General features: G+C 34.0%; 3 protein-coding genes across 8 annotated transcripts; 1 reads left to right on the plus strand and 2 right to left on the minus strand.

Annotated features, from left to right (window-relative positions):
- The first annotated feature begins 54,467 nt into the window (after positions 1-54,467).
- On the plus strand, positions 54,468-95,354 carry LOC129302407 (DNA polymerase I A, chloroplastic/mitochondrial). 5 transcript variants are annotated; one of them, XM_054941274.1, is made up of 12 exons: positions 54,468-54,928; positions 55,647-56,511; positions 56,813-57,004; positions 60,338-61,050; positions 61,942-62,383; positions 62,671-62,766; positions 63,387-63,479; positions 63,562-63,756; positions 74,214-74,306; positions 74,380-74,592; positions 75,085-75,185; positions 94,758-95,354. In XM_054941274.1, the coding sequence occupies exons 1-12, from the start codon at positions 54,792-54,794 to the stop codon at positions 94,816-94,818; spliced, it is 3,201 nt and encodes a 1,066-aa protein (XP_054797249.1). In that variant the 5' UTR covers positions 54,468-54,791; the 3' UTR covers positions 94,819-95,354. The 5 variants fall into 5 exon arrangements, with proteins under 5 accessions (XP_054797249.1, XP_054797250.1, XP_054797247.1 ...); XM_054941272.1 differs by having other exon boundaries at positions 54,469-54,928; positions 75,085-75,174; XM_054941276.1 differs by having other exon boundaries at positions 54,469-54,928; positions 55,647-55,929; positions 75,085-75,174.
- A 17,410-nt stretch (positions 95,355-112,764) lies between these two features.
- LOC129303954 (probable serine/threonine-protein kinase PBL23) lies at positions 112,765-117,413 on the minus strand. The gene is made up of 5 exons (XM_054943548.1): positions 117,062-117,413; positions 115,993-116,174; positions 115,704-115,893; positions 113,970-114,361; positions 112,765-113,176 (listed from the first exon to the last, which is right to left on the minus strand). The coding sequence occupies exons 1-5, from the start codon at positions 117,183-117,185 to the stop codon at positions 112,862-112,864; spliced, it is 1,203 nt and encodes a 400-aa protein (XP_054799523.1). The 5' UTR covers positions 117,186-117,413; the 3' UTR covers positions 112,765-112,861.
- A 4,152-nt stretch (positions 117,414-121,565) lies between these two features.
- On the minus strand, positions 121,566-132,473 carry LOC129302305 (uncharacterized). Of its 2 annotated transcripts, XR_008591243.1 has the most exons (7): positions 132,126-132,472; positions 131,293-131,938; positions 130,991-131,184; positions 130,046-130,361; positions 126,929-127,021; positions 126,077-126,162; positions 121,566-122,157 (listed from the first exon to the last, which is right to left on the minus strand). XR_008591243.1 is itself a non-coding variant. In XM_054941083.1 (6 exons), exons 2-6 carry the CDS (start codon positions 131,398-131,400, stop codon positions 122,122-122,124), a joined length of 747 nt encoding a protein of 248 aa, XP_054797058.1. In that variant the 5' UTR covers positions 131,401-131,938; positions 132,126-132,473; the 3' UTR covers positions 121,566-122,121. The 2 variants fall into 2 exon arrangements, 1 of the variants encoding a protein (XP_054797058.1); XM_054941083.1 differs by lacking the exon at positions 126,077-126,162 and having other exon boundaries at positions 132,126-132,473.
- Between the last annotated feature and the right edge of the window lie 3,062 nt (positions 132,474-135,535).

The raw sequence follows: 135,535 nt of genomic DNA on the forward strand, positions 1-135,535 counted from the left end.
GATATACTTTCTGATGTGCTTTTCTATAAAATATTTTATTCAAATAACTTCTAATATCTTGAAAGTGAAATCTTACTTTTTAAATGTAAAACTGAAAGTACCTAAATGGATTGAAAGTAAGAAAATGAAAGGGAGGAAGGGATGGCCTTTTTATTTAAACTAGACTATTATCACGTGCCTTACACAGAGTTGACACAATTGAATAAATTAGTTGGTACCTCAATATTTTAAATTTTAAAAATTAATTAAGACTATCTTTTTTTTTTAATATTTCCTAATCAAAAGCATGAAATTGACGCGAGCCAATTGAATAAATTGGATGACACTTCAACATTTTGAATGGTAAAATTTAATTAATAATATCGTCATAGATTTTCTTATCAAAATAAAATTGTTTTTTAAATAATTTCTAAAAGATAGAAATAATGAAATTATTGATGTTGTCTTTAATTTTTTTTTTTTTTGCTTAATTTTAATTGTTATTTAGCTTCATGTTTATAAAGTACTTTCATGAAAATTATCACATTATGTTAAGGTGAAAAAAAGAATGAATTTTGTTTTTTAATTGAACACATTTTGTTAAAGAATAATAGACTTTTTATGTATGGCTCATATTATACTATTATTTTTATTTAATAAAAAATTTAATATTTTTTAAATTTTTAATCATATTATAATATTGATTTAATTAGCAATATCTCTAATTATTAATATTATTATAGAATTTAAAATGTTAATGAAGCCAATTCTAATTCCCAATATATATATATATATATATATAAACTCATACTTACAAGTAGATTTAAGTCTAGGAAAAAGACCAAAAGCGTCAAAGAATACAAAGACATTAATTTAAGAAGCAGATAGAATTTGTAATTCATTCATAAAAGAGACTCAAAAGAAGCACTATACTATATGAAGTGCCATATACTAAACATAAACCTTAAATATATAATAGATCATTGATATAAAAAGGGACAAGAAAGGGGGAAAAAACACTTCTAAGTAGCAAGGATACAAAACAATTGCCTATACAAAAGCTTAAATTCCAAGGGGGTGCCTAAAATATGATTGTTAAGGAATAGGAGATCATTTCTCCTTTTTGATGAACTGAGGATTCTTAGTAGCATTGAATGTTGGAGTGCATATATCAAACAGTATATGAGCAACAGTTTCAAGATCACTAATGTTCAAACTTCGCCTCTTTATGAGATTCTCTTCACCAGCTGAAATGCTATCAAGAGTGGCTAACTCTACTTTATCGAAAACCATTGTGTAAACAAAACTTTTTTGGAACCAGATGATCTAGTAAGGGGAGATATAGAAGTATTATTTTCAGATATTGTTTCTGGTGGCTATGTTTAATGATTAAGAAGAATAAAGTAGGCTACAGATAATTGGATGACTACATAAGAAATGACCAACAAAGGAAAATAGAAGACCTCATGTTTTCCAAGATTTGAGATAGTAGAAATTTGATCAAAAAAATATCATAAGAAGTTAGATTACATAGGGATGTTTGACTACATTATACCATAGGTGAGAAAGACTTTTAAAAAATATGTTGAAACCTGTCCTATTGTGAAAGTGAATTTGTCAAGTATCTTGTGATCTTCACAATATTAGGAGAAAGCTTATAACAACAAAACATTGACAGATGTTGAAATCAAAATACTTCAACCTCAGAATCATTTCCCTGCTAATTAGCACATTCAATATTCTAGGAAAAGAATATGTCCTACCCTTTTTGTAAAAGAAAATCATAATAACATGGGTTTGAAAAATATGAATAAGGAAAAATTTTATGGTTAAAGATCATCACATTTTCAATAGATCTACTATATCTAGATTGGCTTGTAAATATAAAATATGGGTTTGAAATCACCAAACAACATGCAAGTTGTAGCAAGATCTCCAATTCCATTAAAGAGGGTAGGCTCAACCTACATGAGCATAAGGATGATAAATAACATATGCAAGTGCTAATCTCAAATTTAACTTTCTATTATTAGAAAACTGCTAATAGAATAGAAATTACCAATAGGGATAACAAACAAAAAAAGGCAATTTACATTAATCAAGGGCATTCATCATATTGAATTATTAACATTCATTAACTACACATAGTTCCTAGCAACACCAAAAAGGCAACAACCTAGGAAGAACAATTTCATAGTAACAAAGGATAAACTAATACATCAAGGGCTTCATGAAGCATTATTTTATTGAACAACAATTGCAACCACCTCAACATCAATAAATATGATTAGGTGAAGTAAAGAAAACAATTATGGCTCAACATATTTTATCAAATACCAGTGATAATGGTAGCAATTAGTGATCCACCACTTAGCTCTTGTGAATGATTATTAGTAACAAAAATAATGCCATATCTTGCTCAGTTTAACATGAATATTTAGACTCCTTTAACATTCTTGATAAAATTAGTTCACAATTGTTTACCTGCATAGAGCTATGTAATATAAGCATGTAATAGGATTTAAAGTCAAGCCCTTCTACATATAGACTTGAGTTAAGATCAGTCTTAAAGCTTCTGCAAAAATGCTAGTGAGTTGGTATGTACCAATTAAATTAAGATGAATTCCTCCATAGGAGGAAATGACAACTCCAACTCTGACCAGCACCATGTTCATGAACACTCACCTTGCTTTGTTAGTCCCACAAAAAACAATCATAAGGAATGTTGCCATAAGCACTGAACATGAGGTTTTAAAATTATGTAAACATTGCTAAAGTAGTAAAAATCAGATGAGAATTAAGAAGTTAATTAAAACATACCTAAAGCTTTGAGCATCTAGATAAGGTAACAAAAATGTGTAAATAAGCATTGTTAACAAACTTGTAGCACAAAAAACATACTTATTTATTTATTCCTTTTGAACTATAGAGATTATATGAAGCTTACGCATTCAATGATTGATAATAAAAAATCCACTAATTTTTTTTAACCAAGGCTATTTTTTTACTCATATTGTATTAAATGTAAAGGTAACGAGATAACTGTGATGAAATTCATATATTAACTTCCATGGTAAATGATTACAGTAAGCCTGGATATATATAGGCGGTGCACATAAGCAATATAATATGATACATGTGCAAATGGACAAGGTAAACAATAACACGTAGCCCTAGAAAACTATTCTAGAATTGTGGCCTAAGCACATATGCATTGGATAATAGGCCGTATTATGTGTTATTGTTAGGCTTTAGTATAGGACTGATGCTAGGCTGAGAGGATACATTAACAATCCCCCTCAAGCTGAACTAGATAAGATAGATTGTGAGGGTTTGGTAAAGATGTAAGAAATTTGGTCTTTAGAGGATAGAACAAAAATGTTGAGTAATTTTGGCCTAAGCTCACGCATGAATAAAGTGATAGTCTAGTTTAATGAGTTTGATACGAGAGTGTAAAACAGGATTAATAGCAAGATAAGAGGCACCAATATTGTCATAGTAAAGAGAAGGAGGCTTAATGAGGATAATGCCGAGTTCCTTTAGTAAGAATTGAACCCAAATGAGGTCATAAGTGGCAAGAGCAAGAGATATATATTCGGCCTTTATGGAAGACCTAGAGATAGTAGGTTAAAAAAGACATAGTAGCCTCCCATAGATTTTCTATCATCAAGGCAACCTGCCCAATTTGTATTAAAATATGCGAGTATAGTAGAGGAGGTAGGTTTGGTGATATGTAAGCCAAGGTTAAGAGTATGCTTGAGGTAATGTAGGATGCATTTGACTGCAATTAGTGGGAATCTTTCAAGGAGTGTAAGAATTGGCAGACTTTGTTGATAGCATAAGAGATGTTGGGGCGAGTAAAAGAGAGGTATTAAAGACTTTCAAATGTTCTTTTGAATAGGGTAGGATCATGAAAATCATGACCGTCTATCAGGGATAGTTGAGTTTAAGTAGCCATAGGGGTTTAAACAGGTTTACAATAGAGCATGTTTGACTTGCGAAGGAGGTCAGTGATGTATTTATGTTGAGAAAGGAAGAGACTAGTGGGTGTAGGGGTGATTGCAATGCCCGACAAATAGTAGAGAGAGCTAAGATTTTTGACAAGAAAAGAGGAGCTGAGGCTGGTGATGAGATTATGAATAGTAAAGGAATCGGATCCAATGATTAATATGTCATTTACATAAACAAGTACATAGGTGACAAAGTAAAGTGGTTTCTGAATGAAGAGAGATACATCAAATTTAGAGGGAATAAAGCTAAATAAAGTAAAGCAATTGCTTAGGCATGACAAACAAGCACGTGTGCTTGTTTGAGCCCATAAAGGGATCGCTGAAATTTACAGACATAGTTAGGGAACTGTAGATTCTTTAATCCAGAGGGTTGATGTATATAAATATCCTCATTAAGGTAACCATGTAAAAAGGCATTTTGAATATCTATTTGTTGAATACACCACCTAAAGGAGATAGTAAGGGAGGGTAGCAGGTAAATGATAAAAGGCTTTATAACAGGGGAAAAGGTGTCTGTGAAGTTAATTCCTTTACTTTAGTGAAACCCTTTAGCCACAAGACAAGCCTTGTATTGGTCAAAAGAGGCATCAATTGCATATTTCTTTCTAAATGTCCATTTACAACTAATGACTTTTTAGTTGTAGGGAGGAGGCACTAGAATCCAAGTATTATTAGAGTAAAGAGCATTGATCTCACTAGCCATGGCTTCTCGCCATTTAGGGAAATGAAGGGCAATGGTGGTAGAGATAGGTGCCTTAGGTGGAGAGCTTATGATAGCAACAAAAGCTTTAGGAGGGGGCTAGCGGATAGTACCATTTGTGAAAGTTTTAGGTTTGAGGGAGCTAGTTTGTGAATGTGTCACTATTAGAAGGTGAGTGGTGACAAGGGCTAGTGTTGGAGAGGTGTACACAAGAGGTGAAATAGAAGCAGGGTTTGATCAACTTCATCATATAATGATGAAGTCGATCAAACTTGATCTTTATGCAACCCTATCAACGTGGCAGGCCAACAAGGCAAACAATGATCAACGCAATCAAAAAAACATTTATGCTTTGTTTGGATAGAGAGAAAATATGGGAGGAAAGAAAATGTGAGGAGGGAGTAAGGAAGAAAATAAACTTTCCCCTATTTGGATAAGGAAAGAAAAGTGGGGGGGATCAAGTGGTCCCACACCTCATTTTCTCCTCGAATTTTCTATCCATATATGAAGAGATTTTTGGGGGGGAATTCGTTGTTCCTCTTATGCCCTCATCTATCCTGCTTCTTTGTCTTCATGTACACTAGTCACTAACCAACCTCATCGTCTTTGACTTAGGTAGTATATTCTTCTTCTCATAAAGCCACCTTTGGAAGCGATCATCCAATTCTAATGGTAAGTACATAAATATGATAGAGGACAAGAAATTTAGGAGCGACAACCATAAAAGGCAGTAAAGGGAGGGCTAGGAGTTTGTGTGTTTGACGGTAGAAAAAATAAAGTTCTTGATTAAAGATGTTGGGGAGTAATGAAGAAGTTAAATGAATTTTTTGAAAAATAATAATAATAAATTTTTGAGTTAGGACAAACTAATTGGTCTAAAGAGTTAACTTGTTTCTTAATCTGACCTGAAACTAAGACTAACTAAATTAGGCTACTATTTATTGATTTTAGTTTTTTTGACCAGGTCCAACCTAGTCCCAATTACATCAGATTGGACTAAGTTGGGTAGGTTAATGCATAGTCTTACATGTTGACATCCATGTTAAAGTCTAAGAAACACTTCAAATAAAAAAATCCCTATCCTTTGGGTCCCTCTTCATCAATCCAAATTATCAACTCTGCCCTCTCCCTCTAATTGTTTATGTCAACCACTTACACCATTTTCTCAACCATTCTTCTCCCTTGATGTCAACTCAATTCATCGAGATCCCGTTGAGTGAAAGACATAGATCACGAAATGGTTAGGCACAATCATTTTCTACTTTGTACCCTTCTTCTATGGTTTTCATTATCTTTAAGTCCCATCTCTTTCAGCATAATATGAGATCTTACATGTCATTAAAATGTAAGCTTCAATTATCTTGTCAATACTTTAATAATTTCTAAAATTACAATTACAATTATCATATATGCAACATGATATTAGGCTTTTTATAACACAACTCACAATTATTTTAGAAAGAACTTCAATACCATAAATGAGCAGCGTGATCATTGACCCTATTATGCAACATAATATTTGCAAGAACAATTTATATAAAAAATGCTAACAATATTCCATGTGAAATAACATATATATTTCTACCATGCCTATGACATACACTATAAGCCATGTTAAGATAATTGTATTTCACTATTGATCAAGAAGATAGAACTTTTTGTATGCTAGTTTCAAACTTTACCTCCGTAAAAATTGGATTTCTAAATGATTGGTCAAGTTCTTTTCTTGATTCAACTAAAAGCCTTCTAGCAAAAATTGCAAAAAATATTCAAAGTAGAATTATAATGATTGAACTACGAAAGGAGAGAGAAGGGAAATCGTGCGATATATCAACTTATCTTTAGTAAAAATTAGAGAAATGGAATATTGCATATCGATGTGAGCAAAGCATGAGTTTCCTTACTTAATCTTTTGTATATTTTCCTTTTCATTTATCAAGGTCATTTTAGTCATTTTGCTTCACAGTTTTATTTAACTTCAATCCTAAAATCCTGTGATGAACTTTTAAGATTGTTTGGGCTTGATTTTTAAATATGTAGGTACAATGGTCCTTAATCAAAATTTTCCTTAGAAGTTCTCTCATTTTAGGCTAGAGAAGTTAAGTTTACCATCTCTAGAATCTACCTCCTCAATAATAGCATCCTTAAAATCCTTTCGCAGTGGACAAAACTACTTTATAGGAATAAATATCTAAGTGATCCCCATTTTATTTTCATCGTGATCAGCTAAGTCATTACCTTCAGCCATTCACCCATTGCAAGCAATATAATCTTGTTTTTTCCTTTCATATTTCCTAGCATATCCCTCATCCTTTTCTCCACGCTTTTCCTTAAGCTCTCTTATAGTACAAACTCATTTTGTGCATTCTAAATCACTATTTGGTTACTTTCCTTCACAATTTTGTCTTTTTTCATTGACATTCCTTTTCCCTTATTATGGGTACATTAGTGTATTATTGCATCCCTCCTTCCTCCTACTTTTATCATCACTCTATTATCTACTAACATTGTTCCCCCTTAAAATTCCAAATCAGTTAGCACACCAAATTGTGAGCTACCCTATAAACATCTCCCCTTTCTTATCTCTAGCAATTTGCATCCATAATAAGGCTTTTATGCCACTATCTAATTATCTTGGGCCACATTTGTGCTACTATCAATATTCTTATCAATACCAATATTTTCGTTCCTTTTTTCTCTATTCATATTGATAGCATATTTTGATGAGAAAATTTTAGCTCTATGACCATAAATGTCACACTTTGTACACAAAAATGCAAGTTTTCATATTCTAAATATTAGTCCTCGCCATCAAGAGTGAAACCATGCGTCAATTTCTTCTCAAGTTATACAAAACACAAAATATAGCATAATGTCCTCTAAGTTGACTTAAAGTTGTTTCCATTATTTTTTGTGTGAGCTTGCCAAAGAAGTGTGTGCTTAAAAGGTGCGATGTTCTTGACTTATAAAATTAAATGGTGAGTTTTCGGGGTCCTTTACCATAATTTCCCTGAATACAAGTGCTTAAAAATAAAGGAAATGAAGGAATAAAGATAGAGAAACATTAAAGACTTGTATGGTGAAAGCAGTTGTGACATTGGTAATGATAAAAAGAAAATTACAAGAAATAAAAGATGAAAAACTAAAGGAAAAGCGCTGGCGTGCTATTATTATTATTCTATTAGGATCTGACACTTTACTAATTGCTAGAGATCTCACTGCTCTATGTTAAATGCATGGCACACTAAGGGCACTATGTCGAATATACTGAAGGAAAGGAGTTGTACTGGGCAAAGTAAGGGATAACATAGGGTTATGATTTAAATTGTACACTAGGCAAGTAGATTTTAGGATTGAGTTCTTAAAGTATTGAGATTCATTAAAAAAATGTGTGTAAAGTTGTGTATAAGTGAAGTAAAGAATGATACAGGGTCAAAGTTTTTACTCTGGATAAGTGTTCAAAGAGATTGTTGATGAGTTTTTTCTTGTAGAGTTGAAGAGTTTCGTATGTGTAGGGCTTCCTCCTTTTTTAAGCATCAAGTGATAGTTTTCTCTATGGTTTATGCTTTACTTTTTGTAGAGTCACAGTTTTTCCAAAAACTTCCTCCACTTTTACTTTACTAAAGTAGTGCATTGCTTGACCAAGTTTTCCTATAACTTCCTCCCTTTTAAAAGATTTTAGTGGACTTGGGATAGAATTAGCAATTTTAGCCTAAATAGTTGGGCTTGGGGTGAAATCACATTTTAGCCTAAACAATTGCACTTTATATAAAAGTTTGGCCAATTTCATTATTTGCTACGTTTTTATGGATATTTGAATTATTCCATCCTCCATGCATTTTGGACATATGCAATGTGGAACTTAAGGAGCTAGCTCTTTTTGACCAAAGTTTCAAGTGATGGTTTTGCTTAAATAGATGGCTCATTCTTAATGAAGGGCTTTAGGTTTAGATCTTACTCTCCATTTGATCCTAAAGGTATAAAGTTTGCCTTTGGTTTATCAACCTAAAAAAATTGGGTACTCTTAGATAGTTAGCCCCCTAGAGCTTCATTTATAATTAGTTCTAAAAGCTATGAGTTAGCCTTTAACTTATCATCCTCACTGAGCTCATCCTTATGGATGTAAGAAGAGTACCCCCCACTCTTTAGATAAGTTTGGTTCTAAAGACTAGGAGTTGGCTACTAGTTCCTTGTCCTTAAAGAGCTCATCCTCAAAGCTATAAGAAGAGTGTCCTCGAGCTCTTCGAATAAGCTTGATTCCAAAAGGCCATGAGTTGGCCTCTAACTCATCGTCCTCACTGAGCTCATCCTCAAAGCTATAAGAAAAGTTCCCAATGAGCTTTTCAAATATACTTGGTTCCAAAGGCCATGAGTTGGGCTCTAACTTATTGTCCTTATGGAGCTCGTCCTTAGAGTCATAAGAGGAGTTCCCTCGAGTTCTTTGAAGGTACTCTTGAGGGATTCGTGATAATTGTTGAGAGATTCTTCTCTTTGTTGAGCTTTTCAGTTTATTGCAAGCATTTCTTCCTTGAAATGTCATGGCGAAGCTAGGTCTCTAACTTGTTCTTCTAGAATCTATATTTCATCCCTCACTCAAAATGTTTATAGTACTCATTTGTAATCATGATGAATCGCCCTAGAGTATATTAGATTATTGCTTAATGCTTTATGTTGTGTTGCAAAATTCCTAATATTTATTTAAGGTTCCAATGTGTGTATGAAAAGTTAACATGTATCTCAAAGCTCTATTTACCATACTCATTTATGGATTTTACTGAAGTTGACAGGTATACTACGCTTGTTGTATCACATTCCATATCATGAGATCTGGTATAATTTTTACTATTATTTTTTAATTTCAAGATGCAGTTCCATGACAATTCCATAAGGATGTGGTTCCATTTTGATTAGATCTATGACTCTTCTAGAAAGTAGATCTCTAGCTCTCTATAGGTGATGAAATGTGAGTTATGTAACATCCAAAAAATTAAACCCCCTGATAATCAACCTAATTAAGGGTAATTAAATAAGATATGTGTAGTGTATGGTTAGAGAAAACTAACAAGTATTTTTAATTATGATTTCAGCTATAAATTTGGTTTTAAAGTGAAATTGGTTACTTGGGTATCAAGAAAGTAGAAAAATAAAGAAAGAAGTCTTTATGTCACACGCTACAGTACGTGTATCATGTGCCATAGCACATATGGCTAGAAGAATAAGAAGAACCTTCTCTTACCAAATGCCATGATGCATGACATGTGCCATAGCGTATGGCTTATTTTTTCTAGAAATAAGTCATAATTCAGAGTTGAAAAATAGAAAGAAAGGAGAGATAACACATGAGGTAGCAAGGAGCTCTGATAGGGTTTGCTTTTGAAGGGAGTTTGGAACATTTTGATGCTATCAAACTTTAAGAGTAAGTTTTCAAACCTATTCTTCTTCCTCATTAACCCATTTTCCTAAGTTTTTTATTAGGGTTTGTTAAGTAGAGTTGATTTTCAGTTCATATAGGTAGTAGGTCTAAACCCATTAACTTAAATAGAAGTAATGGGAGTTATATGAGTTGTTAAAACCATTAATTGAGAGTTTTATGCATTAACGACAGTGGATAAACATTTATGTCAAAAAATACGTTATTAACTGTAAGTCTTGATGGTTGTTGGGTGACATAAATGACTTTAGAAGAATGTAATAAAGTTAGTTGAGGTTATAGAAGATAATGAGCTTAGTGGACAAGCTTGAATTCAATAGACAAGGACTTTGGGTGATTGAGTGTTGAAAATAATAGTTCAAAGTGTGTGAATGGTGATAATGATGAGTTTAGACTTAATTTACTTATTTGTGCACAAATTTGAGCTTAAAGAGCAAGTTTAGAAGAAATTTATTAAGGGGTAAACCTTTAACTTCTTAAAGGTTTAAGATAATCGAGGGAAATCTCTTTTGTATAGTTGTTTATTAGTTAATTTATATCTTTGAAAATTAAATAATTGACATGAATTATTGAATTTATGATTGTGGTGCATGCCAAAAAATCATGAGAGGTTTTATTGAATTTAAATTGGTTATAATTGTAAAGTGAACTTGAAATGTTTTCACACCATAAATTTTGTGTTGTAATGTGGAGTTAATAAGTTGATATGATAATTATGTGATTTGGGAATGTATGTTAGAAGTTGATATGATGATTGTGTGTTGTGGAGGAATTTTGAAATGAAGAGTAATTACAAAAGTATTAAGGTTGCTCATAGAGGTTAGTTTATTATTATAACCTAATAGGTTATTTAAGGTGTGAATTGTCAAATGAGTAAGCATCATATATTGCATGATCGTTTGGTGGGAGTTCGCCTAGGGAGATGAGTAGATAAATTTATATGGTATTATATAGCTGCTTTTTAGTATAAGAAGGCTAGCCTTGTTCTATTATTTGTCGAGAGACTGCCTCATAGTTTGTTGAGGGAGTTGAACCTAGCTATCTTCACCTATTTATTGAGGAGACTAGCTTAGGGTTGCAACGCCTTAGGGATTCAAGAACGGGAGAAGCCGTGGTTTGAGAGTAAGTGTAGTGATTTTAGTTAAGTCATTTCTCATAAGTAGTAAGCTTGGGTAGTCCATTCACATGGATAGAGCCCTAATGGATTAATAGTCATGGTTTTAGTCAGAAGGTATAAGGAGGACATAAAAATGGATTGATCATGCATACATATATATATTTTATCTGATATGTCACATGGTTGATAAGATTGTGACAAATCATGATAGTTGATTATGCCATTGCCATATACTGGTTAGCATTATAGCAATATGCATTATTATTGTTAATTAGGCTATTGTCATGTGATTGCTTGTATTGTGGTAATATGCCTCATGATTTGAATTGTAGAAAATGAGAATAATATAAATTGTGAAATTATGATATGTATTATGTGTAATCCTATACATTTGAGTATTCACCTCTCATTTATATGTTTTCGTAAATTAATATTAACTGTATAAGATAAAAATATTATCCCCATCATTAATATATTAATGTAAAATTTATTGTAAGATATTAAGAAGAGCTAAGTATAATCTATTTCATAATATTTTATAGATCTAGCTCAGGTACAAATAAGGGAAAGGCTCTAAAGGCTTAAAAATTTGTGTATTCCTACTGTAAAGCCTTCCAACCTCATTTATTTTGTGTAATAGATAGGATATTGTTAATTAGGAAATTACATTTTTGTTTACACTTGCATGACATTGATATTTATCATTGATGATTGTTTTTGGGCCTTAGAACGCTGTAAATAAATTTAATTATTGTTAATAGGGCTAAAATATCAGTGCAAGTGTAGAAATGTTAAAATGGTATGATTAGGAAAGTTACAAGATCTGATGCCTTGCTAGGCCTCCTCTTTTTATTTTTGATATTAAAAGATTTAAGGAGTGAAAATGAGATTTTATTGTGATTAAGTGCATGTAGTGTTTTTGTGCATGTGGTCCTGAGTCTATTGAGTATAGTCTATATGATAATTAAGGATTTGGCACTTGAATGTGGGCTTTAGACACCCTTTAGTTGAGAAAAGTGAAAAAAGTATTAAAACTATATTTGAGTGTCCAACTCCTTTGTGGGAAATCTTTTAGAAGTAGAACCCATACCATTAGCTGGATCTTGAAAAGAACTTTCTATAGATAACTAGATCGCTTCAATCAGATGTCAGACGAAGAAATGGGACATGTCAGAAATCTATCCTTATTGCAGTCAAATGATAGCAGTTGATGTTGTCATTTTGTGCAATGCAACGTAGCATACTAAGCTTATGTTGCGGTGCACCTCCTTTTTCTTTGTAGATTTTGTTTTGTTTTCAATAAAAAATGCAATGCTTTAAACTTTTATGTTATCCTATGCTTTTGTATTTTATCCTACCTTGATTTTATTTGTAAATTGATAGTTGAGTACTCATTTATGTTTGAAAACTTGAGATCCTATTTATGTAAATTTTTCAAACTTGATACTTGATAATCCTTAGTGGATTAATCTAAGGAATATCCTGTTATTAGGTATTAATGATGCATTATTAAGGGTAACATTACAAGTGAATCTCTATGTACTCTAGTTCCTAGATTGCTGGGTTTTAGGGAGCCCAGTACTTTAATTTCAGGGGTGCATCAATCCATAACTCTACTAGAGCATGGATTACTGGATTTCTATAAATGGTGATCTATGAGTAGATCTTTGGGTATTTTGATTACTTAATTATTGGTTCTTGGGGAGCCCAGCACTCTGATTCTAAAGATATGTCTATCTATGACTCTGCTGGAGTATGGATCTCTTATTCTTCTTGGTTGGTGATCCTTGTTTAAATCTCTAGGTACTCTGTGTAACATCTTGAAACTTAACTCTTAAACTAATTAAGTTAATAAAGGATAATTAAGTAAATTTAAGTGGTTTTGAGTTACAAGATAGTTAGAGAGGTCTAATGGACCTATTAGGTTATGGGTATGGCCTTTGGATTAGGTCCAAAGTAGAGTTAGGTCTCTAGGGCCTTGAAATGGGAGAAAAATCTATAGCCCCCTCTTTATACCATTTGCTGCGGCATAAGTTGCATGCACCGTGGTGCATGGTCAAATTTCTAACTTATGAGAGTGTCAAGCAAGGCTAAAAACAAAAAGAGATTTGGAGATAAAACAAAGAGCACGCATGGAACTCTGTTAGGGCTTGGATTTTCAAAGGATTAGGAGCATTTTTGAGCCTGCAAACATTTAAGGTAAGCTTTCTATGCTTCTCTCTTCCTTCCTCTTCCTCTTTTGAGAGTTTCTAAGTTAAAGTTTGCTTTAAGAGTAAGATCTTCAGACTTATAGGGCTATAGGTTCGAACCTATTAATTTAAATGAAGTTACTAAGAGTTGTTTTAAGTTATTTAAATCTAATTTTGATGAGTTTGAGCGTCCTTGACTTTGGGCTCATAACTATAGATGAATTTGGTTGTTAGGAGTAATGTAGCCATTAATGGTTCTTAATGAGTATAATAAAGTTGATTAGGCTTATGGAATCTAATATGCCCAATGGTTGTGAGTAAATATAGGTGGTTGAGAGTTTTGAGTGTTTAAAGTATTTGAATTGGGAGTGAGAAGTATGACTATAATAATATTAATGGTTTATGGTGTGATTAATTGTAGATTAATTGCCTTGTGCACCTTTCAAACTTATGACAAGCTTGGAAAGTGAATTGATATATAAAGGTAAATCTTTAACATCTCAAAGGTTTGAGATAATCAGGAGAAATCTATTTTTATTTATTTGTCTGTTAATTGATTGTAAAGTTTTAATAATGAAATTGAGCATGTGAAGTTGATGGTATAATTCATATGTTATGGCATGTGACTGAGACTGAGTAAATTCTTAAGAGGGGTTTTTCATTAAATATAACCCATAATAAGATGAAAATCATTTGTAAGATAATACGATTCGTGTGAAGATCATATTTTATGGCTATGTTGACTTTCAGAATGAGACATGTGAGAATGAGATTGATATGATAGTATGATGCTATATGATGAGATGACTGGATGGCACACAGAATTTGCGAAAACATATTTGACGCTTGTTACAAAATAACCGTCAAATATTACTAAATACTTGATGGTTATTTTAAATAACCGTCAAGTATATTGCTGCAGTATATGCAAATGTTTAAGTGATTACTTGACGGTTATTTTGAAATAACCATCAAGTAATCTCTAAAACAAACCGTCAAATAAATATATGTCGCCTCATTACTTGACAGTTAAAAACTGTCAAATAATTTCTAAAATAACCGTCAAATAAGGGGATATTTTATAGTAGTGCTTGTTACTTATGGGGTAAGTTTCATACCGCCCTAAGCTTCTATTCTATAGAGAAATTGAATCAAAGAGTTTTAAGAGGCTTTTTTTAACCATTTGGTAATAAAAAAGACTCTTGGAGTTGAACCAAGGTTTTATAACTGGTTAGGGAATTAACGGTGAAGCTATAAGGCTACAGGTTTGATTTGGCCTAAATTATGAAGTTTTAAAAGGTGGAAAGTTTAGTGTGGGTTGTGTATGAACTAATAGAAATGGTCAAAGGTTTTGAAGGAAATAGTTAGAGCCTAAAATGGTTGATCATAGATGGTTAAGGGGTTAATTATGATTTATGATAACAATTAGTACTTTTAGTCAATTTGATAATTGACTTATAGTGTTAAATGATGTAGATTGGCATGACTTATATATTGAGTTAGCAAGAGGGACCTAAGAATTCGAGAAGTATCATAGGTCACCTTTCTAGAACAAAATAATTAAGGTAATCAAATAATTTGTTATGTTTATCAACTAGTTTAACTGAATATAAGTAAATGTGATAATGATTTATGATTCATATTATGTTTTATAACTTACATGTTTTAGCATCCACATAAAGGTTTGACTTACTTGTTAATTTAATTACAAATGGTGTTAACAAGTAAACTAGGAAAAAGACAAACATACAAACACACATACATATATCTAAATGTGTGTGTTTGAAAAAATATGTGACTTTATGTGTGTGAAAAGTGGCATAATCATATTAGAGAGTAGGAGTTCACCTTGAGTGTGTGGAGATACATGAAAATAAAATCCATATGGTCAGGCTGATACAATGGGACCTCCGGTGCAGCCATATATTTGGAACTATTACTATAGGACATTCAGGCAGTCTAGCAACTCCCTAGTGTAATGTCCACCTTGACATTATTAAGACATCACACTTACATGCTATTGTGATAACTAGAATTAATTAATATCCTCAATAAAAGTTATCATAACATAAGGATTTAAAGGTAATTAATTTAAAATATTAGGATCCCAAAAAAGATCTTTTTAAAAATATTGTTTGAGTTCAAACTATAGTTGAAATGAGTTAAACGAAGTAACAAAAGCATGGAACCACAATTTACACTTAAAAGCACAATTAGAGTAAAATTAGAAAATCTAGAATTTGTACTATTCACTGTGGCATAAACCTTATCTGTCGTGAAAGATAGCACAGAGAGCCATGCTCTTACTGGCTCATGTGTCGCGATGTGAACGGCAGTCGCACGACGGTGCAATCCTGCTGTCATGATAGCACCTCAGACTAACTTTTAAAGTGCACCATTTTGCCATCTGATGTTCAATTTAAGCAGTTCAAGTGTCTCTAAGAAGCTCTTCAAGTCCTCTAACTAATAGCACTGGTCTCATACTCAAATAATTATCTATTAAAAAGATAGACACTCGAACCCAAAATGGTTTGTTTTCACCTCAAAACACTTTCAAAGGTGTCCAAAACATACTACCAAATGCCATTAGCTCTAGAATCACTTTGACCACCTCAAATAAACTACACACAACACATATGGCCATTCATGTCACAGAAATAACTAAACATACTCAAAATGACCACCAAACCCCTAATTCACAACAATACGAAGGGGTGGATAGAACTTAACACAAATTTTATTTTGGTCATTTTCACGCATAAATTATTTCAGATATATCGCTTGTAATTGTATTTTAGTCGAGCACACTCATTCAATCACAATAGCATCAATCTTGGGCTAAGATACGCACCCATTTCACATATTATCATACAAGTGATAACAAAATAATGAAATGCTCCTAAGTTCACATAATATTATAGCAATTTCATTACAAACCAAAATGACAAATGAGAAGAGCTATACAAATGAGCTCTTCACTCTTCGGTTACCCCTTCACTCCCCTTATCCTTACCGAACCTCTCACTTGTAGAATATAACTATGGGGTAAGATAAACATCTCAGTAACAGAATAATTTACTAATATTAATTAACATGCACAACCATATAAGAGTAAAGTTATTAAGCACTAAAACACACTTTTAGCATATTACAACATAACCTTTTCTATAGTAAATGTTTATTTCCACCTTAGCATATTCAACAAATCATTTTCATAAACACAAGTCGTTTACTACTAATATAATCATTCTACCATTTGAGCCTCCATACCACCCCAATCAAAACCATAGGCTCTTAAACCAAGTACATATTCGCAATGGTCCGAGCTCACCTTCAGTGGTAAGATCACCCGGCTAAAGGTGTCTTATCTCACTTTGAAACTATGATCTCCCCTTATCGCACATGAATTAGGGTGTCGTTACTCCAACATCATATCATTGATGCTAAGAAACATCACTCTCCAATGTTGTATCCTATATGGATATTAAGGAGATAATCTCCAACACCATACCTCACTAGAGACTAAAGAAATACATGCCATATGGACTTCCACTACTCCTTCTTACAGGTGAACTCCCACCCCCTAACATGATTATTCTTACATTCATCATATATAACACATATATACTTCAAATTCTTCAACCAATCCATATAAAACTTTCATCATTCTCATTATTTGTAAATAGTTTGACATGCAAAAAATCACATTTTGCAATAAGTAACATTATCAAATCTTAATTAATAAATTAACATATTTACTCATAAATAGTTAAACAATATAATCAAATAGTGTAAATTATTCTGTTACCTCAACCCTTTATCACAAAGGGGTTACTATGGTTCAACGTTAGGTCCACATATTCTCACTCGCGTAATAACACATGAACAACCATTAATCTACATAATTAAATGACAATTCTCAATTATCACTCCGAATAAATCCTGAATTCACTAGGTTCCAAGTACTTATAACTCTCAAATTCCTTATCTAACAATATCAACTATTTTAAAACACTTTAACAATCATATTTAACATCCAAATATACCAAAATCATTATCTAAACTTGTGATTACATATGATTTTTTTGATATCATTATTTAATCAGGTGTTAAATGTTCTATTAGATGTAGTTAAGGCCCTAGAAATGGCTAATGACATTTGGTTTGGTTTTGGAGTGCTTAAGTGAGTAAAAAAGACAGAAAATAGTCATTTTGCATCTAGGTGTCCAATTTTTAAATAAAATATCAAATTGAAATAAAAATAATGTCGTTAGCTAGATTTTTAAATAACCTTCATATGGGCGCTTGAATAACCCTAATTAGACATCGTATGTGAAAATGACATACGTCAAAAGTTTGTACCAACTGAGTTGTCTAACAGAAAAAATCTAATACATGTGCCATAGTATATGGCACATAGTAAAGGCTTGTGGTTCTGTACCACATGTTGCAGTGTATGTCTCACATCCCGCATCATATGACCCATTTTGCGAAAATTTTACTATTTTGCATTGTTTTCTAATTATATGATATTTATGAAATCCATTTGCATTTGCTGAGCATTAATGCATCATTTTGATGGATTTCATATGTTTTTCAAAACATTTTCTTTTAGGCTCCCAACCTTTATGAAATATTGAATTTCAAAATGTGTGTGTGTGTGTGTTGAAATATGAATGTGCAATAATGTAATGTTGAATAGGACATTACAAATGGCAATACTAAGTTCATTTAATAAATAAATATGCTAACTATTGTACACAAACTCAATGGATGCTACACTATATAAAGGATTAAGGTAACGGAATAATTTATACTATTTGATTATATTACATAACTATTTGTGAGTAGATATGTATGTTTGCTACTTGTGATTTGATAACATTGTATATTACAAAATATGATTTTGTGCATATGATACGATTTTGAAACAGTGAAGTTTTGTGAAAGTTTTATATGATTATAGTGAGAATTAGATATGTATAATAGTTTGGTCTGAGATGTGTGAGCACGATTATATAGGGAGTGAGAGTTCACCCATAGGAAGGAGTAGTGAAAGTTCATCTGGCATGTATCTCTTTAGTGTTTAGTGATGCATAGTATTGGAGAGTATCTCCTTAGTATCCATGTAGGATACGACATTAGAAAGTGACGCTCCTTAGCATCAATAATACAGTGTTAAAGTAATGATACCTCAATTCGTGTGCAATAGTAGGAGACTGTAGTTCAAAAGTAGGATAGGACACCTTTGGCTGGGTAATCCTACAACTAAAAGTGAGCTCAAACCATTGTGAATGTGTACTTGGTTCAAAAGCCTATAGTTTCAGTCAGGGCGATATGGAAGCTTAGTTAGTAGAATGATCATACTAGTAATAAATGACTTGTGTTTATGGAAATGATTTATTGAATATGCTAAAGTAGAAATAAACATTTACTATGGAAAAGGTTATGTTGTAATATACTAAAATCGTGTTTTAGTGCTTAATGGCATTACTCTCATATGGTTGTGCATGTTAATTAATATTCTATTACTTATGTGTTTATCTTATCTCATGGTTATATTTTATAAGTGAGGGCTTTGATAGGGGCAAGGGGAGGGAGAGGTAATCGAAGAGTGAAGAGCTCATTTGTATATCTCTTCTCCTCTGTCATTTTGGTTTGTAACGAATATGCCATAATATTATGCAAACTTAAGAGCATTTCATTATTTTGTTATTACTTGTATGAGAATATGTGAAATGGGTGCGTATCTTAGCCCAAGATTGATGCTATTGTGATTAAATGAGTGTGCTCGGCCAAGATACAATTACAAGCAATATAATTGAAATTATTTATGAGTGAAAATGACCAAAACAATATTTGTGTTAAGTTCTATCCACCCCTTTGTATTGTTGTGAATTGGGGGTTTGGTGATCATTTTGAGCATGTTTAGTTATTTGTGTGATATAAATGGCTATATGTGTTGTGTGTGGTCCATTTAAGGTGGTTAAAGTGATTCTAGAGCTAATGACATTTGGCAGTGTGTTTTAGACACCTTGAAATGTGTTTTAAGGTGAAAATGAACCATTTTAGGTTTAGGTGTTCATTTTTTAATAGATGATATTTGAGTATAAGACTGGTGCCATTAACTAGAGAGCTCGAAGAGTTTCGTGTGAACATTTAAACTGCTCAAATCAAACATCGAATGGCAAAATGGCATGCTCCAAAAGTTTGAAGTATTATCATGACAGCAGATTGCTGTCATGACATTTGGTGTGTGCCTCGGCGCATAGCAATTATGCTGCAACACAATGCTCGCTAAGGGACTCGTCCCACTATGCCATCTATCACAGCGTGTATAGCTTGCGCCGTGACAAACTAGCCAAATTCTAAAAGATGTTCAGATTATGTCAGCCTATTTTTAAGTGCTGTTTGATTTTTCATGCTTACGTTATCATATTTGATTAATTTTAAACTCTGGTTTGAGCTCAAACAATATTTTAAAAAAGGGTTTTTTTGAAATCTGAATGTTTTAAACTATTTATCTTTAAACCTTGGGTTGTGATAACTTTTACTTGGGATTTTAATTAATCCTGATTATCACAATGGCATGTTAGTGTATTATCTTAGTAATATTAAGGTGGATATTACACCTGTCATATTCTTCATGCATGCATTCACATATCATAATAAATAACAACATGCCTCTTTTAACTTATGATATTGTATAATTTCTAATAGTCCTCTTAGGACTTTGTAATAACCTCTGTCTTTAACAATATTTTACTCTACTAACTAAAAATTCTTAACTTTAAGGATCAAACATAGCTTTAATGTTTATTAATAATAATAGTAATGTAATGACTAGGTAATTAATTTAGAAAATTTTTTAAATATGCAACAAACAATTAAATAACCAAGAAAATCAATAATTGTAGGAAAAATTGGGCTAGCATTTGAGGAGAAAAAGATATGTAATGACCCGAAAAAATAACAACAACAACAATAATAAAATTTAAATTAATGATAAAGTATTTTAATTTTATAATTTTATAGTTTTTGGGTAGTCTCAATAACATGAACTGGTGGCTTAATGGAATTTATGTTTGTTGTCTATTTGCCTGTTCTGAGTTGTAAACAAGATATTTTATTTTTCTTTAACACTATAAAATTAACAAAATTTCCTTATTACAAAAAAAAGCAGCACATGTTTATCATTTTTTTCAGCAGCTTTTGCAAAAGGAGGATCGAGAATCCTCTTCTTTCACTCCTCTCCACGCGCCATTATTCTTTCCCTTTGTCGTCAGCGACTGAGTGACCTTTAGAGCCCACCGCTGTTGTAAATCAAGGTGTGGGTGTCAGAACTGTCGAACTTTTCTTCCTCTTCATCTGTCTTATTTTGTGTCCTTAGATATCTCTTCTACCCTGTTCACATTGCCTTTTGGGGATGGTGTGAGTGTGTGCACAGAGCTTCCATTATTCTTCCTTCGCATCACAGACCCTTCTTCTTTGATCCAGTACTGCTCGTTCTGCTTTCTCCTCGCCATCAATTCCATTACTGCAAAGCACCTATTAACTCATGAGTTCTCCTCTATTTGCTGGATCATCACCTCTTACTAGTATGGGTGAGAAATTCATTTCTTCTTCAATCTTCCTCGGTCACAATCTGGTGCTGAGTATTAAAAAAAAAAGCAGCAGCAGCAGCAGCAACGCTCCTCTTCTTGCATCGTTTGTGTTGTTTGTTGAAGTTGTTGGTTGATTATCGTTTCCTCTTTCAGTTGCCGTGTCTGTGTATGTGCAGGAGAAGTTGAAATCCAAGCAAGCTCAAATCTAAATTGAAGGAATTTTTTAATAATAATTTCACTCCAATTGCTCTAGGTGGTTGCAAGAGGTAGAAGATGAGATTAGAATTGATTTTATTGAGTTTAAATTAATTTTGATGGGGAATTGGATTTGAGAAGCTTGATAAATTTATACATTGATGTTCGAAAATTGTTGGGCATTTGACTTAAGAATTATGGATTTGATTGACTAAATTATTATAGTAGATAACTATTCTCTATGATGAGAGGTTGGGGATAAAGGTAGGAAATTTTAAAAAAATGTATTTGGTTAATATTACATGTTCAAATTTGTTGTCCTCACGTTAATTTTTTAATATATATAAAGTGTTTGATAAAATGTTTGAGTAAAAGAAGTTTATGAACTTGAATATATTTGAGTAGTAATGTTAATTAAATCATAAAAGTAGTTTTTTTTTTATTGGAAGACTTGGAATTTTTTAATACTATTTATATACATGTTTGATAAATGTTTATTGATTAAATTTAACATGTTTTTTAAACAATTGAAAAGTGGATGCTAAGATTCTCTTTTCTTATTCTCTAAATTTATTTGGATTGAAAATTTTAAATTAATAAAGTGTATAAAAGAAATAACAATAATGTCTCTTTAGGCATTAGTGAATTCAGGTGAGGACAATATTTAAAAAATGATTAATTATGAGTAAATTATGTGTTTGAAAATGTCTTAAGTAAGTGAACAACGTCCAATTAATTTATAAGTTGATTTCTTTTTATCAAATGTTAAAGTATATATACATGCATGTTGATATTCCAATTTTTTATTAACTATTTTGAAAGGAACTACTTTTATTTTCTTAAGCATTAGAAGCATAAAACTATTTCATGATTGGGTATTTTTAATTATTTAGGAGGGATTATTTAGGAAATTTTGACTTTTGTTTGCATGAAAAGTATGAAAAAAATTAATAATCCTATTTCTATATTAAATGTGTTTATGATTTAAAAATTTAAATTTTCTGGAATTAAAGCTTATGGGATATGAGTTTTGTATGCATATCTTGTACTGGTCACATCTTATATTTTAGGACGTGACAAGTAAAAGTCAACCTTAAAGATTGAGATCCTAAAGATATTCAAAGGATAGAAACAATCTTTCTTAAAAATTAGAGTATCTGAAGTTATGCGGAAACATGAAATACATAGCTTATCATTGAGAAAGGAACGAAAGAGGATCAAATAATCATTTTAAAATGATTGCACTAGTTCACTGCAATTAAAAGTACACTCATCGCACCCAATTGAGAGGTTAGACACTCATTGCGACTTGTGGCCTATGACGCCTTAAATTTTAACTCTTTAATTATTCAAACTAACTGAGGGGTAATTAGGTGAAATCTAAATGGAGTTGTGTTAGAGAATAGTTAGAGAGGACTAATTGATTTTTTAGACTTTAATTTTAGCCTTAGAATTAGATTCAAATCAAAGTTGGGCCATCTAAACTTGAAAGAGGAAGGAAAGTCAATAAGGATTGGCTTTATGCTATCTACCACGACATGTGCAGCATTCGCCACGTGCAAGATGCCAAATATGAGAAAGGGAGCTCTTTGTACCACATGTTGCAAATTGTGCAGTGTCTATCGTGGCATATGGACCAACTAAGCATGACGGGTGTTCTTTATGCCACACGCTGTGGCACTGGCTAAAAATTCTGATAAATTAAAATGTGCAATAACTCAAAAATAGAAAGGAAAAGTGAGAGGAGCGAAGGAGCTCGAAGGAGCTCGTCATTTGCTCTACTAGGGTTTAGAGATTTAAGGCATTAAGAGTATTTTGAAGCTTATAAACACCAAAGGTAAGTTCTCTAAGCTCCTCTCATTCTTCCTCCATCTCTTTTGAGAGTTTTTGAGCTAGCGTTTGTAATGAGGAGTTGATTTTTAGATTTATAAAGCTATAGATATGAATCTATTGACTTGAATGGAGTTAATGAGAGTTATCTAAGTAACTTTAAACCTAATATTTATGGTTTCATACAACTTTGGTGGTTAGCTCTCATAAATGTTAAAAAATGATGTTTATTTTAGTGGTCGAAGGTTGTTTAATGCTATTAATGATAAATAAAGAGTTTAATGAAGTTAGTAGAGGTTGATAGAAGTTAATGAACTCCATAGGCATGATTAAATACAAGAGATTGAGAACATTTGGTGTTTAAAGAGTTGAGATAGAGAATTTCAATGGTGATAATGATGATATTAATGATTGTAAATATGATTAATTGTATATTACTCATTGTTGGTGCCATTCGAGTTTGACAAAAGCCTTTGAAGTGTTTGGTATTGAGAGATTAAATCCTTAACCTCTCAAATATTTAAGGTAATCAGGAAAAAAAAAAATCTAATTTTGTGCATTTGTTTATTAATTAATTGTGATTTAAATGTTTACATTTTGAATATGTCAAATTAAATTGTATAGGGGTTGTAATGACACAATTTTGGTAAAATAAAATAGTGGCAATTGCTTAAAATTATGGTAGTAATGGTAAAATGAATATGACCCCATATATTATCATAGTAATGTGAAATTCATAAATGCAACATGATAGTAAGGAAAATGTTTTGTACATGCTTATGTGCTTATATGAATTGGATGGGTAAATGAGATATATGTAGTTGTAAATAAGCATATGGTGTTGGTATAAGAATAAATGTGATGAGAGGATGTTTGAGATATGTGAAATGATTCTCACAAGATTATAGCTTAATGTATTTGAGTTATCAATTGAGCATATTGAGGTGTTTTATAACATGCTATATGTATAAGCATAAGTCATTGAATAATCATTTTAGCAAAAGTTTGCCTAGAGAAAGGAGTAGATAAATCTACATGGTAGGGCCACCTCTCAGTAATTAAAAGCTAGTCTCTATCCCATAATTTGTCGAGGAACTATCCTATTATTTATTGAGAGACTTAAACCTAGCTTGTCTACACCTATTTTTCGAGAAAACTACCCTAGGGTTCACAACACTAAAGGAGACTATAGTTTGAGAGTGAATGTAATGACTTTTGGTCTGGTTACTTCTCACAATTGGTAAGCTTCAGCAATTCATTCACACGAATGAAGCTCTGTTTAATTATATAGCTTATGGTTTCAATTGAAGGTATTAGGAAGATATATAATTGGAGTTGATTATGCATAACATTATCATGTCATATGGTCGTTAAATTTATAACAAGTTTTGTTTGTTTGATGTTGCCGTTCTTAACGTTGTATTTTTTCTAGGCTCTCATAAGTAAATAAGATAGCATCTAAAAATGATTGAAAAAAGATAATGAAAAATAGGGAAATATTTTATAATAAGAAAATAAATAAATAAAAAGTTAAAAGGTTATTTATCTGAAGATAGTAAAAAAATGACATAAATATAATCAAATTAGATCATGATCTAATATTAATATAATAATATATGAGCTAAGAGGATTTGAATATCTCAAAATAATATAACAATCAAAATACAATCTAATCTAATATATAATATTAAGCTTTGAAAATTTAAAGATTTTAAGATAATATAATATAATATAGCATCTAATATTAAGATTTGAAAATTTCAAAATGATATAATAATTAGAATATAATAGTAGATAAGATAATAAATAATATCTAATCACTAAATAGTAATAACTAAAGAATATATAAAAATATTGATACAGATCATGATATCATAGAGTTGACTAGAAAAACCCTATAAGTATGATGATCTATATAAGAAAAAGCAAAGGTAAAGCAAATGGAGATTTATGAGAGAGAGAGAGAGAGAGAGAGAGAGAGAGGGAGATGAGAATTAACAAAAATTTAGAGGTAAGTTCATCTTTTCTTACACTTTAGGCATGCATGCTTTTACATTAATCAACTATTTCACAAAGTTAAGTCTTAAAACTTGAGTCTTGAACCTTTTGAACCTTTTACATGATATGAGTGTTGGACTTCAATTTGATTCTTTCATGAATTTCCACATAGAAAATAATTTCTAATCTCTTCATATCTTATGTGACAATTATGATTATTATTATTATGGAATTTTGATTGTAACTATATATGTATATGGAATCTAGTGGGCATCATGATTTAATTTAGATATACATGATGTGGGAAGCTATTCATAAGAAATTTCAAAATTTAAATCCCAAATTATTAGTTATTGATTCCTGAATATATCTATCAAGATTTTACCTAATTCGTTTTCTACAGGAGGCTTTCAAAGTCCTCAAAAAATTTTACGTTAATTAATTTGGCATACATGGCGATAAATTATCACATGTGCATCTACAAAGCATTTCATATTCTTTTGACCGTGAGACTTTTAGAGTCATCACAAATTTATAAGTTAATTAATTTGTCATATATAAACTATCATAATGTTTTATTCTATATGTTGTGTGAGACTTTTAAAGTTTTTACAATTATATAGATCAATTAACTTATCCTCTATAGCAACAAATTATCGCAAGTGTATAGTTTTAAAATTATTGTTGTGTAAGACTTTCAAAGTCTTCGTGGGTTTATATGTCAATTAGCTTATCCTACTTAACAATAAATTATCACGAATATATATTTCAAAGTATTTAAAAATAAATTTTTTTCTAAAAACAAATAAAATAAAATAAATCATTTTTGAAAGGTGGATATAGAAAAATTTCGTAAATCATACAAAATGTTTTTTTACAAAATTATTTTTCAAAATCTTGTCACAAATAAGAGACAAGTCATTTTCATGAAGGACAAATTACAAACCAATATTAAAAATCATTTTATTAGAGAATAGTAAATATTTTCCCTAAAAAATATCCACCAATAGACATGCATTTTTATCTCCAAACTACATGGGCTATAATTTCTCTAAAGGATACATTGGCTTTAGAGCTTCATTTTAGGTCAAGCCTAACTTATAAATAAATAAAATTTCCTCTTTTCTTTTTCTTACTTTTTTATCTTATTTTTTTATTAAGGATAACTAAGATATATTTTGAGGCTATATAAATTTATATAGTTAATTTAAGGTAATCAATCATATGAATGAGTATTGTGGGGTATGTAACACCTTCTCACACACAATCGACTTCTATATCATTTTCTCTATACATGGGCAGCATGTTAAAAAAGTTTTCAAAATTACCTTTTAAAAGTTTGGTGGTGAATCATAAATATTTTTATTCAATTTTTCTCCATCGAAAATTCTAAATTGAGCATGATAGTTTGAGAACTTTACTAGGGATGCTTTAAAGAGTCAAACCTATTCAAGTTAATTGTGTGAATTTATTTCGCCTTTCCTTTATTTTAATAATCTTTTTTTGTTTATGTTTTATTCTTGTTATTATAATTCTTTTTTTCCCTTGTCTTCATTATTCTTTGGATTATGTAATTTAACTTTTATTATATATTATATTTTTGTGATTTGATTAGCAAATGAGGGATGGGTGGAATATAGGTTAACATATTTGTATGTTCTCCACACACACTGAACGCTCACACATCCAACCTTATACACGTGTATGCCTTATACCTGAGTCTAAGAGTACCTTAGGTTCGTTGAAGTTAGTAATGATTTTCTTGAGGGACTTTTAAGTCCCCTAAAATCATCATGAGTACTTTACCTAAATCAATATCTATTTACCAAATTTAATCCTTAAAGGGTTATTAAGCTCTAGTAAGGTTAAGTTAGATAAATAGATTTTTCATCTCTTTGGTGGAAGCTACTTGGGGACCTTGTTCAGACGCTAGATCTACCTTAAAACTTTGCATGTTACATGAATCTAGTAGCCACCACTAGAACCAATATGTAAGGCCCTACCCTAGGACATACCTCTTATAAGAAATAGGGAGAATATACTTTTCTTCTTGCATTATTTTTTTCCAACTAAAATCCCTAAGTTAGGAGTAATAAATTACTACTCTATACCAAAGTAGCCCTTTGGATGTCATTGCACATATCACGTCAAAATGTGCCGTGATAAAGATATATGTAGTAGTACCTTACCTCAAATCTAAGGGTTCCTAACCCTACTAGACTAATCACATTGCATAAAGCATGCCAAATCTTTTTAAGCATGTTGAAGCATTTAATGCTATATTAATATTTTACTTAGCACCAAAATAATAGATAATGGGTTTGGACTGGTTAACATATAAGTTTTTTTTATTCCCTAATCATGTAGTAGCCCATTCACCTAAGATTTATGGTTTGGCTCCTTTCCTTTGAGATATAATAAGAATCCATGGGGAGGGATATTTTTTAAAAAAGAAAAGGAGTGAAACAAATATAACATGTGTAATGTTTCAAGGATTTGAAGTTGAAAGACTAAAGGGTAACAAGAATGTCAACTCCATTGTAACCAAAATAATGGAAAGGAATGGCTTTAAGCAAGGGAGAGGAATAGTTGCACACCTCTAAAGCATCAAATCCTTGATCAACTTACTTGAAAGTCTCATATGTTAAGGATTAGGATATGACCTCTGTTGAAAGCACAGCTAAGAGAACATGTAAACTTGGTAAGGTAAAAAGAGGTTGAGGGCCAAGAAATCCCCCACCTTAAGGAAATTTTTCTAACACCCAATGAAGTCATAGATATATTAATCTTTGTGATGATCACTCCAACTAATGAAAGGACTCATGGGTGGATCTCAGTTGATACTCTTAGAATAACACTAAAAAATAGGAGATAAAGGATGAATTTGATTTTATTACCTTAAAGAAACCAATTTCCTCAGAAATCAAACCTATGTAGAAGTTATAGAGTACCTGAATGGTGACTTGTTAGTTGCCTTTAACATGCATAATTATGAGTGTGATAACAGTAAAATAATCCAAACGCACACAAAAATCATTGAGTCAAGTAAAAAGCAAATCTACCAACATAAAGAAATAATTGAGATAATAAACATGGGGAGTAATGAGGATAAGAAAGAGATAAAAATGATAGATAATCTGGAAAGGGAAAAATGATTGGACTTTTTAAAGAATACTTGGATATATTTACATGGTCTTATTGAGATATGCCAGGCCTTGACCCAAAGATAACATCTCACTAAATTTTTTTACTCCCTTACTCCAAGCTAAAGAAACAAAAATTGAGAAGATTAACAGTAGACATGTCCCTTGTCATACAAGACAAGGTGACGAAACAATTGGAAGAAGTAGCAAAATACCCTTAATGGATGGTAAACATTGTCATTATCCCCAAAAAAATTGTCAATTTTAAATATGTATTGCTTATCACAATATAAATAAGGCTAGTCCAAAAGATGATTTCCCCTTACCCTACATCGACATACTAGTTGATAACACAACGTAAAGCTATAGATACTCATTTATGGATGGCTACTCTAAATATAATCAAATCCATATGAACAATGAGGCTAAAGAGAAGACTACATTTGTTACACAATGAGAAACTTATGGCTATAAAGTCATGCCTTTCGAGTTAAAAAATGCAAGAGCAACTTATCAACAAGCTATGATAGCACTCTTTTATAATATGATGCATAAAGAAATTGAGATATATGTGGACGGCATGGTAGCTAAGTCCAAAAAAGGCGAAAGTCAAACTTGGTACTCAAAAATTATTTAAGAGACTACACAAATATAAACTCCAATTAAACTTAAACAAGTGCATTTTTGAGGGATTATCCGAGAAACTATTAGGATTTATTGTGAGTCAAAAAGGTATTGCAATAGACTCTGATAAAGTGAAAGAGATTCAAGAAATGTTGCTTACCAAATAGAAAAAGAAGTTTAAATTTTCTAAAGGTAGTTAAATTACATCACATGATTCATTACTAACCTGTCATTAACCTATGAACTAATATTCAAGCTTCTAAGAAAGACCAATACTGAAAAATGGAATCATGACTGCCAACAAGCATTTTATAAGATTAATCATTATCTATTAAATCCTCCAGTTCTAATTCTTCCTATCCTGGGATGACAACTAATCTTTTACTTGACAATATATTCGAATTTAATGGGATCTATGTTGGGACAACACAATGAGTCTGCAAACAAAGAACAAGAAATCTATTACTTGAGTAAGAAATTCAATGATTGTGAATCTCATTATTCAATAGTTGAGCAAACTTGTTGTGGTCTTGTATGGGCTACTGGGAGGCTAAGGGAGTATATGCTCCATTATACTATGTGGTTGATCTTTAAGATGGATCCACTCAAATAAATGTGGTTGGCAGGGTCTTTAAATTATAGGTATATTATTTGAATATAATATAAAGTACCTAACTCAAAAAACTGTTAAAGGAAGTGTAATAGCTGATCACTTGGCTGAAAACCTTTAGATAAATGTTAGTTATTGAATTTCCAATTCCCAAATGAGGATGTATGCATTACAGTAAAAGCCTAAGACAAATACAAGGAAAGTGAATGGGGGATGCATTTTAATGGTACTGTTAATATGCATGGGGACGGTGTTGTCCCTTAATGGGAAGCAATTACTAATCACCATCAAGTTAGAATTTGATTGTATAAATAATATGAAAGAATATGAAGCTTGCATTAATAATCTCCAAGCTGCCATTAATTTTGGTATAAAGAATTGGGGGAATTACTATGAAGTCCTACACAAGAAAATGAATTATTGTAAGGTTCACCTACATGAAAAATAAAATTTACCTCAATGATATTACTCATAATGAAAAGAAAATCCATTGAAGATCAATCTTAGGTTTCTTTATTAGTAATGACATCCTATATAAGAGGAGTTTTGATAAGACCTTGGTATGTTGTGTAGATTCTAAAGAAGCAAAAAAGATTATGATAGAGATCTACGAAGGCATATGTGGCACACGCGCAAATAGCCATTTGATAATCAAGTAAATTTAAAGGTGTGGCTATTATTGGATAACTATGGAGAAAGATTGAATCAAGCATGTAAGAACATGACATAAATATCAAATTTATGCTAACAAACTTCATACTCCCCTACTTTTATGCATAGCCTTTTATCTCCATGGCCATTCTCGATATAAGGCATTGATGCCATTAGCCTAATTAATCTAAAGGCTTTAAATGATCATCACTTCATCCTTATAGCAATTGACTATCTTACTAAATGGGTAGAAGCTTGTTCCTTTAGCAACATTAGTCAAAAAGCTTATCAAGCCATGATATCAAGTTCTCTTCTCTTCCAATCTCCTTAAAAATATAATAGGATTTTATTGGACTTCTTACAACTTCAATTCAAATTTCAAAGAAATAGCACAGGCAAACCTTATATTTCACTTTCCTCAAACATATCTATTTCTAATTTCAACTTCCTTTCAAGCATTTTATCAAACATTTCATATGTATCAAAATTCAAACCTATACTAAGCTTCTTCCTATCCAATTTCCATTTTCTAAAGATCCTCTAACATAATTATTTAATAATCAGTTTCCCAAGTTCGATTCATTCAATATGCAAATCAATTTTAACTCAAATATCAATATTTGAACAAATCTAGCTTACCAAATCCCATTCCTTCAAAAACAAAAATCAGCCTTAATTCATAAAAAATCAAGTCTATCAATTATCATCTAACTCTTAGCACTAAGGATTTCAGCTTGAATTAATTTCTCATCCCTATCCAATACTCACAGCAGCAAGAAAAAAAATCACCACCTAAATCACAAGACATCGCACGCGCATACAGAATGAGTGGGAAGAGAGCTTGAAGCTTTTATATCTCAAATCACCAACCAGTAACAGAGAAGGGAAGGAGAGATTAAAACTCATACTAAATAGGGGAGAGGAAAGAAGGCTGGCTTCCATACCAGTGCCTCTACATCGGTGATGTTCTCCACAAACACGAAATAGGGGAAAATGTTGATTATGACCGCACTAAAGCTCCTTGTAGTGGCGGATGGATAAGGATGAAGGGGGAGGCACGAGCCTTCACATTGCTGCTAAAACCAAAGAGGGAAGGAGGAAAAAAAATTACAGCATAGAGAAGAGAAAGAAGAAGAATGATAGCACACTTACAGCTGCAACTCTAACAGAGGAGGAAGAACGGAGGACTTGCAAGCTTCCTAACACCACAACGGCAATGGATGATACCCCCATAATTGCCAACAACGAATGATAAACTTAAAGGAAGATGAAATTTCTCGAAGCACTCTTAAGCTCTCTCTCTCTCTCTCTCTCTCTCTCTTTCTCGTTGCAGCTAGAGCCGGGCAAACGGGTTCAACCCAATGGGCCAGCCCGTTAGCCCACCATTTTTTGTGGTTTGGGTTAGCAAAATGAGCTCATTATTAAAAATGGGTTGGGCTAGCCCAACCTATCAAATTGTGGGGGCTAAACAGGCTAGCCCACAAACCCGCGGATTTTTTTTTAAAAATCTGTAAGTCACAGCCTGTTGGACTTTGGAGGCATACATGGACTGATGGCGCACAGTCCAGTCCAAACTTCTAAACCCAGTCCACACAAGTCACAGTTAACAGCACGAAGTCTACGGACGAGTAGATTCACGATCAGGATTCAGGATCACGAGTCATGACCCAATCTCAAAAAAGAAACACCGTAGACTTCGCAGTACTACACACACAGACACAGTTGCACACACAGACGATAGCAGATGCATTCAGAGTCTCAGTCTCTCAGACACAATTGTAGAGGCGCTCAAGCACGAAGTCGCGAACCCTAGTGCCCTGAAGTCCTGAACTCACTTAGCTGATCAGTTCAGCTCTGTCGCTCTTCTCTGAAGACTCTACTGTCTTCTCGTCTTCTTGACTTCTCGTCTATCATGAAGCCGCTCAACGCTCAAGCACGAAGTCGCTCAAGCTGTATCGCACTAGGCTTAAACCCCAGTGTAAAATCTTTACTGTCTTCTCGTCTTCGGCTTCGCCTCGTCAGCTCGTCACCCTTCGATCAAGGCTTGTAGAATCACCCTTCGCCCTTCTCTCATTCTCTGCTAAACAGTGAACAAAATTTGAAATCGCTGCAGCCTTTAGTTGAAAAAAGTCCATTCTCCACCTATTCGCCTCATTGCCCTTCAGTCACGTCTTCTGGGACTGGTTCTGCCGACTTATTCTCCTCCTTGTCTCAGTGTCTCCTCTGCCTTCCTTTCTCGCACTTGCAGTCTCGCACTTAAAACTCAGCCACTCAGGTAAGCCATTCCTCTATAAACTGTACCAGTGTGCCTATATTGCTTATGATTTTATTCCTTAGTTCCATTATTTTTCTTCAATTACTGAACCATAGATGATATATATGACTGGTTGTGGTTGGTCATTTCTGATTTATATATATTATAGTTTCGTAGATAAAATGTCTGCTGCTTTTCAAAGGATTGATTCTCTAGATGATGAGTTAGATTTAGATGGGTTTGAAACTGATGATGAGTTAGAGTTAGGAAATACAAGTGTTGCTAATGTTGTTGGTCCGAATACTGATGATGGAGAAAGAGAGGGATGTGGTGACACTTGTGAGAAAAATAAGAAAAAAAGAAAGATAAAACAAGAAAGATCTATTATTTGGAAATCTTTTACTAAAGTAGTTGTTAATGGGATACCAAAAGCAAAATGTCATGGTTGTGGAATGTTGTACAAAATAGGTAGTAGATCACATGGCACTTCTACTCTTCGCCGTCATGTTCAAACCTGTCAACCTCTTACAAAATATCATGATGTTGGTGTAATAATATTAAATCATGAAGGAAAACTTGTTTCTAGAAAAATTGATCTTGGAGTTTTAAGAGAGATGCTTGCTATGGCTATTATTGAGCATGACCCTCCTTATTCTTATGTTGAATACAAATGGATGAGGAAAATACAACAGTATTTAAATCCTGATGCAACTCCTTTTTCGAGAAAAACTGCTGTTTCAGATGTTAAGAAATTGTATGTCAATCAAAAAAGAATTTTGAAGCAAGCAATGATAAAGAGTCTTGGTAGGATATGTTTAACATTTGATTGTTGGACGGCAATAACTTCACAAGGATACATATGTTTAACTGCACATTTTGTTGATGACAAGTGGAGGCTGAATAGCAAAATACTTGCTTTTTGTAAAATGGAGCCACCACACTCTGGGGTGGAATTAGCTAGAAAAGTGCGTGAATGTTTAATAGAGTGGGGAATTGATAAAAAAGTATTTTCTATTACACTAGATAATGCTTCAGCAAATGACAACATGCAAGAGATATTAAGAGAGAGGTTAAGTTGGCAAAATAGGTTGGTATGCAATGGAGAATTTTTTCATGTGAGATGTTGTGCTCACATTTTAAATTTAATAGTTTAGGAGGGTTTGAAGGTGGCAAGTTCTGCCTTGCAAAAGATCAGGGAGAGTATTAAATATGTTAAACAATCAGAGATGAGGATAATTACTTTCAAGAGGTGCATTGAGCAAGTTGGGGGTGTTGACACATCAATGGGCTTAAGAACAGATTGTCCCACTAAATGGAATTCAACATATGCAATGTTGAAAAGTGCGATTAAACATCGTCGGGCTTTCAATAGCTTTTCTATAACTAATAAAAATTACAAGTTTAGCCCTTCTAGTAAAGAATGGAGGAGAGCGGAGGAGATATGTACTTTATTAGAGCCTTTTGATGTGATTACTAACTTGATTTCAGGGACATCTTATCCAACTTCAAACATCTATTTCATGCAAATAGCAAGAATTGAAATCTTGTTGAATGAACACATGATGAGTGGTGACCCTATGCTTCAAGAAATGGCAAGCAAAATGAAAGATAAATTTCATAAGTGTTGGAGTGATTATAGTATGATTCTTGCACTTGGGACTGTTCTTGATCCACGAATGAAATTTGAAGTGATTGAACATTATTATCCTTTGATTGATCCTTTGCATGGCCATGCAAAGATTAAAACTATCAAGCGCAAGTTGATTTATATATTTGATCAATACAAAGAAGTGAGTGGTGCACCACAATCATCTCCAACTACTCAATCATCTCTAGGTCCGGGGTCATCAACATCAACTCATCAATCATCTATGGGTCCACATAACACTGTGGAGAAAAGGAAGGATGAAAAAAAGCATTATCTCAAGCTTATGGTGTAAGTTTTTTAATTTCATATATATATTTTTAGCACTTTACTTTAATTGATAATTTATTAACACTTATTTCAATTCAATACAGGATTTTCTTAGAGTAAAGATTTGTGATGCTTCTGCCATTACAAAGTCTGAATTAGATTATTATTTAGAAGAAGCAACTCTTGATCTTAATGCATTTTTGGAAATGAATGTTTTGGATTATTGGAAGAATAATCAACAAAGGTTTCCAATCCTTTTAAAAATTGCATGTGATGTCTTGAGCATTCCGATCACTACAGTAGCTAGTGAATCAGCCTTCAGCATTGGCTTGCGTGTTCTTACAAAGTACTGGTCTTCACTCCTTCCAGAGAATGTTCAAGCTCTTATTTGTACAAGAAATCGGTTGCTTGGATGGAATTATGATGGTAATTTGTTCCATAATATTATATTTTATTATTGTTAATTTGTTTAACATGCTTAACTTATAATATATGTTGTTGATCTATGTGTGTGTGCTTGTGTGGCAGGTGAAGCTTCTGATAAGGAAAAAGATGATAACAATGATGGTGAAGTTGAATTAATTGTATCAGATGAAGATAATCATGCAGAACAAGCTTCCAATCTCATCATTAATTTAACATGAGCTATTTTGAGCATTATTTTCTTCACTCTTTACTTGAGTTTAAGTAGATTGTTAATTTGTTGTTTCATTTGAGTGGACTTTAGACTCAAAAAGTGTTGATCAATGATTGTTGAATAATTTAAATGAGGATGATTGTATTTATAATTTTAAATGCTTGTTAACTGAATTCAATGTCTTAATGTAAGTGGAAGAAAATAATTTTAGTGTATTTATGCGAGCTAGCTTGCGGGTTGGTTAGCCCGTTATAAAATGGGTTGGGTTGGGTTTTTCAACCCGTTTAAATTTATGGGCTGACCCAACCTAACCCGCAAAAAAACCAGCCCTCGTAGGCCAGCCCGCGGTTTGGCCTGCAACCCATTTGCCTAATGCTAGTTGCAGCAAACAAAAATGAAGGGGAATCCAAAAAAAGTTCTGATGGGTTTGATTTTTATTTTAAAAAGAGGGGCGTTATGGTATTTTGTAAGGCTGAAACAAAAATAAAAAAACATCTTTTTTTTGCATTAACAATAATGAAACTAATGACTTGATAAAAAATAAATTATCAACACAACTCCCATTAGACCAATAATCCTTCTTGGTAAAATATTTTTAAAATTAATACAAATACAATCAAAACACATCATTATGTATTTTTTTATTTTTAGGTTATTACAGGTAAGGTGTTTCTTGTTATTGAGTCTCAGTTTGATGGTGAATGGAAGATTCTTAGTTCAGTGAAAGAGAAGGTTTTCTTAGTCTTAGGAGGAAGGATCATAGGGTGAAGGCATTTAAAATGGTGAGGGTAGTGTCATAGATTTAGTTTTGGAAGTTAAGGAGGAGGAGACTTCATGTACAGAACCTTCTCTAAATCTTGAAGGACCAACTTGATCTTCTCTCCTTATCTCTCCTTCTTAAGCAGCAAAAATGCCAAGGTGATCCATGATTCTATCTAACTTATTATTCAAATAGAGGATTATGTCACTAAATCCTTTGATATCACTCTTCAAGTGCACTATTACCTGATCTAATTTACCTTCAATTCCATCAAGAATTTGATAGAGAAAGGTATTAGACATATCTCCTTGAGGTGTTGTGGCAATGGCTAAGATGAAGAAGCTCTAACACCTTCAATCTTCTTCTTCATCTTTCTTCTTTTCTTTGCTTCTACCACATCTATAGGCTCATTCTCTTCTCTTGGAATGGAATCCTTCTTAACTAACTTGAATTTCATTTTGAAGAGAGTAGTATCCTTAAACTCTTCAAGCCCCACAACAATTTCTTCAATAAATCTTCTCAAATTTACTAAAATGATAGTTGGAAAATAGAGATTTTTGTCCTTTTTCTCCTTCTTCTTTTTAGTGTCCATCTTAGATACATACAAAATTTTAGTCAATATGTAATGACACAGATTGATCTTCTGCTTCTTGATTAACCTATTTAGCATTTATGTTTTAAACTCACTGCAAGTGTTGAAATTTTTTCTCTTATTGACAAAGAACTTTCTCACCACATATGCCAGCATTTGATGCTTGAAGGGATAGTTAGTAGGCTTGAAAGAGAAACTAGGCTTTAAAACCTCCTTAGAGATATCCTCTGTCATCATGATAGTCTTATACTTTTAATTTCTTCTGTAGAGTGAAATCTTAAAGCATTCTTCTGACTGGCCCTATCAAACTCTTATAGCTCCACTCCTTTTACTTCAACTCCCAAAATGTGTCCTAAGCTTTTGGCAATAAAGAACATCAACCCCTCGCTTGAGCTTTGTAAGTTTTCTTTGATCTGTCCTAGGTAAAGCTTATATAGAAGGCTTTGATGACTTTTGGGGAATAATTGATGTTCAGCTCCAATAATCCCTTATAGTTACTTAAGTACTTATCAATATCAAAGTTATGAGCTTTAATAAATGAGTCATACTTAGTGAAATGCCTAGCTACCACTACTTTAAAAGAGAAAAATTGTTTGAATTGTGGCATATGTTCTAGGCTCAACATCTTCCCTTCTCTCAGGCTTGCTTTAGATAAGTTACTAGGTGGCGCATTGCAGCCATCCTTAGACAATTCCCTTCTAAGCCTTATCAGTTTATCTTCAGACTGGCTTGTCTAAGCAGTTTTTATCACAGGCTCCTTTCCAACTCTTAGAGTTCTGCTTTTCTTAGTTAGTTGAGCTGGTGATTTTCCAACCTCTTAAATCAAAGCTTTTAGAAATTTCCTCTTCTTGGTCACTTTAGTACTTTGCTTTTTCCCAATATCCTTAATGCATGCCATTTTCAGAGATGTAAGGATATCAGAAATGAGAAGCTAGTTTAAAGATTAAGAAGAGTTTAGAAGGAATTGAGATTTGAAATAGTGTTTAAGAATTATGGGTAAAGAAATTCAAATATTATAATGGTAAGAGAAAGATCGGAGAGGAAGTTAAAACTGAGAGAGAGCTTGTAACGGTTAGGATTTACATGTTAGAAAGCATGATAGAGAAGAGATTGACATGTGATTTATCATTTCATGAGTTCATGTAGGCGTTTCACACTTAAGACTAGGAAGTTTCATGCTTGATTCATCCATATGATAAGATTTCAAAACTTTGACATTTTAGCTCATGCTGATTCACACATGATTACAGATCAATTTCACATATGAAATGTCTAGGACAAAAGAGGACTTTTAGAAGTTCATTTCATACTTGGAAAGCATCAAACTTCATGCTTGATTTGTCTTGACTCGAAGAGATACCTCTCTATAAGATGATTCACACTTGAAGCTCAAATTCTTCCACGCGTGATTTGTCATGACTTAAGGAAAATAGCTTTTTGTGTAACATTTCACACTTGAAAGTTGTCTACTCTCATGCTTGATTTGTCATATCTTATGAAACCCATATTTTTATAAAGCATTTCATGCATGATTTATCATGCAATCATACATGAAATGTCTTAGAATATAAGAAATCGACTCTCTAAACTAAATATCACTCAATTTACTCACGTCCTTCTTGAGGAACACTTCAAATTAATCAAGAAAACTAAGATTCATAGGATAAATACTGTAAAACAATTTATAACCACTCTGAATCTTAAGTTAGCAATGATCAAAGTATAATGATAAGTAAAATTAAAATTTAAGATTTATCATAACTCATTGGGATTTACCATTCCCAATTCTCGCCTTATAAACTTTATCTTTGATAGACTAATGGTAAGATCCTTTTTAACAAGCTTGTCTAGTTGCTTCATATTCACATGAGCTAGTCTTTTATGTCATAATCAGCTCTCATCATTCGCAGATATTAGGCATTTTGTGTTTAAGGAATCATCATCATAGAGATTGATAGAATACACAGTCTGAACTATTTTCCCTTCTAGAATGATTTTTTTCTATTTTCTCATCTCTCACAATGTAGTGCATAGCATTAAATATTATTTCATAACCTTTGTCACATAATTGACTTATGCTTAGAAGATTATATCACAAACCATTAACTAGGTAAACATTATCTATATATGGAGAATCAAAAAAATTCTTACCAACCTTAGTTATACCCAGAATTCTACCTTTTTTATTGTCCCTAAAGGTGACAGTACCACCATCTTTAGTTTCAACCATGTATATAAACATATAGCTATCACCAGTTATGTGTTTTGGGTAGCCACTGTCTAAATATCATTTCTTATGTGTGACTTCCCTTGATCCTTGCACAAATATCAGGTTTTCTTAGGTACCCAAATTTGTTTAGGTCTTGATAGGTTTGTAAGCATTGAGTTTATTTTTTATATGTTTATTTTCTTTTTCAAAGCTTCATTTTTTTTGTTCCCTTTGGAACCCACTTCATATTTTCACTCAACCCTTATTTTCTATGAATACATGACTTAGTCATGTGTCCTTTCTTATTACAATAAGAACAAGTAGACTTGGGTGAGATAGTCATAGTTATAGAAACAAAGAAATTCTTATAATATTTTTTTTTGCTTAGGTTTGTAGCCTAACCAACCTTACCAAAAATACTTCTTTATTGAATTAAAATCTTATTCAAATGTTCTCTTCTTTTAACAAACTTTGCAAGAGTGTCTTTCAAATCTTCTTTTTTAGATATATGAATGTAAGCAATCAACACATTGACTTTCATTTTCTAAAATGTTTATTTTATTTTTAATTTTCAAAGACATTTTCTTTTTCTGAAGTTGCAAGCTTGTTCTTAGTTTGACCAAGATTTTGCATAAAAAGAAATAACTCATTATGTAATTCTTTAAAAGTAATTTTTTATTCTTCAAAACTAAAATAAAATTTAGAGTCTAAGTCAGAATCATATACCTAATCAGTGTCACTTTTTGTCATTAAATAGATATCTACTTCTTCTTCTACGTCTTCCTTATCACTACCACTATAACATCCTCAATTTTAAATCTAGATTAATTAAGTATAAATAGTTTAATTAAGTGTATCTACGAGGTGTTTGGCCAGGGAGCCCTAACGGGCGTGTTTGGTCTCAATTTTAGTTCTAAACGAGGGTTCGAAGAAGAATCGAGTCACTTGAAAATAAAAGAGGAAGAATTTCTTAAGGGAGTAATTTTGTGCCATGTGCCGCAGTGTGGGGTTGGTCTGTTGCAGCACATGCGTGACAACACGCATGGAAGAAGCTCTCTATGTCATGTGCATTGTGCGTCCGCCACGGTGCATGGTCAAAATTTTACAGTATTAAGTCGTGAATCTGAAGTGCAAAAGAAGAGAAAACAAAAGAGAATGAGAGAGTAGCGAAAAAGCTAAGTTAGGACTTGAAGAAATTGATTATTGGGAGTAATTTGGAGCTCAAAAATACCCAAGGTAAGCTTTCTTGCTTAAATCTTCCTCTCTTCTTCCATTTTCTTAATGATAGAGATTAGGGTTTGATTGCTAATGGTGATTTTCAGTCCTTAGAAGTTACGGGCCTGAACCCATTAACTTAAATAGAGTTAATAGGGGTAGATTGAGCTAAGTAAACTTGATATGTATGGTTTTATGATGATTAGTGGTTGGAGGACATTAAGTGTCTAAAATTTTCATGAATTTGGTGGTTGAAAATAATGTGGCTTTATTAATACCCATTTAAGGGCTCAATGTTATAAATGAGAGTTAAAGGAAGCTAAAAAATCTTATGGGTACTTCTACATGAGTTTAGAGTAAAACTTATGTATTAAGAAATGATGAAAATGCTAGTGAAAAACAGCTTAAAATAGATATTAATTTTTTGCATGGTAAATGCTTATAGTGTAACTACCATTGGCACCATTCAAGCTTCTTAGAAGCTTCGAGAGCAAATAGTTGAGGGGTGAAACCTTTAACCTCTCAAAAGTTTAAGGTAACCGGAGGAATTCTATCTTATGCTTGTGTGTGTCTATTTGCTTATTGATTTTATGGATTATCATTTGAAAAGTAGAAAAAATGAAAGAAATACAAGTGTGGCTTAATTTATGAAGAAATTCACTAAATCAAATTTGTAAGTTTTATGCCTTATGATGCAAAATTTCCCTTGAGAACAATAGTGACAAATTTTCATATTGATGTTCATTAGGAATGCAATGATTTCTACAAATTGTGAAGCAAAATGAATCTTTGTTTAGGAGGAGTTCAATGATGTTTGAAAATAGAGAAGTTCAATGATTTTAAAAATGTGAGGTACTATGATCGTGAATTGGGAGTTCAACGACTTGTTTGGTTTTGAAGTTCCATGAAATGTGCTTAAGAAGTCTAATGAATATGTAATGATGACGTTCAATGAAAAATGATAATGTGAAGTTCTAAAAATTGTAAATGTGTGAATTATGGCATGAATGTCCATTGCATGATCTAGAGAGGCAGGAGTTAGCCTAGGAAGCAAAGTAGATGCTAAATCCACATGGTAAGGCCCATCCATGTAATAGATTTCCTAGATTAATTATATCCATACCGTCCCACATGTTCAATGAGAAACTATCTCATTGGTTCAACGAGGGACTCGAATCTAGCTAGCTATCCACCGGTTTAATGAGGAAGCTAGTCTAGGGTGTATGATACCTCATGGCATGAGAAATGGGGAAAACCATGATCCATAAGTGAGTTGGGTGTGCTTTGGCCAGGTAATCCTCTCACAAGTGTTTAGGCTAGGGAAGTCAAAGAATATAGACTATCCTATTGAGTTATAGCCTACGATTTTGTGTCAGAGGAATAAAGAGGATGTAAGGGATGTGTGATCGTGCATATAGTGAGAAAAGGCACTTATTGTCTATATTGTATGTTGAGTTCATTAATAATTTTTGCCAATAGGCTTGTCAATGATTTATGTGATCAACTTTATTTATATGAAAGATGCTAAAAGGATTGTTTTTCTAAGTGAATGCCATTATGTGAGCTAAGTTGTGAATTCTTAATTTCAAATGTTTCTCATTGGTTAAAGTAATAATATTTGCCACTTGTATTTAAACAAATTGTTATGCATTAGTATGGGCTAGTCGGACCTTAGTTACTGAATAGAGTAGTTGTACTCACCCTATTATCTTCAATATTATAGGGAATAGCTCAAGAAGTGGAGACGGAAGAAAACAACTGAAGGCTTAAGATCACATTTCTTTTATAATAGGCCTCCTTATTTTGGGTAACTTATGTGTATGACAATTTCAATTGCCAACTAGGATTTTCCTTTTTGTTACTTACTTGCATTAAGTGAAATGTAAATTGTAATAGTATTCTGGGCCCTAGGGAGAGAGTTGTTTATTATATGTTAAGAAGATAGGGCCAAAATACTAATGCAAATGAGGGTAGAGAATAATATGTGATGACCTGGGAAATCTTGATGAAAATTATGGTAAAGTCCCCCTTATTATGTTTTTGAATTCAAGGGGTTGAGTAGTGGAAAATTGATCTAGAATTATTTCTTATGTTTCAATGCATTGCACGAGTTAATCTTAATGATTTGTATGTGATCTTTTGGTGTCGGTGGCCATTAGTCCTTGGTTTTAGTTAGGACACTTGAATTTTGTGAAATCTGTTGTAAAGGTGTAAGTTTTGAAAAGAATGTCCAACTTTTGTTTTGAAAAGAATTTGAGTCTAGACCGATGCCATTAGTTAGGACCTGAAAAGAGCTTCTTGTAAACTCCTAATTCACGTCATTCAAACTTGGACAGAGATTTAGAACGTGTTAAAAATTGTTCCAAATGCTATCAAATTGACAACAGAATTTACTGTCAAAATTTGTGCATTTGCGCTGCGGTGCATGTTCAATGATCCGCGACGCATGCCTTAAAAATTTTCATAATTTTTCTTTTTCAAATTCTTACACCAATGAACTCACTTATGTGATAATCCCTTGCTTCCGCGTATTTACAAACTTTGATTTGCCTCTTTGTAAGACTTGATTTGATTTTGGTTTTATAATCTTGGGGTCCCCATTTTGTTAACCAATGAGAATTCTGTATTTGGTGATTACTATTGTCTCATTTTCTTAATTACTTAGGATTTAGGTTTTAATTATGGGATAAAAGAAGGAGGATATTACAATCACCCCATATAAAAGAGAGATATGCCTTGAATTTCTTTTTGTCATACTTGTAGCTTTTACTCTCTTGTTTCAAGGGACAGTCAGCTTTGATATGACTTGGCTTTTGCACTTGAAGCATGTAATCTCCTTATCTTTCTTCTTCGAGAATTTCTTGTTAAACTTTTTCTTCCCAAAGAATTTACCAAACTTCTTAACCAACATAGCTATTTCTTCATCAGAATCTTCATTGTCACTAGTTTCAGAATTAGTGCTTTCTTTTGAAATTTTTAGTGTTAATGATTTCTTTTTCTTTTCTACATCTTCCTTCAGCATGGATAATCTTCATTCGTGTTCAGTAAGGCTGCCAAATAATATAGTAATTGAACTCATTGATTCGCTCTTTGCTTTCTCAATGGCAGTAATTTTTGGTTGCCATTTAGTCGGGAGTCCTCTCAAGATTTTTTTGACTTGCTCCTTTTTTGTGTATGTTTTTCCAAGTGCTACAAGCTCATTCATCATGTGAGTACATTTGACTTGCATTTCTTGTATACTCTCCCTAGGCTTCATTTTGAAGAGCTCATACTCTTATGCCAATGTACTCATTTTGTTTTCTTTGACTCCTTCTATGCCTTCATGAACTATCTCAAAAGCATCCCACATTTCCTTTACAATTTCAAGATTGCTGACGTGGAAATACTATAGTTGACTTAAGGTACTTGCAATAATTAGTTTAGCTTTGGAATTCAGTAACACCAACTTCTCTTCTTTTTTAATAAATTCACTCATCACTTTCCTTACTTACTATCCCTCCATAATTTTGGTAAGGATACAGGGACCATTCTCAATAATTTTTCATAAATCTAAATCTAATACCTTAAAGAACAATCTCATTTTGCTCTTTCAGAAAATATAGTTTTCACTATTGAATCCTAAAAGCCCATTGATGTCGACACCTTTAGGAAGAACATTGTCACCAAAAGTAGCCATAAGATAGTCTGAGATATGATACCAAATGTTGGACATGGCTGGCACCTAAGAAGGGGCGAATTGGGTGGCACTTAATTTTGTTGGATAAGTAAGAAGAGTAGAAGAGACATGCAAGAAGTAAAAACTTTGACACTAAAGATTTATCCTAGTTCATCCTAAAACTTGGCCTATGTCTAGTTCTCATGATCATCCTTGAGATTTTCAACTTTAAACACAAGTTTAGATAGGTTCTTGCAATCTCAGTGCAACTCATAAGACTTGTTTTATTTCAATTAACCAATCTTGCTAGAATCAGTAAGTTATTACAATTCACTAGAAAAATCTCTTTTGCAAGAATTCAAACTTTGATTCAAAAAAAAGTTCTCATAAAGATAAACTCTCTTATAAAGAGTAGATGGAATACAATGGAAGCTAATGAACTAATGAGAGCTTTTTCACAAAGTTTATCAAGAATATTAAATCAATGAATACAAGACCTTTGATGCACAAATTGAATGTTTTCAAGAATGTTTAAACAAAGAATAGTTCACTCAATGATCAAAATTCTCGTTCTAGACTTAAATTATATCATATATATATATATATATATAATTTTATAGTGTTCAGATCATTGGAATAATGAATATAGCTATTGGTGACATTTCTTGCATGCAACCAAGAGATTTACACATGAAATGGAGCTTAGGCAAGTTCTAGTTAAGCATATATCATTATGTATGGCAAATTAAGCATGGTTCCCTTAGACTCTCACCTGTGAATTGGCTGGCAAAATGCTAAAGCTAATATGGCTGACAGATCACACATGGAACATACTACCTCTCATGCATGAAATGGCTAGTTAAAAAACTTAAGCTATTTTGGATAACAAATCACACATGAGCATTCTACCTCTCACACATAAAATGGCTAAGTCAAAACATAACCCATTTTGTGAGACGTATCATGCATGAAACTAATATGCATTTAAGTGTAGTTTGCATGATTAAAAAAACTTAGTTCCTATAAGTGATAAATCATGCAAGTGCTCAAAACAAAACAGGCTTGAATTGGCTTTAGGCTTACTTAGGCTAGAAAAGTGTTCAATAAAGCAATGACAAATTAGGCGTGAAACATCACAGCATAAAATGCAACAAAACACAATGTCACAATTCAAGCATGTGTACAAAGATGTTTCAAGCATGAATTAGAGAACAGAAGCTTCAACAAGGCATCACTCAAATAAAGGTGACAAATTATGAGTGGACTACTTCTAATTCAAGCATGAAATGTTAGCCAATATGCTTATAGTGATAAATCACATGTTAATCCATTCTGATCTAGGCGTAAAACATCAGGAAGAGAAAAGTTCAACTTTTATGATCTAATTCAAACGTGAATGGCAATACAAAAATGTTATAAACAAATGATAATTATCAATAGCTTAATGAGTGATACTGATTATATATTGCATAGTATAAGGCTTTATCGAAAAGAAGTGATTGATAATGTTTATGCTACTAGATGCAAATTATTGATCATGATGATTAATATGCAAGTTCTCATGAAGGGGTTGATTTAAGTTGACTTGTTATGGTTATTTAAATATGATGTGATGATGGAGTTGTTGTCAAAGACTTTAATTGTGCATGAATTAATCAACATAAGCATGATATTGTGGATATGTGATAAAGTGAATGAATAGTTATGCCATAATGTTAGTGTTGATTATATTGAATATGATGATGACATGTCACTGAGCACGAGCTAATGATACTTGCATGAAATTCAAATATTAATTATTTATTCTTATCTTGATAGAAAGTGCTTGATTTATGATATAAGTTAATCAAATTTGAGTGTATGGCATGTCATTGAGAAACATGAGCATATTGCATAATCATGGATGGGTGGCAGTTCACCTAAGAGAGTAAGGCATTATGAAAATCTATATGGTATTCATCAGGACTACACGACCTCAATGTTTTGGTTCTTGATAATGACTCTAGACTAGGATTGCCATAGACTAAGCTAAATGACACCCCAAGAGTTTAGAATGGGAGAATTCATGATTTAAAAGTAAGTATGGGGCCTTAGCTAAGTCACCCCATATTTGGTCACAGAGGTTAGTCCTATATGATTAGATAGCCCATGGATTTAGTTATAAGGGAGGTAACAAGGATGGAACATAATCATGCATAGCTATCATCATGGTTGCACACGTTTTGTTGTCATATATATCATTGAGATACATGTGGAATAATTGTGGAATTTCTAAATGCGATTGTATGCTTAAATTGCTTTTATGTACTACATATTTTTATGCTTGAATTTATGTTCTTAGTTATTGAGATTGTAAAATCTCACGTAACATTTTTGCCCCCGATGTAATAAAAACACAGCAATTTCACCCTTTTTGTTAAAGGGAGTAAACGGTTGTTAGTTGAATGGTGTGGGACCCACTTAATGTTTAAGTGGCATCTACATGAGAATTGAAAATATATAAAAATGAACTAGTCTCTCTAGATGAAGAGAATGAGCTCCTCCCTCCGTTGGTACTTTCCTTTGTCTATTGTAACACAATAGAGCTCAATTACGACACTGACAATGATGTTATTGTTGGCGCTAATGCTACTCCTAATGACAAGCTCTTTCTCATTAACTTCTTCTTTAGAACCCACCTCTTTTTCATCCATGACAAGCTACATGAAATACTTTAGGATGATAGGTGCTCCTCAGAGAAAACATCATAAGCAAAAATGTATCTTTACCCATTAATTAAACTTTAGAGCTTTCAAAATAGCCAAGGTCGATCTTATCACAAACTAGATCACTTTTAACACTATCAAACACTACTCCATATTTGTTTGAGTGCAAGTGCATTTGTACATATATGAGAACAATTCTTAAACCATTTTAAGACATGGAAAGGAAAGGGAGGCCATCGAAGTTACATGTTAATGGCAAAGCAGGAGGCATGGGTCATGGTTGCACTAGAGATGGCCAGATGGAGGTTGTCAGGTCTTTGAGAGAAGATTGATGAAAGGAATATGTAGTTATATGGAGGAGCAAAATTGTCAATTGATAACATATTGGAGAGTATAACTATTAGAAAATCAAGAAAATGACAACAAAATGATATTAAAATTAAAATATATAAATGATAATGAGGTCCTGCGAAATATCCTAATTACTCTCAAGTTTCTAGTAACTTTTCTAATATTAATAATTTTTTGTAAAAGAACTAAAATACTTCCAATTTAAAATAAAAAATAAATATTTATAGCTACTTTAGTTTAAACAATAACTACTTTTTTATAATAATTATAATGAAATAAACAATTACAATTTTCCTTATACAAATTTTTTGATTCGCTGAAATTTAAGTATTGTTCACTATAGTCATTGTCAAAAAAATAGTTATTACTTAAATTAAAATAGTTACTAATATTTATTTATTTATTCTAAAATGAGAGCATTTTAGACATTTCACTAAAAATTATTGATATTAGAAGAATTTGAGAAAAATTATGACATTTCTTCATTATTATTTGCATATTTATCTATCTATCTATCTATCTATTATATATTCAAATATTGTGAGCTTTAATTTTATATCTTCATGTCTTAGTTATGACATTTTTACCTTATTATCATTATCATTAACAATTGAAGTGACAATTGAAATGAGGAATCATACAATTGAAACGAAGAAGATTGTAGAGTTAGGAATGTTCCTGGCTTCCGATCTCTATGTTTGATGTGTGACATATCTTTGTGATATAAATTTAACATTTCATTTCCTATATATAAAAACAAAAGAAAAGATCAAATATATTTGTGTGCCATTTTATGTTAATTATAATAGATCACACCAAATCAGTTTTTTGAAATTGCATCATGTTTTTTAATTTATTTATTAAAATTAAAAGAATTTAAAAGAACTAAATTCAAAACTCTTTGAAAATAATAAAGTCTGATTTAGTTCTTCTCATGCCCATTATAAATATATATTTTTAAATAAATTTTTTTAATCATAATAATATCAACAATAAGAAAATAGAGAAAAGTCAAAGAAGAAAGGAAATTGTGGAAGAATAAGAATAACAAATGTGCAAAAATAATCTTATACAAACAATAACGGGAAAATAATGTGGGTACAATAATTATTGGAAATTCTATCTCGAAAAAAATCTCCACAAAGAATGTGAATTTGCATGGAGATCAAAACGATAATTTGACATAGAAATACGTAAAAAAAAAGACGGATGAAGTTTCTCTAAATAATATTTAATAATTCATAATTTTTTTCATTTATTTATTGATATTAAAATTTTCTCAATACCCAATATTAATAAGATTTTCTGAATCCCCAATCATCATAAAATTTTCTCAATCCCCAATCATTATTCATTCTCTCTATCATCCTTTTGTTCAAATTCACATTGCTATAATTAATGTATTCAAAGATTCGTGATATTTCAACTCTTTTAATGTTCTTGATACTTTTATCATCAACTATTAATAAATATAAAAGATATATTCCTCCTAAATATCATATTCTCTCATTTTGTTTCTTACTTATTTGTCAATTTAGACGTATTATTAGTAAAAATATTTTACGATGCTCTATTTTTTTTCTCTTTTATCATTTAATTTATTATTAAAAATAAAATTTGACTATGATATTGATTATTAGTTTTTTTACTTATTTTGTCGTTTTCCGTGGAAAATTTCACTTGGACGGAACTCAAGCAATTTTTATTGGGCAGGACATGAAACTCAATTATATTAAATTTGTCATTTGATGGAAAAGACAATCTATTATAAATATTATATTATGAATGTTCATAACTCATAATCCTTAGAATTCTTTTATCCTTAATGCCCTCATGAATGGTATGAAAGGAGTTTCTAATTTTAATAGCTTATAACCTTCAAATGTTACATAATATATTATTATAGACCTCATTATATCTTTGTAACATTGGGGTAGAACTCAAATGGTTGGAGGTCTATAAATAGAGGTCGTGTCCAAAACATATGTACACTAATGAATAAGAATTCTTCTCCATTGTTTTCTCTCTATTTCTTGCATTATCTTGTCATTCTCTTCTCTTCATATTAACTATATTTTATAACATATTATCAGCATGAATTGGCTCTGAAAATAAAATATGAGCTTTTAGTTAGATTATTGTATTCTTATATTATGTATATAACTATATTTTATATTATTGTTTTATTAACATTCATGGTTATGTTGTTCTTATATTTTATTGTTTTATTTTTATTATCATTTCATTTTCTTAATTATGAAGTAATTTTAAATTTTCTCCATTTTATTCATTTGAAAATAATCATGTGATTAGTGATTTAATTTAGTCAAGTCTCATTTGACATCCATTGCTTTATTTTTATTATTTGTTGTTATATATTTTTTATGAAGATTGATATACTTATTTTTCTTTCTTTATATTTATGTATTTGATGTCATCAACATGATTATTATTATTATTGTTATTATTTACTTATTTATTTGTTTGTTTGTTTGTTTGTTATTTTTATTATTATTTTGGTCTTTCATTAAATTAATACTATATATACATATTATACATTTTGTGTTTGTTTATGTGTATGTATTGATCAATTTATGTTGTTAATATAATTTGTTTTATCATATAAATTATTTGTTTTATCCATCAATTTATTTACTTTACTGCATTTCTTTATATTTATTATGCTTTATTTGTTTTGTAAGTTTGGTTATTTATATTTGCATTTCTTTATATTGTGCCTCTTTTATTGTGTTTTATTATAAATTATGTTTTAGCATGTGTGTGAAATTTTTTTTACTATAATATTTATTTATTATGCTTTATTTATTAATTTTGTATAATTCTAATTGTTATTATTATTTTAGTTTGAATCATGGCAAATCTTACCAAACTTGAATTTACAGCTCTTGATATTATGGGAAAGAATTATCTATCATAGGTGCTAGATGCTAAAATTCACCTAAACGCCAAAGGTTTAGGAAATGCAATTTTACCTGAAAATCAAGCAAGTAGTCAAGATAAGGCCAAGGCAATGATATTCCTTTGTCATCATCTTCATGAAGGGCTAAAAGCTGAGTACCTTACAGTAAAAGATCCACTAGAATTGTGGATTAACCTAAAAGAAAGATATGACCACCAAAAAATAGTAATTTTACATAAAGCTCGATATGAATGGATGCATTAGAGAAGACATTTTCAACTTTTCACGCTTCAAATGTGCTCTTGCAGCAGCAATATTGTGAAAAGGGTTTTAAAAAGTATTTTGAATTAATTTCTTGTGGCTGAACAAAATAATGAACTGCTGATGAAAAATCATGAAATCCATCCTACTAGATCAGCTCCATTCCCTGAAGCGAATGTGACTATATATAGTAATTACCGTGGTCGAGGTCATGGTCGTGGCTATGGCCATAGACATGGTCGTGGCAGGGGACGTGCTAATTACCATTATAATAGTAGTGGTGGTACTAGTTATAATCCTAATGCTCACCAAAAGAAGAAAAATAATGAAGGGCAAAAAAGAGATAAGAGCGGCCCTTCAAAAGTTGTTGAAAATTAGTGTTATTGTTGTGGTATGAAGGGGCATTGGTACGTACTTGTCGTATGCCTGAGCATCTAGCAAAACTTTATCAAGCCTCCATCAAAAGAAATTCAAATAATGTGGAATCAAATTTTACTTTTTAAAATGATGATGTTGAGGCACATTTTGCATACAAAAATAATGATATCAATGAGTTGAATGATATTAATGGCCTTAATGCTATGGCACACTTAGAGGTGACTGATTTCTTTGAAAATCAAGATTAGACAAGTTTGATTGAAAAATATTTAAAATAATTTGGATTATGTTTCTTGTTTTCTTGTAATTTAGGTTATGTTTTATTTAGCTTTTCTTGTTTTCTTGTAATAAAAGCATTATTGCTATGAATAAATTTCATTTTATTAAATACTTATTTTAATACATTCTCTTTCTTTTGTTGAAGAATATGGATATTCCCTTTTCTTTCATTAGACACAAGAATGAAGATATATGTCTTGTAGATAGTGCTACAACGCACACCATACTTAAAGATAAAAAATATTTTACTTGTTTAACAATAAGAGATGGAAGCGTTAATACCATAGCGGGTAATACTAAATTAATTGATAACTCTGAAAGAGTAATTATAATATTACTCGAAGGAACAAAAATTATTATAGATGACGTATTATATTCATCTAAGTCTTAAAAAAATTTATTAAGCTTTAAAGATATCCACCAAAATGGGTATCATATTGAGACTACAAATGAGAAAAATATTGAATATCTATCCATTACAGATTTTAGATCTGAAAAGAAATGTGTCCTAAAGAAATTATCCACGTTATCTTCTAGTTTATACTACACAACTATTAATACAATTGAGATAAATGTAATAGTCAATAAGAAGTTTACCAATCAAGATACAATTGTTGTTTGGCATGACCGGTTAGGCCATCCCAGTTCAACTATGATGTGAAGAATTATTGAAAATTTATATGGACATCCATTGAAGAACCAGAAGATTCTTCAATTTAAGGATTTTTCATGTACTGCTTATTCTTAAGGAAAATTAATTAAAAGACCTTCAATTGCGAAAGTGGGAATTGAATCTCCTACTTTTCTTGACCGTATCCAAGGGGATATATGTGGACTTATCCATCCACCATGTGGACTATTCAGATATTTTATAGTTTTAATATATGCATCTATAAGATGGTCACATATGTGTTTGTTATCAACACGTAATTTAGCATTTGCTAGATTACTTGCCCAAATAATTCGATTAAGAGCGCAGTTTCCAGATCACGCAATTAAGACAATTCCTTTTGATAATACAAGAGAATTTTCATCGCAAATTTTTGATCAATATTATATATCAACTGGAATAACAGTTGAAAAATTTGTTGCTCATGGCCACACTCAAAATGGGTTAGCAGAATCATTCATGAAATGCCTCCAATTAATAGCTAGACCAATGCTCTTAAGAACAAAACTTTCTATTTCCGCATAGGGACATGCGATTTTACATGCAGCAGCACTTGTGCGCATCAGGCCAATAAGTTATCGCAAATTTTCCCCGTTACAATTGCCTTTTAGTCAGGAGCCCAATATTTTTCATCTTAGAATTTTTGGATCTGCGGTGTTTGTTCCTATTACTTCACCATAACGCACAAAGATGGGACCTTAAAAAAGGTTGGGAATATATGTTGGTTTTGAACCTCCTTCTATAATCAAGTATCTAAAATCATTAACTGGAGATTTATTCACGGCACATTTTGACAATTGCCATTTTTATGAAACAATTTTCCCAACATTAGGGGGAGAAAATAAGCAGCTGGAGAAAGAAATTACATAGAATGAATTATCATTATTTCATCTAGATCTTCGTACAAAGCAATGTGAACTTGAAGTTAAAAAAATAATTCATCTACAAAATCTTGCAAATCAATTACCAAATGCATTTACTGACCTTAAAAGAATTACCAAATCTCATATTCTAGCTGAAAATGTTCCTATTAGAATTGATGTCCCAATAGGACAATTAGAAAGTGCAAATGAATTTAAGTCACGTTTGAAACGTGGTAGACCAATTGGTTCTAAAGATAAAATTCTTAGAAAGAAGAAAGGAACATAAAATAAAGATAGCATTGTAGAGGAGGTTGGTACTTTAGAAGAGTACAGAGACATAACTAATCAAAATACCCCAGAAGAGGTCCAGGTACCTGAAGATAATGAAGAGATCTCAATAAGTTATGTCACCATAAGAAAAAGATGGAACCAAAAAATATAGTCGTCAATGACATATTTTCATATAATGTTGCTGTGGAAATAATGAATTAAAATGAGGATTTAGAACTAAAATCGGTTGAAAAATGTAGACATAGAAATGATTGGCCAAAATAAAAAGATGCAATTCAAGCAGAATTAAATTTACTTTCAAAATGTGAAGTTTTTGGACCTATAGTCCGAATACCTAATGGTGTAAAGCCAGTTGGATATATGGGTATTTGTGCAAAAACGAAATGAAAAAAATGAAATCATTAGATATAAAGCACGACTAGTAGCACATGGATTTTCGCAAAAACCTGATATTGATTATAAAGAGACATATTCTCTTGTGGTGGATGCAATCACGTTAAGATATCTAATTAATCTAGCAATACATAGAAAACTTGATATGCACCTAATCGATATTGTTACAGCATATCTATATGGCTCTTTAGATATAGAAATTTACATGAAAATCCCTGAAAGATTCAAATTGCCAAAAGCATGTAAAGATTCTCGAGAAAAATATGCAGTTCGTTTGCATAAATCTCTATATGGATTGAGACAGTCTGGAAGGATGTGGTATAATCATTTTAGTGAATATTTGTTGAATGAAGGTTATAAAAATGATCTAATCTTTCCATGTGTTTTTATAAAGAGAAATGGATCAGAGTTTGTTATAATTGCTGCCTATGTGGATAATTTAAATATAATTAGAACTCCTGAAGAGCTCCAGAAAGCAATTGATTGTTTAAAGAAAGAATTTGAAATGAAAGATCTAAGAAGAACAAAATTTTGCCTCGGTTTACAAATCGAGCACTTAGCAAATGGAATTTCTCTTCATCAATCAACTTACATTGAAAAAATATTGAAGCGATTTTACATGGACAAAGCGCATCTATTAACTATTTTGATAGTTGTAAGATCTCTTGATGAGAAGAAAGATCCTTTTCACCCTCAAAAGGAAGGTGAAGAACTTCTTGGTCCTAAAGTACCATATCTTAGTGCTACAGGTGCACTGATGTATCTTACTAATTCAACAAAATCTAATATTGCATTTGTTGTAAATTTATTAGCAAGATTTAGTTCTTCCCCAACAAAAAGGCATTGGAATGGAGTTAAACACCTATTTTGATATCTATGAAGGACAATTGATATGAGATTATTTTATTCTAATGAATTTAGATCACAACTTATTGGTTTTGCAGATGTAGGATTTCGATTAGATCCACATAAAGGTAGATCACACACTGGATATTTGTTTACTTGTGGAGGTACAACAAAATCTTGGCGTTCAACAAAACAAACTTTAGCTGCTGCCTCATCAAATCATGCTGAAATAATTGCAATTCACGAAACAAGTAGAGAATGTGTGTTTAGCTAAGGTCAGTGATCCATCATATCCAAAAGATGTGTGGTTTATTATTGGAAAAAAAGATTCCAACAATATTATTTGAGGATAACACAGCGTGCATAGCTCAATTGAAAGGAGGATATATCAAAGGAGATAGAACAAAACATATTTCTCCAATTTTTTTTCACTCATGACCTTTGGAAAAGCGGTGATATAGATGTTCAGCAAATTCGCTCATGTGATAATCTTACAGATTTGTTTACTAAGACACTACCAATTTCAACATTTGAGAAGTTAGTGTATAGAATTGGAATGCGCAAACCCAGAGACATAAAGTGATGATGTCATCAAGGGGAATGGAGTGATATTGTTACCAGGGGAGACTATAGGGGAGTAAATATTATGTTATACTCTTTTTCCCTTTCTAAGGTTTTGTCCCACTAGATTTCCCTATAAAAGTTTTTAATGAAGCAACATTAGTGAATATTTAAAATATTGTGTACTCTTTTTCCTTCACTAGATTTTTATTCCATTGAGTTTTTCCTAATAAGGTTTTAATGAGGCACAATGTTTGTTATAAACATCTAAGGGGGAGTATTATAAATATTATGTTATGGATGTTTATAACTCATAACCTTAGGATTCCTTTATCCTTAATGTTTTTATGAATGACATGGAAGGAGTTTTCAGTCTTAATAGTTTATAACCTTCAAATGTTACATTATACACCATTGTAGACCTCATTATATCTTTATAACATTAGGATATGATTGAATGATTGGAGGCCTATAAATAGAGGTCATATCCAAAGCGTATGTACATTAATCCATTATTTTCTCTCCATTTCTTACATTATCTCATCCTTCTCTATTTTTTATATTAACCATATTTTACAATACAACCCATTTTTTCCAGTTTTTAGGATTTGACATTCACTTTCGATGGCAGCATTCCAAGACGGGGCGGGGAGTAGCGGGTTCGGGACATTGGAGTGGGAAGTCCTAGACACGTCGTTTTTGGAAAGCGGACGCGCTGCAACGGGACTATGCAGGGGAGAGTCCGAAGTCCGAGCGCTGGTTTAGCCATTATTTTCTTCGTCCACTCGGCTTTGCTCTTCTCTCCTTCCTCTTTAGACTCGCTTGTCTTGCAGCTCAAAATGAGGTCCCTATATACCACCTGCAGCTTACTGTGACACAAAAACGCCCACCGTCATAACGGCTTCTTGTATAAGCGACTGTGGAAAAGCTGGGGAGAGTGGTAGAGTTGATTGCCATGGGGTTTTCCACCCAGAAGACCACCACCACTACTTTGAGGCCCTTTTGCCCCTCCTCCTTCTGGACTTCGCGCTCTTTTCGCGTCGCGTCATCTTCTTGGCCTTTCATTTCTCCCTCCGAAGCTCACTGTCGCAGGTCCGCTTCTGCTCATCATGTTTACTTTCTCTGCAAGTTTTTACCTCTTAGGTTCATGGGTTACTGTTTTAGACCTGTGCATTTTTTAAATTTGATTCAATAGCCTTACGTTTAGGTTGTGCATAGTGTTTTTGGGGAAACATGACATCGTTAGATTGAACATAATGGTTAATTTTCTTTGTTTCTTTGTTTTGTTTTGTTCTTGTTTTTTTTTTTTTGGTGAATTCACTATATCTATTTGAAACTGCAATTGTAATTGTTATGTAGTTAGTAATGCATTTTCCCAGGTGTTTTCCGAAAAGGTAGTTTGGAGCACATTTTTCGGAGGTAAACGTTGTCGTTTAGTTTGTCGTTGCACGTTTTCGATTTCCGTTCGATAAATCAAAGTTTAAGATAAGGATGAGTGTTTTGGTGAAAACCCATATTAACAGAAAGGAGTTATTTTGGGCTATTTGTTCATATTGTTCAGGGCTCTCTTTATGCAATAGAATTTTTTGTAATGCTTTTGTGGGGGGCTGAATTCTGAAAAGTTAGTTTAGTAGCATATGTAATAAGTCAATAGTGTCATCCTGGGGGCTTTTTTTGGCTAGTATAAAATCTTGTTTGGCTTGAGTTGAATGTTAACGTCTTGCTTCCTCTTCTATGGGCTAAATTGTTATTCAAATTCATTATTGTCTAAGTGATTGCTACCTTTATTTTCTTTGCATGATATGAACAGCAGAAGAAAAATCCTCTCCATTCAGGTAGCCAACAATGGCCTCCAAAATAGCACCGTGCCTTGTAATTCTCTTCAATTTAGAGAAGGTTCTTTACAATTTCTATCAAGAATTGTTATCGGGATCAACAAGTACAATGACATGGAATATAACTGTAATCTATACAAGACTCCAGTTCATGTTTCATTCATGAAATTTTCAACTGCATCAACTGGTATGTTGGAGGAAGTGACAGATGCAGAAGCGCTGAATTCTTCACGTTATTCTGAAGCAAAGGTTCAGACAGTAAGTATTTTTGCTCGTGACTGTGGAACATCCAGTGTCACCACTAAAGGTGAACTGTTTGGTGATAGAAGAGGATGGATGCGAGCTAGAGATAATTTGACTGTAACTAAAATGCAAAATAAGTTTGAGTGCAATAATTGCAGCGCTCATGCATCTAAAATATGCATTTCCAATGCCCAGGAGCAAGTTCTTTCTAAGGATGGAGGTCCTGGTCCTCGCTTACTGCAGGACCATGATCTGCCTATCTCATCCCCTGTAGTTAGTCATTCTAAATCAAAAAATACAAAAGTGCTGATGGAATCTAAATGGGTGGGGAGCCAGTCAATTGAACCCCATTTGGAAATCAGTAAAGATGAAACTTCTGACATAAATGAGAATCACAATTCAGAGGCATCTACAAAGTATGCTGACATTGCATCATTGTCCAGAAAAAAATATGTTACTGGTGACTTGAAACTTCGGGTCAGGCTCTGTAGCATCTTTAAAGATATCCTGGTTGTTGATAGTATTTCTCTTGCTAAGGAAGTAGTTGGAATGCTTACAAATAAGTACAGGCATCTTATACATGCATGTGATACTGAGGTATGAAGTCTTTCTAAGCATGCTAACTTACGATTTGGTTTTCAATTGTACAACGTTTTCTATATCATTGTTATTTATTTTCTTTTACTTTGGGCATGAATTCAACCCGTGACCTTGTCAGCTTGTGTATGATTTGATTTTTTTCTATTTCTGTGCTTTTTATTAACATTATGGACTTATGGTCAAATAATAGGCCTTAGTGCCTCTTGCCATTGCTAAGTATGTTCCACTGTGTTGAAAGACTGTTTCTATTTTGCAAATGGTGGATATATGATATGTGCTGGTGAAAATAACTTTAAAGGTGGCCAAGATTGATGTCAAAGAGGAAACACCTATTGATCATGGGGAAATAGTATGCTTCAGTATTTATTCTGGTCCAGAAGCTGATTTTGGAGATGGGAAATCCTGTATCTGGGTGGATGTTCTTGATGGTGGAGGCAAACAGATGTTATTCGAATTTGAACCATTTTTCAAGGACCAATCCATCAAAAAGGTGAACTTTCCTTCTTACCATCTATCCCATTTTTGTATGTTCTTGTTAAATGTTACTATCAAAAATGCATGTATGAAATTTATGGTAAACATTCTAGGCTGCAGGGAGGATATTAAAAGAGAATATGCCTGGACAAAGATGGTGCCCTTTTCACCCACTTGAGCTTGTCCTTGTTATTTTCAAATGATCCAACTTTGACAAAGCCTGACATCATCTTATTTAAGTGTTGATAGACCATTACTAGTCTTCAAGATTTATTATTAATCCATTAAATAACCATTAAGGCCTTTTTCTTGGGAAAAAAAATACAAATCAAATACTCCTGTAACTTTCCATACCAAGCAATGTGATGCATCTGCATTTTTGGTAACCCTTAGCTCTAATTCCGCATTATTTTTCATGGAACTGATGATGGACTAATATCTGGCCTGGATGATCATCTTCAGTTTTGCACTGTTGACTTGGTTAATTGACTGTTTAGTCTAATTCTGAATCCTGTTCCTCCTGCATTCTATGCTTTATTTGAAAACATACATATGGGTGATTGATTATAAATTTACATAATCTCCTGCTTCACCTTGGCCTTTCCAACCCCAGGATGATCAATGGTTTCTTATTCATTCATTGATGTCTGAAATTTGAATCTTGGATGTCTTTTTTGGTGCATTTTTCATTTCCAAATGTGATAACTATTGATACTAGGTAATGGCGAATTCTCTCTTTGGGTCATGTGGGTTAGGTTTGATATTAGGAGGGAGGTGGAGATGCTTGTATTGTAATACTATATGCTCACATGAGAATAGAGTTAGAATACTCTAGAGAGGAGAGAAAACCTGGGCCTCTGTTTGCAATTGCTCATCTCTTCCTATGTTTCAATCAATTAACTAATTGTTGAAGGAATTGACTTTTTTCTTATTGTGTAGTGTTGATTGTGATAGGTTATGATTCTAAATATGATGGCCTATAATTGGGAAGATTGGGTCGACTTGATTATATAATTTATATATATATTTTGTAAATATTTTGTATTAGTTAGTTATTTCAGCCTTGTACCTTCATCATAAATAAAGTACCACACAAGTCAGGACTTTTGCCCACTTACACTTGATTTCTTACACTTTTTTATGGTATCAGAGCATAGTTCTTCACTTCCCTTTTGGCACATGCCCCACCATCACATTACAGATGCCGACAAATCACCAGCAAGTAATGGGAGCTCCAAAATATCCTCCATGTGCCCGTGTGTTCCCAACAGATTTTACACATCCTCCCTCATGTTGTTATGTTTGGCACTCCACACATTCTGGCTTCTATTTGCCAAGAACTAGATGTAAGCCTCTGATACACCAAACTCAGCCCCTCTGTGTGGTTGGCCCCTATTTGGTGATTTTCCTAGATGCTTTCCTTGTTGTTCAAGGTTTTTGTGGTCATTATCATTCCCTTCAGCCCCCAAATTAGGTACTTTAGTTGTCTATTTTTTTTTTGGGAGATCCCATAATTACCTCTAGAATCTCAAATTATGCTACGTAGACTGCTTCTGTTGAGCTTGGTTCCTTGGCCAAGGTTGTGAGAACCATTTGATGACACAAGTTGATGTCTCAATTTCTGAATGTCCGACCTGGAAGAAAATGTGTACTAGATATTCGAGAAGAATTTTGTCTGTTAGATTATCAATGGGTTGGCGCTCATTGATGCTAATATAAAACTTATTCCGGGACCAGGGCCTATGAGAAATCTTAGTAGATTGCAACAGCGGTTTGGGAAGTTAAATTATCTCACAATCTCTTGACCAATTATCTCTTTGATGTCAGTGTAGTGTTTCAATTCCTACGATTACCACACACTAAGCATTAAGATGTAGGGGTGCTTATCCTTTGGTATATTCAAGGGACTGGGCACTTGACAAAGGCTTACTATGTGAGGATTACAAACACACAAGTAGTTGGATATGTGATGTAGAACACAAACCCACTGATGCAAACAGAGGAACATATGAAGGGGAGATGCAGAACAGAGAGATGGAAGGTGATAGGAACAGGAGGGGGGCATGAAGAAAATGAAGGAGGGGAAAGAGAGTGAGAGAGGTCGCAGAATAACTATAAGCAGATATCAAAATATCAGTCTCCAAAAGCCTCTTAAGTTGCATAAGGGCTATTTGTAGAAGCCCGTGACCTACCTTCTCTTCACTTGGAAGGAATCTCAAATTTTAAAATGAAATAAAACATAAAAGTAAAATAGGTTTTCCCAAAATTCCATTAAAAAATTAAAAACCGAAGTAAACCTATTTCCTTTTATGGTAGGTTTTCCAAAATTTCCCATCATTATGCCAATGCAAGTTGGATAAGATCTTTGATAGGTCAACAATTTAATACTAATTAATGCACCTTTTTTTGGAAGCAACCTTGTCTCTTGGAAAATTAGAGGCAAGCTTTTGTGGCTATATTTAATTTTGAAGTTGAAGACCATGTCATGGCATTGGCAACATGTGAACTTGTGTGGATTAAGCAATTATTCTAAAAACTTCAATTTGGAAATCTTGACAAAGTGACTAATTGTGATAATCGAGTTGTTCTACACATTGCCTTGAATACTGTCTTCCTTGAGAGGACCAAATGTATTGAAATTCATTGGTTTTCTAGAGAAAATCCTATATGGGACCATCACCATAGCCACATCGACTTCAATGATCAACTAGTCAATAATATCACAAAATCATTAATAGAACCCTGTATTTCTTACATTTAAAACAAGCTTGGCTGATTCAACCTATAATTTCTTGGTTGAGGGTGAGTGTTGATTGTGACTGATCATGATTGTAAATATAATTGCCTATAATGTTGGAGTTTAGGTTGAATTGATTTTATAAAAAGGGGGGATATTATTCTGTAATTATTTTGTATTTTTGAGTCATTATAGTCTTGTCTTGTACCCTCCCTATAAATGAGAAGTTCCAGGTAGGTTGGAACTTGCTAAATCTCACATTCTCTCTCTCTGTGATGCATTGAAAGTAGGAATAGTAAGGGTAATTAGGGTTAGGGATATTAGGGATAAAAGGGTAGTTTGGGAATATGCTAAATATCTCTATAAATAAGGTCCTAAGGATGTAATAGAGGTCTTGTGAATCATGTTATTGTTTCTTTAGTCTCTGTTCTCCTTTACCTCTATCTGGTATGTATTACTCTCACTCTTTGTAAAGTTAAATATATGTTAGCAATGCTATTTCATCAAGGACACAAAAATAACTCCAGAGCAAATGGTGGTGTTATATTCCTAGTCTTCTATGCGAGTTGGAAAATTAATTTGAAATAACAAAGTCACTTGTATCTTCTCCAGGTCTGGCATAACTATAGCTTTGATAATCATGTTATAGAGAACTATGGGCTTAAAGTTTCTGGTTTTCATGCTGATACAATGCACATGGCACGATTGTGGAATTCATCAAGACGCTTGGATGGGGGTTATTCTCTTGAAGCACTTACGAGTGATAAAAGAGTTATGTGTGGGACTCATTTGAACCATGAAAACGATTTGATTGGTAAAGTGTCAATGAAAGCTATATTTGGGCGGAAAAAGGTGAAAAAAGATGGATCTGTGGGTAAAATGATAACCATTCCTCCTGTTGAAGAGCTACAAAGGGATGAGCGAATACCTTGGATATGTTATTCTGCCTTAGATGCTAGGAGCACTCTAAAGCTTTATGAAAGCCTTAAGAGCCATCTCTCAAAAATGCTGTGGAAAGTTGATGGAGTGCAAATGATGGGACTGGCTTCTGAAAAATCCATGCATGATTCTGAAAAATCCATGTATGATTTCTATGAAGAATATTGGCGGCCATTTGGTGAACTTCTAGTCCAAATGGAATCTGAAGGGATGTTAGTTGACCGTGTGTATCTTGCTGAGATAGAGAAAGTGGCCAAAGCAGAGCAAGAGGTAGCTGTTAATAGGTTCCGGAAATGGGCATCTAGGTATTGTCCTGATGCAAAGTATATGAATGTGGGAAGCGATGCTCAGTTGCGCCAGCTGCTATTTGGTGGCATGGTGAACAGGTGCACGTCAATTTATCCTTATCTGGGCCTTTTGATTCTAGCTTAAATAAATGGAGGATTTGTAAGTTGAAGACTTTAATTATTTACATACAAACTTTATTCAATATACAGAAGACATGTTTCTGTTATGATATTATTGTCATAAAATATGGAGTACACTATGTATTGAACAAGCGAATTAGGTGAATGTATTACCTGTATTATGTCATTAGTATTAAGTGCATGCAAATATCTAAGTTAATTGAAGTGTTATAGCAATTAGGCATTTTTTTATTTGAATAGTAATCATTGTTTTAATTTTAATTTGGATTTTCAAATTCAAGTGTAGAATATATTTCTTCACTCCGATCACTTTATAACTTAAAAAGTAACCAGACACCAAATCTCTATAAGCTGTATTGAGTTTAGACTTGGTCATCTGAGATGGAACTCATTGCATCATATTCTTTTAATAGGCTCGACATTATTCTGACTCCCGAACATTTTCATTGCACAACACTGAATTCTTTTTAATTAGTTTGCAGGGTCATAAAATTAGTAGGAATTCATTTCTAAAGTACATATTGCTATTTTCAATGTTAATCATAGTGCAATTCAGCTGGATTAATTTAAGGCTTGATGTATTCCAAAATCCAAGCACAAGCTGCTGTAGGTTCAGATTTCGGGCTAATCACAACAAACAACATGGGTCATGTGGTTATGGATTTTGACCTTTTAATATATATACATTGTTGTGCATGAGATCATGGGTTAAAAAAAAAAAAAGGAAGAAGTGCTTCTCTTTTTAATTTGTGATTGAACTTGCTATTCTCTGCTATTCACAAAAAATGTAGTTCAGCTACAGTGATGAATGTGAGGCTTTCATTTTCATTTTCTGCATTCTTATTCCAGTAAAGACCATAGTGTGGCACTTCCAATTGAGCGAACTTTCAAAGTTCCCAATGCTGATAACATTATCAAAGAAGGCCAGAGGGCACGCTCAAAATTTCGTGATATTAAGTTGCATAGTATTGGTTGTCAGCTGCAAACTGAGATGTACACAGAAACTGGTTGGCCGTCTGTCAGTGGTGGTGCTTTAAAGGCTCTTGCTGGAAATGTTTCTGCTGAATATGACTTTATAGATGAGGCCTGTAACGTGGATTGTGATGATGAATATGAAAATTCTTCTCAGAATGAAGTTATCCATGTAGAAAAAGACAATAAAGCTTATGGAACAGCTTTTTCTGCCTTTTCAACAGTGCATGAAGGGAGAGAAGCTTGCCATGCAATTGCTGCTTTATGTGAAGTCTGTTCAATTGACTCTTTGATATCTAACTTCATCCTTCCCTTGCAGGTAATTTATTCTATTTGTATTTTTGTTGGATTTCTGCCTCCCTTTTGTTTATGCTAAGCATGTCATTGTTGTGTTCCACCGATAATCTTTGACTACTTTGCCTGTGGCGTATTATTGATGAAGTTTTGGTCACTGCATTGTAAAGAGTCAAGATTATTTGAGCATGCGTGACAGGCAGGGGAGGGTGGCTGGGCATCTGTTAACTCATCTGCAAATGCATTTTTTTTTTATTTTATTCTAGGATTGTCAAATTTTTCTTAGTTTTGTTGGTTTTGGTTCTTTGGCAGGGTAGTAATGTTTCAGGAAGGAATGGGCGCATTCATTGTTCCTTAAATATCAACACAGAGACAGGACGCTTGTCAGCTAGAAGACCTAATCTACAGGTTCTTTTAAATTAAAAGACATGATTGAAGTCATCTTCGTGATTATGATTAGGTTACTTTTGAATGTTAAATGTTGGTTTACTTGAAAAAGCTCAAGTGTGAAGTATAAACTCTAACATTGTCCTTCATTTTTTTCCCCATCTATTTTCTCTTCTTTGCTTATCTTTATTTAAATAAAAGCATATCCAAACTTTAGTCTGTTATTACTCTCTGATGAGGAAATTTACGCGTTTGCGATTTTCCTTTGCTAAAGTGAATAAACTTTTCAGTTCTTTTCAAATTTGTTCATTCTGTATATTTATGGTAGCCTTCTTATAAATAACATGGGATCCTGCTGAACATACAGGGGTGTGGTTGAAAATACTATTTTGCTTGTTAAGCGTTTGAAGTTTCCATCAGAAGCATTTTCTCTCTTTCTGGACTTCGGATGTCTACCTGATCTTTCATTCCATTAGCTATTAACTTGATAGTGTCGATTTATACAGTTAGATATTGTCATGAATTTTTGTCTTGGGGTTTCCCTTTAGACTTTCACATGTAGGTATTACATTGACTAGATTAACAATTGTTTTTCAAGAACTTTAGAGCTCATCTAATACATGCATCCTTCAATAAAATAGAATCAACCTGCTTTGGAAAAGGACCGGTACAAGATCCGTCAAGCTTTTATAGCTGCACCTGGTAATTCTCTTATAGTTGCTGATTATGGACAGGTTAGCAGTTTATGTTATTGATCTATTTGCGTTGATTGCAATAAACTTTGTTCTGTTGATTGAGATGTTTATTATGTTACAGCTCGAGCTTAGGATTCTTGCACACCTTGCCAGCTGTAAGAGTATGCTGGATGCCTTTAAAGCTGGCGGCGATTTCCATTCAAGGACTGCAATGAATATGTATCCTCATATACGAGAAGCAATTGAAAAAGAGCAAGTGATTCTGGAGTGGCATCCTCAGCCTGGTGAAGATAAACCCCCAGTTCCTCTACTAAAGGTACTAGTACTTATCTGCTGATTAATACAGGACACTAGCAATGTGCATTGATGGTAGCACCATCTGCATTGAGATATGCAAGTAATGTCACTCAGTGGTGTGTTTGGTAATTGATTTGAACGGATTAGGTTAAAAACCCACCTTTGTTTTGGCAGTTAGTAAAGGAGGACTGCTCAGCTTCTTCTTTAGATTGACGATAGTTTCCTCAATTATTAGAACAGTCAAACTCTTGAATGGTGGGACACTTTTCTTGTCATTTATTTATTTTTTCTTGCAAATAATTATTTTGAGAGAATTAGAGAAGTAATGACATGATATGTAACCCTCTATTAACCTGAAAATCAAACCCTTGAAGATAGAGATGAGAAAATACATCCGTGCTAGTGAATAGAAGTTGTGGAATTTGAGAGAAAATAATATTTCTCATTAATTTGAATATTGAGTACAAGCTAACTATACATACACAAGGGGAAAATAATTACTAATAATGTCTAATAAAACCTAATAAAGGCTATACAATATTTACAATAAATACGAAATATTCTCACATTTCCTCTCAAGTTGGATCATAGATGCTAATCATGTAACTTGCTTATACAATTCTCAAATGCCAGGCTCTAGTCAAAACATCAGTTGCTTGCAACTTTATAGGCAAATATGTCAAACATATAATTCCTTCTTCCACATTTTCTTTGATGAAGTGTTTGGTCTATCTCCACATGTTTTGACCTATCATGTTGTACTGGCTTTAAAGTCATGCTTATGGTAGCTTTATTCACTTGAGAGCTTTAATGGTGAACTTGCTTCAACCTATATTTCATTCAAGACTCATACCAGCCATAATTCCTCTGTTATTCCTTAAGCTAAAGCTCTCAACTTAGATTTAGTACTGCTTCTTGAAACAACTCTTTACTTCTAGCTTCTCCATGTGACTAGATTACCGCACACAAATGAACAATAGCCAGAGGTTGACCTTTGATCCCTATAAGTTCCACCCCAATTTGCATTGGTGTAAACTTCTATATATCTTTGCTCATGTTTTCTAAAGAATAGCTTTTTACTAGGAGTATTTTTTAGATATTTCAAAATCCTGTAAACTGCTTTCATATGACTCTTCATTTGGCAGCTCATATATTGATTGGCTATCTTGACAGTGAATGCTATATCTGGTATTGTATGGGAAACATATTAGTTTTCCAACAAGTTTATGATATCTTTTCTTGTTAGTAGCTTCTTCCTTTTCTTCTTCATACTCCTCATCTGAGTTTTCTTCCTCCTTGAAGTCTTCATCTTTTCCATTCTTGTCCTTAGGTTTCCTCTTCGGTTTCTTGACCTCAATAGGAGTTTCAATAGCTCTACAACCCAACATTCTTGTCTCAGTAAGAAGATCAAGTGTATATTTTCTTTGAGAAACATAGATTCCTCTCCTTGACCTGGCAACTTCTATCCCAATAAAGTATTTTAACTTCCTGAGATCTTTGACTTCAAATTCCTTACCAAGGGTAGCCTTTACTCTTTCTATCTCAAGGTGATCTCTAGTGAGTATTATGTCATCAACATAGATGATAAGGATATATTTCTTGCTTCTCTCGACCTTAACAAACATTGTATGATCTAACAGGACTTACTTGTAACTGTCAGACGTTTGGACTCTTGAGAATCTGTCAAACCAAGCTCTTGGTGATTGCTTCAAGCCATATATAGGCTTTCTTAATTTACAAACTTGATTTTTCCTGCCTTTATCAAACCTAGGAGGTAGAGTCATATAGACTTTTTCTTTCAACTCCATTCAGAAAAGTATTTTTGGTGTCAAATTGGTGAAGAGGCCACTCAAGATTAGCTGTTACAGACAATAAGACTTTTTTTTTCGATTTCTTTTTTCGAGTGTAAACTGAAAGTTCTCCCTTTTGTGGTCGTTTTGCATCTCCTCTTGTTTTCCTGTGTTCCTTAGATTGTGGCATGAGAGGAGATGGTGCTGGAAGGGATGTTGGAAAGGTAGATGAAGGTAATGGCTCAAGTTCAGTTGGTACAAACCATGGCTCAAGAAGCATTAGTTCTTTGTTAGATTCTTGTTCCCAAGTCTGAAATTCACTTGTGCTCTCACCTTGAATTGAAGAATTGGGATAGAATGGAGTAGCTTCATGAAAAGTGACATCAAGGATGACAAATGTGTGTTTTGTGACAAGGTCAAAGCATTTGTATCCTTTTTGAGTAGAAGAATAGTTAAGGAATATGCATTTGATGGCTTGAGGTTCAAGTCTGGTGCTTTGGTGGTTATGGACAAATGCCGTGTAGCCAAACACATGAAGTGGAAGATTGGTTTCAATATGGGATGTGGAGAAAATAATTTGCAATTTGTGGAGAGGAGTTTTAAAGGATAAGATTTCATTGGGCATACAATTGATGAGGTAGGTCGCAGTTAAAATGGCATCCGCCTAATAAAATTTAGGCACACTATAAGTAAATATGAGTGCTCTAGCAACATCAAGTGTATGACAATTTTTTCTTTTTGCAACCCCATTTTATTAGAGTGTATAGTTACAAGAATTAGTATGGACAATACCATGCATGTGGAGAAAAGTATTCAAAGATTGGTTAAAGTATTCAGTGCCATTGTTTGTGTGTAAGGCTTGGATGGTGGTATTATTAAACTAGGTTTTGATGATGTTGAAGAAAGTCATGAATGTGGATGTAGCCTCAGACTTGTTTCGTAAAAGATAAATCCAACTGACATGAGTGTGGTCATCAGTGAAGGAAATGAACCATGTGGCTTTAGTACGATTAGATGTATGGGATGGTTCCCATAGGTCACTATGAATGGTTATGAAAGGTTTGTTAGGTATGTATATGGCTCTAGGAAAGGATATTCCATGGTGTTTGGCCAATTCACACACCTAACAATGAAAGTCATTAATATTTAGATTTGGACATAGAGTTGGGAACAATCGTTGAAGGTAATGAAAATTAGGATGAATCACCTCTTATGCCATAATAGAAAATCATTAACTTTAGAAATAAATGCAAAGTTACCAACAATTGGGGAGTTACCTACTTGAGTAATGGCTTTGAAATAGTAGAGCCCCTTATACTCCTTAGCACTTACCATTGTCGCTTCAGATGATAGATTCTGAATCACAATGGGAAGGGAGGAATTTAGCATAACAATTTGATTGGGTAGTCAATTGACTGATTGAAAGTAAGTTGCAATCAAGTTTAAGCACATGAAGGATAGATGCCAATGCTATAGAATCAAAAATTTGAGTACTCCCGTTTCCTGCTATAAGTACTAAGGAGCCATTTACAATCTTGACTTTAACATTTTCAGTACATGGGGTATAAGTGGTAAATAACTCATGATACCAAGTCATATGGTTAGAGGCTCCCGAAGCAACAATCCAGACTAAGGTATTGCGAGATGTCTTTAAGGCCTGAAGAAATGTTTCTCTTTTGGCAATTGTTGCTTTAGGCCCATATTTTGCCATTGACACTATGGTCCAATATATGGTCACTTTCATTAGAATATTTAGGAGAGTCCAAATAACCACTCCTATGGCTTCCCATGAGACAAAAACCATATAGTAGGAAAGAATTAGTACTCACATCCCAAGAGCACTCCAGAATCCTTCAAATAGATCTCCGAACACATTGTAGGGACAAACAAATGTTGAGGAAAGAGTTATCAGTCGTGGATGAGGCCTAGATCTCACCGAAAGAGGGTCTGCATTGCAGAAAAGGTGAGTCATGGCTAGAACATAGGTGGCATGCGCTCCCACGCACCACTAGGTGAGCACTGACGTCAACCTTTGGGCCGGTGATCGCCATGTCCTTTAGGGGTTGCGCTGATCAGATTTGTCTGAACACACTTAGGGGGCGATGAGAGCCACAACGGTCTTGAATAGCACTTGCATCATAGTTCACAGCCTTAGGGTGCTGTACAAAACGCCTTACACGATCCATAACCCAGAAAACCCTAATAACGATTTCGGATCATTTGCTTTGATACCACATGGAATTTGAGAGAAAATAATATTTCTCATTAATTTGAATACTGAATACATGCAGACTATATATACACAAGGGGGAAATAATTACTATTAATGTTTAATAAAACCTAATCAAGATTATACAATATTTACAGTAAATACCAAATATTCCCACAAAAATTTTGTAAATAATTATTTTATGAAGCATGGGTGAATAGAGCAACATATGATTTAATGAGTATAATCCAAAATATGGATCTATAACTATGCATTTTAGATGTCATGAGAAGAACATAGCAGAAAGTCCCTCTTGGAAAATTTTGGTGCCAGTGGTTTGGTGATTGGAAAGTGAAGACTTTATTGTTGAAGAAAGAAGGAAGCTCTATGAAAAGAACTAAGAAGAAAAATTGTATGTGTTATACTCCTAATGTAAAACCATTGGCCACGACTATTTAAGGGCCTAGAAGCAAGAAAGAGAAAATCAACCTCTTGACACTTGAGCAGAGACTAGAGGAGATGGGAAGGTTATGCACTCATGGATATTTTTGGGGAGAAAACTTAAAATGAAAAATAATTGGGGGACAAATAGTAAATTCCACACTCTCGATTTAATTGAGGAATATATCACTCATGCCTAGTTTGGATATGTTAACATCAAAACCTCAAAGGTGTATAAACAACCTTAGATATCCCTTTCGCAATCTTTTCCTTGATAAATTTGTGATCAATCTCTACATTCTTGGTTTGATCTTGATTGACGAAATTTTTTGCCATGTTGACTGTAGCTTAGATGTCACATAGTAAAGTCATTTAAGTTATTCAGATAGCCTTTTCAACTATCTGCTTTCACAAATTCCATGAGTCATGTCATGAAATTCAACTTTGCTACTACTTGTTGCTGCTATTTGTTGCTTTTTCCTTTTCCCAAGTAACAAAATAGATGTAGTAGTTGGAAGTTGATCTCCTATTAGTAAGTAACAACCTAGTCTATCCATGTGAGATTTTGATAGGGTTTAATATTGATTGTCGAGGGTCTAACACAACCTTCTTTCTTTATTTGGGCTTGGGACTAGCTATAAAACAAGAGACAACCTAGTCTCTGTGTGAGAACATTTTTATGTTTTTGTTAAATCATTTCTTGAAAACAATCTTTGCCAAATACCTAAATCTTGTTCTAAAAATTGATGCTTTAAACATAATATTGCAATGTGAGTTGTTTACAACATGGTCACATGCTAAGTATGAGAGACTTTCTTATTAATTTGATTTATTGCAAACCTCCATTTTTCTTAGCTTTCTCAACCATTCTCCTCAAATCTGAATTTGAATCTTGAAATGAACTTTCAGAGGAAAAGAATTTGGCAACATTTTTTGGATAATGAGTAAGCTTGTTGATTGACTGCAAATTGCTAGATAAATTTTCAACCAAGACAGATTATTCAAATGTCAAGGTTTTAGATTTTTTCATTATCCCAATCTTCAATACTGTAGATAGAGACCTACTCTTTAATTATTATGGCAAGCCTGGTATTCATCAAATACTAAGCATTTATAGTCATGTGATTTGAATTCCATAATGAACTATCTATATGTTGCATGCTCGAGCATGACAAGAGGTTTTGTCATGATATTAGCTATTTGATGAGCAAAGTGTATGTAAGATAGATCAATGAGGCCTCCTTCCTCTTCCTTCTTGATGAAGTATCTATTGATTTCAATATGTTTTGTTCTGTCATGATACATAGGAGTCTTGGTCATTTCGATGCTAGCCTTGTTATCACACCAAAGCTTCATAGGACCGTCATATGGAACCTTCAATTCCTTAAGCAATCTAGTAACCTATATACCTTTGCAGATTCCAAGTGCCACTACTCTGAGTTCAGACTTAGCACTACTTCTTAAGACTAGATTGCTTTTTACTTCTCGAAGTGACTAAATTCCCCCACACGTAAGAGCAATGCTCAGTGGTAGGTCTTTTGTTTTCTAAAGACCTATCATAGTCTGCATGTTTGTAGACTTCTATATTCCTCACTCTACCCTTCTCAAAAAACATACCACTTTCAGGGTTGACCTATAAGTATCTCCGGTAGATAGCTTCCATGTGCTCTTGTGGTTTATGCATGAATTGACTCACAACTCCAACTGAATAACTAATATCTAGGTAGGCATGAGTCAAGTAAATTAGTTTTCCCACAAGTCTTCTGTACCTTTTGGCCTCTACCAGTGCATCATCTAGTTTAACCTCCATATTACATGAGGCTTCCATAGGTGTTTCATTAGGTCTTGCACCAAGCATCCCTATCTACTGCAATAAGTCAAGGGTGTATTTTCGTTGGGACACATTGATCCCTTTTTTGGTTCTTGCTACTTCCACACCTAGAAAATACCTCATCTGTCCAAGGTATTTTGCTTGGAATTCAGTTGCTAATGTTGCCTTTAGCTTGCTTATAGACTTCTCGTCATTTCTTGTTATGACTATGTCATCAACATACACTATCAGAACAATAACTTTGCCATTGCCATGATTGGTAAACAGTGTGTGATCAGCTTGCCCTTGAGAGTAACCCATCTTCCTCACAGCTTTAGCAAATCCATCGAACTAGGCCCTGGGAGACTATTTTAACCCATACAAGGATTTCTTTGAGTCTACATGCCTTTGTGGAGTTGTTTGGACCCTGCACTCCATCTAGGATTTCCAAGCACACGTCATCCTTCAAATCTCAATTCAAGAATGCATTCTTAACATTCAATTTATGCAATGGCCAGTCCAAACTAGCAGCTATAGGCAACTGAACTTTAATAGCATTGAACTTTGCTACTGCAGCAAATGTTTCTTGTTAGTCAATCCCATATGTTTGAGTGTACCCTTTTGTGACCAATTTGCCTTGGACTTATTTATGCTCCCATCTAGATTGGATTTGGGAGTGAAGATCCATTTATAGCCCACCTTTGTTTTTCCTTTGGAAGAGTTGTGAACTCCCAAGTTTATTTTCCTTTAGGGCTCATAGTTCTTCATTTATAGCCATTCTCCAATTAGGATCAGCAAATGCTTGTTGGAAGGTAACTGGTATTTTCACAAGTGAGCTTTTTGCTGCAGAAGCATGCATCCTAGGAGACAAGTTTCCATATGAAACAAACTTGTAGATAGGATGGTTGGTACAAAATCTTACCCCTTTTTTGACGGCAATTGGCCAGCCCAATTTTTCAGGATCCAACACTGGATTGGACTCACGGTTGTGCCTTGGAAAGGGGGGGGTCTATCTTCCCTGTCTTCTTGCACATTCCCTTCATTGAATCTGATACTAGTTTGTTGAACTACCCCTGTATCAATTTCAATTTTCAGTCTTGTCTTCTGGATTTTCAGGGATATTTTCAGCGCTGGTACTCATTAGTTTATCATCAAATGATTCTGTTTCTGGGTAGTCAAGTCTGGTTTGTGGGTTTTTGGGACTGTCAAGGGTATTTTTGGGCAGTATGGATTGCTCTGGTTCAGTTTGGCTGTTTACACTAGTGGTAGGACCCAAAATTAGCCATTCTTCTGCCCCATAATTCTCTCTTATGATGGGTAATTTGGGGCAATAGGCATCTTCTTCATAGAACACGACATCACTTGTGACAACTGCATATTTTGTTGCTGGACAATAACATTTGTACTCTTTTTGAGTAGGAGTAGCTTAGAAAAAGACACTTTGCAACTCTTGCACTTAGCTTTCCTCCATCAACTTCATGTACAAACACCACACATCCAAAAGCCTTTTGAGGCATAGTATTGATCAGGGAAGAGTTTGGGTAGGTTTCAAGAAGTTTTTGGATGGGAGTACTAAAATTGAGGATTTCAGAGGGCATCCTATTAATTATGTAGGTAGAGTTTCAAACAGCATCTCCCCAAAAAAGGTTTGGGACATTTCTTTCTATCATGATAGCTCGTGTAACTTCTAGAATGTGCCTATTCTTTCGTTCAACTACTCCTTTTTGTTGAGGGGTGTAAAACACATGATGTTTGATGATGAATCCCATTCTGTTCTAGGAATCCCTCAATGATTCACTCATATATTCCTTGGCATTGTCGCTCCTTAGGACCTTAATGGTGGATTGGAATTGAGTCTTCACAGAATTGCAACATTTTTTGAAAATTTGCAAAGCTACAGACTTCTCTTTCATCAAATATATCCATATAACCTGGTTATGATCATCAATGAAAGTAACAAACCACCTTGCATTTGAGAGGGTCTTAATTCTTGCTGGATCTCCAATATCACTATGGATTAATGTGAAGGTTGCAGTAGGCTTATAGGGTTTTGTTGGGTATGAGGACCTTGTTTGTATAGGAAATTGGCAAGTTCCATGGTGAAAGGGAATATAATTTTTATTGAAGAAAGTTGGAAATAAATGCTTCATATAACTGAAACTGGGGTGGCCTACTCTATAGTGCCACAACATTACATCTTTATTCAGTGATCCAGAACTAAGTAGAGCTTGTCTAACTCCTTGGTTCTTCATGCTCACCCCTTCAAAGTAATAGAATCCATCCTACTCTTTAGCATTGCCAATCATCCTTCCCAATGTCAAATCTTGAAAAATACACCCAACATCATCAAATATCAGTCGACACTTTTGACCTTTTGTCACTCTAGTCACAGACAATAGATTACATTTAAGTTCTGGGACAAACAAGATATTCGTTATTTCAAGATGCTCAGACAACTTGGTGGTTCCCTTGTATAGATTTCATTTGCCACTTAAGATCTTAATGGCAATATTTAGGAGATTTTAACAAATATTTGTTATTAGTCAAGTAATTGGTAGCTCCTGAGCCAACAATCGAAGTTTCATTAGTAGTCACCATGACATTTAAGGCAATGATGGAGTTACCTGACTGCATAGGTTTGCCTTGGCAAGAGAATCTAAATTATTTTGCCTTTCAAGTATGTAACATAGCAGCTGATGTTCTTCTTTGCTAAGTTTTTCACTGTCCTCTTCCTTGTCCTCAGATGAAGTGAAGTAACCTTTCCTCTTTTGTTGGTGCTTCTATTTGAAATTAGGAGGCTTCTCATGAATTTTCCGGCACACCTCTCTAGTGTGGCCACTCAGTACTTTTCATTGCGTCTTCCTCTCAAGTACATCAGCACGCATTGTGACCACTAGAGATAATTGCTCCCATTCAGTTAATGAGCAATAACCATCTGCTGCATCTCATTTGTGGCACCAATTTTTGAAACCGTCATTGAAGATATGACAGGTATGGTGTTTCAAGGATTTCTCAGCTGCGTTTGTGGTTTTGTCCCAGTCATCAATGCAGACAGGGAAGTGCCTGCGCTGCCCGAGATTGATCCTGTCGTTTGCAACAACGGAGGGAACCCTAAGGTTTATCAAAAACCCTGGAGCTCTGATACCATGTAACAAGTAGTGTTGGAATCCTCTGATTTATTTTATTGATCTACTCAAATGAGTCTTGTTGACTTGACTGCAAGCAGGGAGCTTAGGAAGAATAGAAAAATAAATAAATCCCTGGAAATCAGGGATAAAAACTTACTAACATACGAGATGAGAAGATCGTTGGAATTAAAATTATGACAAAAAGAAAAAAAGACATTATATTCAGCAGTGGTAGACTAGAGGAGAAAACATAGCTTTGTGCCTGGGCTTTTAGGTTTTAACAGGATGAAATGAGAAGCAACTTTCTTGGACAACTTTGAAAAGGATTGGAGAGGACTTTGGGTTGGAAGGGATCACAATTCTAATACCATGAAAAAAAAAGGGGGCAAAAGAAAAATGCTGAGAAGAATCTATGTGGAAAGGCTGAGAAGTAAAATTGAGTGCATTATCTTGTAAATATATTCAGATACAGGCCCCAACTATGTATAGGTGTAGAAGCAAGAAAGAGAAAATCAACCTTCTGATACTTGGCCAACAGAGACGAGGGATAGGATAAGCATTCAGAAAAAAGTTACAAGAAATAAACCAAAAATAATCAGGGAAAAAAATAAGAATTCCACTATGATAATTAGAATAAAGACCCCACAATTCTTGATTTTTGAACTTCCTTGTAGAAGTGGAGGACAACAACTGGTCCTTAGGTATTTAGGATATTGTCTAAAGCGGAAAGTAGTATCTCATCTTTGAAAGGCACTCAGACTGTAGTTATTATTTGATGTGCTTCCTAGATAAGTATAATAATTCTCTTGAGTAACAGGATATCTTATGTTCTAAAGTGCTTTCATTGATATACGGGAGCGAGATAAGTTACTAAGCTATATATGCTTGCTTTTCCCATGTTTTAGTGGTTTAATTTTATGTTCTGCCTTTTTGTACAATTAATGTATCCATGTGGTTTTTCTCATAGTAATAGCATTGGAGAACACATGCATTGAACAGATAATTAAAGTCAAGTTGATGTGAAGTATTCCAATCATATTTGTTAAGTTAAACTTGCAATATGATTTCTATTGAAGATTTTTATTCTTGTCATTTCAGGATGCATTTGCGTCTGAAAGAAGGAAAGCCAAAATGCTTAACTTTTCAATTGCCTATGGAAAAACTCCCATGGGCCTAGCCAGGGATTGGAAGGTATTAGGAATTTTGCTGCTGATGAAAGATATTTTTTAATTGTGCAAGCAAGTTAATGGATATGTTTTCTCAGGTTTCCGTGAAAGAAGCTAGGGAAACAGTTAACCTCTGGTACAATGACAGAAAAGAAGTATTGGTATGGCAAGAGCAGCGTAAAAAAGAAGCTTGTGAGCATTATTGCGTATACACATTGCTAGGGCGAGCCCGGCAGTTCCCTTTGATGGCTAAGGCTACATCATCTCAAAAAAGTCACATTGAGCGAGCAGCTATTAATACTCCAGTGCAGGTCTTTCATTCTAATATTATAATGCATTTACCCTCTTTTGTCTCTTATTTGAGCTATACAATGTTTTGAATTCATTTTTCTATCATGAGCAGGCAACCTCTTGAATTTCTTATGTAAATTTTCAGAGTAAAGTAGCTCTGATTTTCTTATTCAACTTGGTTAGAAAGGTGAAAATTAGCAAGGGACTAAGGCAACAAGCCTGTCGCTATTCATTTGATTGCAGCAATAATAATTATAATTTAAGGAAATGTGTAGAGAGAATGCAAGTGATAAAAAATTAATTTGGAGGGACTGTGTCTTTTAGTGAGCTGCCCCTCCTTCAAAAATGACCTCCAAAAATGGTTTTGTCCAAGCAAATTTCATTTGTAGTTTAACAGCTGATTTTTAAATGACTTGTTTCATGCCCCAATAATGGTCCGGACCCAAAGATAAGTTTGTGACCCCATCCCTGTGAGTTTCTTTATGGTTTTCTGATTTGTGAAATTGCCACAGGGTAGTGCAGCTGATGTTGCCATGTGTGCCATGTTACAAATATCCAAAAACATATGGTTGAAAGAACTTGGATGGAAGTTACTTCTACAGGTTAACTTCATGTGAATATTTCCTTTCAAGGTCTATGTGATATTGTTTAGTTTCTGTCGATGTGCGTGACATGCAGTAGCATTTTCCTATGGCATCCTGACTTATATGGGATAAAGATAAGAAACTGTGGAAAAACCCAATAATTATGGCCTCTCTTTTTCACTCTGATTTCTACTTGATTGTAATCCCCGGTTACCCGCTTTTTGACTGTTAGAATTAGGTTTAATTGGCTGATTATTATTTGCTGATTTATTGGCTTTGATCAAGCAATTATATTCTCTGTGCAGCTGTTCGCCCTTGTATATATAGTGAGTCACTTTAATGATTGAAAATATAGTATTTTACACCAAAAATCGTCTCTCTTCTCACATGGTATCAGAGTGCGAGGGAGAGATCGACCATTCACTAACCTCTGAAGATGAGATGGAGGCCGTTTAGTCAATTGGTGTAGCAAATAGGTCGAAAACTCTTGTCCCTTGATCCTGAGGTATGTACGCAGATTTATACATGAGAGAAGACAATCAAATCTCCAAGAAATAAGGAGACTGAATCAGGAGAGGATATTCGGGAATAAATTACCTAAAAAATCTCTACTTTCACTACCCACGGTATCCTTTTTAATATAAACAATATTTACATTAAATATAATAAAACACTGTCAACCATACTCCCCAAGTTGGATCATAGATGCTAATCATGTTCAACTTGCTTATACAACTATCAAATGCTGGCTTGTGTAATCCTTTGGTGAGTACGTCAGCAGCTTGAAGCTTTGTTGGTATGTAGACAAGGCACACAACTCCTTGTTCAACCTTTTCCCTTATAAAATGTCTATCAATTTTCACATGTTTGGATCTTTCATGTTGAACTCGATTTAATGCCATACTTATGGCAGTTTTTTTATCACAACACAACTTCAGTGGAGGATCAGTCCTCTCGTAGATCTCATCTAGTACTCGCCTTACCCATAGTACCTTTGATATACCTTGAGCCAACACCCTTAGTTCTGATTCTGCACTACTCCTAAGAACACTCTTTGCTTTTGACTCTTTCATGAAACTAGATTTCCTCATACAAATAAGCAATTGCCTGACGTTGATCTCTTATCCTTGGATGCTCCTCCCCAATTTGCATCTGTGTAAATTTCTATTGATCATAGGTTTTGCTTCTTGAACAATAATCCTTTACTTGGTGTCCCCTTCAAGTACCTTAGGATTCTGTATGCAGCTTCCATATGCCTTTCTCTAGGGTCACACATATATTGGCTTGCAACACTTACTGCAAAAGCTATGTCTGGTTGAGTATGAGAGAGATAAATCAGTTTCTTAACTAGCTTCTGGTATCTTTCTTTCTCCGCGGGTTCATTCTTCTCTTCTTCACAATCATCCTCCTCAGATTCAACTTCATCTTCTTCATTTTCCATATCTTTCTTCAGTTTCTGGTATCTTTCTTTCTCCATGGGTTCATTGTTCTCTTCTTCTTCTTCACAATCATCCTCCTCAGATTCAACTTCATCTTCTTCATTTTCCATATCTTTCTTCAGTTTCTTCCCCTTCCTCTTCACAACAATAGGTGTCTGTACAGGTTTACATCCCAACATTTCTGTCTCAATAAGCAAATCGAGAATATATTTTCTTTGGGACACATAAGTCCCTTTCTATGATCTTGGAACCTCCATTCCCAGAAAGTATTTCAAGTTACCAAGATCAACAACAACAACAACAAGCCTTTATCCCACTAGGTGGGGTCGGCTACATGGATTGCAAGACGCCATTGTGCTCTATCATTTATTAAGCTTTTAGAAATATTATTAATTAAGAGATCACGTTCAACAACTTCCAAGAGTGTTCTCTTAGGCCTTCCTCTACCTCTCTTAATCGGACTCAAAGTTATATGTTCCACTCTTCTCACTGGTGCCTCCCTTGGTCTTCTTTGTACATGCCCAAACCATCTCAACCGATTTTCTACCATTTTTTCCTCAATAGGTGCCACCCTCACTTTTTCGCGTATGTGCTCATTTCGAATTTTATCTTTACGTGTATGTCCGCACATCCATCGTAACATTCTCATCTCTGCTACTCCAACTTTATGCTCTTGCTGTCCCGTTAGAGCCCAGCATTCACTACTATATAACATTGCCGGTCTGATAGCAGTACGATAAAACTTTCCTTTAAGTTTATTAGGCACCTTACGGTCACAAATAACTCCTTTAGCTTTTCTCCAATTAAACCACCCAGCTTGAATTCTATGTGAAATATCTCCACTGATTTCGCCATCATTTTGAATAATGGCTCCCAAATATCTAAACTTTTCCACTTGAGGTATAATTTGATCTCCCAATTTCACTTCCAAATTATTTTCGAATAGTCCTTTACCAAATTTACAATATAAATATTCCGTCTTACTTCTACTCAGACGAAAACCTTTCGACTCCAATGTCCTCCTCCATAACTCAAGTTTGCAATTAACCTCTTCTCTTGTCTCTGCTATAAGAACTATATCATCCGCGAAGAGCATACATTTCGGGATTTCCTCTTGAATATGTTCCGTCAAAACATTTAAAATCAAGTTAAACAAATAAGGACTCAGAGATGATCCCTGATGTAGTCCAATCTTTATAGGAAAATCCTTTGTTTGACCACTAGGCGTTCTTATACTAGTTTTTACCCCCTCATACATATCTTGTATGGCTTTAATATAAGCAATCCGTACTCCCTTTTTTTCCAACGCTTTCCAAAGCACTTCTCTTGGTATACGGTCATAAGCTTTTTCCAAATCAATAAAAACCATGTGTAGATCTTTATCTTTACAACGATACTTTTCCATTAATCCCCTTAGTAGATAAATCGCCTCTGTAGTTGATCTACCTGGCATAAAACCAAATTGATTCTCAGAAATACTTGTCTCCAATCTCAACCTGTGCTCAATTACTTTCTCCCACAATTTCATTGTGTGGCTCATGAGTTTAATCCCTCTATAGTTAGTACAATTCTGAATATCTCCTTTATTTTTATAAATAGGAATTAATGTACTTCTCCTCCACTCATCAGGCATTTTCTTGGACCGTAAAATCACATTAAATAACTTAGTTAACCATCTCACCCCTTCTTCACCTAAACATTTCCACGCTTCGATAGATATACAATCAGGTCCGTTGGCTCTACCATTTGCCATTTTCTTAAGAGCTTCCTTTACCTCCTTATCACGTATTTTTCGATAGAATGACAAATTTTGTTCTCCTTCACCAGTTACTAAATCCTCCAAGTTACTAGATGAATCCTCTCCATCATTGAAAAGTTTAGAAAAATAAGTCTCCCATCTATTTTTAATTTCATCATCTGTAACTAAAATTCTTCCCTCTTCATCCTTAATACACCTTACCTGTTCTAGATCTCTTGATTTTCTTTCCCTACTCTTGGCAATCTTATAAATATTTTGCTCTCCTTCCTTCGTCTCAAGGTTCTTATAAAATTCTTCAAAAGCTTTAGAACGAGCTTCACCCACAGCTCTCTTAGTTTCCTTCTTAGCCATACGGTACCTCTCCCAATTTTCCTCATTGTTACACAAATGTATGGCTTTAAAACAGTTCTTCTTATACTTGATTTTGTCCTGTACACTATTATTCCACCACCAAGACTCCTTATCTCTCGGACCAGAACCTTTCGATTCTCCCAAAACTACTTTTGCAACCTCCCGTATCTTTTTAGCCATATCCTCCCATATAATGTTAGCACTTCCCTGAGAATCCCAAATTCCTTTATCCAAAAGATTTCGCTTGAAAATATCTTGCTTCTCACCTTTTAATTGCCACCATCTAATCCTTGGTGTTACTACTTGTCGACGTTTTTGGATTTTACTCATAATACACACATCAAGGACTAGGACCCTATGTTGTGTCGTTACAGCATCTCCGGGTATCACCTTACAATTTTTACAAAGTTTTCTATCTGTGTTCCTAACCAAAAGAAAATCAATCTGCGACCTTGAGGCTCCACTTTTGTAAGTGATGAGATGCTCATCTCTCTTCTTGAAACAAGTGTTGGCAATCTTAAAATCATACGCCAATGAGAAATCAAGAAGAGTTTGTCCTTCATTGTTTAGCTCTCCAAAACCAAAACCACCATGCACCCTCGCATACTGACCAGCTTCCCTCCCGACATGCCCATTAAAGTCTCCTCCAATAAAAATCTTTTCACTCTGTGGTATGTGTCGAATCAACCCCTCTAGATCCTCCCAAAATAATTCCTTAAGACTGGCTTCTGTCCCGACTTGCGGCGCATAAGCGCTAATAATATTAACAGTCTCACGTCCAATTATCATTTTTAAAGAAATAATTCTATCTCCAATTCTGCTAACTGCTACAACGTTCTTCTTCTACTCCTTATCTATAATGATGCCTACTCCATTGCGTGCACTTACTTTTCCTGTATACCAAAGTTTGAAACCTTGAATATCCTTAGCTTCTTCTCCACGCCATTTTGTTTCTTGCAAGCAAATGATATTGATTTTCCTTTGAATCATAACCCCTACAACCTCTACAGATTTACAATTTAATGTCCCAACATTCCAAGTACCAAATCTAATTTTGCTCTTATGGACTAACTTCTTTAGCCGCGTGCGTCCAGAATGACGCGGTAGCCCTTGCTCATTTAACACTACATCCGGGCGCCGATGCAGCGGCTCTAACTCACTTATCACTGTACTCGAGCCATGCAGCGCGTTACTTACGGGCAACGACCTAGCATTAACATTATAACGTCTATTGTCCATGTTCATGATAGATTCAACAAATTTTTACATTGGCTGTTGATGGCCTAACACAACCCTCCTCCTTTACCCGGGCTTGGGACCGGCTATAAACATAGGCGGAGTTTCAAGTTACCAAGATCCTTCACTTCAAATTCCTTTCCAAGAGCCTTCTTTTCTCTATCTACCTCTTGCTCATAGTCACCTGTGACAATTATATCATCAACATATACAATGAGAATGCATCTCTTATCACCTTTCATTCACCTTTCATTTTTACAAACATCGTGTGATCAGACAGTCCCTGCTTATACCCTTCAATCTTCAAGACTTTCGAGAATTTGTCAAACCAAGCCCACAGTGATTGTTTTAGGCCATACAAAGATTTGTTGAGCTTACACACCTGATTGTTCTTTCCTGCCTCAAAACCTGGGGGTAGTGTCATAAAGACTTCTTCCTTAAGGTCACCATTTAGGAAGGTGTTTTTAATATCTAGCTGATGGAGAGGCTAATCCAGATTTACAGCCATTAGGATTCTAATAGTATTAAGCTTGGCTATAGGGGCAAAAGTTTCTTTGTAGTCCAAGCCATATGTTTGGGTGAACCCTTTTGCCACTAATCGTGCCTTTAATTTGTCCAACTTATTAGCAGCATCGTACTTTGGGGTGAACACCCACTTACAGCCCACAACTCTCTTCCCTTTTAGTAGCTCTACAATTTCCCATGTGCCATTTTTTTGTTGAAGCATTCATCTCCTCCATCACAGCATTCTTCCAATTTGGTATGCTAAGAGCTTCATACACATCATTGGGAATCTTTACTTTATCAAGGTTAGTTACAAAAGTATGGAATTGTGAGGATAGAGTCTGATAACTTACAAACCTTTGGATGGGATGCTGTGTGCAAGTTTTGGGTTGTTTTCTGAGGGCTATAGGTAAGTTTGCCTCCACTTTTTCAGCTTCAGGAGCCTCTTGTGGTTCAGATTCTGGTTGTGCCATTTCTTCCTTGAGTAGACTATGGCTGTCTTTTCCAGTGCATTTCTAGCATTTGCATTTCTAGCATTTTCAGTGCAATCTGAAAGACTTTTTACTTCAGCTTCTGGCCTAGGAGATTGGATCTTGAATTCGGTGGGTTGTTGGTTTAAGAGTTCAGACTTTGTTTAAGGGTTTGTTGATGCAAGAATGAAGGGATCAGAATTATGAATGGTGGTGAATTCTTTACCCCCTTGCCTCTCACTTTCTAGAAACTGAAAGTTACTCCCCCTCTCCCCCTGACTTGAAGTATTTGGGTAAAAGGACTCATGCTCAACAAAGCTAACATCTCTGCTTATGTAAAGTTTTTTGGTATGAGGATCAAAGCATTTATACCTTTTTTGTGTAGAGGAATAACCAAGAAAGATACATTTGACGGCTTTAGGGTCCAGCTTTTGGGAGTGACGGGAGTGAACATAAGTGGAACAACCAAAAATTTTAAGTGGTAAGTTGGTGTCAAGATGAGTAATGGAGTGAGATTCTTTTAATTTCTCAAAAGGTGTGGTAAATGAGAGGGCATGACTTGGCATGCGGTTGATTAAATATGTAGCGGTAAGGATTGCGTTACCCCAAAAATACGTGGGGACATTATAAGTAAATAGCAAAGCATGTGCAACTTCTAAGAGGTGTTTGTTTTTCCATTCCGCCATACCATTTTGTTGGGGAGTGTTAGGACAGGTACTTTTATGGACAATTCCGTGTTCTGTGAGGAACAGATCCATGGTTATATTGAAGTATTTAGTACCATTGTCAGTATGGAGGACTTGGATTATGGTGTCAAACTGGTTTTCTTTATCATTGGATAAAATTGAGAACAGATAGAGGGCACAACAGATTTATCTTGTAATAGGTAGACCCAACATATTCTAGTATGGTCATTAATAAATGTAATGAACCATTTAGTATTTATACAATTAGCAATGAGTAAGACCCTATAAGTCACTATGAATAATGGAAAAAGGACGGGTAGATTTATATTCAACAAGTTTGAATATAGATCTGTGATGTTTAGCAAGTTCATACTCAGCACAGTGAAATGAAGAAGTTTTATTAACTTGAAATTCAAGAAACAAACGACACAAGTATTGAAAATTTGGATAACCAATTCTCCTATGCCATAACATAAGATCATTAAAGTCTTTATTTGCAAAAGTAGGTGCAACATGGCACTGGATTTGAGACCAAAGACTCCTCATGGTTGATTCATTAAGATAGTAGAGACCGTTGTACTCCTTAGCACTGCCAATCATCTTCCCCGATAAGAGGTCCTGAAAAATACAATGAGTAGAACAGAAATGAGCCCATCAATTTGCCTCTTTAGTCAACTTATAGACAATAAGTTACAAGCCAAGTAAGGTACATGTAAAACATGATTCAGTTTCATAACTTTAGAAATAACCAAACTTCCTGTTCCTGCTATTGACGAGGAAGACTTATTAGCTATACTCACTGTTTCATTCCTAGCATTAGGAACATAGGTATTGAATAATTTAGCATCTGAGGTCATGTGATCAATTTCCCCAGTATCAACGATCCATTTAGGGTTACTATTAGAAGTAAGTAAGGCACATTTACCTTTGTGATCCACAGATGCAGTAAGATTCAGTTTCTAGTTTTTCTCATTCCTCTGCAACATACTGAGCATCTCAAGTAGCTTACCTAGTTGTTCCTTATCAATTTCAGGCATTGAGTTTGGTTTATCTGGCGGTACATCATGAGAAGTTTCATAACTTAGTTGCTTGCCTTTCTTTAGCTTCCAATCGGCTGGCTTTCTATGTATATCCCAACAAGTGTCACGGGTATGCCCAATCTTCTTGCAATGTTCACAAGTGACCCTCCCCTTTTGGTTTTTATGACTCGAATCACTGCCCTTGCTCACAAGTGCAGCAGTGTCTAAGGAAGAAGTTGGGGTAGACATAGCTCCAGGAGTCATTACCTCGCTTCTTGAAGCCTCACGACGTGCCTTTGAGAATACTTCTCTAGTGGATGGGAGTGGTATACGGCTCAGAACTCGCCCCTGAACATCATCTAGAGATTGATTTAGTCTTGCAAGAAATTGAAATATACGTTCATTCTCCACTTGCTCCTTATAACAGGTTGCATCATTACTGCTAGACTATTCCACTTTTGTCATCAAGTCTAATTCTTGCCAGATGGTATTCAGCTCCAGCTAGAAAGTCGTGACATCATGTTCTCCTTGTTGCAGTGACCATGCCTTTGTTTTAAGCTCATATATTCATGCCAAATCCTTTCCATCAAAGTATGAATCTCGCACAGCTTTCTAGATTTCATGAGCTGATGGAAGAAATATGAAGCTCTGTTGAATTTTCAGAATCATGGCATTGATTAGCCATGATGACACCGACGAATTTTCGGTATGCCATTACTGTAGCTCCTGCGTTCTGGACTCTTCTGGAGTTTTTGATGAGCCATTAGGGTAATCCATCTTCCCTCAACCTCCAATTGCAAGTCATATAGCCTGTGCCCACACACAATAATTCAAGCCATTGAGTTTTATAGTAACCACGAGCACCGATGATCCATCATGACCAGTGATCGACCTAAGGGGACCACCAGCCTTGTCTGGATCGCTTTGCAAGGACCCATCACTCTTCGACATTGGAGAAGTGTGAATCGGGTGCGACTCTTGTGTCTCGTCTTCGGTGCTTTTTGTCTCTGAGTTTTTGGCGTCTATGTTTGCTAGAGGCTCTGATACCATGTAGCAAATAGGTCGAAAACTCTTGTCCCTTAATCACGAGGTATGTACACAGATTTATACATGAGAGAAGACAATCAAATCTCCAAGAAATAAGGAGACTGAATTAGGAGAGGATATTGGGGAATAAATTACCTAAAAAATCTCTACTTTCACTACCCACAGTATCCCCTTTAATAATAAACAATACAACAACAACAACAACAACAACAAGCCTTTATCCCACTAGGTGGGGTCGGCTACATGGATTGCAAGACGCCATTGTGCTCTATCATTTATGAAGCTTTTAGGAATATTTTTAATTAAGAGATCGTGTTCAACAACTTTCAAGAGTGTTCTCTTAGGCCTTCTTCTACCCCTCTTAATCGGACTCAAAGTTATATGTTCCACTCTTCTCACTGGTGCCTCCCTTGGTCTTCTTTGTACATGCCCAAACCATCTCAACCGATTTTCTACCATTTTTTTCTCAATAGGTGCCACCCTAACTTTTTTGCGTACGTGCTCATTTCGAATTTTATCTTTACGTGTATGTCCGCACATCCATCGTAACATTCTCATCTCTGCTACTCCAACTTTATGCTCTTACTGTCCCGTTAGAGCCCAGCATTCACTACTATATAACATTGCCGGTCTGATAGCAGTGCGATAAAACTTTCCTTTAAGCTTATTAGGCACCTTACGATCACAAATAACTCCTTTAGCTTTTCTCCAATTAAACCACCCAGCTTGAATTCTATGTGAAATATCTCCATTGATTTCGCCATCATTTTGAATAATGGCTCCCAAATATCTAAACTTTTTCACTTGAGGTATAATTTGATCTCCCAATTTCACTTCCAAATTATTGTCGAATAGTCCTTTACCAAATTTACAATATAAATATTCCGTCTTACTCCTACTCAGACGAAAACCTTTTGACTCCAATGTCCTCCTCCATAACTCAAGTTTGCAATTAACCTCTTTTTTTGTCTCTGCTATAAGAACTATATCATCCGCGAAGAGCATACATTTCGGGATTTCCTCTTAAATATGTTCCGTCAAAACATTTAAAATCAAGTTGAACAAATAAGGACTCAGAGATGATCCCTGATGTAGTCCAATCTTTATAGGAAAATCCTTTGTTTGACCACTAGGAGTTCTTATACTAGTTTTTACCCCCTCATACATATCTTGAATGGCTTTGATATAAGCAATCCATACTCCTTTTTTTTCCAACGCTTTTCAAAGCACTTCTCTTGGTATACGGTCATAAGCTTTTTCTAAATCAATAAAAACCATGTGTAGATCTTTATCTTTACAATGATACTTTTCCATTAATCCCCTTAGTAGATAAATCGCCTCTGTAGTTGATCTACCTGGCATAAAACCAAATTGATTCTCAGAAATACTTGTCTCTAATCTCAACCTGTGCTCAATTACTTTCTTCCACAATTTCATTGTGTGGCTCATGAGTTTAATCCCTCTATAGTTAGTACAATTCTGAATATCTCCTTTATTTTTATAAATAGGAATTAATGTACTTCTCCTCCACTTATCAGGCATTTTCTTGGACCGTAAAATCACATTAAATAACTTAGTTAACCATCTCACTCCTTCTTCACCTAAACATTTCCACGCTTCAATAGATATACAATCAGGTCCGTTGGCTCTACCATTTGCCATTTTCTTAAGAGCTTCCTTTACCTCTTTATCACGTATTATTTGATAGAATGACAAATTTTGTTCTCCTTCACCAGTTACTAAATCCTCCAAGTTACTAAATGAATCCTCTCCATCATTGAAAAGTTTAGAAAAGTAAGTCTCCCATCTATTTTTAATTTCATCATCTGTAACTAAAATTCTTCCCTCTTCATCCTTAATACACCTTACTTGTTCTAGATCTCTTGATTTTCTTTTCCTACTCTTGGCAATCTTATAAATATTTTGCTCTCCTTCCTTTGTCTCAAGGTTCTTATAAAATTCTTCAAAAGCTTTAGAACGAGCTTCATCCACAGCTCTCTTAGTTTCCTTCTTAGCCATACGGTACCTCTCTCAATTTTCCTCATTGTTACACAAATGTATGGCTTTAAAATAGTTCTTCTTATACTTGATTTTGTCCTGTACACTATTATTCCACCACCAAGACTCCTTATCTCTCGGACCAGAACCTTTCGATTCTCCCAAAACTACTTTTGCAACCTCCCGTATCTTTTTAGCCATATCCTCTCATATGATGTTAGCACTTCCTTGAGATTCCCAAATTCCTTTATCCAAAAGATTTCGCTTGAAAATATCTTGCTTCTCACCTTTTAATTGCCACCACCTAATCCTTGGTGTTACTACTTGTCAACGTTTTTGGATTTTACTCATAATACACACATTAAGGACTAGGACCCTATGTTGTGTCGTTACAGCATCTCCGAGGATCACCTTACAATTTTTACAAAGTCTTCTATCTGTGTTCCTAACCAAAAGAAAATCAATTTGTGACCTTGAGGCTCCACTTTTGTAAGTGATGAGATGCTCATCTCTCTTCTTGAAACAAGTGTTGGCAATCTTAAAATCATACGCCAATGAGAAATCAAGAAGAGTTTGTCCTTCATTGTTTAGCTCTCCAAAACCAAAACCACCATGCGAACAATATTAACAGTTTCACGTCCAATTATCATTTTTAAGGAAATAATTCTGTCTCCAATTCTGCTAACTTCTACAACGTTTTTCTTCCACTCCTTATCTATAATGATGCCTACTCCATTGCGTGCACTTACTTTTCTTGTATACCAAAGTTTGAAACCTTGAATATTCTTAGCTTCTTCTCCACGCCATTTTGTTTCTTGCAGGCAAAGGATATTGATTTTCCTTTGAATCATAACCTCTACAACCTCTACAGATTTACAATTTAATGTCCCAACATTCCAAGTACCAAATCTAATTTTGCTCTTATGGACTAACTTTTTTAGCCGCGTGCGTTCATAATGACGCGGTAGCCCTTGCTCATTTAACACTACATCCGGGCGCCGATGCAGCGGCTCTAACTCACTTATCACTGTACTCGAGCCATGCAGCGCGTTACTTACGGGCAACAACCTAGCATTAAACAATGTGACACACGGTCAAATAAACAATATTTACATTAAATATAATAAAACACGGTCAACCATAATTGGAGATGTGACACACACACGAGCAGCAACGGATGACTCTCACGATGAACACAGACAGCAACGCCATCCTGGAGGAATGCTCTCACCGATGATGTCCAGTCTTGAAGACCTTACTGTCCTTATCGTCCTAGAGAAACTCACCGGAGAAAACTATAGAGATTGGGCCCAGACGATCTGGCTTGCTATCGAGGGGCGTGGATGTCTTAGGTACGTGACTGGATATTCTCAAATGCCAGAGCAGTCGAACGCTACAGCAATGCGACTTTGGAAATCAGAGAACTCGATGGTTGCATTATGGCTTATAAATGCCATGGTACCAGCCATAAGGAGAATTTTTATGTATTTACCCACTGTCCATGAAATTTGGGAGGCTGTTCATGAGGCCTACTCAGATGGTGAAAATGTCTCACTAATTTTTGAAATGAAAACCAAGTTGTGGAATATGAAGCAAGAGTCTTGAAGTCTTAATGACTAATACCTTGAAATGACCACACTTTGGTAGGAATTAGATTTGAACACTCAAATGACATGGAAGAATGCTAATAATGCTACTCAATACAAAAAACAAGTTAATAAGGAACGTCTATTTGAATTTCTTGTTGGACTTAATACAATTTTGATGCTGTTCGAGGTCGAACTCTTAGCTTTGTACCACTTCCATCAGTCCGTGAAGCCTTTGTTCAAGTTAGACGTGAAGATTCTCGACGACGGGTGATGCTTAAAAATAATAACCAAGCTGCCAATACTGCACCAGAACCATCTGCACTTGTGTCTAAAAATGATTGGAGAAATCAAAAAGGCAAACTAGTTTGCGAGCACTATAAGAATACTGGTCACACAAAAGAAACTTGTTGGGATATTCATGGCAACCCTCTAGATTGGAAACCTAGGAAGCCAGGGGGGCGTGGCTACCATGTTGGTACAGAAAAATTGGATGATGCGAATCTCACATCTCAAGCACTCTTTTCTGAGTAATTCACCAAAATTTGAGTTTTCTCAACACATTCCAAATGCCTGGTTCATCGCAGCAACCAGCAGCAACAGTGGTTCATTTTTTTCAAGCCTTAAGTACTATTCAACACTTATGTATTGGAAAAATCTGGATTGTTGACTCAGGTGCCTCTAATCATATGATGGATAGTCGAGAACTTTCACTACACATACACCGTGTGACAATTCTCTTAAAGTTAAAATTGCTGACACATCTTTATCTCCTGTGATTAGGATTGGAGATGTCAAAATTTCGGATAGGCTCATTCTTCACTCTGTCCTTCATGTTCCCAACTTGAAGTGTAATTTATTATCTGTGCATAAACTAAACACAAATGAGCATTGTCATGCTGACTTCCATACCACTTGCTGTGTGTTTTAGGAGCTGTTAATAGGGATGACGATTAGCATCCCCCATGAAGAATGATCGTGTTTGTAATAAAGTCTCCCTTTCTAGTCGTGACCATTTGTTATGGCACCAACGTCTTGGTCATCCAAATTTCTATATTTGAATCAACTCTTTCCTTCTCTTTGTTCTAATAAAGATGCTTCCAAATTTTATTATGATGTTTGTGAACTGGCAAAGTACCAAAGAACTACGTTTTCTCACAATATTTATCAATCATCCTACGCTTTCACCACTATCCATAGCGACCTCTAGGGACCAAGTTGTATTTCAAATAGAACCCATAAAAAATGGTTTATCACATTCATTGGTGATCATACTCGAGTTTGTTGGACCTCCCTCCTTAATGACAAAACTGATGTTTTTTTTTTCCATTTTTGTGAATTTCTATCAAATGATTAAAACCCAATTCCAAACAACCATTAAACCTCTTCATATGATAATGGCATAGAGTTCATTAATAGTTCCCTCAGTACCTTACAACAACAACAACAACAAGCCTTTATCCCACTAGGTGGGGTCGGCTACATGGATTGCAAGACGCCATTGTGCTCTATCATTTATTAAGCTTTTAGAAATATTATTAATTAAGAGATCACGTTCAACAACTTCCAAGAGTGTTCTCTTAGGCCTTCCTCTACCTCTCTTAATCGGACTCAAAGTTATATGTTCCACTCTTCTCACTGGTGCCTCCCTTGGTCTTCTTTGTACATGCCCAAACCATCTCAACCGATTTTCTACCATTTTTTCCTCAATAGGTGCCACCCTCACTTTTTCACGTATGTGCTCATTTCGAATTTTATCTTTACGTGTATGTCCGCACATCCATCGTAACATTCTCATCTCTGCTACTCCAACTTTATGCTCTTGCTGTCCCGTTAGAGCCCAGCATTCACTACTATATAACATTGCCGGTCTGATAGCAGTACGATAAAACTTTCCTTTAAGTTTATTAGGCACCCTACGGTCACAAATAACTCCTTTAGCTTTTCTCCAATTAAACCACCCAGCTTGAATTCTATGTGAAATATCTCCACTGATTTCGCCATCATTTTGAATAATGGCTCCCAAATATCTAAACTTTTCCACTTGAGGTATAATTTGATCTCCCAATTTCACTTCGAAATTATTTTCGAATAGTCCTTTACCAAATTTACAATATAAATATTCCGTCTTACTTCTACTCAGACGAAAACCTTTCGACTCCAATGTCCTCCTCCATAACTCAAGTTTGCAATTAACCTCTTCTCTTGTCTCTGCTATAAGAACTATATCATCCGCGAAGAGCATACATTTCGGGATTTCCTCTTGAATATGTTCCGTCAAAACATTTAAAATCAAGTTGAACAAATAAGGACTCAGAGATGATCCCTGATGTAGTCCAATCTTTATAGGAAAATCCTTTGTTTGACCACTAGGCGTTCTTATACTAGTTTTTACCCCCTCATACATATCTTGTATGGCTTTAATATAAGCAATCCGTACTCCCTTTTTTTCCAACGCTTTCCAAAGCACTTCTCTTGGTATACGGTCATAAGCTTTTTCCAAATCAATAAAAACCATGTGTAGATCTTTATCTTTACAACGATACTTTTCCATTAATCCCCTTAGTAGATAAATCGCCTCTGTAGTTGATCTACCTGGCATAAAACCAAATTGATTCTCAGAAATACTTGTCTCCAATCTCAACCTGTGCTCAATTACTTTCTCCCACAATTTCATTGTGTGGCTCATGAGTTTAATCCCTCTATAGTTAGTACAATTCTGAATATCTCCTTTATTTTTATAAATAGGAATTAATGTACTTCTCCTCCACTCATCAGGCATTTTCTTGGACCGTAAAATCACATTAAATAACTTAGTTAACCATCTCACCCCTTCTTCACCTAAACATTTCCACGCTTCGATAGATATACAATCAGGTCCGTTAGCTCTACCATTTGCCATTTTCTTAAGAGCTTCCTTTACCTCCTTATCACGTATTTTTCGATAGAATGACAAATTTTGTTCTCCTTCACCAGTTACTAAATCCTCCAAGTTACTAGATGAATCCTCTCCATCATTGAAAAGTTTAGAAAAATAAGTCTCCCATCTATTTTTAATTTCATCATCTGTAACTAAAATTCTTCCCTCTTCATCCTTAATACACCTTACCTGTTCTAGATCTCTTGATTTTCTTTCCCTACTCTTGGCAATCTTATAAATATTTTGCTCTCCTTCCTTCGTCTCAAGGTTCTTATAAAATTCTTCAAAAGCTTTGGAACGAGCTTCACCCACAGCTCTCTTAGTTTCCTTCTTAGCCATACGGTACCTCTCCCAATTTTCCTCATTGTTACACAAATGTATGGCTTTAAAACAGTTCTTCTTATACTTGATTTTGTCCTGTACACTATTATTCCACCACCAAGACTCCTTATCTCTCGGACCAGAACCTTTCGATTCTCCCAAAACTACTTTTGCAACCTCCCGTATCTTTTTAGCCATATCCTCCCATATGATGTTAGCACTTCCCTGAGAATCCCAAATTCCTTTATCCAAAAGATTTTGCTTGAAAATATCTTGCTTCTCACCTTTTAATTGCCACCACCTAATCCTTGGTGTTACTACTTGTCGACGTTTTTGGATTTTACTCATAATACACACATCAAGGACTAGGACCCTGTGTTGTGTCGTTACAGCATCTCCAGGGATCACCTTACAATTTTTACAAAGTTTTCTATCTGTGTTCCTAACCAAAAGAAAATCAATCTGCGACCTTGAGGCTCCACTTTTGTAAGTGATGAGATGCTCATCTCTCTTCTTGAAACAAGTGTTGGCAATTTTAAAATCATATGCCAATGAGAAATCAAGAAGAGTTTGCCCTTCATTGTTTAGCTCTCCAAAACCAAAACCACCATGCACCCTCGCATACTGACCAGCTTCCCTCCCGACATGCGCATTAAAGTCTCCTCCAATAAAAATCTTTTCACTCTGTGGTATGTGTCGAATCAACCCCTCCAGATCCTCCCAAAATAATTCCTTAAGACTGGCTTCTGTCCCGACTTGCGGCGCATAAGCGCTAACAATATTAACAGTCTCACGTCCAATTATCATTTTTAAAGAAATAATTCTGTCTCCAATTCTGCTAACTTCTACAACGTTCTTCTTCCACTCCTTATCTATAATGATGCCTACTCCATTGCGTGCACTTACTTTTCCTGTATACCAAAGTTTGAAACCTTGAATATCCTTAGCTCTTTCTCCACGCCATTTTGTTTCTTGCAAGCAAAGGATATTGATTTTCCTTTGAATCATATCCCCTACAACCTCTACAGATTTACAATTTAATGTCCCAACATTCCAAGTTCCCTCAGTACCTTCCTTCAACAAAATGGTATTGTTCATAGAAGCACATGTGCTCATAGCCCCTAACAAAATGGGATTGCTGAAAGAAAAAACCATCATATCCTAAATGTTGCCAAAGCTCTCCTCATCACTCATAATGTGCCAAAATTTTATTGGGGCGATGCTATTCTTATTGCCACCCACCTCATCAATAGAATGCCTAACTGTATACTATCGTTCCAATCTCCTCTTGTCCTCCATACCACTCAGTCTAACCCTTACCTTGAAAATAATCTTCCCTTGTGAGTCTTTAGGTGCACTTTGTTTGTTCACATTCATCACAGTAATAAGCTCAATCCTTGTGCCATCAAATGTATTTTCCTTGGATATTCTACCTCTCAAAAAGGCTGTAAATGCCATAACCCTATTACTGAAAAAGTCTTTGTTAGTTGTGACGTCACCTTTCATGAAGAAGAGTCCTTTTATCCCAAGTCTCCAACTTAGGGGGAGAGTTTGAGTGAATTAGAGCCCATGGAAGAAACCTTGTTGCCCTCTCTGTCTTGCCAATCTGAAATGGAACTACTCTATGATCCACCGTTTGAACTTCCCTTTGAGCCAACATTTGAACTTGAATCTAACCCTGAACTACCACCTAAGAGTGTTCCTAAGACAAAAGAAGATCAATCTAAAGGGGAGAAAACAAACACTTTAACAATACTACATTTGGAAGAAAGCATCAAGGAATAAGACTCAAGTTCTTGAAACACCCTATGAATCTGAACCGATGACAATCCCTGAATCTACAGAAAAAGTTATTGAGAATGATGGTCAGCTAGATGAGATAGAAGAAGATCTCCCTATTGCATTGAGGAAGAAGCCCAGATGTTGCACCAAACATCCAATTGAATGGTTTGTATCCTACAAAGCCTTATGACCATGTTATTTAGCCTTTTTGACTAATCTGGCTAGCATAAAAATTCCAACATGTATGGAAGAGGCCTTGAAGATCCCAGAATGGAAATAAGCTGTTAGGGAAGAAATGGATGCTCTTAGGCTAAACTGTACATGGGAAGAGGCAAAAGTACTGCAAGGAAAGAAGGCTGTAGGATGCAAGTGGGTGTTCACTGTTAAATGCAAAGCAAATGGTATGGTTGAAAAATTCGAAGCCCGTCTTGTTGCAAAAGGCTTCTCTCAAATCTATGGGACAGATTATATAAAGACATTTGTACCCGTAGCCAAGCTGAATATAGTAAGAATTCTAATCTCTTTAGCTGCTAATCTCGACTGGCCCCTATATCAGCTAGATATGAAGAATGCTTTCCTTAATGGAGATTTAAAGGAGGTATATATGAAACTACCACTTGGATTCCCCACTACAAGGAATCTGGTGTGTAAACTGAAGAAGTTTTTGTATGGATTGAAACAGTTACCACGTGCTTGGCTTGAAAGGTTCACACAAGTGCTTACAAGAGAAGGGTTTTGTCCAAGGCTAAAGTGATCATACTTTGTTCTTCAAACATAGGGGAACAAAGACAACCATTCTGAGTGTATATGTGGATGATATTGTTCTTACAGGAGATGATCATGAAGAAATGGAGAAAATAAAGAAGTCACTAGCCAAAGCTGTCCAGGTGAAAGATTTGGGAGAAATGAAATACTTCTTGGGTATAGAGGTAGCACAATCCAAGAAAGGGATATATATATATATCTCGAAGGAAGTATATTCTAGACCTTTTAAAAGCAACAAGAATGTTGGGGTGTAAATCTAGCACAACTCCTATAGAAACCACAACAAAGAAGAAGAAGAAGAAGAAAGATGACAGAGATAAGGAAGAAGATGAGGAGGAGGAAGAGGAGGAAGAAGAAAATGACGGAAAAGATGTTGGCAAAGGGAGATACCAAAGACTAGTTGGGAAATTTATCTATCTTTCCCATACTAGACCAGACATTGCTTTTGCAGTTAGCATAGCAAGTCAACATTCACATGCTTGAAAAGAAAAGCATCTCAAAGCAGTCTATAAGATCATACAGTACTTGAAAGGCACACTTGGTAAAGAAATACTATACTAGAAGACAAAAAGAAAAATGTGGAAATCTTTACTGATGCAGATTGGGCAGGTGCACATGGTGATAGGAGGTGTATGTCAGAATATTGCACATATGTGTGGGGTAACCTTGTAACTTGGAGAAGCAAGAAGCAGAACGTAGTTGCAAGGAGTATTGCGGAGGCAGAGTTTAAAGCTGTGGCTCATGGCATATGTAAAGTAATATGGGTAAAAAGGATATTAGAAGAGCTGAAGATGAAGATAGAATTTCCCATGAGCTTATATACCGATAGCAAAGCTGCTATAGACATCTCGCACAATCCAGTGCAACATCATAGGACTAAACATGTAGAAGTGGATAAACACTTTATTAAAGAAAAGATTGAAGGGGGTCTTATAGCACTCACACATATGCCCACACGGGATCAAACGGCAGACATCTTTACTAAGGGACTGTACAAAGAAGTTTTTGAGAAGTTTGTTGACAAGTTGGATATGGTCAACATATACAGTCCAACTTGAGGGGGAGTATGGAAAAACCCGATAATTACTGCCTCTCTTTTTCACTCTGATTTCTACTTGATTGTAATCCCCAATTACCTGCTTTTCGACTGTTAGAATTAGATTTAATTGTCTGATTATTATTTGCTGATTTATTGGCTTGGATTAGGCAATTATATTTTCTTTACAGCTGTTTGTCCTTGTATAAATAGTGAATCACTGTGATGAATGAAAATATAGTATTTTACACCAAAAATCGTCTCTTTTCTCACAGAAACTTATATAGATTGCAAAGCTACATAGTTCAAACTTCTTTTGACTTGTGTTTAGCTCTGGTCAGTTTTTGTTTTATGTATACTTGACAAACTTGGTAACTAAACAAATCCTGTTTTCTGACAGTGTTTTCCTCTAAACATTTTTCTTTCTCCCGAGTAACCTAGATTTTATCATTATTAGACTATCGGTACGTGAACATGATGAGCATTCAGCTTCTTATCAAGGATGGTTTCGATGTGGCCCATGGGACTTTGGCATGATAATCCCATGACTCGTTGCAAATTCCTATGAACTTTTTCAACTGCTGTCATCTGATGTTGAGGCTATTTCAAATTGCAAGTTGCTGGTTTCGTATATTTCCTGCTATCTGCTATTCAAGATTTTTTATATGATTGCGTGGTGCAGGTTCATGACGAAGTCATACTTGAAGGGCCAACAGAATCAGCTGAGATTGCAAAGGCTATAGTTGTTGACTGCATGTCCAAACCCTTTGATGGCAAGAATATTCTTCAAGTTGACCTCGCTGTTGATGCAAAGTGTGCTCAAAACTGGTACTCTGCAAAATAGAAATTTGGTCTGAGTTCTTAAGGTATGAAGGCCATACATTGGTTTAGAAGGGGCTTATTTTGCCCCATCGTGCCGCTGCTATTAGTGGATCTGGGGAATGTTTCCTCTCATTTTCCTCTCACCTTCGCTCCATAATTCGTCAATTGGGTCTGTGATTGCAATCAAAGATGCTTTCGCTTGGGTCTCTGTTTGGTCGGGAGAGTAAGAGGTTTTGGACGTTCTGGGTTGCGGTTCCAATTTGAAGGTTTGTGAATATTAAACGTCCATAGCAAGAAGCAGAGTACTTATTTTGTAAGTTACATGTTATTTGCTTCATGTAGCTATTTGATTTTCGGCTCGTTGCAGATTGTATTCTACATGTATATAAATCAAATACGGTGACCATGTCAATCTCACTTCCAAATGGCTATGTCTAGTTCTTAGTTGTTGGTTATAGCTCCGTGTCTGAATAAATTACTTGAGGCTTAAATCTCTCTCTCTCTCTCTCTTTCTCTCTCTACATAAATGATCTATTTGTTCTTGGATTAAAGTTTGGCGGGGAAAAAACACATTCTTTTAATAAAAGAAAATCAGACTTTTGTTCTTTGGAAAAATTGTACCAGCCGTGCAGACATGGAGACGTAATGACTTGTTTTCCTATTTTCACCAGTAAATTAAATCAAACAATGTTAATTGTGATTTAATTATCTGTTAGCACCCATTCTCTGTCAGTTCCAGACCTAGCCTCATCAAATTCGAGTCTCAAACCATAGATACAGTAGCAACAGGGGCAATCTAGACCAGGGGAGAGGGAAACAGATTATAGGGAAGGAATGAACTTTATCTCAGTTCCAGGCCTAGCCTAATCAAATTGCTTGAGAACCGCTCTAAATCGCTTCTAGACCCTTGGAGCTGCTCTCTTTGCATTCGACCTCTCTGACTTGCCGCTTGACTTGAGGGACTCGGCAAAATGACCTAACTAATATTGTTTTGATTAAAATGCCCCTATTGTAGAAAGCTATTTTCGGCGCTGGTCGTATGGCCTTCATCGTCTGACACCGAACATCAGCAAAAAGGCAGTCCTTATCCATGATGACCCCCATTCTGTCTGACCTCTTATCTAGAGGCCATATCTGTAATGGAGGCATCCTATTTGCAACTCTTATTTGATCTTGCTTTGTTTTTACTCTTTTTGACCCAAAACCACTCTCAAAGGTCCTAAACCCATCCTTAACCTGTCCTAGGGCTTAAAAAATGGTGCTAAGAGACTTTTTGAGGAGAGAGAATGTTACATGTAAGTTCATTTTCTAGTCATTTTGGGCTATTGGAATGTGATCAACTTCTTTGCATTGGCATTAGTTCGATGATCTTAGGTCAAAGACCTTTGGTTAGTAGCTCAAAGGGTTAAGGACTTGAGGGTAATTTTGGTCCTTCAATTTTACCTGAAGGGTCACTGGACATTTTAAATTAAATTATGGGTCAATTTTGTCCTTTAACATATGAAATTTGTTAACAAAGTGCCCCTAACATTTACTTTCTAGATTTTTGTTTGTTTTAGTATGTGGGTCCCACCATTTTTATATTTTCATGACACAATATTATGTAAGCCATGCCTCCTCTTTTTGCCTCCCTCTCTACTTCTATCCCCTCTCTCGTCACTACCTTCGTTCTCTCTACATAAATTGGTTTATAGCAACTTCATCGAAACCACTAACCTAAATGACATGCTTAACTTCATTGGAGAAGTCAGAACAACCATAGATCCAGGACCCTCCGCAAGTCCAAGATGTCTTAGCCTTCTTTTCCTTGCATTTTTCCATGTTGTTATTGCCCCTACAAGTTTTGCACCTCTTAAGCTTTCAGTGGTTACTAAAACGCCCATAAGCAAGAGAAAGCTGTTGATTGCAACCTTAACCCTACTGCCCATTGCTCCCTTCCCCAGCCTTAACCGCATCACTCCTATTTTGTTTGACCCCATTCATTCCCCCCTTTATGTCCCTCCTTCCTCCTCTCCCTTTATGCCTTCCAATCCTCTTGTCGACCACATTAACCACCTCAACCTTACCCTTTGCTTATGAATCCTTTCACCCTTATCAACTTCTCTTCCCTTGTTTTCTTTCGACACGAAACCTGCCATTTTTCAGCATGCCAAGCACATAGCAATATCCATACTTTATAGAGCATGAGATAGGTTTCAAAAATGACCATTCTATAAAAAGTTAAACACTAATTGGAAATGTTTTTTCATATGTTATGGTCATGGTTTATAAATAGTTAAGTTTCCTATTGATTCTATATAATATATATTAATTGATGATTTAAACATTTGCTTTATCATACATCATAGGCCATCAATAGGAGGATCAATGAACTCAGTGAGAACACTAGGTCTACCTTATTACTCCTATACTCAAAGTTCTTAGTGGGGTAGGAATCTACATTGCAGTCAAGCTTCCAAAAGATAGTGAACAAGGAGAGGTTAGGTCTTGATGAAGCTATGGTCAACTAGTTCACTTAAAGAGAGAGAGAGAGAAAGTAGGGAGGAGAGAAGAATAGAAGTAGAGAGGGAAGAGGAAAGAGATGGTAGGGACCACCACACAATATTTTATTATAAAAATATAAAAATGGTGGGACCTATAAACTAAAACAGATGAAAATCTGGTGAGTTAATGTTAGGGGCACCATGTTAACAAATTTCATATGTTGAGGAACAAAATTGACTTATAGTTGAGTTTATAGTGCCCAATGACCTTTTGAGTAAAGTTAAAAGGAAAAAATGACCCTTAACCTTCGTTAAAAATTCAAATAGAAGCTAGTTGCAAATAATTTGCCTCCGCTTCCTGTGTGTCCTTACTCTAGGGAGGAAGTGGATCAACTCACACAAAGTTTGAAAAAGCTTAAAAATGGAGAGAAAGGTGATAATAATAATATTCTCCAGGGTTATTAGCCATAGCTGGGTGCTAAAGAAACTAATGTTTATCATAAAAGACCTTCTTTTGCTAATAAACTAAAGGGAGTCTTTGGATAGGAAGACCAATCTGATGATGGTTTCAAGGAAGATGAGATTGAAGATTTTGATAAAGTAAAGCCACATCAATCTTATAAGGATAAAGAGCAAGATGGTGATAAATTAGATTGCAAGACCATTAGAGGCCCTAAAAAAAAAAAAGCTTTCCTACTTTTGTGTTTTCTAACAAAGTCAAGAAGAGGCTTTAAGCATAGAGGAAATTGTTATAGTGAAACTTTAGGAAGAAATGTGGGTTTCAAAGCTTTAGGAAGCTATATTGCAATCCTTATCGGAGAAAAGAGGTATTATCAAGTTGATTGACATTGGTCATGGATTCTTTATAGTAAAGCTCTCAAGTGAGGAAGACTACTTTCAAGCATTAACTGGTGACCATGAATGCAATATGACCACAACCTTAATGTGAGACCTTTGAAGCCTAAGTTCAAAGCACATGCAACAACCATTGACAAATTAATAATTTAGGTTAAGTTGATAAAGGTATTTTTAGAGTATTATGATGAGGAAGCACTCATAGTGAAATCCTAAAATTTTCTTTAAGGATTAGTTGAATTAATTGAGGTTTTAATTAGTTAATTAAAGTAATTGGGGGTTAATTAGGGAGTTTGGTAGCCATTTGGATTCATTAGACTTTACATAAGGGTTAAAATCAAACCTTAGGAGTAATTAGGCCACTATGGCCTAAATTATTAAGCTTAAGTGATGCTACCCATTTTGGGTTGTCCACTATGGCAAGAAGTACAATTCATTGCGATAAGCATAGCAAAAATTCAAAAAGTTAATTTTGTCATTCAAAATGACAAAATTTGGGAGAGTTTGTGTGACAACTAAGAGGAAGGCACAACTATTTTGCTAGGGTTTCATTTTGGTTCTTATTTGGAGTGTTTTTAAGCCTCTAAACCATTGAGCAAGTTTTCTCTAATCTTCTCCTATACTATTCATGCATTTTTCTGCAAGTTTATAGGTTGAAGAGTGATGGTCTGAATCTAGGACCAAGTTACAGCCATCTATATGACTTTAATAAAGTCTTTTAATGATTATTTATGTTTTTAATAATTCGTTAGGCTAATGACAGTGATTAGAGTAGTTAATGATTAGCTTAAGATTAATCCTAACATTAATTAGCCAAGTATAAGCTAATACAATGGTTAACAGTGTTTATTGAGTTTAATGATAGTTAAGTAAGCTAATGAAAGTTAAAAGTGGGATTGTTTGTTGTTAATATTGCTAATTATGACCTTTGGCATTAATTGTAATTAAGAGCTAATTAATGATAATTAGTAATTAATGATGATGATTTATTATTCTAATTGTAGATTGACTACTCTTAGAGCTATTTGTGCATTTGGAAGCTCTTCTAGAATCCAAATTGTACTCTTGGGGTGGTAACCCAAGAGTTGAGGTAATTGAGAGTTAAATTCTTGTATATGTTTGTGTCTGTATATATAAGCCTGATAAATTTTGTTATGAAAGGTTATGACATGGTTGGAGCTTGTAATTGTGCAAGTAGGTAAATCACATGTTTGGAGTGTTGGTTTGTAAATAAATGGTTTTATGGTAAGTTATAGAAAATGCAAATGCAAAATATGGCTTGATGAATGTAATATTGATCACATATTGAGCAATATAAGACTTCATTGACAAATATGACTTGTTGATGATTATGTGATTGGATATGACCATTGAGTATGAAAAAATGATTATGTGGTTCTTTGTCATGAAAAGATTGATATGAGTTGTATGTCATATGGAGGTGTTGTGTTAATAAGCAGAGATGGCATGAGTGGTTTAACATGATTGAGTTGAAGTAATATGGCAATTGAGCACATGAAGAAGGATTTATAGGCAATGGCTTTTATTGAGTATGATTAATGAATGAGCATGATGATATAGATATGTGTTAAAGTAAATCAATAACTATGACATAATGTTAAGCATTATTATTATTGAACATGATACTGATATGTCATTAAGCACACACTTATAATATTGGCATGAAATTTAAATATTGGTTATTTATCCTTATCTCGGTACTATGCGCTTGATTATGAGATAAGTTAATGAAGTTTGCATATATGGCATGTCATTGAGTTACATGAGTATATTGTGTGGTCACAAATGGGTGGGAGTTTACTCAAGAGAGTAGGGTGTTATTGAAATCCATGTGGTACTCACCAGCATCGTGAGATCTTAGTGCTTTATTTCTTGATTATCATCGATTGGGCAAATTAATACCTTATGAATTCAAAATGGAGGAATCTATGGTCCGAAAGTAATTATTGGGCCTTGGTCGAGTCACTCCTCACAATTAGAGAGTGAGGCTAATTTTGTCACATGGACTAATCCTATATGATTTGATAACTTATGAATTCAATAAGAAGATGTAAGTAGTGTAATAAGGATGGAGCATGATCATGCATAATTATTTTTATTGTTACCCATGTTTTTTGGCCATGTATATATATGTGTGTGAGTATGTGTGGCATCATAAGTTACATGTTGAAACACTGTGAAATTGTGAACTGTGAATGTATGCTTAATTTGCTTATATGTGCCACACAATTATATGCTTTAATCACGTGCTTGGTTACTAAGATTGTATAATCTCACTCTTGTGGTTTAACATTTTTCTAGGAGACACTTTGGGTTCAAGACAAAAGGAAGCAGGCGAAGCTAAAGACAATTAGTAATTGTAATGTCTTTAGTATTTTTTAATGTGTAATTGAATGTTTATTCCTAACATTAGAAGTCATTTGCATACATTATATTATTGCGTATGTGTAGCCTATGATGATGATTTCAGCTCTTTGGCATGGACTTTATATGTCTTTAATTGGGTTGAGTGTTATTTAGGTCCACATTATGGTTCATTCAATGAGAGAATTGTTAATTACTTCTAGTGTTAGTAACCTCTTGGTCAATGGTAAGCCTTAAGAGGCAGACTAGAATGTGTTTAATTGGTGGATGCAAGTAAATTATGATGATTGTTATTATGACTGTATTTTTATGCTTGAAATGAATGTAATAATAATAGCTTAAGAAGGGAGACACTTGACTTTGGTGCTTTTCGCATAAATGCTTGCTTTGGCATCATGTGTTTTGGGATCCTTATTTGGTACCGGATTTGGTTGAAACTAGGGCCATTAGTGAAATATTTAATTTATTTGCATATGGACTCTTGGATTGCCTTAATTGGAGGTCCAAGTATCTGATTAGGTGCATTTAAAGGTTAAATTTTACATGTTATTACTACTATACTATAAATTCAGGATTCACCATGGTGAATAATGAGTGTTGGTCACTGTACCATAAGTTGTGGTGGCGTGATACAAGCCATGATGAGTGTGTCAACTAATTATTGGCTGCAATAAAGTTGCTCTTAGCTGTAGTGAACTGGTGAAATTTTTCTTAATGACTATTATGCCTTTTATCATTCCTTTCTTACTATTAAGTTTCATATTCCATGTTTTCATATGTTTTCAAATAATCTGATTCTTGCATGATTTAATTTCACTATTTAATCTAAAATAATTTTTAGGATCTCAATCTTTTAGTCTTCTTTATGAAATAAATAGTCTGATTTAGCCATGGTTGATCCTTACATTAAAGATTATCAGTTAACTGAGATTAATGATAGAGGTTATTATGATTAGCAAGTGTAAGGTCTCCCTTACTAGTTCACAATTAACCGCCAATATCAAGGTAATCACGGGAATAATGTAAATGAATTACTAAGTTTATAAAATTTTCATAAATAGGATCCCAAGTTTTTAAAACTTATAACACTATAAAATCATTTAAAAAAATAAAATCAGAGTAAAACATGTATATGGAAGCATGGACATCATATAAGGAAAGATAACATCAAATTGGGGTCAAAAGAGCAAAAACAAAGATCATGGCAAAATACGCTGCAGTATAAAATTTTATGTTGCAGTATAAACTGCAGAACCCATGATAGTGCTGTCATGGTAGATTTTCTAGCCAAACTTTTGACTCACGCCAAATCTCCGTCCGATATCTGATTGAGGTGATCTAGGTGTTTATAGAAATCTTTCTCCAAGCTCTAGCTAATAGCACTATTTTTACATTTAAGTCATTTCTCAATCAAAAGTTAGACACCAAAAAGAAAACTCACTCTTTTATGCTTTCAAAACATAACTAAAGTATCTAAAACTTAATTTGAGTGCCAACAGCCCACATTAACATTTAGATCATGCTCAATGGATTATAATGGACTTGTGCAATACACTACAACATTCAAATAACACCTGTATCACATTTTCACTAAACCTTTTGATCACAAAAACATAAGGGGGAGCCAAAACATGTAATTTCATATCTAAATTACCATCATTCATAAATACACTCACTCCTTACTTGCATAAGTATCTTAGTCTTGTACAAATATTTCATGTGGCAAGACTGTGTTAGAAGCTGTTGTACTTTTATCATGTGGCACAAGAGACTTATGAGTATGGTTCAAGCTATAATACGTTTTATTAAATATTTCATGCATTTATTAAATATTTCTTTTTTATCATGTTTTTTAATTAATTATCTCTTGCCTTTTCAGCTTCCCTCCCCACATCTTCCACAGCCCTTGTGGCAACTGTAACTACCACAATTGACTCCCCTCTAATAAATAATTTTATTGGCCAATGATAAATCATCTAAAGAAAAAAATTTGTAAAGGAAAAAGATGTTATGGGTATAAAGAATCCTATGATGATTGAATGGAAAGATTTGAATTGGCTTCTCTCGAAAAGTTAGCTTACCACAATGTCAATTGAGATATTTATGCTGTAAGTATGTTTTACTTGAATATAATCAACTTATCAAGTTCAGTCAACTAACATGATTGCATTATTGTAGATACCTTTATCGTTTGTGCATTACATTAGGCAAAGGTGATAATTTTAGATTTCTTTACCCTTATCATATGATGAAGAAAGGGAATACTCCAGAAATAAGATCTCGATACCTCTGGCAATGAATATGTAAAGTCAAAAAAGATGTTTTTATGGCTCCATATGTGCACTCATAAGGACTAATTTACAATTGATAGTTTTTTGTTAAATGTATATTTCTTCTAATAACTCACCCTATTTTGTAAGGACCTTTGGCAACTAATTATGCTTTCATAAAGAGTAACATAGTCCTCTTCTTATGCTCCCTCCATTACAAAGTAAACAAGGATATACAGAAGATAATAGATTTACAAGTGTACTTGTACAAGAACTATCAATTTTTATAGATATATTAGTTACAAATCTCGTGATGTTGATTATAGGAAAATGAAAACATATCAAATAATGGTTCTAGAAAAGCACGCACATGAAATCAAGGATCCTATGTGGATCGAGCCAAAGGTAAGTAAACTAATACTTTATTAACTTATTCAATTATCAAGTTTATTGCCAATTACTTGTGTGTGTGTGTGTGTGTGTGTGTGTTTTATGTAGAATCATAGGAAACCATATAAAACTAGTTTGTGTGGCGTATATGTGATGAGGCACATGTTCAACATCATTATATTGGAAAGGACTGAATTTACAAATAAGGTAACTATATCTTTGAAAAGTTAATTTTATTGTTATTTGAATTAGTTAGTTAACGTTTTAATTACAATTTTATATTTCAATTTTAGATGTTTGACATTGCATATCCATTCTTTGAGGAAGAGGTTGACGGCATCTTAAAACATTGGTTATAATAATTTGCTAATAATATGTGAGGTTTATATTGGCATAGTAAATTAATTTTTATATAATCTTAAATTTAATTTTAGAACTAACAAAGAACTAAAAACGAAAGCTTATATACATTCAATCACAAATCGTAGTTCTAATGAACAAAAAATTTATATTCCAATTGCTAATTCCAATCAACTCCCTAATTACAATCAATTGACAACAATATCACAAGGAAGAAGGATATGCCAACTTACTTAAGAGATGCAGAGCACGAGGACGACGAAGAAGAGCAAGGGAAGGAGGAAAGAAGACAACTCGCGTTTTGCACTGTTGAAAAGCAAGTAGGAGAATTTGAAGTCAGATTTACCCTAAACACTAAACCCAAAAATGAATTAAACAGATGAAGAAGAAATTAAACTTACATATGAAAGATGGAGAACGAACCCAAAATGCTTGAAATGAAGACTTGGATGAACGAACAACCCACAAACCCCAAAAAATGAAACCCACGAGCAAAACCCAAGAAGAATCGAGTCTAAATCTGTGTTTTTGGGTAGTTTTAGTGATGGAAAATGATTTTTGAGCATCTGGGTGTGTTTTCAAAAATGTTCGAGTTGCAGAAATACGAAAATGAAAGGTTCTGGAGTGTAAATTTAAAAGGTAATACTTGACAGTTATTTCATAATAACTGTCAAGTATTTATTACTTGACGCTTGTTATTAAATAACTGTCAAATAAAATTCAGACATACTTGACGGTTATTAGTAAATAAGCGTCAAGTAATTATTTTTTTATTTTTCCTTTTGAACCATATATTTGACGCTTTTTTACAAATAATCGTCAAAAAGATAATACTTGACGGTTATTTCATAATAACCGTCAAGTATTTACTACTTGACGCTTGTTATGAAACAACCGTCAAATAAAATGCAAACATACTTGACGGTTATTAGTAAACAAGCGTCAAGTAATTAATTTTTTTTATTTTTCCTTTTGAACCATATATTTTGACGGTTATTGACGGTTATTAGTAAACAAGCGTCAAGTAATTAATTTTTTTTATTTTTCCTTTTGAACCATATATTTGACGCTTTTTTACAAATAATTGTCAAGTACTCCAAAATATACTTGATGGCTATTAGAAAAAAAGTGTCAAATATATTTATAAAAAAATCAAATCTGGGATGCATATATATTTGACAGTTATGCCAATATAACCGTCAAATATATACTAAATACTTGACGGTTGTTTTGAAACAATCGTCAAGTATTTAGCGCCTTTTTTATTTGTTGTTTTTTACTTATAACCGTCAAATATAAGCCGTCATATTTAGCTTATTCTATTGTAGTGAAGTTAGAAATATCTTTTAGTGGCCCAATACTTCTTGCCCTAGCAAAGACAAACTCCTTTCTCCTCTCTCTCACATTCTTATCTCCCTTCTCTTCTATTTCACAAGATGACCCAAGTCAAGTTATACAAAAATCTGTGCCATGTGCCATGACACATGCATCATATGTCACATCTTATGGCATAGTGAGGAAAATCTCACCATTGCTCGCACGCTTTACTTGGACCACTATTCTTCCACTCGATCCTATCTATTCAATAGCATATCAAGTCAAAATGTCAGTTCACCATTCAAAAATCCCAATTATTCAATTAGTACACTAATTTACTAATTTACCCCTAATTAATAATTATTTTCTGGATTAAAAATTTAGGATATTACACCAGTCACCTACATGTATGGTATAGGTCAAATACGATGCTCAGTATCACTAGTTCTTATAAGAAATGGTATGTGTTAACCTCTAGAAGTTCATGTTATTTCATCACATTTTCCTTAGATTCTAATTTATTTTGGTTCAATTGTATATGTTTTTATTGCCCAAATTAGGAAAATGTGCATTTTGTTTTGGACTTGTGTTTTTGGCTTTAATTTGATATTTTTCGCCTAATTTCATGTTCTTTTGATTAGAAGCATTTCTGATTTGGAAGGCTTTTGGATGAAGAAATCAAGAGCAAGATGAATGATTTTTGTTAGCTGTAAAAACAGTATAAAACTGCCAAAGTCGTGACTTTCGTTCGCGACTTTCGTCGCTGTCAGAAAAATGCTGCGTTTCATTTATCAGAAATTAGTTGGCTAGGACACATATAAGCTGAGAGCTCGACCCAGAATGGATTCTTCAGACTTTTAGACACTTTTAGAGCTTGGTTGTGCTAGGGTTTGGGCATTGGAAGAGTTGGGATCAAGAAATTGAAGCTTTGAAGACATTTGGAGCTTATTTTCTTTAGTTTTTCTATTCCTCTTCCCTTTCCTCTCTTGTAATCTGAAATGGGTCCACTTATTTTGTATATTTATAGCTTGTGGATAATTATGAGTAGCTAAACCCTTTGTTCTAGGATTATTTGGAACCCTTGTATGGATTAACACTATATTTCTCCTCTCTTTTTGTGATTAATGATATATATGTGTTTATTTTACTCTTTCCTTAATGCTTCTACTTGATTGGCCACCATTTAGATGTTGGGCTCGCTTAATTGATGCTTGAAAGGGCTAGGTTGAGTGTAGAACTTGGGTAAAATTGTGTAAGAACTTGATATTTGCATGTTGAATGGATGGTTTTGCTAGTAAGATAGAGATATACTTGCTAGGCTTGCATAGCCACATTAGGGTTGGTGTTTAAAATTGAGTTTTATTAATTGTAACAAGAGATTGGGTAATTAATTTAACTAAACACTTGTTCATGATTTGAGAGAGCTTGTCCAAGTATTTTTAGAACCCTAGGTTAGCACTTATTTTCATTAAAAGCATTTATGAGAGGAGGTAATTTTGGTGTTATGAAATGCAAGGGGGACAATTAATCCTAGGTCCTAAATTGTGTTAGAAGTTTGTAAATCACTTACTTTTCTTTATTTTCTAGTGTTAGTTTCATTTGAAAAATCATTTTCACCTAACTTTTTGTAGCTCAACTTGATCGAATTTATTTAGTCTTTTGCTTGATCATTGTTTTTGAACAAATCCTCGAGGGAATGATACTTTACTTTCATTATATTACTTGCTACGACCTGTGTACTTGCGGTGAGCAATAAGTTTGAGAGTGAATGTAGAAGCTTTTGGTTAGGTAACCCCTTACAATTAAAGAGCGAGGTTAGCCTAATCACATGGATTAAACCTATTTGGATTTGGAGCTCATGGATACGATTAGATTATATAAGGAGGGCTATAAGGTGGATTGCATGATCAAGAGCATTGCATTGTTTCCCTCAAACATATGACAAGAATGACTTAAGGCATCACTGTATACAGTTTGGTTCTATAACTTAATGTTATGATTTAATCTCTTTTCTTTTGTGTCCTAGTTACTGAGATGTTATGTCTTATATCCCTTTTTGATATTTATCTCTTCAGGGAATAGTTACAAGTAGAAACAGGGAAGAAAGGATGCCAACTAAGGGCATTTTGTCATGCTTGTGCCACTCTGTGTAAGTAAGGGTATCATGTTTCCAAGTAGGGGTATCCATACATCTTAGATCTTACGTTTAAGCCACTTGGCAGGAATAAGTAATCATATTGTCAAAGTTGTGTCTTTGTCATTTTTGTTTCTTGATAGTATTTATATAGTAGAGGGGAGTTACTTGGTTGCTTTGTTTGTCAAGTAATTGTACATGTGGGTACTAAGTGACAAGTGTTCTAGAATCCTTATTTGATACTAGATCTTGGTGTAGGCAGGGCCATTAGTTATATTTCTCAATTATTTGCATGTAGGCACTTGGATTACCTTAATTGAAGGTCTGGGCATGTAATTAGGTGCTGTGAAAGTTAGTTTTTATCGATGCCCAATTCTGTGTTGCTAAGGGGTTTCTACCACAACGAATGTGTATTGATTTGTAGTGGATATGTCTCTTAGGGTTGGCCATGGTGAAAGGAGCTATTAGCCACAACAAGTGATCTTTGTACCACATGCCATGATGAATTTCATTTTGGCTGTGGCAGACTCGCACTATTTTGCAAAAATAATTGTTTTGCCCTTGTTTAACTCAGTTTTATATGCTCCTTCAAATTCCCATGTTTCTATAATATCCTCTACTCTAATTTTGTGTGTTTTAAGAGTTGTTGATTTATAATTTGTCTCAAATAATTTTGAGACCCAATCTTCACAAATAATTTTTAGGCTTTTGATTTAATTTATCGTAGCCATGGTTGATCCTTAATTATAAGAGTTGGTTGCTTAGTTGAGTTAAAGTTAGGTTAATGACGAAAGTCATTACAATGCTCAACTGTCAAAATCATGAGCTCGACAAAAAGACATTTCACTAAAAATAATTAGATTTTAATTGTTACTTATATACCCTTAATTGTAAATTTCATCTAGATAACTTGTAAAAAACATACCACAATATAGGGGAAAAGTTGTGGTATATATATATATTTTTTGGAACACTTACTATGGTGTGTTGGTGAAATTATTTTCAATGAAATGCACAAATTACCCATATTCATTTTACAACATAAAGCTTATAAATAACAAGAAAAGTCCATTAATTTGTGACAAACAGTTCATTTATTCATATTTGTAGTTGAACAGGATAAAAGTAACAAGTAACTCACATGAAATTTACAACATGAGGTCCATAAATAATAGTTACAATTCATTTATTTACAACAAAATGTTCATTTAACTACAACTATCTATGGGGGTTTATACTCCATATCTTCTCAGGAACTGAAAGTCTTTATATAACATGTAAATGTAAATGGAATTAGGATGACTTTATGATTGTGTCAATGATGTCTTAAGTAAATTTTTTATTAGTGTTTTAAAATGTAAATTTTAAGGAAAACATTGCGGTGTATTTTTTACAAGTTACTTAGATAAAATTTACAACAAAAGCTCCATAAATTACAATTAAAGTCCAATTATTTTTAAGAAAATATCCGTTTATCATGCTCATGTGGTTTTGACATATCTATGCATAGTTAACCGGGAAAAAAAATACAACAAAAAATTCATAAATAAGAACTTGCTTTTATTGAATGAACATAAACATGTATGTTAGGTATGGATAATTTAGTGCTGCACGAAAGGTAGAAGGGTTTCTTTTTATGTCTGATATATACATGATCAAATAAACCCATAAGCTCTTGCTTTCATGTTTGATACACGCACACAAAGTAAGCAACTTTATCCAAAACATATAAGGGTTGATTGTATGGGGCCAAAAATCTCAAACGTAGCGTCAGTGATGACTTTGCCGAAAAGACCCAAGTTAGAAAGGTGAAGATCGGTGATTGTGTTGTTGTCACAAATGATTTTGGTCTATCGGACAAAGTAGGGGAAGAATTAGGGACCCGATAAAAAAGGGAGGCAACATTGGTGACAGATTGTTTGAGCTTGAGGAGAGGTTTGATGTCAGAAGAGGAAGAGAAAGAAGGAAGAGTAAGGAAGAAGAATAGAAGGAAGGAAATACGAAGTCAAACAACGGCCATGAAACCATGATATTTCAGTTTTTCAAACGTGGGGGCAATATGGTCATTTTAGCAATGAACATAATTGCAAATGAAGTTCTCAAGTATGCAGTAGAATATCATATTCAATTGGGCCTTATCTCTAAATTTGTTGCTTTTGAAAACTTTGTCTACGATTCTCCAAAATTTTTATAATTATAGTAGCTCTAAAATTAAGTTTAATAATTATTTTTCACCATGATTACCTTTTATACCATGGTGATTATTTTATATGTTTAAATTTTTTTATTACTATAATATTCAGTTAAGTTTTCATTTAGCAAGTGCAGGGGCTTACAAAACCCTCTTTACCAGTCTCATCTTGTACTTGTTGAGAGTGACATTTATAAGTCATTTTTTTAAAAATCTATTAGTCATTTGCATCATAACATGATTTCTTTTTTTTTTTTTAATGAATTGAAGAGTTTCATTTATAAGAAATCTTTTGCGGTTCACAACTATATAATATCATAATTATCACAGGCCTTTTGAAATTAGAATTATATAAGCCTCATTTATTTTCCAAATTCGCATATACTCCCTCAAAAATGAATAATAAATAATACAATTTTTCTGAATTTGTTTAAATTATTGAAATCTTTTCTATCTTCAAGATATACACAAACCTCTGTTGATAATTGAAAGATAATTTACATAATTTCAACAAAATGCAAAAAAAAAAAAAAAACGTACTGCGTGTAACTTATTTTTATTTTCAAAAGTATCTTTGAGCTTTGAAACTGAAAGAGTAGTCTAAGTAATTTTATTTTATTTTTTTAACAAAATCATATAAGTTTTGGAAATAAAATGATCCTTATTAAAACATAAAAGAAGTCTCGCATCTAAAAATTAAAATATATATTATAAATATATAAGTTTAAAAAGTATTTATCCAAATGACTTAAGCTACTTTTGTGAAATATACTATCCTTAAGCATACTTAATAGTTAGTATAAAAAAATTTAATATGATATTAGAGCCATTTGATCGGAGACAAAAAATAAAAAACAAAAAGAAGAGAGAGATGAAAAAAGAAAAAAAAATGAAAGAATGAAAGATTAAAAAAAATAAGAGATTGAAAAAAAAAAAGAAAGAGAGAGGGAAGAAGAAGAAAAAGAAGAAGAAATTAAATAGATTTGAAGCCTTTGAGACTCTAAAAAAGTACAAGCCCATGTAAAAAGAAGAAGAAAAATGAAAAAAAAAGTAGCAGAAGAATTATTAGAACATAAAAGAAGTATTAATCTAAAGATTAGAAGGTATATCATAAATACACAAACTTAAGAAGTATCTATCTAAATGGCTTAAATTACTTTGGTGAAATGTATTATCTTTAAATATACTTAATATAAGAAATCTAATAAACCCTATAATTTTAATAAAAAATGAAGCACAATTCATGTGAAATTATGTTACATTTTCGTGATATTTCTTCTCAAAGTTCTTTTATATGAAATACTTTTATTTTGAAGATATGGTACTAATTACTTAAATCAATAGTTCAAAAATTTTATCCTTATTCAATCAAAAAAAAAAATATCCTTATTATGCTACCGGGAAAAATTATCCTCATTTGCAAGAATAGTAAACTGCAAGTGAGAAGAAAATTGATAGATTGGTTGAAAAAACTTCACTTGCAATTAGAATATATTCATTTTATTTCATTAGAATTAATAATTTGAATCAAATTTGTTTTAAAAAAAATTAAGACCAAGCTTAAATAAAAAATTATTTTTTAATTCGTGGCCCAATAAAATTCGGATCAAGCCCAAACCCATTTAGGCGTGGCCTGAATGCGTGCATACAATTAATTAAAAAAAAGAAAGAAAAAAAATAAAGATGGTAAATTGATTTTAATTGAAAGTTTGAAAGTTGAAACCCACAATACAGTGTCAACCACGGACTCAGTTTTGATGCTCATCTTAAGATGAGCACCGTGGTGCTCAGCACCAAAACACTGCCGTTTGGTAGTGTTTTTTCTTCTTTTACTTTTTTTAAATCACAAATTTATTATAATAATAAATAATTATTATAAAATTATTATTTTAATATTTAATAAACTAATAAATATTAATATGTTAAAATTAAACCTGAATAGTTTGAATAAAAATTTTAGTCTGAGCATTGAGAACTGTACTGGAAAAAATAAAAATTAATTTGAATAATTTAAAATGGGAGTTAAATCTAAAAAAATGAGCCAGTTTCTTATACTGTAATAAATCAATGTTTAAATTTCTATTAAGAAAAGTATCTATATGTAATATCTGAGTATGCCTTAAATGATATTTTCTCTCATAGATAAATAACTGTGTAAAATCAATAAAATAAAAAAATATTTTTATTTATAATTTTGATATTTTCAATACAGTTTTGAACTATTCAGATCAAAATTTATATATAAACTGTTCAAATCATATTGTAATGAGTTAATCTGTTCATATTTAATTTTAACATCTTAATATTTATTAGTTTATTAAATATTAAAATAATAATTTTAAAATAATTATTTATTATTATAATAAATTTGTGGTTTAAAAAAGCAAAAGAAAAAAAAAAGAAACACACTGCCAAACGGCAGTGTTTTGGTGCTGAGCACCATGGGTTCCCGTCAACCACACGGAGTTAGTCGCAGACACGAGAGAAAAATGGCGCTCTGCCCTCTGACTCTGCTCTCCCTCAGTTCCTCTCCTGCTCGCTTGCCAAAACGAAGAACCCTTCCCCTAACGCCATCGCCGTCGCTCAACTCTCAAACCGTCAGCCGTCGCACAGCTCGCACGCCATCGCTCATAGCCCCTCGTTCAGAATCAGTTCTTCCAACTTCTTCAGTTTTTCAGTGCTTTCGGGCTGCCCTAACCCTAGTCGATCTCCCTCAATTCTCAATCTCTCCATTCTCTTTCTCACTTCTCATTCTCCTGATGGCCACAACACTCTTTGCTCCCTGTTTGAAAGACTGAACTTGGAACGGAAGTAGCGAAGCTTTGATCTCCGAAGCTCTATTCTCAAGCTCTGTGTCGTACTGCCGTCAACCGTATTCGCCTCTCAGACTCTCATTCTTCTCTCCAAGTTTGATTTTGTATCTCTAAACTTGAAGAAATAACAAGTGTAGTTGTGTCGTTTCTCCTTTTTATGCCAATTCTCTGACTTACGTTGCACTAGCACTTGTTTAAAAGAAAGATCAAGCGTAGCTGTTATGAGAAGCTTGATGTTGTTAAAATCAATGTATAACGTTGCACTGGCACTAGTGTAAGAGAAAGATCAAGCCTTTCTAAAATTAGTTGTGTTGTTTATGACTTTCTGCATGTTTCATTATTTGATTTTTCTGCCTTTCTGATTATTGTCTGATTTTAGCATGTAAGCAATTAACCTTCCTAATTTTGTTATTAATATTAATATTAATGTATTTTTTATAATTTATTACATGTATTTTACTATGCGATGTTATGTTTATATTGTTTGAAAAAAAAACTTTTAAATTACAAATTAAAATTAGTTTGAAGAAGGCAAATTTTTTTTTTTTAAATTTTGGATATTCAGGTCAGCCCTAATAAGCCTAAAGACGTTAGGATCAGACTTGATTATATGAACTTTTTAAAAAAGGTAGAATATTTAAAACTCAATTTAAATAATCTCGACCCAAATTAAAAGGTAGAATATTTAAAACTCAATTTAAATAATCTCGACCCAAATTGAGTCTAACTTGAATAAGTCGACTTATCCAAATTATTGGTTCTACATTTAATTATGTATTTTGCGATCAAGTATGCTATCAGATTCATAGCCGCCAATGCTGCAGTCCTTGTTGTCATCCTCAGAAGAAGAGTCGAAAGTATGCTCATCATTTTCTTCATCATCACCTTTCACATTCTTGATAGCCAGAAACTCCATTGCGGAGACTACGTCGCTAATCAAAGGTCGAGTAGAAGCTTCCTCTTGGAGACACATTGCTGCAACTGCTAGAGCTTGGTACAAACCCTTTATGGGGTAATCATCTTCTAGTAATGGATCAACGATTAATGTGAACTTTCTTTTGTCTTTCAATAGTGGTTGCGCCTGAAAAGAAGACTGCAACATCAACCTCAAACCCTCAATTTTTATTTATTCATAAACTGTGTTGTCATGTTGAACACCGAAACTACTTTATATGACACACTGTCAAAAACATGCAGAAAGCATAGTACAGGCAAAGAACTTGATATATATGTTTCCACTATGATGATATTCAATGTCACCATTATGATGATATCTAAGTGTTGTACTCATTTGACATGCAAGAATAGAAAGGAAGAATTAAAAACAGATAATTATTATTTACTAATAATCATTATAAAAATATAATAAATATTACGTATCTCATTTTTTAAATATCTGGAAGCAAATTCTCTTCTTTTTTCTTTCATGCCAATTGAGCCTTAAACATGATCAGCTTCGAAACTTTAATATTTGTACATTTTTAAGCATCTCGATAATATTAAGGTGGGGGGGGGGGGGGAGTATCTCCTAGCGTCAAATTAATGTTCACATATTATTACACACTTTCAACACATGCATGCAGAGATACGGTAGGATAAAAAAGTAGACAATCTTTTTTTATTCTTAGACTCAACTGATTCACATATAACTAAACTGAAGAACAGGGAAATGGATTGAAAAACACAACATAAGATGGTAAAAGCTTTTTTTTCCCTAAAGAGTTTGTTGTATTTACAATAATTAAAGATATTTATCATATATATAAATATATTTTAAAATGATTTTATGTTCACTGAATAAAAAAATATTGTCTATGTGCATGTGCTAGATAATGTGATGGCGTATAACATTTTAATAAAGTTAGAAGAAATACCCAAAGGACTAAATTTTGCTCTGCAGTTGGCCTTGAATGATCAAACACTCTTCTTCCCGAGATCATTTCTAAGAAGACAACTCCAAAACTATATACATCTGACTTTGTACTTAGTTGTCCTGTGAGTGCATACTCAGGAGCACAATAACCATAAGTTCCCATTACTTTTGTGGACACATGAGAGTGTTCTCCAGTTGGACCAAGCTTTGCCAATCCAAAATCAGAGAGTTTTGGATTAAAATCTTCGTCCAATAGTATGTTTGATGTCTTGAAATCCCTGTATATCACTGGTGGGTTTGCTACCTCATGTAAATACTCTAGTCCTTTCGCTGCACCTTGAGCAATTGTCATTCTAGTACCCCAATCCAAATGCTTTTCATCTTCAGTTAATTCTGACAATTTTTTGTGGGTCAAATTATTTTCTTTGACGCAAATTGCCAAACAAGACTTTATTATTAGTTACATTCTCTCATGTATTGCATGAAGTTGATAAATGAGTAATGAATTTTATTATTTGCAACTATAAATAGTATAATTTGTGACGAATATATATATATATATATATATTAAGATACTAATTGGATCCAATTTATGATTTCATGATATCGTATCACACGTCTTTTTTTTTTTTTTTTGGGTAAACCAATCAACTCAAAAGCTTAAAGATACATACATACATATATATTATTAACTCTAGGAATTGAATTTCTAACAAACTAAATATAAGAATAATGTAACTACTACAGGGGTACAACACATGATCTTGATCAATTATTGAGATGAAAATGCCATTAATTTGGAAATTTGTCAAGTCCACAAAAAGAAGTCAATGGCAAACAAAAAATTGCACTTTATGCAAGTTAACATAGATCAAACTCGGATTATACCCCCTAATGATGGGCTTAAGGTGAGGGTAGGCATAAACTAAAACACACCACCTAGCCCATTAACAATTACATATCTATCTAAAACCGTAGGCCACAAAGTATAAGTTCATTTCCCATTGCACACTTTCTTCGGTCGTAACGTTTCAAGGCATAAATCCTTTTCAGGAAAGTTAACGAGACTTTTGGCCCGTGAACCATTGTGTGAACATACCATTATGACACCTTGAATTTTATGCATTTACAAATAACTTATGAACATTTCCATTCCAGCATATACATTCCTCTGTCTGTTCTCCACTTATCAAAATTAATATCTTTGCCACTTTGGACGACACAAGATTGATATGGTAATCTTCCATTTCTTCCCCTGGCTAACATATCATTTATTTATTATTTTTAAATGCATGAGTTAACAAATGAATATAGGTTCTATATGCTAGAATGTACTTTCTAAAAGTTTAGGGGCACATTAGATAGGAAGAGAAAGGTTTAAAATATTTAAAAAAACTTGTTTTTATTATAAACTTATGGTATGCATGTGCATGGAGATCTTTGTGGTCATTACCTCTCAAATATGCATTCTAAATAGGTTAAATTTTACAACAAGTATAGATGTCTCTCCACAATAAATAACATTGTTAAATATAATACACAGTTAAACTAGTTTAGCTATTAATTACTAAACCAGTTACTCATGAAATCGGTTTATATAGTATCCCAGCCTCCTATTTATTTATAACAATGCAATTGTCTTCAATTTCTAAACTGCATGCGCATGAACCGATTTACAAAAAGGGGTTTAAAAAGGATATTTTGTTAGAGTGTGTGATTAGTTCATATAACTTACCAAGGAGGTGATCTTCTAAAGAACCATTGACCATGTACTCATAGACCAAAATTCTTTGATCACCATCAGCACAATAACCTACCAAATTGACAAGGTTGGGGTGGTCCAGGAGACTCAAAAGCAAAACCTCTACAAGGAATTCTTTGTTTCCTTGATATCCATTCCTATCAAGTTGCTTCACCGCAACAACCTACAAGTCAAAAATGCGATATTTACTTCTTCACATAAACCCCATATATCCTTGATATATGATCAATCAAAGCCTTAGAGATGTCACATATAGTTATACTTGATTTGTGCTTTCGAGATATCCTTTGTATACCCTGCCAAAGCCTCCTTCGCCAATCAAGTTGTCTTGGTGAAAGTCCTGAGTTGCAACGCATAGCTCTTGATAGCTGAAAATTTTAGCAGTAATATTTCTTTTTCCAATCTTCTTAATTTCTTCAGTTATGTACCTTTGTCTACTGGCGTCTGTTTAAAAAAAATTAGAAAAAGAAAAAGTTTTGGCATAATGTTTCAAAAGGCTAATCCACTAACTCATGTCACCAAAAGAAAGAAAGGAAAGGAAAGGGAAATATAAAGATTAACAACAGAAGATCTTTGACTACAAGCAAGGAGGTTTATCAATTACAGTGACATCTTTGACTATTGAAGGAAGCCACCTCATTGCTATTCTTTCATGGGATGGGGGAAAGGAAGACATGTTTTTAACTGAACAATATAAATCAAAAGAACAGATGCAGGGATTAATAATGCAACTCTGTAGGATGTTCAAAGATAACTATGAATGTGGCGACACATTATGATTATCAATCTTTATGCTTTTATTTTATTTGCTAGTATACATCTTAAAAACTCATTACAAAACTTAAATTCATGATGCATGAAGCAGCCTCCACTGGAGCTTTAATGAATTGCAGCAACACAGTTCATTTAGTTTCATTCCAGGCCTTTATTTTATTACGATGATATTTTCATCGGGCATTAAAGCTTTTGTCTCAAATATTATCCTTATTGGGACAATTATCTTAGCTAATATCAATAAAATTGTATCAATCAATATATCAATATATATAAAATATAATACTAATAAAAGATGCATTCATGATGTACACAATTTGATTAAGAGGGACTTGCGACATCTTTACATCAATCATTTCTTGATTTCTTTATTTCTAGCTTTTATTTTGTTTTATTTCTTTCTCTTTCCTACGTTTTTTTCTCGTCAGCTTGCCTGTTGAATCCTTGTACAAAGTGGTACGGATGGAAACAACCGATCTAGCTCATGTTTTTGATAATAAAAAAGAAACTAACCCCGAACAACATTTGCATAATTAAGTAATGAAGAAGAAACTAACCACTTTTAAAAGAAATGTTGGTAAATGAGGCTATAGATTTTGAAGCATTGTACTCCTTAATGCTCTTCTGCAGCGCCTTCCGATTGCTCTTTCCTTTCGACGCACAACACGGAAAGCAACTCATTTTCCAACCCTAAATTTTTTATTCCGCCAAGCCCACATCCAAATTCTTACACTTCGGTATCATCTTTTGGAATCATGTAGGTTTTCCTAATTCTAATAATCCCCACTAATCCAGAATCATCATTATATCACTTTGAATCTTCTTGAGTCGAACCTTATCCCCAGAAGAATCAGATCGAAGATCCTTCTGGTTTCAGAGAGACATTTCGAAATGGCTATTTTTGCCAATTTTTTCTTCCTTAATTACACCAAGGCTATTGAGTTCGGAAATGAAATCATGACTGCGTCAAATTATTTAATTTATACAAAGTGAATAATAAAAGTTTATTATTTTACATTTATTTTAGTCCTTTAAATTTATTTTTTGTCAATTTAATTTTTTAAATTTATTTTGATTATCAATTTAATCCTTGTTTCTTTATAAGAAAGGAAAAAAACTATGCACTAGTAAAAGCATCTTGTTACATCACAAGAATTAAGTCATAAGGAGGAAAATTTAAAGGATGAAACCCAGCTATGCATAATGAGGCTTTCTTTGTAAGGATATTCGTTGCTTCATTAGCATATCTAGAGATCCCTTAAACTTTTACTTTCCAATCATGATTCAACAGGAGCTGTATCTCAAAGACAACACCAAAATCTGATTGAGTGAGAGGCATTACTTAAAAAAAATAAAAACTTTTACAAGCACATATTTAAGAGCGTTTTAAGAAAAAGCACTCCTAAAATTTTGAAGCAGAACCTTTTGAATTTTTTTTGTTAAGAGCACTCCTATATCATAGCTTATAACTAGAAATGCTCCCTCAAATAATGAGAGGAACATCTAAAGAGAAAAAATATAATAGCTTAATGAAAGTTCCTCATTAATGACCCGTTCCTTGTTGGCCCAAAAAAACACTTCAAAAGAACTGTTCATGGGACTAAGACAAAATTTAAAAAAAAAAAATCACACACAGAAGATGATGTTTTGGGCTCCAAATAATGATTAGGAACCCGCAATTTTAAATTATCAATTTTAAACAAAAAACTATTTAAATAGGGGTTAGTTGAAATGATTTTCACCCATACACTTCGTATTTATTCTCCCATTTCGTACTCATAGTCCCAAAAAGAATATCTAGTTCAATTTCAATTTCCATTTTTGAAGTTTTCCTTTAAGGAATTAACTAGATCACTTTTCTTTGAGTGGAATTAATTACATATCACCACGTAGAAGGTTTGTCAAGAAGTGCATTCTACCAATTACAAGTTTCTTCTTTTTTTTATTGAAGTACTAAGAGCAATTAAATGCATGCATTATTTTATAAGCGTGAGAGCGCTAGCTAAGGGAGTGCTTCTAAAATGCTCTTGTAGGCCCAAAATAAGCACTTTCATAAGGTGTTTTGTTAGTAGTGAGAGATTGTTTCATTTATTGCTTCAATAACTTCTAGGGAATTTGATTGAAGAATGATCTTTCTTACCTAAGATTCCAAGTAACTTTAAACCCCCACAAACAAGCCCATAACTCAGCATGTAGTGGGTTTTCATCACTCATCCTAAAAATGAATCCATTCTAGAATTCTCCCTTATGATTGCAAATCAAACCACCATATCCAGAAATATTCTCAGTTGCAACATAGGCAGCATCCATATTCAATTTATTCCATCCATTAGTAGGTAGGTACCAAGTTCCACTAAGGATAGGGCTAGTATGCCTCTGCCACATGATTCTTGTGAACTTGCTTCGATACTCTTTGAAAGTATTTATAATTGTTAGACTCTGAGCATTGATAGTAGCATTTAGAGTGATTGTGTCTTGAAAGATCTTCTCATTCTATCTCCTCCAAAGGATCCAACATACAATAGAAATGAAAGAGCTCCAAGGAATGCCTCTCTTCTTTCTTTAGGATTGCACATTTCATTTGATCCACTAATGCATATTCATGCTAAAGAACTTTGCTCTGTCCTCATGTGCAAGTTGTTCCATCCAAAAGCTTTTTGTGGTTGGATAATTTCATGAGACATGGATGAGATCTTCCATAGCATCCCGATAGATCTCACACTAGACATCCACAAGCATTCCACATTGCATTTGACCTATAGTAGTAAGACACTTGGTATGATATGATAACCATAACAAAATACTTATAGCATTTCGGGACTTGACGCTTCCAGAGTTGCTTCCAAGTGCTATCGTAATCAGTTATATGTTGAGCCACTTTATTGTAGGCAGACTTGAATGAGAATTGGCACTCTTGTTCTACTTCCAACTAGCATCTTGTCTATCTTCACTAATAACGGTCCCAGTTCAGACAAAATCCTAAGTGGCTTTAATTCCAAACCATATATTAGAACCTGGTCTTTTCTTATTAATAGTCAAAAGGATATTAGAACCACATTTATATTTACTTCCTATAACTTGAACCCAAAGGTCATCGTGATGTTTGATAATACCCCAACCAAGCTTCATCTGACCAGCTTGATTTGTTTGTTGTGCATGCTTGATTCCAAGTCCTCCATGAGTCTTAAGTCTACAAACTTTCTCCCAAGCAACCAGATGCACTTTCCTCTTTTTATTAGTAGTACCTCAAAGGAAGTTTTAGTTTGGCCTCTCTAAATCATCACATGTTGTAGTCGTGATGCTAGCTATTTGCATGGTGTAATTGGGAATACTAGAAGTGATAGAATTGATCACCATAGTTCTCCCAATAAGAGCGAGTGAATTAGCCTTCAAATTGGTCAACCTTTTTTTCACCTTATCAACAACATCTTGGTATGTATTCTTATCCACTCACTTGTGAAGGATTGGTACTCTTAGGTACTTGTCAAGATCCAATGCAAGAGAAACGAAGAGCATTACTCAGCTCCAAGCTTCTATGGTAAGATACGTTAGAGGAGAATAACGCCTTGGTCATTGCTGCATTAACCTTGAGTCTTGAACTTTCACAGAATTGATTTAAGTAAGTTTTATTTAAAGAGAATATAATATCATCAAAGTTTACCAATATGGATAATAAAAATATAACAACTATGTAAATTAATGAAAAAAAGTGATTGTTTAGGTGAAAAAATACAGAATCAGATTTTTTTTAAAAAAATATACGAATAAAACACATCATAATAAACCATATTCATAAAAATTAAAATGATTTGAAAGCTAATTTATTTTTATTTATCCACCTATGTATGCAAAGTTAATAGACTTTACATATTAAATTAATTTGACAACTTTATACATTAAGATTAATATTAATTATACTCGTATATCTTTATAAACAATTAATTTGATTATTTAAAATTTCAAAAGTTCAATGTTGATATCCAATTTTTAGCCCCTTCTTTCCGAGTTAGCCCAACTATTTGAGAAACATTTAAGTGAAATTAACCTTGTGATTGATCTTGCTTTATTAAATAGTTATCAAATTTAAGAATACCTTTTTTGACAATTATTTTATTTTTCTATTAATTAATTCAGATTCCAATATTCTTAGGTTTCAAATGGATAACTCTTTCAATATGATTTATTAAATGGGTTCAGAACTCAGCGCCAATAATACAAACTATTCTCTTTTGAAATATAGTGGTTAAAGAAGAGACATATTGTGTATGTGTTCTTTTATTGGAGACAATTATATTTGTTGTACAGTTAAACACTAAATATAGACACCTCTCTTAATGGAGATTTAAATTTTAATTTGCTATGTTATGAGCACTAACCTTTTCTAGTAGACCCAATTCTATTGGTATTTCACTAAACTCAACTAAGAGATATGCTTAAGCACTGCTGAGTTTTTCAAATGCATGGATTAATCTTGGGTTATGTAAATTACTATGTGTTTGGATTTTAGTTGGTAAAATTGAGTTCGATTATAATTGAAGTTACAAATTTAGTTTTACCTAGAATTTAATTTAATTTTTTTGTAATGTGAATATTGTTTAGAGTCTATAAAGTGATTCGGACAAAAGTGACGTGTTTTGATGATTTCAATTAAAATCAGTTTTGGATGTGTAACTTGTAATTAGCTAGAAGAATATGAATTTTACAATATGATATTAAATGATTAGTTTGGATAGTTTGAGGGCAGAAGGACAAATAAACCATACTCAAGTAGGTAAAAGATAAAAGTTGACTACAAAATGAGATCATTATTTTAAAATCCCTTGAGATTTATCTGATATTAATTTATTTTTCACAAAATGACTATAATTAATGCTCTCAAAGTAATTGACAACTGCAGCATAATAAATAACTACTTTCTTTAAGTGAATGAATAGAATAATGTAGGAAATGAAAAAAAAAAAAAAGTTACTTTCGACACTATTTTAGTTACTTCGTAAAAATAATTGTTTGCTACTTTGAAATTGTCATTTATCTTCAGGACTCAACACTTATGAAATGAAATTTGACAAATGAAAATATTATGATTGTCTAAGTCTCCCAATGCACAGTACTATACAAATAAAAGAAATAAGAATTGAATGGCATCATTGCACTTGTGTAACCCCTTTATTCTAAACTAACCAACTGCCTAATGAACCAATAGAAAAATGAAACAAAGTTAAAACAACTTCGGCTTAAATCCTAGGACACGGATCTGTATCCTAGCTTTCCCTCCCTTAATGCAAAAGTCAAACGAGATGCTACAAGAGCAATGACAAGGCATTGGGTTAAACTGCTAGCCCACATGCGCGTATCTGAGTAATGTTCAACCCCAATTTCCAGATCTTTATAGCCAAAATGGCTTTAACTTGATTTCACAATTACAAACTCAGATTTTTTTTTTCTGGCTTTGATGAAAAACTTTGAATTCCGTCCCTGCCATAGAACCAACCCAACTATTTGCCTTATCTCCTTCCCAGCAACATTTACCAAGGGAAAAACCTGCCAACAATCACCAGAATGGGGGCGTACATCGAAAACAAGGCTTCAGCAAATTTTGGGCTTATTTTCAATATTTTCAAACAGTTTCCATCTTGATTGATGCATTCTCTTCCTGCAAGGATCAGCACAAGTTGGAGCAGAGAAAGGACACAGTTAGAGAACAACTACAGCTTAAATATGTAATTTATCACCAATCAAAAGATAATCCTTACATAAAAGATCTTCAAGAAAATCAAAATTGAACCAGAGGAAACCAAAGGCAAAATTAGCTTTTAACTCTTTTTGCAGAAACAAAGTAGATACTAATTATTAAGGGCAGTGGCAAGGCACGATTCTTAAAAGCCTTGTGCAGGTTAAACAACTTACAAATACAAAATTGGCATTTGGCAAACACTGCGTTTGAACCATAAAAACTTGCTCATAACTTAATATTTGTCTGTCCAGACGTGATGACCATGAGAGACTATTTGAACAAGTCAACGTGAAATGCAAGAAATTTGTGCTTGCATGTCTCAATTTCTAACCATATGGCAAGGCACGATTCTTAAAATTGGCGTTTAAACCATAAACACTTGTTCACAACTGAGAAGTAAATGACAGCATGGAACCTTATCATGCTTTTTCATTAGACAGGCTATCTATGCAGGACAACGCCCTTTTAACTTCAAAAGGATGGATTACCAAGATGCCAATTTCAAGGAAAAATTAGAGCATATAATATTTGAATTCCCCAGATAAATATTTCATTGAATCACGCCAAGCTTCACCTTGGGACTTAATTATCATTCTCTCAAATTTATTCCCCAATTTATTAAGCTAATAGAGTCATTTGGTGAATTTAAGCATAAGTGGGTTTGAGGAAGGTTAGATATGGCTAACAGATCTATTGGGCTTTGTCTACAACCTTTGGATTAGGTCCAGAGTTGGGTTTGGCCACCTATGCCCAATAAAGAAGCAAGACTAGAAGTAGCCTTCTTTGTACCATTGATCGTGGCAAATGGCTCGTGTGCCGTGATAGATGGTCAAAATTTTGATTAAGTGAGCCTTCGAGCTTGATAGAATGGGAAAGAAAGGAAGAAGAGAAGCAAAGAGCTTGTCATTCTCTCTATTAGGGCACAGGATTATTGGACTTTCTGGAGGATTTAGGGCTTTTAATTGTCAAGGTAAGTCTTCCCTACCATTCCTCTTCCTCTCTACTCTATTTTTAAATTAGGGTTTGTATCAAGAAGTTGATATTTGTAACATGATCGTTAAGATTATGACTAAGATAATATATGATGTGATTTTGGGTTATATTGTATCTATGAATGACTTTGCATATCTATAATTAATTGATTTGCATGTGCATAAATTAAATATACCTTAGTTATTGAGTAATTACACTCATCCCTCTACCTAACATTTTACCGGCTTTATCTTTGAGTAGGACAAAAGGAAAGCAATTGAGGCTTGGCAATTGGTACTCCTACAGTTATGTCTCTTGTATTTTGAGCTTATATATGTGTAATTCAATTTGATATTGCCAATTAGGATCATATTTTGATATGTACTTACACCATTTGTATGATTAGTTAGAAAATGTTGTATTTTGAAACCTAGGTTATGTGTTATTTGATTTGATTTATTTGAGCAAGGCCAAAATATTGGTGCAACTATGATTATGATTATGTGGTTTATTGTAAGTGAATATAATGAGATTTGTGATTGAAAACCTCCCCCTTGTTTTTGAGATAGCAGGGTTGAGGGTCAAAAATGAGTTGCATGAGCTTTGTGATTGTTGTGGTGTGTTGCATAAGTTGTCTAAAGTCTATTGAGTGTGGTCAAGGTGTTGAGTTGAGATTTTACCACTTGGGGTGAATTTTGGACACCCTAGTTGCTATAAAGTGTGAAAAGTTGTTTAAATGCATTTAGGTATTTAACTTTTTAGTGTGAAATAATTTGGAAGTATAATATCATTAGCAAGTTTATGAAAAAAGTTTTTTATGGACACCTAAATTGCATTAATCGAATGTTGGACGGAAAATTCGAGCACGTTGGGAATTCAGCCTTGGATATGTCTCATGATAGCAAGATGCTGTTACACTCTGCAATGTGTTGCGGTGTATAACATAGAGGCTTGTTAGGCGCAGCAAACAGCCTATCTTGTTGTGAAATGACGTTTTTGACCTTCTTTCTAGTATTCTTTAAAAGCTAAATGGTATCCCATGCATCTACATAATTTCTAACTCTAATTTAAACTTACTAGTGCTTAGATTGTGATATTTGAGTTGTTCAAACTTGGGATCCCATATTTGTTACCGATGTCTAAACTTGAGTTTGATTAAATGGGTTTTCATAGTTTTATTTACTTGCTTTTGAACTATTCTATGGTAGAATAGTGTGCATTTAAGGTTTAATTTTGTTGGCTTTAAACTTCTCAACCATAGTAAACCTTTGCATTGGTCTTTTTATTTCTATGATGGTTAGTTTTAAATAACTGCAGTTAAAAATTTTTGTTGGTGCCAATGGTAATCTGTTTGGGTTAGCTGCATGATTACCATGGCAGTTTTGGTCATTGTTAGGGTAATAGGGTGCTATCACACTATGCCTCTCAAAAGCATAGGACTAGTTGTGAGTGGGTATGTTGGGGAGAGTCTTTGCCTCTCAAAAGCATAGAACTGGTGTGCTTGTGTATTTCCTTGTTATTTCCTTTGTAGAATCTGAATTAAATCTAGAAATTCTAAAATCTGAGGTTAGGTTGGATTCCACCAGCACTATTCTCCCTTGAACTCTAAAGGTATGTCATCGGCCTACAACCTAGCAATCCAGTTAATAGTAAGGATCAAAATTGCATAAAGACTGAATAGTCCAGGATAGTCAAGGATGCGTGATAAGCACTGTTAAAGACTGAATTGTAAGAGAATCAAGCTAACAACAAACATCCACATGAACTAAAACACATCACATCCTCTAAATGAGATTTTACTATCCTACATCACCTCAAACGTGGAGGTGAAGCAAAGTAAAGATGGGCAAAGCACTTGAGAACTCTGTCGACAGCAAAGGACGAAGAACATGACAATAAAGAGGAGGAGAAAATTGAGTCCTAGATTGAGTTAGGTTAATTAAAGGGTAGAAAAGCAAAACTAAAGAGGGAGAGAATTGGTGGGCCATAACAGTTTTTACATCCAAATAAGGGTGTTGATCCAACTTGATACCAAATATAACTTCACCAATCATAGGCAGCTAGTGGACATGGCCCATAAGATGTAGAGAGCCAAGTTTGCAGAACAGTATTCTGCACCAGAGGGGAACCATTCTATACCAACTTCAACGCTAAACCAATGTGAAAATTTACCATACACCCAATGTCAAAAACTAGAAGGAAGCAAAAAAATTGTCGCATAACCATGCTGAAAAATTGGGCCTGCCATATCAGAATGAAAATTAGCCTCTTATTCTTCTGTCAAAAAAACACCATGTAAAAGATAAGAGGACAAAAGCATCAAAGGAGGAAGTTTGGATTGTTGAAAAGAGAAAGACGACCATTGCAACAGTATGCAAGTTGCTTGCTGGGAAAGATGAGGAGACTCTTCACCATATAAAGGACACGCCTATGAAATATGGGATGAGCAAAAGCGTGATAACAAGCATGATTACTTTATGTTCTATAAATGGATGGTTGCTTGCGTAATTCTAACTACTGTGTATGACAATGACATTATCATTACCGAGAATGACACTTTATGAATTACATCCCTTAAAACCTTTCTTCACTCTCACTTTCAAACCAAGCATAAGGGGCCATTAAAATATTCCTTGGGAGTTAAAGAAAGTGAGATTTTTTTTTTTTTTGGTTATAGCAAAAAGGTATGTTATTATTTCAATGAAAGTATGTCATTTCCTTGACAGAAACAAGAAAGTTGGAAGGTAAACCACGCAGTTCGCCCAATAACTTGTGACTTACAACTTGTCAAGAATGATGGGGAGCCATTTGAAGGTCGTAAGAAATATAAAATTGGTAGGGAAACTAAATTAGTATTGTGACTCACCTTAACATTGCATTCTAGTGTAGTCAATCAATTTGTCTTCTTCGACTATCACTGAATGGGCAGCTTTAGAACAAATCCTTTGTTATCTGAAAGGAGCTCCAGCACATGGTTAACTAATTGTATGGAAATCATGAGCACACTAAAATTGAATGCTTTACTTAGGCGAATTAGACAAGATCCAAGGTTGATAGATGGTCACTACAGCGCAAGTGTTTTTCTTTGTATCATGAAGAAGTAATAAACAAAGTGTTGTGCCATGATCAAGTGCAAAATCAAAATATTGAGCTACATCCCGCTCAATTTGAAAGATTGTGTAGATATATCAATTCTCAAACAAGATTGATATTAAAATCTCACTACTTTAAAAGCTATGGGGTGACATCCAAGTTATTCTAAACATTGCCTTAATATGCACCATGAACAACCAAGCATATTGAAATTGATTGCCATTTTATTCAAGAAGAGATTCAAGTGGAAGTAAGGACTAGAGATCAGCTAGGGAATATTTCCACTAAAGCATTGAATGGACCTCAAGCTGTATCCTAGTGACAAGTCGGAAGGATCTCAACCTAAGTATCTCTCCATGAGGAAATTTGATCCCCCCCCCCTTGGTGTAAGGAGTTGGTGAATGATGGTAGGAAATATAGTTGTTAACATGTAATCTCTTGTTACATGGTTACTTAGCTGGACCTTACTTGTTTTCCAATGAATATTAACGAAGTACAGCCTCAAAATATTATTTAATAGATTCTTTGCAAATATGAGAGCAGAGTAGAATAGGCTTAGTAATACTTGATGATGATGTTTCAAAGCTAATAGACTACGGAAAAAAGCAAATAATCATATACTTACATCCACAACCTGCAAAGATCTGTCTGCAAGTGACTTTTGAGAATCTTCAACAGCTGAACTTGACTCATTCTTAATAGTATCTTGATCGTGCATCTACAAATGGCACCAAAAAAAAAAAAAAACGTGCACACCAAAATCCTGAGCTGCTAAATCCAAGAAACTATATGAAGCTTGCCATAGTAAACTCCACTAGCTATGACAATCAAATTCATATAAGGTTTAAACAAAATTGCAAGCCAAACTACAGAAGTTTAAGAATCATATTACAACAAGAAAAACAAACTACAAAAGAGGGATATGAATTATTCATAAGAAAATTATCAGACTGCCCGCTTCAAGCATCCTAACAATTGAGCTTCCATTGCACAGAAGCACCTCTCATCAGAAATAACTTTAAGATTCATCAATGTACCCTTATCCTAATGCATTTTTCTTTAAAATTATTACAACCCGTCAATTATCAAGTACAAACTCATCCCATGATGGTTTGTAATTGAATTTTACCTCTTATAGGATGCAACCATCAGATGTTATCTATATAAGACTTACAGAAATTGAATTTTAGTTAACCTTATCAGATATTGCCTATCTCATATCATATTTTTATTTAGAACATATGTATCTATAATATTATTTTTTTATTAAAAAAATTGTTGGAAGTTGACAGTCTGAGGCCAAGCCCATAACACAGCTTTATGATCATTTCCATTTAGATGTGATTGCTTAGGACATAGCTAGTTATGATTAGATTATTCGTTTAATCTCTATAAACCCAGATTTTCCTATATATGGAATTTTTATTGAATAAAATAAGATGAAGCAGAGCATTATTTCTCTGTTAATAATATGGTATCAAAGTGCCTAGTCTGATCCTATATCGTGACACCATCCATCACACACGAGCTATGCAAGCTTCCATCGAAGACGAGCTTCATTGTGTTTTGCCATGGTTGACTACCTGCAACTTGGCCACTACTAGGCCTATGCTGCTGAGATTGAGACATGCGACTCACAGACACAAAAAGGTCTAAGTCACCTCCTCAAATCATCCAAATGGTTCAACAATCAACACTGTCACATGTCTTTGGCGATATTTCTAGTCTCATCACAAGACACAAATTCAATGGACACAACTACTTACAATGGTCTCAATCTTCCCTCATGTTCATCCATGATCGTGGGAAACAAGAACATATTGATGGTTGTGCAACTCAACTTGATGCTTCGAATGCCAAGGACAAAACATGGAGGGCCGAGAATAATCAAGTTATGTCCAGGTAGGTTAAGTCAATGACTTTGGAGAGTGGAAAAAATTTTATTCTTTACAAAACTACACCGGAAATTTTGCATGTGAGCTGTACTCCTTCGTCTCAAACACAACCTTGCTCCTTTGAAATTAAAGGACATCTCCATAAGCTTAAACAAGGTACTATGACTGTCACCGTCTACTACAGTACTCTTACTCAACTTTGGCAACAAATTAATCTGTATGAAGTCCATGTGTGGTCCTATATTGAGGATGCTCAATATCACCAAGTTTTAGTTGAAACAAAGTGAGCATATAAATTTCCTTTGGGCTTGAATCCAGAATACAAGGAAGTTTGTAGTCAACTTCTAAATCTTTCTCAACTCCCTTCAATTTGCAAAGTTTCCTTTGTCATTAAGTAAGAGGAGAGTCAAAAGCGAGTCTTTGCTGATTCTCTCGCTCGTATTAATAGTGAATTATCTGCTATGGTGGTACCATGGTGGGTCACTATAGCAACCTAGGAACACTTGCGATACATGTTGCAAAATTCATGGGTGCCCTTCCAATGACAAAAATAAAGGATGTAGAGAGTGTGAAGGCCATGCAGCCCAAGGTGATGATTCTTCTTCTCTTGACCACTCTCAATTGAAGGATAAACTTCATGAACTTCTCAGCCAATTTGATAAGGAGAAAACACCAAAAGTGAGTACTACTACATGATGCTCTTTATATTCCCAAACTTGCTTGTAACTCGCTGTCCACAGGAAAGCTTACCCTTCATAATTTGGTCAATGCTAATTTTCAGTCAAATGGTTGCACTTTTGAAGATATGAGGTCGGGGAGGATGATTGGCCGGTGTGAGTGTGATGGTGATGTCCACTATTTTCAGACTTGGCTTGCTAATGTGAAGACTACTTCTTGTATTAGGACTTTATCTTCTGCATCTTTTGTTTCAGAGTCTATTATTAATGAAATAAACTTGTTGCACTCCCGTGAGAGTCATCCTAGTATGGTTTACTACTAGAGGTTCTTATGTGACAATCACAATCTGGTTACAACTGGGATTGTAAAGAATCCAATTCATAATAGGGATCAAACATGTTAAAATTGACCAACACTTCAGTGAAGAAAAAATTGACAGCAAACAAGTTGAAGCGAAGCACATACCTGCAAGCATGCAAATTTTAGATATTTTTAACAAGTCCATTGCCAAGCCCAAATTTGAGAACTTAATGAGCAAGCTGGGAATGATTGACATCTATTCTCCAGCTTGAGGGGAAGTGTTGTATACGATATGCCTAGATATGATTAGTTTATTCATATAACCTCTGTAAACCTAGGTTTTCCAATATATGTAATTTTCTATCAAATGAAATTAGATGAAGCAAAGCATTATTTCTATGCCAATAATAAAAATTGAGTGGAGGAAAATAGAAAAATGAAGACACGTGATCCTCTTGAAATAAATAACAAAATCACACGCTCATTAGCTCAAATGAGTATTACAAAACGTCTATAAGTCAGCAATTGAGACCTCCCTCAAACAATTCTAAGTAAAACTATAATATTGATTTATTGTGTGATAGTCCTTCAACAATTGCATACATAAGGAGTCTCCTGGACTCAAAGATTTTCCACTTACTAGTACCTCATACAACTAAGACCTATCATTTTCTTAACATTAAAAAGAATATCCATAGAATGTCATCCCATGCTTCATACAAACAAAAAAGAACTCAATAAATTTCCTATGGATCATGCACTAATGATGAGAAAATTGCACAAAATGTTTGCCATGTCAGTTGGCATTGAAATCAAACCATCCAAAAGCATGCATACAAATATAGGGTCCCTCGCAAAATATAGCATACCCCAAATAAACATTTGTTCTCTTGGCCATCCTCAAACAAGGATGAGAAGTAAGCTGGATCATAGATAGAGCCCCCAAGTATCTCATTGGAACTCGAACACTGCCTAACTAAAGCAGGTGTTGTAGGACTCAAAAAACTATTTCTTAGGTCAGAATCTGCTTCTCGAGAAGTTGTGTCTACATAAGCTCCCAGCCTATAAATCTGTATCCATAACAATGAGGATAATAACCTCACAGCAAAACCAATAATTTGCATAGCCAGAGTAAGTTTCACTGAGAATATGAAAAAAGTTGTATAATCCTCAGTAGGAATGTTCCTGCAAACATCAATTATGATTTACATCAAAAATTAACGGACATGATCACTTGTTTAACAAAAAGAAGTAAATTATTTGACTCCTACAAATTATTATATCTTTACTACTAAGGACAGCAATGAGTCATGCTAGCAAACAAAATTATTAAAAATAAAAGTAAATCGTGTGCCCATTCATATGGAATATGCAGTAAACCACATTATCCATAACTTATAAGTGCTTAAGTTGATGTCATCAACAGCGAAAGTATATGAAATAGCAACTTAACAACCTATTGTATCAAATAATGCTTTAATTGACCCTTCCTTCATTGTAGTACCTATAATAACCTATACAAAGCAGCTAGTGCATAACCCAATCATCAGAAAAATGAATGTCATACATGAATATCATAAGTGAATCAACTAAAATAAACACTTTAGAGTCCTATCAATTCACTTGAAATAAAATAGCAAATGAAAAAATGTGTTAACCATCATAGAGTCTAAATGTATTCCAGACATGAAAAGAATCAGGATATCTATCAAGTCTAGCATAAGATGGATACAACCTGAAGAGACCTTTAGCACAACAGAAATTAAATATAAGAAATGCAAATTGAAATTGAAAGAGGGCAGAAATGAACATACCAAATTTCATGAGTGAAGAGAATGAACCAAGAGATATCAAGTAAAATAGCACAGAATAGGAGAATCGCATATGTACGGCCGAGGCTTTGACTGCTACTCTCGATTGCAACCAAAGCAAACAATGCGACTGCCAAATTAATAAGCAACACCCCATTGTATTGTGCTCCCAGCGATCCAATTAACGCACAGCCAATCTTGCATTTTGATTTTGAAATTGAAATAAACATCCCGATACTGTGGTTCGTTCTTAAACAGGAACAACTTTTATTGATAACAAGAGAAAGATAGAGAAGTAGTAGTACCTGAATATATATTAGAACGACAGCAAATGATTGTAGCCTATCATAATCGCGTAACCACGGCTGTATTCCATCTCTCAAATTTACACAGAATGAACCACAACGCGTCATATCATGTAAATGAAAATTTTTACGTATGTATCAAACCACCACACTTTTTTTATCCTAAATCTTATGCATTCACCAAACAAATTGTTCCTGGTGAAAACCACAGATGATGAACGAATAATTCATCGCCTGAGGATTGGAGCATCAACCCATTCCTCTGTCCTTCTCCCTCCCGCTTTTTTTGTATTGTCTCGTTCTCTTTCATCTTTCTTTTTTTTGGCAGTCGTTCATCATTTTTATTTTCCCTTCTCCTTGCAAGAGAGAGACTAGCAGTTCTCCTCCACGGCCAACCCTCACAATTTCTGAATTTCCTTACCTCCAGGTTGCCCAGTGCTAACTGCTAAGTATATGTTTGGTTTCAAGTTTTGAATCTCCAAATCAAGTTTCGATCCCAAATCACATAAGAAAAATTCGAGTGGCCAACAGTTTTCAGGAAAAGTCAGTTTTCCATAAAAACCACGCTGCTTTTGCGTTTCAAAATAACGGCCAAGCATTAATCATGGTATGAATATTTCTCATCTACCACTATAGCGCATCGTCTCTGCGAAACAAGAATTCCAAGTTACATTCATATCGAGAGAGGAGAATATTATAGTTCCAAAAATATGAGTTCAGAAACTAAAAATTCCGGTTCCAAAAAGCAATATATCCAGAATTTGCATTCAGAGACAACAAATCCAAGAAAGAAAAATAGCCACGAAAAGAGAGAGAAGAATGCGGATACTAACCAGCGGCTAGCCACCGGCCACGTAACAGCGGAGATGAGTTAGATGTTCACGGATTCGAGGGGATGGGAGTCGTGAGAGAGAATAGGGACGAGCGAGGGCGCCGTCGAACACAATTAACACAGGGAGAGGGAGGGTTGGCGTCGAAGTTGTTTCGCCGAGAGAGGGGGAGAGCTGCCGTCGATAGCCAAGAGAGAGACTGAGAAAAGGACGAGGAAGGAACTTTGGGAGGAAGAAAGTGACGCAATAGGGAAATGGATCTGTAAAAGCAGTGCAGAAGGGGAGGGGCGATACAGAGAAGGAACGAGCGAGCGGCAGAGTAATGGTAAGAGTAAAACCAACAATTTTTTCTGGCTTATGGGAACCGCATGGACTGATGTGTGAAACAAACCAGGAACTGATTCCCCATCAAATGGGCCCCAGCGAGAAAAAAGTTAAAATAAGTCTCAATTAAGGCACTTAAAAAATAAGTTCAAAGAAATTTGTGAAGATACAATTAATTTATCATGTAGTTGGTAAAAAAAAAAACAATTAATTTATCATGTAAAATACCAAATGGCTTTCAAGTTTCGACTCACATTAATTAGTGTTGGGCAGCGTTGACTGAGAACTTTGACTAGTCATCAATTTTTTTTTTTGAAAAAAATTGTTTTATTACCTGACTCTAACTTAAACTGTCTTCTTATATACCTATAAGTACCATGTAATTTGTAAGCTAACCACATAATTTGTAACGAATATGTCTCAGACACCAGTACAATTTTTTTTTTCTTTTGGATAAGATTTCTTTTAAATTAAATATCAATCAAGTTTGATTCAACTGCTTCCTTAATACTTGATCCATTAAAATGACCACAATAAAGGATTTTGTTTATTAATATCGTACATGTTTATGTTCTAGGTACACTTATTTGAACTAGAACTCCATGAATTACAACTCTCATGACCTCTTCAATTAGGAATTTATTAGAGCTGTAGGTATCATGAATTGTGGATGTCCATGACTAGATTCAAATTAGGTTTCAAATCTTATCTCTATATCACTTTTACTGAGATGACATGTATTTAGTGATTTTTTTAAATCATTCCACTATACCCACTAAGTGGGAGGTGATCACATAATGGGTCATATTTTTTGTTCCTTACAAGCATTGAAGGTGGTTGTTCATGAGAGAGAATCGGCATTATTAACCTGTATAACATATTAAATATTGTATACCTTTGTAAATGTACATGAAAAAAGAAAAATGCAAATTTTATAGATATAAGTAAGTTCAATACATCATAATCCACACATGTCCAAAACCTTTTCATGTTTTACAAATAGATCTCTAGCTATGAGTTTGTAAGAGATCAACTAACGTCTTATGATTTTATTAGTACTAAACAATTACTTTGTTTTTAGCAATCATATCTCTTATGAAGTGATACTTAATATCTATATGTTTAGTTAGATTGTGATACTTATGGTCTTTAACATAGGCTATTGCTGCTTGACTAGAGTAACGCATTAGAATATGACCCTTTTCTCCTTGGTTTATTCTTAACCATTATGGGAACCTCATAAGCTATATTGCTTCTTAAATCATCACTGAGCTGTGTATTATGATTTCATAAAAGATAGAGAAACACATGCCTGCTTCTTGCTATAACACTCTAAAATTTTAAAAAACACATTTACTTAAAACTCAACTTGTAAATGCTTATCATGGTAATACAAGATTCAATTCACTTTTCAAAACACTATCATGGCAATCAAAAGTTTATCATGATAAAAAAAATAAAAATAATATTTTAAAACATTACCATGGCAGAGAAAAGCTTTCTATCAACCAAGCACATTTTTAAGGTCCATTGCCATAGTAGAAGATGATCTACTATGGTAGAAAATATTAAATGTAGTAAATTCAACCTATCATAGTAATTTAGGAAGAAACCCTAAACTAAAAAGAAATAACCACAACCCTAACCCTAAACCCAAAACCAACAAAATCCAAATTAACCTCACTAGTATAATGGTAATAAAGAATTGAATCTTGTATCAACTATTATAATGGTAGATAGAATTAACCAAAGTCAAAAAGAATAAATACAAAGTTAAGGAAGAGCTTTGGAAAAAATGGGATCTCAAGTTTAAAACTCATTAAAATATAAATACTTGAGCTCAAGAGACAAAAATAAAAACAATCTAACATGTGAAAGTGCAAACCCCTAGCCCAAATCCTATACCTTGAAGCTCAAACACCAACCAAAAACTCAAAAATCCCAAACTCTAAACTTTAAGCTGACACCTAAAGCTCAAAATCCCAAAACCTAAAACCCTAACCCTAAGACCTTAACTTGAATGCCCTAAACCTCTAAGCCTAAACCAAAAAACCAAACCTAAAACTCCAAACACAAAACAACAAACCCCAAATCGTAATCTTAAAACCACAAATCCAAAACTCCAAACCTAAAATCCCAATCTAAAAACAATAAACCTCAAACCTTAAGGCCCAAACCCTAATCCTAAAACTCCAAACCCTAAGGTTAGGGTTTGTCGGGTTTAGGGTCTAGGGTCTAGGGCTTAAGGTTGGAGGGTTAGGGTTTAGGGTTTGGAGGTTGAGGTTTAGGATTAGGGGTTCAGGGGTTAGGGTTTGGCAGTTGAAGGTTTGAGGCTTGGGGTTTAGAGTTTTAAGGTATTAAGGGTTTGGGGTTTTAGGGGTTCAGGGTTCAGGGTTTAGGGTTTAGAATTTAGGGTTTGGGATTTAAGGTTTGGGGTTGAGGGTTGATAGTTGAGGGTTCAGGGATCATGGTTCAAGGTTTAGGGTTTAGGGTTTTAGGGTTTAGGATTTGGGGTTTAGGATTAAGGATTCAAGGGTTAGGCTTTGGCGGTTGAGGGTTTGAGGCTTGGGGTTTAGAGTTTTAAGGTATTAAGGGTTTGAGGTTTCAAGGGTTCAGGGTTTGGGGTTTTAGGATATTAAAGGCTCAGGGTTTTAGGGGTTTAAGGGTTTAGCGTTTAGGTTTTAGAATTTAGGGTTTGGGATTTAAGGTTTAAGGTTGAGGGTTTTAGGATTGAGCGTTTTAGGTTCAGGGTTCGGGGTTTCAAGGTTCAGGGTTCAAGGCTCAGGGTTTAGGGCTTAAGGATTAGGGCTTAGGGTTTCAGGGTTTAAGGTCTGGGGTTTAGGGTCTAGGGACTAGGGTTTCAAGTTTATGGTTTTGGGTTTACGATTTTAGGTTTACAGTTTCAGGGTTTAGGGTTTAGGGTTTAGGGTTTAGGGTTTAGGGTTTAGGGTTTAGGGTTTAGGGTTTAGGGTTTAGGGTTTAGGGTTTAGGGTTTAGGGTTTAGGGTTTAGGGTTTAGGTTTAGGGTTTAGGGTTTAGGGTTTAGGGTTTAGGGTTTAGGGTTTAGGGTTTAGGGTTTAGGGTTTAGGG

This window comes from Prosopis cineraria, unplaced genomic scaffold (genome assembly GCF_029017545.1).
Source record: "Prosopis cineraria cultivar Desert tree isolate PC_DT_omini unplaced genomic scaffold, ASM2901754v1 PC2, whole genome shotgun sequence".
Taxonomy (NCBI): Eukaryota; Viridiplantae; Streptophyta; class Magnoliopsida; order Fabales; family Fabaceae; genus Prosopis; species Prosopis cineraria.

Coding starts and splice junctions, on each gene's coding strand:
- LOC129302407 (XM_054941272.1), top strand. CDS start 54,792: ATGGGGTTTTCCACCCAGAAGACCACCACCACTACTTTGAGGCCCTTT. Junction 54,929..55,646: donor TCCGAAGCTCACTGTCGCAG/GTCCGCTTCTGC, acceptor TGATATGAACAG/CAGAAGAAAAATCCTCTCCA. Junction 62,384..62,670: donor ACTTCATCCTTCCCTTGCAG/GTAATTTATTCT, acceptor GTTCTTTGGCAG/GGTAGTAATGTTTCAGGAAG.
- LOC129303954 (XM_054943548.1), bottom strand. CDS start 117,185: ATGAGTTGCTTTCCGTGTTGTGCGTCGAAAGGAAAGAGCAATCGGAAG. Junction 115,894..115,992: donor ATCTCGAAAGCACAAATCAA/GTATAACTATAT, acceptor TTTGACTTGTAG/GTTGTTGCGGTGAAGCAACT. Junction 114,362..115,703: donor TTTAGAAGATCACCTCCTTG/GTAAGTTATATG, acceptor AAAAATTGTCAG/AATTAACTGAAGATGAAAAG.
- LOC129302305 (XM_054941083.1), bottom strand. CDS start 131,400: ATGACGCGTTGTGGTTCATTCTGTGTAAATTTGAGAGATGGAATACAG. Junction 130,362..130,990: donor CTCTTCACTCATGAAATTTG/GTATGTTCATTT, acceptor TGATGTTTGCAG/GAACATTCCTACTGAGGATT. Junction 122,158..126,928: donor GATCTTTGCAGGTTGTGGAT/GTAAGTATATGA, acceptor TGATCCTTGCAG/GAAGAGAATGCATCAATCAA.